General features: G+C 38.4%; 1 protein-coding gene, 6 long non-coding RNA genes and 1 pseudogene across 11 annotated transcripts; 4 read left to right on the top strand and 4 right to left on the bottom strand.

Annotated features, from left to right (window-relative positions):
• Positions 1–4,106: 4,106 nt before the first annotated feature.
• LOC147503486 (uncharacterized) lies at positions 4,107–10,849 on the bottom strand. Of its 4 annotated transcripts, none has more exons than XR_015192742.1 (6): positions 10,803–10,849; positions 9,069–9,111; positions 8,653–8,812; positions 7,994–8,156; positions 5,303–7,909; positions 4,107–5,105 (listed from the first exon to the last, which is right to left on the bottom strand). It is a non-coding gene; the product is annotated as an uncharacterized LOC147503486 (long non-coding RNA). The 4 variants fall into 4 exon arrangements; XR_015192743.1 differs by having other exon boundaries at positions 5,303–5,613; positions 6,291–8,156; XR_015192740.1 differs by having other exon boundaries at positions 5,303–8,156.
• Positions 10,850–10,866: 17 nt separating this feature from the next.
• LOC147503487 (uncharacterized) lies at positions 10,867–11,571 on the bottom strand. Its single transcript, XR_015192744.1, has 3 exons — positions 11,440–11,571; positions 11,023–11,178; positions 10,867–10,905 (listed from the first exon to the last, which is right to left on the bottom strand). It is a non-coding gene; the product is annotated as an uncharacterized LOC147503487 (long non-coding RNA).
• A 1,057-nt stretch (positions 11,572–12,628) lies between these two features.
• LOC147503488 (snRNA-activating protein complex subunit pseudogene) lies at positions 12,629–14,362 on the top strand (annotated as a pseudogene).
• Positions 14,363–20,703: 6,341 nt separating this feature from the next.
• On the top strand, positions 20,704–23,633 carry LOC147503489 (uncharacterized). 2 transcript variants are annotated; one of them, XR_015192746.1, is made up of 3 exons: positions 20,704–21,310; positions 22,417–22,614; positions 23,382–23,633. It is a non-coding gene; the product is annotated as an uncharacterized LOC147503489 (long non-coding RNA). The 2 variants fall into 2 exon arrangements; XR_015192745.1 differs by lacking the exon at positions 23,382–23,633 and having other exon boundaries at positions 20,751–21,310; positions 22,417–22,971.
• Positions 23,634–28,750: 5,117 nt separating this feature from the next.
• Positions 28,751–34,819, top strand: LOC147503490 (C2 and GRAM domain-containing protein At1g03370-like). Its single transcript, XM_086556809.1, has 9 exons — positions 28,751–29,245; positions 29,723–30,979; positions 31,483–31,668; positions 31,856–32,139; positions 32,227–32,343; positions 32,562–32,824; positions 33,355–33,523; positions 33,661–33,933; positions 34,033–34,819. The coding sequence occupies exons 1-9, from the start codon at positions 28,897–28,899 to the stop codon at positions 34,225–34,227; spliced, it is 3,093 nt and encodes a 1,030-aa protein (XP_086412935.1). The 5' UTR covers positions 28,751–28,896; the 3' UTR covers positions 34,228–34,819.
• An 8,508-nt stretch (positions 34,820–43,327) lies between these two features.
• On the bottom strand, positions 43,328–44,408 carry LOC147503491 (uncharacterized). The gene is made up of 4 exons (XR_015220197.1): positions 44,306–44,408; positions 44,032–44,201; positions 43,835–43,871; positions 43,328–43,406 (listed from the first exon to the last, which is right to left on the bottom strand). It is a non-coding gene; the product is annotated as an uncharacterized LOC147503491 (long non-coding RNA).
• A 770-nt stretch (positions 44,409–45,178) lies between these two features.
• LOC147503492 (uncharacterized) lies at positions 45,179–48,998 on the bottom strand. The gene is made up of 6 exons (XR_015220198.1): positions 48,703–48,998; positions 47,996–48,115; positions 47,329–47,465; positions 47,170–47,235; positions 47,035–47,100; positions 45,179–45,367 (listed from the first exon to the last, which is right to left on the bottom strand). It is a non-coding gene; the product is annotated as an uncharacterized LOC147503492 (long non-coding RNA).
• LOC147503493 (uncharacterized) lies at positions 46,144–48,238 on the top strand. The gene is made up of 2 exons (XR_015220199.1): positions 46,144–46,587; positions 48,063–48,238. It is a non-coding gene; the product is annotated as an uncharacterized LOC147503493 (long non-coding RNA).
• Positions 48,999–144,179: the final 95,181 nt, after the last annotated feature.

Raw genomic sequence — 144,179 nt, forward strand, 5'->3', positions numbered from 1 at the left:
CCATTCAGGAATGCATTCTTCACATCAAACTGGTGCAAGGGCCAATCTCTATTTGCTGCAAGTGAAATTAAAATCCAGACTGTATTGATTTTCGCTACAGGTGCGAAAGTCTCCTCATAATCAATTCCATAACGCTATGTGTATCCCTTGGCAACCAATCTCGCTTTATATCTATCAATAGTTCCATCTGCATTAAAGTTCACGATAAACACCCAACGACATCCAACAGTCTTCATTCCAATAGGCACATCAACTACCTCCAATGTTACATTCTTTTGAAGGGCTTCCAATTCTTCATTCATTGCTTTTTTCTATTTTGAATCTTTCAAAGCATCCTGCACGTTACTAGGAATAGATACAGTAGGCAATTGATTTATGACAAGTGCATGGGTTTCAGAAAGGCTATAGTTGGACATAGAGTTAGCTATAGGGTATTTAGCATTGGCTTTGATGTCTGGTTCATATTGTTTCTTAGGAACTCCCTTACTAGCTCTTTGTGAGTGTCTATTGTTTCTTACAAACTCATTAAAGGTTATAGGAGGTACCTGAGGTGGAGCATTCTGATTGGGATCTTCAGTTATTGATGTAGAAAGGGAAATGTCGTGTACTACAGTTTTAGATACATCCGGATCATGTGCTTCTGTCTCTACTGTTACAGGATCAATTTCTGCTTCAGGAACTTCAAATCGTTCCTCCAAGTGTTCCAATTCTCCAAAAACATCAGGATTCCCTTCACCGCCACTCTCCCCACGAAGGGCGGAAGACTGAAACTCCTCCGAAAGTAATACAGGTCTGATTCATGGAATGAGACATCAAGAGATATATACATCTTGGTAGTAATCGGATCATAACACCTATACCCTTTCTGAAACTCTGCATAACCCACAAAAATACACTTCTTCACACGAGGATCAAGTTTACTTTGTTCTGGTTGTGGGATATGAACATAAGTTGTACATCCAAACACCCTAGGCTCCAAGTTAGGCATAGATGGGATGGACAAAAGTGTATGGAGTTTCTGATAAGGATTCTGGAACTCAATTACCCGTGAGGGAGTACGGTTGATAACATAGGTTGCTGATTTCGCTGCTTCACCCCAATAGGATCGAGGTACATTCATGCCAAACAAGGAAGCACGAACAACCTCCAACAACTGCCTGTTCTTCCGTTCGGCTAAACCATTTTGTTGGGGGGTACCAAAATTGGAGGTTTGATGACGAATTCCAATTAACCGACAAAATTCAAACATGAGGCCATTCACAAATTCTCCACCATTATCAGACTGAAAGACCCTGATAGATTGTTGATACTACGTCGCCACTATTTTGTAAAAATCAGTAAACATCCCATATACATCACTTTTGTTTTTCAGTAACGACACCCACATCATGCGAGTGCAATCATCAATAAAAGTCACATAATATCTAGCTCCAGAAAATGAAAAAACTTTGGCAGGACCCCAAACATCATAATAAATTTTCATAAAAGGAATAGGACATCTATTAATACTTGGTGAATATGAAATACGATGGCTCTTGGCCAGTTCACAAATGTCACAATGAAACTCAGACTCACTAACAACTGAAAATAACTGAGGTTGCAACCTCTTCAAATAACTAAAAGATAGATGACCTAACCTATGATGCCATAACCACACAACTTGTTTTGCATTCTCGATAGATTCAGCCATTGCAGAAAAAACTGATTTAAGTTTTTGAAGAAAATAAAAAAAATAAAACTGATTTGAGAGGGGTTTAAGATTCAAGGATTCAATAATGGGTTTGCGATTCAAGGATTCAATGCAGCGGATTTCAATGGTTTGGCTCTGATACCATGTAGATTCAGAGATTCAATTCAGTTTATTATTTACTTGATTTATTCTAAGATATTACAATTTGGTTTATATAGAGGTTACCACAAATAGAAACAAAACAGTCGGTGACTTGAGAAACACTGGCTGGTCACTCTATTTATTATCGAGACGAAATACCGGTCGACTCCATTTGTATTTTATCCGAGCGCGCAGTCGCTTCTATACATGAAAACTAATATACAACTTTCTACATATGTCATACCAATATGGGAGGAGATATTACTCAAACTAAGTGATCATAAAACACAATAAATAAATAAATAAATAATAAAAATAACAATAAATAAATAAAATTGAAACACTAAAAGGAAAGAGAGACATAAGAACCATAAGTGATGATGAAACCAACCTGAGAATCGCAAGAGCGACAAATTGAATGGTTTCATGTTTTTGCTTTTGGCCGGGGAAAAAGAAGAAAGGAGAAAGAGAGGCGTGCACTATTTGCGTGGAATAATTCTCTTTAGTTTATGGATACCATGTAGGGCATACACACATACTTCAAATAAACTAACTAATGATCTTCTTTCTAAGTATTCATTCTCTCCACCAATCTTGACATAAACAGGTCACATTCCATAATGCCACCTATAGAAATTAGTGATATCTTTGTTGGAAAATAAATTTCTATCGATTTTATAGCAGTCAAATACATTTTACTACAATAGACATTTAACAACTTGTTTAAATTTACCATCAGTTGTATGAAGAGCAAAATTATGGAAAATAAAGGCATTTGGAGGGGGGGCTTTGGCCGTCTATTGGTGGTGGTCTCATCTCTTTCAAGTCCATAAAAATGATGAAACAAAAACAAAGTTATTCACCAAATGAAATGGAAGAAAGCAAACCTTGCCATAAAAGAAGGAGATCCGCAACCAAATGTGAACCTGCAAAAAATGGAAATTCCAACAACCAATAAGAATGGAAAAAGTTAGTACTGAATTTTAAGAATTGAAATATGAATTTATGCTCAATGTCCGCATGTCACCTCACCCAATCTATACAACAGGAATGGAAGTTAGTTTGGAATGATATACAATGATTTATGAGATCACGCACTGTTGCTTCCTAAGCATAACCGATTAACACATTTTCATTTATTTTGATTGTGATATGTTTGTAATAAAAGGACTTAAGTCACTCTAATTTAAAGCTTGTAGCTAGGTATCAGTAGTATCTCCAATATCAAAACCCTTGGTTTTCAGAAAATGGTATAACCATCATATCATTTGTCATTTACAATATGTTAAACGATGTACCTAAGCCGTATTACCCCAAAAGCATAACATGCTTGATTAAATTAGTCCTCTTTCATATCAATTATTTCTTTTTCACAAAGAAAAAGTGGTTACAACATAACCTAATACAGTCAAATCCGAAAAACATGAAAGAACGGGAGTAAAGAAAACTATAAAAGACTCTTGTATTAAGCATTGTTTTGGAAAAATAGTTACCTTGCTTGGATAAACATAGTTGATCCAACATTGATTGTTCTGTTCATATGACAAAGAAGATGATTAGTATCAAACCTGCTCCTTCATCCTGCAACCCAGAAACATTTAGAAAAAACAAAGGCGTCGGGAAAAAAAATTACATAATAAGCATGAAATTTTATATCAGATTATTAAACCTCAAATGGCATAAATGATTCTCACCTGTATAGAATTCACTGAAATTTTAATCGGAGAAATCTTTCTCCTTTCTACACGGATAAAAGCTTGAAGAAGTGGCTGAGGCAAACCTTGCAGTCAATAGGGTTTTGCTCGACTATTTCCATTGCTCAAAAGAAGCCGTCTATGCTCCTGATTTCCAAAGCAAAGTTCTTGTACGTAGGGCTTTGGTGGGGTTTTTTTTTCTTTGTTATTTCTTATTTCTTAATAAAATTAGAATTTGGGGAGGCCATAATAAATTAAAAATAAAAGAAGGAGAATTAAACAAATGTGGGGAGGTGTTTCTAATTATTTAGTCTTTATTTTTTTTAGGAGCCAATAATATTGCTCGGGTTGAAAAATAGAGCGATATGGTGAGGAGAGAGAATATACGCGAGCTTTTATATATACTAGCAAATTGTGCGTGCTATGCACGTTGATGATAAGGAATACATATATTGGAGGGTATGTGATAATGTTAAAAAAAAACCATTGAAGTGTATGTGATTATGGCTAACTTGTGAACTATCACAGCTATACGAATTGATAAGGACATTGTAATAACTAATAACAAAATATAACCTGGATATATAAAGTTTGTAAGAGATTTTGTTTACATTTACAGACTGAGTGACCACTGAAATAATTTTATAGTCTGTCACATGGCTCTAACAAAGGTTATGTCACTGATGCTTACACTTATATGTGAGGATATGAACAGGCATAATTTTCTGCTTCTTCACATCGAAGGCAACAGCAGACAGACGACCTTATGGAGGGATTTTTTAACCTTTTAACTGAATTTACCACATCTGGAAACTTTCCTGTATTTCGTTCACCATTCCGACTATATATCTCAACATAACCATCTTTCTGTATCTGAGCATGTTCATCGTCATACTTATATTCACATGTGAATTTTGTCCCGGCTTGGAACTTATTATCAAGAATCTGAGAGATTCCTTTAGTTGGTTTGGATAGTATAGATCCAATAAGGACACAAGGAGTAAACCTACATGACTCTGAGAGCTTCAACACACCACTTTCTAGAAGAGCAGGAATGATTCTATCAAAGTTAGGAAATTCTGAGCACACTTTCTTTACAATCTCTGCAACTTCTTCAGGAGAAGACTTAAAATGAAGTTGTGCAGGAGGTCGATTTTCAGAATAAACAGTTGCTTGCCCTAAAACAACTAAGACAGTTTGCTCCCCCTAAGTCGATTCCTAGCTTTGATAGAAGTAGACGAATTATATACTGTGGTCCACTCCACAATCCGTACCAGATTTAAGAAGTCTCTCAATATGGCTTCTTTTCTATACTTGACTATCTTTCCCAGATTCATTGGCAATGGTGGGAAATGTATTCAAAACTTTGACAACAATTAATGGAGCAGGCTTGTAATTGAATCACTCAAGCTGTGACGAACACCTTTCCTCGACAAAACCACCTAAATCGCAACATTTCTTGACTTTGATAAGAGAAGCCTTACGGATACCAAGCTCTTCTTTAATGTGCTTCTCTGAAATCTTGTAAGTTTTAGCTACTGCCTTGATAAGATCAGATTCACCGATGCCAAGCTCTACACCTGAAAAAAAAAAAAAAAAAAAAAAATCTTGTTACTAGAAAGGTAAACAACAGCTGTCAGATCATTCGGCGTGGTAGTAATGACAATCCGAAAAGCGTTACAAAGAATTTCAGTCATCTTCATTCGACTTGATTTATTTATTACCATATACCAAATCGAAAACCCAAGCAAGAAACAAAAAACAGCACTGATTCTACCTCATTCCAGAATGCAGCAGAATTAGTATCGAAATCTGCAAGATTTTTCTCTAACTGAATGATACCTTGTCCAATCTTTCCTGTTCAATATTGAGTGAATGAGGTTCATTTTAAGAAGGCCTTGGAGTGGTGGATTCTTTAGGTTTCTGGTTGTCTAACTTTGGTCTCTTGGATGATGGTGAATAAGTATGGGATGATGGTTGTTGCATGCTTGAGCTCGAGCAGCAGCCATGAGAACAACATTAGCTTTAGCAGAAGACATCGTAGCCTCAAGAGAAGTCACAATGCAAAGTAAAGGTGCCGATGCATACCTACAATGAAACCCACATGGACGGTTATGTTGCTATAGTGAAAAAAAAAATTCATGTTGTCCAAATGTCAAATTGCCTGTAATAGAGGTAGATCTCGTAAAATTATGTCTAATTTAATAGACTTTTACGCTAAAAATTATTAAAGCACTCAAAATCAAACAAAAGGGAAAAAATTGAAGACGATGATTTTGCGTGAAAAACAGCTACTTTCATAATCTGTTTTCACAAACAATTAAAATCCTATTTGAAAGCCATGTGAAAAGGTGGATAGATACAATCTATTGTCACATCATCCATATAAACTATCAAAACCACATTCATGTAAAACGGTTCACCCAAAACAGGAAAAAAAAATAGTAAAAATTGGTCCAACATCGACTACAGATCTACTGTGAATAAAGGATGGTAGCGTGTTTGTTTGAGAAAAAAATAAAATAAAAAACTGATTACCAAATACTTCCTTATATTCTCGGTCCTTTTACCTAACTACCTAAGTAAGTCAAATTTGATTGCACAATCTACTACAATACCAATTTTACAAAATACCTTTTTATCATTTTTTGTTTTACAAAATACCTCCAACCATATAGCAATTTGATGTGCATTCCATAGCTAGTTAATTCACATTAAAGTTGAATAAATAAACAAAATAAATGGCGCAGAGGAATAATGGTTACCTTAAGACTTGGAAGCAAGCAAAGATTTTGATTTCTTCAAGCCTAAATGTAGTTGGCATGTGATACTGCAGAAAAATAGGTGCTACTTGTGGCACGACCTATGTTTCCCATCAATATAAGTTGGTACATCTAACTGAGTTAAAAGCGCGACTTCACCCCATTAAAACTGAACCTTGGGTCCGAATAGCCCGAACCAGGAATGCCTTTACAATTCAAACCCCTTGCCCATATGAACCATTTCAATTCAGAGATGAGTTTGGCTGGCTTAGTCTCACATATAAATGTTACCGAAAACTGTGTGCACATAATTCTCCACACAATTTTGATTTCTAAAATTTTACATAAATAACGACAAATTTATATAATAGCCAAAAATTATTTTCTGATGGTAACCTCAATCTATAGTTACACTAAAGCCCACAAAAATATAAACAATACTTCATGTAATATAACTTTGGTTCTTTGTTCAAAAATATCAAGTTCATGTGTTGAGGCTCTTAACATATAGATGAAAATTAAACCACCCTCCAAACAAAAGATGCAAGTGAAAGGTGCAAGTGGTTAAGGGTGGAATTCGAGCTAAACAAGCCGAGCTTTACCATGCTCAAACTCGACTCGCTAATTACACGAGCTTTAAATTGAGCTCGAGCTCGGCTCATATAGTTAAATGAGCGAGCTCGAGCCGAGCTTAAATGAGCCAAGCCCGAGCCAAGCCTAAGCCGCTCGGTCATTTTACACTATAAATATTATATTTGAGCTAAACGAGCCGAGCTTCATCAAGCTCATTTGTTACACTAGTTTTAATTTGAGCTCGAGCTCGGCTCATATAGTAAACAAGCGAGCTCGAGCCGAGCTTAAACGAGCAAAGCCCAAGCCGAGCTCTGAGCCCTCGGCTCAAATTCCACCCTTACAAGTGGTCAAATACACTGTTCTAAAGTTTAAATGTATTGGTAAACCTAGTTTTCATTATTCCAATCATGGAAAAGTTGGAGAGAGAAATCATAGAAAAATTGGAAAGAGAAGGAGAAGAAGATACCCAGGATTCAAATCAGGCTATATATTTGAAACCACTTGAGAAATACATAAACTAATACCTTTTTACTTTAGCAGTGTCGAAGCCCTTACACATACCATCAAATATCAATCAATATGTGAATCATTAATCTTGTTCCTGATGCACATTAAAGTTTGAGTTTTGACCCGAATAAACTAAAATCCAAAATTGTTTCGACTCTGCAAAATAAGAAAATTTGCAAACAAACATGTGATAAAAGAGCAATTCATGACACTTGATTTTGTGGTAACTCATGTCAGAATCACAGTATATAACTTAGCTTAAAGAACAATCTGTCAGCAAACATCGGCAGATACCATAACACCTTCCGAAAACACAGGTATTCACCTTTATGTAACAAAAGGTCAATGCTTGGTACTATGCAAACATCGGCATTATGCTTAACATTTCAAAATACATAATAACATAGAAAAGTTATTAAATTACATCAGTCCATCTAAAAATACATAATAACATAGAAAAGTTGAATGGTCTACCTCTAGAACTCCAGTGTATTCATCCGTCCACGACCCTGTCATGCATAACCGCATAAGCCTTACTTCCTCTACATGACCAAAAGACATTAGTTTTGATGCAATTCCCGATTCTGATTTTGTTTACACAAATCTCATTAGCTTTTAAACCACACCTAATCAATAACTCGATCCTCCATCAAGAATTACTTGACCATAGAATATAACGAATTGTTCTCCCCACTCTTAAGCTTGTTCTCATGGTGATAATTGTCATTTCTTGGTTCTCTTTGCTTTGTACGTTGTCTAAGAAACTATGCTGACAAATTCTGTTTGAATCTTAAAAAGAAAAAAAAAATACTTCTTAGATGAATGAATGAACTTAGATGAATGAATGAACTTAGATGAATGAATGAACTACTTCCTTTTTTCAGGTAAACTATATATGTCTAAAATATTACATGATCATGCTTTTGTGTAAACAAAAAAAGACCAAGAGAGTGAAACTTTGATTACCCAAAATCGCGAAAAACAATAAGTTAGCAGTGAACAGTAATCTCATACACTAAACATTCGGTTGAACTGTCATATACCATTACTACCATAAAAAAAACAAAAGGGGAACAATAGCACACTTTTGGATAACTGAGAACCCCATGACCATTTACTTTATGGATAACCCAAATAAAAACTGTTAGAGCCATAGAAAATCATGGATAATCAATGTAAGTCATTTCAGCATTCGACACCAAAATAAAAAAAATTCAAAATTGACCCATTTCAGCATTACAGTCCACATTTCAAATAACAAATAACTCAAAACTAACATTCATACCACCCATTGCAGATCCAATCAACACCGCACATCAGCTTTATCTAACTCAATCATTACTTCATCTGTGATCCCACCATCCGCCAAGGCTTTCTTGCCAGCAATAAGCATATAAAGCATGATCTGTCGGCTCTCTTAGAGAGTTTTGGTGCTACCCATCCATCTGTTGAGAATAGGAGAGTTTGTGTCAGTACATCAACCAAATTACTTGCTATGATCTAAGGCTACTTGACACCAAATGCCCAGCTAAAGGAAAGATCAAGTTGCACAATTTGTTGTTTCAAAAAAAAACAAAAACCCATTTTAATAAGCCCTAAACTGGAAGTATATGCGAACAAAGACCTAAAAGGGAAGTAAGAGAAAGGCCGCGCACACACAGGCAGAACATTGATCTTAAAAATAAGGGAACACATATTTACCTCCCCAAATTTCATATCCAAAGAAGAGCTTGATAGAGATTCCCTGTCAAGAACCACATAGATGACTTGAGGATACTCAAAGAGGTGATAGACAGTTGTCAAACCTCTAATCTATTTTAATGTACCTAGAGTCGACACCTTTAATAAAAGTAGAGAAGATTCTGCATTTCCCATCAGTAGATGTTGTTGCAAGAAGTATCTAAAATATAATATACACATTTGAACATCAGAAAGAAATTGTTAATTCTCACGCACTTAGCTGAAATAGTTGCAAACTAAACTGCTCCACCACTCAAAAAAAAAAAAAAAGAAAAAAACATTGGGATGCAAATGCAATGGACATTGACTACTCAACGTCTTGACGAAATAATTCAATTTGCAACCAGGCCAAAAATTAAATACAAATGTGAAGCAAACATCAAGGCTTATTTATCAAAAGGATTGAAGCGACAGTTTGAAGAGGTGAAAGCCATAATTAACCAAAAACTACCTAAACATTGGCAAAGTTGAATTAAAAAGACACGACTAAGAACTTCATCACTCTCTTGTTTCTCTTTTAATCCAATAAAGAAAAAAGATACATGGGTGTAGGTGCACACTGAACAATAGAACCAATCTGTCGAGCCGTTTTCTTTTCACCATCTGTATGTCTCTCAATCCAACGCCCAAGGTCGTCTATTCCTCAAAGTCACCAATAGCATAGAGCTTTGCGACAGCTTTTGTGAACTTGTGCTTTATATCTGGTCCACAAGTATGAATTAACATGATCTATAATTACTGGATAGTTGCTTCCACCCTATAACACAATGAAACCAGTCTGCACTACTCCCTTGACCATCCCAACAAAGAGCCTTGGCCACAATACTCTTAAAAGTAGATAATAGGTCGTGCTATCTAATACCAAGGGACTTCAACAACATCTTAACCTCCCGAGCAGGGTTTACAAAAACGAACAGAGACTTAGGCCTCGAGGCACACCTTAAGCCATTTGGGGATTTAGCTCTTTCAGGCTTAAGCCTCACGTGTTTTTTTTGTACTCCCATTTCAATTGGTTTTTTACGACTTAGCCCCTCATAAAATATTCAAATATCCCTATGAGTCGTGTTTTCAGTATTAACACCTCAATCTATTAGAAATCACAAACTTTCATCATCAAACCACATTTTTTCCTGTTCTCTTTGTTCTTATATTGTTTATTGAGGCTTAAGCCTCGAACCTTTTTTTCTGAAACACTGTTCCTGAATGAAACTTGATGCACAACTGTCACAACAACCAAATTAGACAGTGACTAATAACAGCCATTGTTGGTTTGTCCACAACTATTACACATTGCATCAGTTCCAAACTATCTAATTTCTCTTCTTCCGAGCCTGAACAACATAACGAGTTTAACTTTGCTCTTGAAGAAATGGAGAATTAAAAGCTCCCAGAAGAGGCTAACCAGAAAACGATTTAAGGACTATAGCATGATTAGTAAGCTAGAGTAATATCATATAATTTAACTACAGATAAGTCACCCATTAAAACCAAACATTCATAATCATAATCATCATAATCAAATTAAAAATCAAACTCCAAAAAAAATTAAAAAAAAAAAATCATGATTTCATGGTCACAAAGGCATAATTGGACTGTTCTTTATCGTTGAAGTACTGTACTATCAAAGGTAAAAAATTCTCATGTACCTATATTCAATTATGATGATCCTTAAAGCATAACAATAGCAATATTTACCATTGAAGTAATGTACTCTTGAAATGACTCATGGTACTTGTCGTCAAAGTCGCATGGCGTAGTCAGTCATGAGGAGGTTTCTGAGTGCACATTATAAATAGTCCTGTTTACAAACAAAACAAAACAAAACAAAATCATGAATCCAACAAAAACAATAACATCAAAACTGCAAATGCACCTAAACAAACATAATCAACTAAAAACGAATCAAACTACATACGTGTATAGCATCATATAGTCCTCTGAATTGAATTGTGGCTCAGGCAATCCTTCTAATATATTCTTCAACTTAGTAATCCCCTTCTGCATAAACTCCCATCCTTGCTTTAAGTCAATCGCTTCCTTTCATGCATCGCCATATTTCCTCAATCAATTTCTACAAATTACACCCAAAATCATCAAATTCTCATCAAAATAAACAAAATTTCACTAACAAACATTGCATCCTTAATCAATCCAATCAAAAATGAAATAAATTTCTCATCTTTACACTACAATACACAAATTAACAAAACCCCAAACCTTAAATTGAATCGATTACATAGAATTGATCAAATTAGTAAGAAATACATACTAAAAAATCAATGATTAGTAACTAAACGAACGTGAATTAAAGTAATCGCAATAGAATTAGTACTCAGGAGAGCTGACTCATGGAGATTTAGAATCTGTCTCTATTGATGCTTCAGAAGTTCTTGCCTCTGATTCCTCATTTGAATAACCGGCACCGAAAGACAAATGTTAGTGTTAAGAATTAGCAATTACTCCCGTGGGGAAGTGTCGGGACAACTTGCCCTTTTCATGATTCTTGGTTCAATATGTGTAAATTATGCTAGATACTTACGTTGACAGAAAGGTAACCCAGATGAGTTCCACACAGTCAACCCATAGAAGCCTCTGTTCTAATGGGATTACACCAAAGGTAATCAGGTGAGCAAACGGCCATATCTTCCAACATGCCTGTTAGTCAAATGTCCACAAACTTATTACCATGAATATATAACTATATACATATAAGCTATTTTAGCAGACCTTCATCTAACCAAACAAAATTGCAAAGTAGGTAAATAGAGAAGCAAAACTTTTATGTTTCCTGATATAGTGTATGTGACTAAGAATTTGATAGGTCGAGCTGCAAACAAATAGCATATAGTTTTATCGAGTTTTTTTTACCTCCATTGAATGGCTCTTTGATTGAATGGCTGGACCGAATTTGTTGTAATGAGAGAACTCAATATGAAGAGAAAGAGAGAATGACGGAGAAAATATATATATATATATATATATATATATATATATATATATATATATATATATATATATATATATATATTTTTTAGAAGTGGGAGATGCAGAGTGGGAGTGGGGATGGAGAGGGAGACGGAAGGGGAAAAGGGAGAAAGATTGTCTGTTACCTAGCCCATTGAAATTCGGTATAAATGGTAATAAATTCGGCAATTAATGTGAAGCATTAGTCGCGAACAATTGATTAGCGGCGTATAGTTGATTTCTGACTTGAATTTATACATATGTCCTTAAAGGTACTATATCATTTTAAGGGTATAAATGGTAGTAAATTTTGAAATGACAAAATAGTCCTTCTTAAAGACATTGAATAATTTGTTTGAATATTTTATCAAGGGTATTTAGTGGGAGAAAAAAGGCTGGTCGAATTTAAATGTCCATATTAATTATGGTGTACTCTACTAATTGAGATAGATAAATAGATAGATAGATGTTTCGGGTTTGGTTCTTTTTTTGCTCCACGGGTTGGAAAAACCAAAAAAGTAGCCCCAAAGTCTCCAATTTGTTAACCTGGCCCAGGGGTACCGCCATAAACCGCTCTAAATTCTTTGTGTTCTCCCACAAATAAATAAGAGAGTCGGATTATTAAACTTTAGAATTTGTGATAGGAGATGGAGGATGGTGTAGTTGAATATCAAGTACCACGGGGAGGACCAATTTACCATCCTGACCTCGTTAGTCCACTAACTCGTACATCCGAATTCGAAACCTCAGTCATCATAGAATTACAAAATTTATTTTCACAACTCCAAACAAACAACGATCATCAGGACGAGGATATTTCAGTCAATGAACTCAAGATTCTCTCAGAAGAAGATCTAGTCGAAATAGCTTCAAAAGATGCATTACAAATTGATTCACAAATTCATACATCTTTACAAACAACAACAGTTGAGGAGAATAAGAAGTCAAAGAAAAGAAAGAAGGGTATGAAAAGAGGGAGACAATTTGATAGGGATACACATGCTGCTGAACTAGAGAATCCTAGTTTTGTTGGAAAGATAGAGGAAGTAGCTAAGATAAAGGAGAAACAAGATGAAGATAGAGTGGCAGTGAAGTTACATTCGTTTAGTGGTGGTGGTGGAAAGGGGAATGAGGTGTCAGTTCCTTTAGTAGAGAACATTGGGAAGATGACATCACTTAAATTTATAACGTCTTCTATGAAGATTAGAAAGTTGTCCAGTGTAAGAGGACATATTCCTATTCCTTATCCTAAAGTCATTCTTTGTGTTGAAGTGTATAAGATGTCGAAAATATGGGTAAAGACTCAGGAGTTTTTAGTACTTGCCAGTCAAATGTTAAGTGAGTTGAGAGATCAGATATATTGTTTGACTGATCATTTGATGCAGAAAGTGGGGGAGCATGACCCTTCCGGTTATTTTCTTATAGAAGATGTTTTTGTAATGATAAGAGAGATCCTTTTGCTATAGATTATAGTGATCCGATATTTGAGTGGCTTAAGAAATCTAAAGACGAGGCGTGTGAGAAATGGGAGGGCATACTATCGGGTGAATTGCAACAGAAGCAAAGGGCATTATTAGGCCACGCGACCACTCCCCACTTACCTCAGTTCAAAGCTGTTGACATGCATAAGATTCGATTTTGTGACTTGTGGGTTTGAGTTGGCGCTGGGTATTTGTATTGCCATCAAGGAGATTGCAAGCATATTATTGTGAATAGAGACATGAGATTGATTCACCCTGAGGATGTGCAGAACCGGGCAACCTATCCGGTACTTACATTTCAACACAAAAACCGTTTCCGAAAATGCTCTGTTTGTAAGGTCTATCGAGCTACGAAGGTAACAGTTGGTGATAAGTGGGCTCAGGAAAATCCCTGTTACTTTTGTGACAATTGCTATTACCTGTTGCACTACACAGAAGATGGATCCCTTTTATATCATGAGTTCACAGTCTATGATTATCACCATGAATAATTGTCATTGCTACAATATCGACCCTGACAAGAAAGAAGAAAGAAACTGTTCCTGCCTACCCAGTTCATGTTCGAGTACATTTTTTCTTATCAACAATCTCAAACTTAGGCACAAATGTCTCACAGTAGTGATGCGGCTCTACTTTTCTGTTGAAGTCTTTCTTTACAAAATCTTAGGGCCTTGTCAATGGTCTACAGAAGTTCTGCATTCATTTAAGGTGATTTCAGCTCGACAAATGATAGTGTTGTCTTCACATTTTGCTTTTGTTATAAAAAACATTTTCTACAAATTCTGAGCAACTCAAACACTCTTGACAACTTTTCATCACAAAACTGCATCCATTTATTATATGTTTCTCCGCATACCATAGACATTGTATAATCAAAAGTTTCAAAAATAGCCCTTGACTGTTCTTTCGAGTTAGGAACTTAAGATCAGAAAGTCATTTGGATATTGATTGTGTTAGTGAGTCACCAGAGTAATACTAGTAATACTTGGTGCATCAGATTTCAATGGTAAGTAATATAGAGACCTGCTCCTCGAACTTTATACTAGTGATACATTGGCAAGTTGTTTCATGTAATACTTCTCTGTTACTAAAATCATATTCAATGGTTTTCTTTGAACTTCAATACTTCTCGACCTAAATTTGATAGTTTGGCCTAAAATATAAATAATTGGACTTACCAACTCCAGTAACTCTGACCGTAACAAAAAAGATAACTCAATTACCTTTTTCCACCATTGCTTTTGTAAATATTAAACTACAGTCATTGGAAGAGCCATAGTATAAAATATTGGGATATGAGTATTTATCGATACTCAATTTCTTGATATGTATCATGGACATATCCTCCTCTTTGGAGATATTTTATATTGTTTCATATGCAAATATTGTGGATATATCCAAATATTGACAAATGTCGTGGATATTGTGGATATTTCTTGATATATCATGATATATAATTTATATTTATTTGAAATATAATAGTAAATATTAAATAAAATTGTTATCTACACAAAATATCTCCAAATATTACTAATATCGTAAATATCATCAAAATATTGTCGATATTTGTAGTCTTGTATATCTCTAAACATATCACAATATTTATGTATCTTTTGTTGAAATTTCGATAGATATCGCAATATTTTGTATTATGGGAAGAGCTATTAGTTTTCTTTCTAGAAGTTCGTTTCAGTTAAAACTTGTAGTAGTCTTACAGAGAACCTGTGACAACTTTATATGGTGGAGGTTATGGTAGGATTCTATGTTAGATTTCACTCCCTAATTTTCTTTCCGGCTGTAATCTTCAATTCATAAATCTTTAGATGTTAGGTCACTTTGGTTCCACAGAGATTGCGGCTGCTGACTTTTCTTTATCCATTTTTTTTATGCACAAAGCTACAATCAGGAATTCCATGAAATTTCAGTTTTTTAGGGTACCGATATTTTTTTCCCCGAACGGCATTTTGTACTGTGATACCATATATGACATTTTTCTTTATCGTTGTTATTTTGGGCAGGGGGGGGGGGGACGACAGCGATGACATCCTCATTACATCTTTATGAGTGAACAAGATGGAAAGACTATTTGTGTTTACGCTGCTTCTCATCTTAAAATGAAAAGTTGTTTGCTGCTTATCCTTTTACGATTGGGAAAATGTTATTAGCTACATAATCAAATGTTGCAGTGCAATTGTAATTAATTTCACTTTCTAAAGAATTCGGGATCCGTCAAATTGTAATTGTATATCTCCTAAGTTAAGCTAATAGTGTATTCTTGATGTATGAAGTAAGTGTTTGTTAGCTTGCAAACAATCAATAATCGTTCTTTAACCAAGAAACAATGAATAAAAATTGATAAAATTCAAGAATATCTTATTACAAACCTCAATAGCCCTTAAATAGGTGTTTAAACCCTAAAGATCAAGACTGTGGTGATCCTAAAGTTCACCGACTAAAACCTACAGAAAACAGAAAACCTGACTACAAATAACCCGAGCGCGTGCGCGCCTGACATAAAGCTAAGCTAAGGGCGTGCGCGCCTTCAACTAAAAAGGTCTGAATTCAAAAAGCCTAGAAGGCGTGCACCCCTGTCAGAAGGCTACACCAAGGGCATGCGCGCCTTCAACTAAAAACAACCAAACTACTAAACCACCGAGACATTACCATGTGCATCCATATATGTATATGCAATATCCTGTACTGCATCATTCCCCCATGTATGGAAGGAATTCGTCGCCAAATTTGAGTCATCATCATCGGAGGAGTCACCAAAGTAAGGAAGGAGATGCTTCACGTTGAAAACATTAGAAGTGCAAATATGATTGAGTAATCGGAGACGATAAGCATTCGGATTAATCTTCTCAATCACTTCCACATGACCGATCTTCCGAGGGTCCAGCTTGTTGTAAGAACCCACAAGAAATCGCTCCTTAGTGAGAACCGCCCAAATGAACTCGCCAACCTCGAACTCCACGGAACGGCGATGCCTATCAGCAGCAACCTTATACTTGACATTAGATTCTAAGAAATTTGTGCGAACAGCAGCATGAATATCATGGAGATGTTGAACAATGTCAGAGGCAGTAGGCTGAACAGGCCTTAAACCAGAGATGGGAGCAAGATCGGCAACAACTCGAGGGTTAAAACCATAAAGAACTTGGAATGGATTGTACCCAGAGCTGCGATTAACCGAACGGTTAAAAGCAAATTCGGCTTGCGCAAGAAACGAATCCCACTACTTCACCTTAGTGCCAACCAAACTACGCAGTAAATTACCCAAAGAACGATTAACCACTTCGGTCTGTCCATCAGTCTGAGGGTGATAAGCACTACTAAACTCCAAATCGGTATGCAACATTTTCCACAATGAACGCTAAAAGTGACTCAAAAACCAAGTATCTCTGTCAGAAACAATGGAGTCATGCAAACCATGCAAGCGATAGATATCACAGAAAAATAATTGAGCAACATTAACAGCATCTGTAGTCTTCTTGCAAGCAATAAAGTGAGCCATCTTTGAGAATCTGTCAACCACCATAAAGATGGAATCGAAACCCGTTGAGTACGAGGGAGACCAAGAACAAAATCCATACTAATAGCACACCAGGGACGGTTTGGCAGTAATGGCATATACAACCCTGTGTTCGTAGCGTGCCCCTTAGAGACCTGGCAAATCTGGCAATGCGCAACAAACTTTTGAACATCCTTGCTTAAACCTGGGCAAAAGTATGAATTAGAGACCATCATCAGGGTCTTGTCACGGCCAAAATGCCCCTCACAATGCAAATCATGAAGAAGATGGAGACGAAGGCTACAATCGAGAATACAGAGGCGACGACCCTTAAATAAATACCCGTCCTATAAAGAAAACTCCGATAACTGACCCTCCTGTATAGCAACTTATATAGGAACAAAATAGGGATCACTCTGGTAGAGTTCAAGGAATGAATCAAAACCCAACACCGTGGTGCGTAAGGACACTAAAAGAAAAGGGCGCCAACTCAGGGCATCAGCCGCATGATTCTGTACGCCAGACTTGTGACGCAAAATAATAGTAAAGTCCTGGAGATAACTAGACCACCCCACTATTGGGGCACTAACATTATCCTGATTTCCAATATGTTTCAGGGCCTCATGGTCAAAATACAAAACAAACTCCGAGTGAATCAGGTAGTGACGCCAATGCTTAAGGGTCTCCACAACGGCATAGAACTCCAACTCATAAGCACTGTAATTCTGTTTTGCCCCATTGAGTTTCTCACTAAAATAAGTAACAGGATGAGTACCCTGGCTAAGAACAACGCCAATACCAACTTTAGAAGCATCAGTAGATACTTCAAAAGGAGACGAAAAGTTCGACAATTTAAGGATTGGTGCCAAAATTAACTTGGTTTTGAGCACTTGAAAACTCTCCTCCGCAGCCTGAGACCAAAAGAATTTTTCACTACGCAAACAATCAATAATAGGTGCAATAATAGTACTAAAGTAAGGAACAAAGCGGCGGTAAAAAGAAGCAAAACCATGAAAACTGCGTGCTTCAGTGAGGGTTGTCGGGCTAGGCCAAGATCGAACGGCCTTCACTTTAGAATTGTTAACAGAAATTCCTTCTTTCAATACCACATAACCCAGAAATAAAACTGAGTCAGTACAGAACACACACTTAGGAACCGTAGCAAAAAGTTGAGCTTGACGTAAAATAGACAATACATTCCGGAGATCCTGGAGGTGAGATTGGATGTCTTTGCTATAAATCAAAATGTCGTCAAAATACACCACCACGCACTTGCCCAAGAACGGCTTCAGGACCTGGTTCATGACACGCATAAAGGTGCTAGGAGCATTAGAGAGGCCGAATGGCATAACTAGCCACTCATCACCAATACGAATACGGATCTGATAATAGCCATACTTCAAGTCAAGCTTTGTGAAAACGGTAGCACCATGTAACTGATCAAGGAGGTTGTCTAACCGAGGAATAGGGAAATGGGACTTCATAGTGATCTTGTTAATAGCCCAGCTGTCGACACACATACGCCAAGTACCATATTTCTTCAGAACTAATAAAGCGGGCACAGCACAAGGACTGAGACTTTCTCGAATAAATCCCTTAGCAAGCAAATCAGTGACTTGTCTCTGTAATTCAGCATACTCTTTTGGACTTATTCGATAGTGCGTACGATTTGGAATTTTGGAACCAGGGACCAAATCAATTTGGTGTTGGATATCCCGCATAGGCGGCAACCCATCAGGCAAGTCATCGGGGAAAAGATCAGAGAATTCCTTTACAAACCCTGTACGTATTCTGGGGCGGTGGCATTTAAGGAATGTGGCTCACACATCAAAATAAACACACGATCTGCGGCTAGTAATTCAGTCTCAAAACTACGCATAGCTAAACAAGACGGCTTCGGTGTTGGAGGAGTAATCGGGGCTAGCTCTCTACTGGACATGAGTATGATCTTAATACCGCTGAACATGAAGCTATAGGTGTTGCGCCAACCATCATGGGATACCCGGCAGTGAAACTGCCAGGGTCGACCCAATAATAAATGGCAGGCATCCATAGAGACGACGTCACACCATACTTTATCGGAGTACTTATAACCAATGGAAAAATCCACCAAGCAGCGTTTAGATACAATAACCTCGATCAGTTCCCTTCTTTAGCCAGGACAAGGAATAAGGAGCTGGGTGTTTCTCCGTCGGAAAATTAAGCTTACGTTGCCTCAGAAGAAATAACATTCTCACAACTGCCAGAGTCAATAACCAATTTACAAACTTTCCCCTGAATGGTGTAGGTGGACTGGAAAATATAATTGCTGAGCCACCCATCACCCTTAGTGTCCTTCGGAGCAAAACACAGGCGCCTAACAACTAGAAGGTCCCCCCCCTGTCACCTTGAACAATCTCCTCAGGCACGTCATCAGGGCCAACATCAATAATAGGTGCGCCTAAAATATCACCCACATGGTAGTCATCAATATCTTCATTTTCAACAAACAAAATCTTACCCGGAGCTGGCGGTTTAGAACACCGGTTAGCATAAAGCCCGACCTCGCCACAACGAAAACACTTAACTGAAGTAGGGCTGCGACCAAGAACCTCTTGTACAACTGGTGGTTTAGAAATAGGTGTAGTAGGAGGGTGGTAGGAAGTAATATTACCCCTTCGGTTCAGTTGCTTCTCTAAGGTCAAACCGCGCTAATGCGCTTCGGAGATAGTAACGACATCAAACAAGTTAAGTGCATCCTGAAGGTTATTTCGGACACCCCCAATATAACATGCTACCAGTTGATCACTAGATTCAGTAAGGTTTACCTGAGCCAAAAGTTGATAAAACTCTTTGGTATATTCATCAACCGTTTTCGAACCCTGACGTAAGTTCTGGAGATGCTGATATAGCTCTCGAGTATAATTAAAGGGTAAAAAATCTGCATGGAGATGTTTCTTAAGCTTTTCCCACGCAACAAGTTTAGGTTTACCTTTTCTATAGCGGGAAACTTTCAACTGTTGCCACCAAGCCATAGCACGACCCCGAAACTTGAAAGCCACCAGTGCAACCCGCTTGTCTGCTGGAACTTCTTTGAAATCCATGACCTCCTCCACTGTACCAATTCAATCAATTAGTTCATCTAGAAATAAACCCCCATGAAATTTGGGCAAATTGATTTTTAACCCAGATTCCCAACGTTTGTTCTCCCATGGCGGTGGAACAAGCAGAAAAGTTTCATCTTCTGCTAAGTCGACAAAGGGATTAGCGTCCTCTACCTCAAAATCGTCCTCCACCAGCTGTGGTTCACGATTTTGTGGTTGTTCGGTCGGCCGTGGACCTGGCGGGTTAGCGTTGCTACCTGCCTTGAGAGTTCGGCCATGCAATCGCGTTCATATACATCTTCCAGAGTTGCTTCTCACTGTCCTCTACCACGCCCTTTTCCTGCTAGACGAGGCATGTCCAGTTCGTTGCTGATTCTGATACCAACTGATGTATGAAGTAAGTGTTTGTTAGCTCGCAAACAATCAAGAATCGTTATTTAACCAAGAAACGATGAATAAAAATTGATAAAATTCAAGAATGTCTTATTACAAACCTCAACAGCCCTTAAATAGGCGTTTAAACCCTAAAGATCATGACTGTGGTGATCCTAAAGTTCACCGACTAAAACCTACATAAAATAGAAAACCTGACTACAAATAACTCAGAGCGCGTGCACGCCTTCAACTAAAAATGCCTGAATTCAAAAAGCCCAGAGGGTGTGCGCCCCTGTAAGAACTCAGAAGGCTACACCAAGGGCGCGCGCCTTCAACTAAAAACAGCCAAACTATTAAACCACCGAGACATCACCATGTGCATCCATATATGTATCTGCAAGATCCTGTACTACATCAATTCTTCTCTTTGTTCTTTAAGGATCTCTTCTCTCTCGTTCTCTACTTAGTAATTTATTCGTTGTTTTTTATTTCAAAATCATTGCACTTCTCTTGATGCGCCGGATAATGACTCAGTTATTACCGTAAGACATTTTTGTCCCTTGTGTCATTTTCTTCAAAAATCATGGGTGGTTTGGGTTGTTCCCTGCTTCGTGAAGGAGTTATTAGAGGCATGGATCTTGAGGTCTCATTCTTCCCAAGGATGTAAGTTATGGAATATTACTCCAACTGTATTTGCGTATAAAAGGAAGTTAAATAGTCAGTCAAACAAAGCAGGCAGCCATATAATTAGTTAGTCACTCGTCACTCCCTCCTCGTAATCTCTACAAGGTAACAAAAACATTGCTATCAATATTTCTAAATTTTTTTCTTTAACATTTTTTTTCTTTATTATATGTTTGCTGTTGTCGTATAATTAGATAAAATAGATGTTGGATTGTTGATTAATGTTATTATAAGCAATTTTATTGTTGTTCAAGATATAAAATGTAGCAATTCTTTGAGACCATCATGGATTGTTAATTCTTGTGGGTTTTGTTGATCTTTTTTGGAGTTCTAGTCTCGTTTCGGTTGTGTATGACTGATATCTAAAATTTGAGAATTGCACATTTCTTGGATAATAAGATTTTACAGCAATTAAGTTTTTTTTATTCAAAGAAAACGTCGATCACACACGCCTGCTTTTAGTGTGTTTGGTTGAAAATTAATGATTGTATCACTAGCGTCTGGTTGATATCTTTTTAAGTTCTATTTGGTTTGGCCGTCTTTGATTGGTTTTGATGAAATGTGAAAAATGAAAAAAAAATAAAAAGTGGAAAGTGGAATTTTCAAGAAATATCCTTTTTTCAAGAACTTATTAATTACACAAACCAAATGTAATGTGTTCAATGAAATGTTGGACGTTATTTTTTGTTTGCATTTTCTCGACTGCTTGAATCCTGCTAGATAATAACATTGTTACCATAGCTTACAGTAACTACTAACTAGCATACTGCATGGCAGTGGGGGAGGAGCGGAGCTGCGGAGGAGGGAGAGAGTTGGGTGATGCGGGGGGGGGAGAGAGAGAGGTGGGCGAAGGAGAAAGGTATTTGGGCGAAAAAAAAATAAGAGAGAAAATGAGGACAGACAGACAGAAACCAACCAAGTTGGTTTTCGTCTAGCATAGCCCCCCTTCTCCCAAAATCGTTCGCTTCGCTCACTCGACTAGCAGCTCAAATTATCATTACAACAACTATGATACCCTGACATAATTTCTTTCAAACCAATGGTGTTCTACGCTCAGTTGCTCATTAGTGTACCCTTATATGCATAGATGACTTTTGTATACATGACATATGAATATATGATGGGTTTGTTTAATCTGATAAATTACTGTAAGTGCATTTCTTTTCTTTGTCACTTCGTGATTTACTGTAACTTTTGAACTTTACAAGCAGGTGCTAGGTTCTCATTTAAGATGGGTGTCGCAATGTGTTCTTCAGAATCTGCTGTCTCTTCCCCAGTCTATAATGGTGTTAACTCGTCTGATCAGGAGGTTGTGCTTTCATTAGAAAGAATCATAGACGGAGCTGCTCTCCCAGCTGACGTAATTACAGACGTGAACCCATACAATTTGACTCCTTGGGAGTTACTTGGTTAGTGATTGATACTCATTTTGCTTGCCTTATAGGCTTATATATAATTCAGAGACTTCCGAAAAGAGGAGTCCAGAAATGATGAGCGGAAGAAAAGGCCTCACTGGCTACAGGAGAGTCTGAATTTGTCCTTTGATCTATAGATCAATATCTCACATTTAGACACATTGTACTTAAGGGATAGTTAGGCGATCAATCATTTGTTGCTAGTTATCTGATGTTCTTGCTGTGATTGCCCGTGTTTTTTCAGAATAAAAAATGTGTTTGTCTAGCTAGGTTATTCGTCAACTTTATTCATAGAAATGAAGATATCTGGAAACTTTAATAGTTTTGGAATGCCAAATTGTTTCTTTACAATGGAGATGTGTTTTCATCTCTTTTATAGGGCTGACTTGATTATTGTTTCACTAATTTAACTTAAGCAAAAAAACTGTGTAGTTTTTGCTTTAGGTTTAGAAGTTACATCTCTGTGGCTTATGTCAATCTACACGCCGTTCAACAGCATAGCTAAAAAATTGAAATTCGTGTCTCTTAGATTTCATTGTACACTCCATGTACATTTATTGATCATCAACCACTTTAGATTTCCTTAGAGCAGTTCAATGTTATATCGTTCCTTTACTATTTTATGGATGTCATTTGCTGTGCAGATGGAATTTGGTACTTTTCCAATTTGGAAGAACCAAAATCTACTAAGTTCCTGTGTGGTGTGCTATATACGTATGTATGCTGTCTGACATGACTCCCTTGACTAATATTTGCTACAGTTGCAGTTTTATGTGTTGGACCTAAAGACAGAACCAACTGATGTAGCCCAATGAAGGTCTCCTGTAGTTTGTATTCCTTCAGATGTTGGCTGAGAGATGTGATTCTACCTCTGGTCTCTGGATTATCAACAGATACTTTCACCCACGTTTTAGTCATTAGTGGAAATATAAACAGTTGTTAAGTGGGCGTACATGAATATCTAGAAGGAAAATAGTGAATACAAAACTATATACGTGGATTTTTTATGCATCTGTTAAGGTTTAGAATGTCGTTCTAGAGTATCTGTGTATTTTGGTATCAACAAACCACTTCAGTCCTTGGCGCTTAGGACCGGTCGGCCCTAAGCGGCTTAGGACCACACAACGGACAAATATATGGGTGCAGCAAAACAAACAATCAAAATGATTATAACACGCATATACATCTGTAACTGCCAACAAGCTTCGTCTAACCCTGGGAAACATTCAGACAACTAATAGAACATTGATGCCCACCAGTCTGATGCCCATGTGTGATGCGACTCTTTCATACGACAAATGGTGGAAGTGCTATTTTTTCCTTTGGTAGTATATACTTATGGCTGAAGTTATTAGGGGATTGCAATGTCAGCGTTAATTAAAGTTTAAGAGTCAACGTGATAATGGGGAGAAGAAAGACAGATACAAAAAAGAAGAAGATAACTAGATAAGAAATATAAAGAGATATGGTTATAGATATTCCTGTCGCTATAATCAGTGCATGTTATGGCCGTGATTTGCAATTACGTGCAAGACGAAAAGGCTTAACCATGGGTTCCATACTTATTCGTCAGAGAAGATTCCTTTGAAGTTTTGCTAGATAGTGGACACGAGATAATGAAGTAACTTGAAGGAAGCTACCACTTGACCATGAAGTCATTAACGCAGTAAACGCTCGATCTCTACCTCAGAGACTCAGAATATATGTCGATATGAGCATCAATTGAAAGTCACAAGGTGGACGTGGGGCTCTGTCACTTGGTGTATGTGTGCTTTTGCGTGGAGGGGATACACACTACACAGTTGAAAGGGCACCAAAGAGGATGGTTCCTAAGCAAGATTATGTGTCAAACCATCGTCTACGTATACACATGTTCAAAATCACGTGATATCTGCAATTCCTAGCAAGGTGAAACTGAAAAGTATAGATATGGAGGTTTGGTACTGAACATGGAGTTCTTTGGAGAAAGATTATCACTGCCAAGTATAGTCCTCAAAGCATGGGGGCAGACCACCTGACGTGACAACCACTTATAGTTGTAGCTTTTAGAGAGGCATTTTAGCATCTAAATCATTGTTCTTCAGTGGTGTTCGCTACTGTGTTGGTCAGGGAAATAATATAAGGTTTTGGCATGATGTTTGGTGTGGCGAGGAACCCTTTTTCTTGCGATTTCAGAATATTTTCAGATTTGCAGTTTTGAAGGAGGACACAGTTGTGGACCATATGTCTATGGACGCGAATGGTATTAATTGGAACCTGCAAGTGTGTAGACGAAATATCATATCCGAGGGAGTGAAGCAATTTCTCTCAATGCACTCACTGATACTATTTCTACTGCTCATATTGGGAATGGGGATGACTCTTGGGATTGGAAGTGGACTAAGGAAAAAACTTTTACAGTCAAATCCTTTTATCGACAACTACTCAAAGCCAGTAGAAATGGTGCTGAGATTACTTCTCCATTTCAACATGAGATCGTTTGGAAGGTTAAGATCCCATCTAAAATAAAGTTTTTTTTTTCTTCTAGTGCACTCTATGGGAAGAATTCTGATGATAGATAACTTAATCACTCGAGGAATGTCGATTCCAAATAGATGTGCTCTGTGTAAGAATGGGGAGGAAACAATCTTACATCTCTTCCTCCAATGCTCTATCACAATTAACTCAAGTATGGAGTCACTTATCTCCAGTCACAATCTCCTCTTTTCATTCGATTTGCCACCTCCTCAAGGAATGGCCTCCACCTGTACACAATATATGGATTCACTACCTTTATGTGGAGACTCTTGCCTTATGCAGTTATCTGGGGAGTATGGAATGCAAGGAACAATTTGATTTTTAGAGATGGCACCCTGTGTATTGGAAACATTATCCAAGCTATCAAGGGGATTATATGGTTTTGGATGGGAGTTCATAAGGACAAGAAGCAATTTACGTTCGCCGATTTTATGTTTAATTGGGATGCCCTTATTGCGAGCAGATGAAGCCTTGTCTCCTTCGGGGTAACTGTTTTGTTTTTTGTGGCGATGTAGCCCATGTTCATATTGTTGAGGTTCTCACTCAACAATCCCTTGTATCTTCTCTGGCTAAGATGAGCCCCTTGTAACAACTGACTTAGGTCTTTTGATAATGAAAATATTTTACCAGATAAAAAAAAAGAAAAAAGTATAGATAAGGGAGTCGGGGGTAGCTCAAGGCAATCAGGGGCCTAAGCAAAGTTCGAATACGTGGCCTTCCACTATTAATATATACCAATAAAATTGTTACATCTTATAGATTTGTTTGTGTTATTTCATATGAAAACAAACCATCAGTTTATTTAACAACAAATTTAGAAAATAACAATTATTATAAAAACTAATCCCCAATATTTTCTTTTTTTCTTTCTTGAATAGTCTTCTCACAAACTAGAAATTTCAATCATTTAGCAAAGAATTGCACAAGAGAGAGAAGAAGCAAAATTCTACACCAAATAAACACAATATAGAAAAACCAAAAAATACAAAAGAATGATAGATGTAAGATTGAAGTGTTGGTTTTAATGCCTCATATTTGATTATTTTGTTATAAGGTGATGAAGAACTTTAGTTAATTATGGAGGTGTGTAAGTGTTTTTTTGTTGAAGAAGATGAAAACACGAGGGAAACAAAGGGGTTTTCTAGTTTCCAATGTAAAACTATTTATCTAACGGATTAAAATAAATGAAAAACAATAGTGAGATTTTTTTTTTGGCTAATAAAACAATAGTTGGTTGTGGGCAAGAATATATTGGGAGCCTTTTGGTTTGTGGGGGCCTAAGCGATTGTATTTTGCTATAGGTAGAGTCGGCCCTAAGGAGTCTAATTTTCCAGTTCCATAAATAAGCTTCCACCGAAACTAGAACCAAGTGACCAAGTGAACATAATATTTTCACATATTTACCAAAGAAAAAACAGTGAATGACTCTCCATGGCAGATCGGAAGAAAGAGTAACACTCATAACCAATTTTTTTAATCACTCACAAGGATGGGTAGATGAAATGTCAAGTATATCTTTGACCCAAAATTAAAAACGGCTCGAGTAGATGAAAAGTCAAGTTTACTCCTGCCGCGAAATAATAAACGGTCCAACCCAACCGAAACGACCCGGTGTATATAGTATGAATAGTGATTGTTCATACGTATGAACAATTTCCCTGCCGCGAAATAATAAATGGCCCAACTCAACCGAAACGACCCGGTGTATATACTATGAATAGTGATTGTTCATACGTATGAACAATCAATGTTCGTACCTCAACGTAAGCTATAAACAATTGTGGTTCATATGAACAATCATTGTTCATACATCAACATAATGTATGATCAGTAAGAACACCGGCCTATTGGAATATAAATAATCATTGTTCATACCTATTTGGGTTGTTCATACATTAATATGAGTTATGAACACTCATTGTTCATACCTATTTTGGTTCATACCTCAACATAATGTATGATCAGTAAGAACACCTATTGGAGTACGAACAATCATTGTTCATACCTATTTAATCTGGAGTATGAACAATCAATATTCATACCTCAACATAATGTATGATCAATAAGAACACCTATTTGCAGTATGAGTGTTCATATATACATAACAATCATTGTTCTTACCTATTTGGGGTATGAACAATGATTGTTCATACTTTAACATGAACTATATATGAAAAATTATTATTCATATCTGGAGTATGCATGAACAATCATTGTTCAATTTATACATTAATATATTGTATGAGGTATGTTTACCTATTTAGGTCATTGTTCATACATCAACATAATGTATGAACAGTCGTTGTTCATAACAAAACGATAAAAAGAGTAAAATCGGAAAATATTTATTTCAAATCCGGGGCTATTTGTCTTTACGAGTTATTTTCACTCAAAAATTGGTTTTCAAGGTTATTTTCGCCCGAAAATTGTCCTTGAGAGTAGGGGTGTACATAAAACAAGCCGAACCAACAAGACCGACCATAACCGAACCGAACCGAACCGGTCGATTTTAGATTGGTTATGTTTCTTAGTCAGTTCGGTTCGGTTAAGTACATGTGAAAACCAATAGGATCGGTTTGGTTGTCAGTTTAGTCCCAAACCCGACCCGAACGAACCCGTTATATATAATCTATATTAAAATATACATAGTTAATTGATTTAATTTAAAAATATGTGAAAACAGGTCGGTTCGAGTCAGTTAACATCCGTTAAATCGTAACCCAATTGGTTCGGTTCAGTTGGAAATTAATTCGGTTTGGTTACAAAAAATATATAAACTGACAAAGTCGGTTTGGTCTTTGGTCTAGTCCCAAACCCAACCCAAACCGACCGATGCACACCCTACTTGAGAGCCATAAAAAAACGTTAATTCTAATAGTGATTTTCACTCGAAAATGGCGTCGGACAAATTTCTCGATCTATGTAGAGTGGACTAAGGCTCAAAATATCGCCGATATATATCGTTTGTTTGGTGCACCGACATAGATATATTCGATATATCTCAACCGAATATTGAATCATTTTTTTCTCGATATATATCACAATTTCTGATATAACGATATATATCGACCGATATATACGATATATCCGATATAAATTGTTGACTTTGACCGATATTGTTGATTTTGATCAAATATTGTTGACTTTGAACGATATATTGATGATATTTCTGATATAATCGATGATATTTCTGATATATTGACATTCAAAACAAAATTTTAACTGGTCAACAAAAAAATAGATATCTTTGATATTTTTAATATATATCGGTTTTTGGGTACATTAAAATATTCACAGAATTCAATATTTTGGGCCTTAGTGGACAAAGTGGCTCTACCATTTCGTAAAATGCACGCACAGTTCATAGAAAATTCTATGCACATCTTTACCATTGTTGACTAACACGCTGCAGGCTTTGTCACAATGAAAACGATTATCTCATTTCATTTCACTTTAACACCAAATTAATTTAACCCATTAAACTAGTCTTAAGTCTTAACCCAAAAAAAGAAAAAAGAAAATTAAACTAATCCAAGTCAAAATCACCTCCTAAATAAGTCAAACCCAAAGAAAAGAACAAACAGGTACAACGCGTTTGATTTTTAGTTGAAGCTACAAAAACTCCATTTCCTATTTTCTCTCTCATTTTCCCACAAAAATTTTCCAAAATCTAAAAACATTCCCTTTTTAAGCTATCCTATATTCACAGAATCTACTTTCCTAAAAAGCAACTTCACTTTCCAATCCAAAAAAAGAAAAATGAAGTTATTGGTAAGAGTAATACAAGGAAGAAACTTAAGAGCAATGGATTTAAACGGGTCAAGTGATCCATACGTTAAAGTACAACTTGGAAAACAAAAGTACAAAACAAAAGTAGTTAAAAAGAACTTAAACCCAACATGGTCTGAGGATTTCAGTTTCAAAGTCGAAGATTTAAATGAAGATCTTCTTGTAACTGTTTTAGATGAAGATAAGTATTTTAATGATGATTTTATAGGCCAACTTAAAGTTCCCGTTTCGAAAGTCTTTGATTCTGACAATAATAGTCTTGGTATGACTTGGTTTACTTTGCTTCCTAAGAATAAGAAGTCCAAGACTAAAGATTGTGGTTAGTACATTTTCTTGATTTTTTTTTTAAATTTTTTTGTAGTTGAATGTATTGAAATTTTAGGATTTGTAATGTTCTGATAAATTTAGTATGTGGTAAAAAGAAGAGATGGAAGCTTTGTAGTTTAGTTATGCATGTCTTTAATGTGCAATGTTTATTGGATTTGATGCAATGTGTGACAACGTGTATTTTGTGAAAGGAAAGAATGTTGTTAGAGATGTTAGAATTAACAATGTGTGGGAACTGCTCCCACTTTCATTTTACAGAAATTTTAGTTGACTTTAGTGGGAAATTTTCCCAGATACTCTAGCACTCCCCCCTACAAATGAAAAGTTCTTGCAAAATCAAACACATCCATAATCTATTCTAATTATTCAAGTTATGCTTTTCATATTTTGAATTTCTCTGTCTTTGTTGCTTGGTTTGCTTTTAATACACAAATTGACAATTGAACTTTCGTTTCCCTCCTTTTCTTAGGTGAGGTTCTTCTTGATGTATCATTGTCCAAAAACAATTCTTTTCTAGGGGATACATTGTTCTCTAATGATGACCATGCATCACATATGGAGAGTAATGAAGACCTTACAAGTGAATCATCATCTGTACAGTCTTTAAATAGCCCCTCAAGATCGTCTTTCAGCGCCACTTCAAAATCATCTTCTGCAATGGAAATGGAAGAAAAACCATCTCCGAATATTTTTCCTCGTCTTGTTCAGATATTTCTTAAAAATGGAGAAACAGCTTGCAGTACCAGTAAAAGTGTTACGGCCTCAGAGACAAAAATATCCGATTCTGAAGTTCATGAGAATAGTTTCGAGGATCAGCCCTCCAATCAGTCCTCATATGGAAATTTTGGTGAATGTATAAGAACCTTGGAAATGAGAGACCAAGGAGGGGAAATTCCAAGCAATTTACCAGGAGTACTTCTAGATAGATCTTATGTGGTTGCCCCATCTGATCTCAACTCTCTTCTCTTTTCACCTGATTCAAGTTTCACAAAATCTTTGGCTGAACTGCAAGGAACTGCAGAACTGCAAGAGGGACCTTGGACATTTGAGAATGGAGGGGACAGGTTGAAAAGAGTGGTAACTTACGTGAAGGCTGCTACCAAAATAGTCAAGGCAGTGAGAGCCACTGAGGAGCAAACATATTTGAAAGCTGACGGGAATGTATTTGCAGTTTTAGTAAGTGTCAGTACACCAGATATTATCTATGGGAACACCTTCAAGGTAGAATTGCTCTATTGTATAGCACCAGGACCTGAAGTGCCAACAGGAGAGCAATCATCACGGTTGGTTATCTCATGGCGGATGAATTTTCTTCAGACCACAATGATGAAAGGTATGATAGAAGGTGGAGCTAGGCAAGGTCTCAAAGGAAATTTCGAGCAGTTTGAAGATCTGTTGTCTGACAATGTTAAACCAGTCGATATGAAAGAATTTGGATCCAACAAAGAGCAGGTCTTGGCTTCTTTGCAGGTGGAGCCACAGTCAGACTGGAAGCTGGCTACTCAGTATTTATTGAACTTTACTGTGGTTTCCACTATTCTCGTTGGTCTGTATGTTCTTATCCACATCTTATTAGCCATGCCTAGCACGATCCAAGGTCTTGAGTTTGATGGACTAGACTTGCCAGATTCAATTGGTGAAGTGGTTGTGTGTGGGATTCTGGTTCTACAAGGTGAACGGGCTTTGGGGATGATAATACGTTTCATGCAGGCCAGAAACCAGAAAGGTACCTCCCATTTAAGAACTTCTTAACTCTTGTCGTACTTGGTGTTGTGTCATTGTTTGTCTTACACTAACTCGAGCATGGTTATGTCATCTTCTAACTGGTAGGAAATATCATGATTTTCAATCAGTACATCAGAACATGTTACAAGCTTACAGTATATAAGTAAAAGCGTCTCACTTAACAGTATTAATGTATTATGCAGCATTATAGCTCAACTCTAAGATAGTAATTTTATTTCTTGAGAAGAGGGTATATTCACTATATTGTTACCAATCACAAAAAAGAAAAAAAGATGATATTTGATTTTAATTCCACCTATGGACCTTGAAATCTTTATCCGATTCATTTGGTGATCACTCGAGTCCCATGCTTAGGATTCAGCAGGTCTATGACTTGCAGCATTCTCTGCCAAAACATAATCTGTACAAATTTTCTCTTTAATTTATTATTTTGTGAGAATATGTATAGGCTGACTCATCCATGTTATAAAATTACTACTTTAGGCACTACGGATCATGGAGTGAAAGCGCAAGGGGATGGATGGTTGTTAACTGTTGCTCTGATTGAGGGAAGTAGCTTAGCAGCCGTTGATGCAACTGGTTTCTCAGATCCTTATGTGGTCTTTACTTGCAATGGGAAAACAAGAACGAGCTCTATCAAGTTCCAGAAAGCTGACCCTCAATGGAATGGTAAACTCACTTTTCTTGAATATTCACTTTCTACTTTCTAGTATCAGTGTCCTCTCAAGGCCTACCAGTGAGCTTAAAATTGGAGCTAACTTCATGCAGTAGTGAAACAACTTGTTTACTGGGTCCAAATTCTTTTTACAAATGCTTCATGCACTGATGCTGCAACAGAACACTTTTCAACCTGCAGAAATTTTTGAATTTGATGCAATGGATGATCCTCCATCTGTTTTGGAAATAGAGGTATTTGATTTTGATGGACCTTTTGATGAGGCTATAACTCTGGGACATGCCGAAGTCAACTTTCTAAAGTCTAATTTGTCTGATCTGGCGGATATATGGATCCCTCTTCAAGGAAAATTAGCTCAGGCATGTCGCTCTAAGTTGCACTTGAGAATTTTCTTGAACAATACAAGAGGTAATAATGTTGTTAAAGAGTACTTGGCGAAAATGGAGAAGGAGGTTGGTAAGAAGGTGAGTTGCTTTCCTGGTTAGGAGTTGTATCTATTGCTCTAGTTGTCTTTTCCTGTGCTTACTCCTAATTCCCGAAATTATATGTAGATAAATATAAGATCACCGCAAACGAATTCAGCATTCCAGAAAGTGTTTGGGCTTCCCCCGGAAGAATTTCTCATCAATGACTTTACTTGTCACCTGAAGCGCAAGTTGCCATTGCAGGTATTGTACAATAAACTATCTAGTTTGTTTACTTCCTAAACTCTCAAAAGAGGGGAGTTTCCATGCTTCAACATATTCATTTACCCTGCACTTGGTTCATCCTTGCTTGTCCTGCAGGTGGGTCATCCTCTGTGCAATTAGTTACGGACCTTATGGTCCATTTTGTTATGGCAGGCTATGTCCTGTTACCTTATCCATTTACCGTTGATTCTTTGCAGGGTCGTCTCTTTTTGTCCGCAAGAATCATGGGGTTTCATACGAACATGTTTGGAAATATAACAAAATTTTTCTTTTTATGGGAGGACATTGAAGACATTCAAGTGCTTCCACCTACTCTGGCATCTATGGGTAGTCCATCCATCATCATTATTCTCCGTCCGGGAAGAGGTATGGATGCAAGGCATGGTGCCAAAACACATGATCAAGAAGGCAGGCTGAAGTTCCACTTCCAATCTTTCGTGTCTTTCAATGTGGCTAATAGGTACTTAATAACCTGACTCTGCGTACTTTGACTTTTGATCATATAAATTCTATGAAAAAGTACAAAAATGAGTAAATATGCATGGAAAGTTACATCTTTTAAACAAACTTTTGGGGAAATAATCCATTCACCCAGATGCTCCCGGGCTGGAAAAATATAAAAAGACAGAAGACTGGTGATGGTGTTGGAGCATCGTCAGATTAAGGTGGTCGGTCCAGATTTTTTTAATAGACAAATCTATTAAACTCCCTTCCTTCCGGGTGAATTTCTGGAGCATCTCTGAGGTGCACGGTCCAGATTTTCTTTAATAGACAAATTCACCCGGGGTGTGGTTGGTGAATTTCTTTTTCAAGTGTGTAAAAACGAAAAACTAAAGATGGTCAGTCTTGCTCTTGTATTAGGGGTCAGCCAAACCCCCCTCTTGTAATGTACTAAATGTACATTCGGGAGTGTTTATGGGGAAAAAAAAATGTCTTGCTCTTGTACAATGTGGTTTTGAGTGAAGAAGATAAATCTGCTACTTCACGCAGGACAATTTTGGCACTATGGAAGGCAAGATCGTTAACTCCCGAGCAAAAGGTTCAAATAGTTGAAGAAGAATCTGAAGAAAAAAATGTCCAAACTGAAGAGAGCGGAGCTTTTCTGGGACTGGAAGATGCCACCATGTCAGAGGTTTATTCGTCTCATCTCTCCATTCCTGTAAGCTCTCTCTCATTTGCAATGTGCATGTCCAGTGTAGAGGGCTTTATTAGAGCATCCAGTTACTCTCTTCGACACAGACCTTTTACCCCTGTAAGTATTGACCTTGGTATTGTAATATTTTACTGCATTCTCAGGTGAACTTCTTCATGGAATTGTTTAGTGGAGGCTATATAGAGCGGAAGGTCATGGAGCGAGTGGGCTGCCTTGAGTATTCGCATACCTCATGGGAATTGGTAAAATCTGATATGTACCAGAGACAAATTCGTTACAAGTTTGCCAAGCAGATTTCGAGCTATGGAGGAGAAGTAACGAGTACTCAGCAAAAATACCCTTCCTCTAATAACAATGGATGGGTGGTTGAAGAGGTCATGACCCTCAACGGTGTCCCTTTAGCAGATCATTTCACTGTATGACAACTCCTGTTACTATTGATTTGTACCTTCCTATTGTGCTTTTATCGTTTCTTCCTTTTGTAATTCAATTATTTGTTTTGAAACTCCTTGCAGCTTCAGATAAGGTATCAAGTTGAACATCTCCCTTCAAGACCAAAATCATGTAATGTCCAGGCTTATTTTGGAATTACTTGGCTCAAAAGCACCCGGCATCAGAAAAGGGTCACAAAGAATATTCAATCCAATCTGACTGTTCGCTTGAAGTCAATTTACGGTCTACTTGAGAAGGAATATGTACCAGGAAAGTAAATAGTATGTTCATTCTGAATATAATTTCGAGAATCACCTTCTAGATAGACGTTCGGATGATTGCATTCCTTCCGTGCATAACTCAGACTTACTGAGATCAAAGAAGGTTTTTGTGATTCCACAATGATGATAGAAAATTAGTAACCCAACATTCCTCTTGAATACGATGGACATGACTATTGCATGGCTGATGCCAGAAGACTGAGAGCTGTCTAAAGATGGCGTTAGTTGATTGATTAGCTGATTTATGGGAGCTCAAGTTTCAATATTTATATTGACACATGCATACAGTGCTTGTTGGTTCGATTTGATTCAGACAATCTGACTCTACGAACCTCTAACAAGAAGGGATCAAGAAATCGTAATTCAGACAATCTGACTCTAGTTAGTCAATGCTCATGGGATCAAGAAATTGTAATTTGGTCATTCCTAGCCTCCTAGGTGAGCTGTGTTGTATGATGTAGATCAAATGATCAATTTGTACTTTATTTTGTTATTTATTAATTTTTAAATTTAGATGTCTGTATATAGAACATTTTGTATTATTCAAGTAATTTGCAAATAAGAAAATGTCTGAATGTAGTTTTATATATTTGGTGGGCGTGTTTCCTCTTAAACCAGAGTATCAACTGATAAACAACAGAGAAGAAACATCATAGAAATACGGAGAGTTGTTCTTTTTCCTTTTATGAAAGTCTGAATTATTGATACAGGTTGTACGCTATATGCAAAATGTATAGGACCGTCTCTTTTGGCCTACTGTGCTTGATTACAGCCCTTGCGATTACAAGTCCTTGGTGGACATCTAAAGGAACTCGAGTACTCAACAATGCATTGTACTAGTGTTCCTATGACGTCTTAAACTTTCCACAGTGTGCTTTTCTTTTTTCATTTCCCTAGATGGCTAGATTGCACTCATCGCAGTATGAGGGCAGTTTCCGAAGTTTCCAACACATGGCCAATAACAATTTAAGCTTTTGAAGTACTTTGGTGGAGTCGTGGAGATCTAGCTCTAGTTTCGCAGTGAATTATTATTGGCAAACTCGAAATAGTTGTGAAGTTTTTTATTCGGTCTTGACCGATATACATGTTATTTTTGGCATTGGTGATACAGAGAAAAATATGCTGCTGTATATCTAGCAGAGTTTGTTCGTCCTAACCATTTGAAATGAGAGATTGACTCTCGGCTCCCTTGACGTAATCACCTCTACAACTTAACCCCATTCATCGTCTCTCTCTCCCTCCAAATCAACAATGAAAAATTGCAATGGTGGTCACAATGTCATTCTTTAAACGGCATAGAGGTCTTGATGTAGAATATATGTAATTGATCCTCGATGTAGGATATATGTCAACCTCACCCCCATTCCCTTAAGAAGATCTCATAGAAATCAAAATGAACCTATTAAGAGTCAATGTAGTGGTGTGATCCGGGGTATGGTAGATCAACGGTGAGATGAACCCGAAGTAATATATACTGCGGAGGGATGGTGCACATGATCGGGCCGTGGACTAGAAATTACTGTACGACAACCCTACACGTGGAGGAAAGAGTGCCGTGAGATCAAGGGACAGAAGGACGGCTGGGGGAAATAATAGAGTAGTATAAAGAGAAAGAAAAGGAGAGAGAATAAGAGGAGGATTCATTGGAAAAAAGAGGCTAGATTGACCTAGGGAGAAAGAGAAAAAGAGAGTGCTTGTAGAGAGTGAGGTATAACATTTGACACCGTCTGTGGGGAAAGAGAGCAAAGCAACGTGGAAATGGCTACAGTAGGAAAGAGAGGAGTAGGCCGACCGCGAAAGGTGGTAGCGCAGGAGCTGGAGGTGGAAGTTGTAAGCAATGAAAGGGGATATCAACGAGAGGAGACAGCCGCGGGGTCGGCCTCGGAGGAGACACGACTAATGCAGGAAGAGATCGCGAGGTTGAGAGAGGAGAATGATGCACTAAGAAAAGAAAGAGAAATGGCGGAGGAGGAAGGGAGAGCGGAAGCGAGTGAGGAGTCTGACATGAAGAAGAGGGTCCAGACCTCGTCGAGAACCTAGTAGCAGGTCTTACAATGGAGCAAGTCCAGGAAATGATAAGCAACGACTGGGAGGCGAACCTTCAATAGGCAAAGACCCAAATGGGTGCGGCTAGTCAGGTGGTGGCTAGTCTGAACCGCAATCCGCTGGCGGATGTGATATGGGCTTCGGAGGTGCCGAAATGGTTCAATCAGCCAAGGTTTGAAAGGTACGACGGTAAGGGAGACCCAGCAAATCACATTCATCATTTTAGGCAACAAATGCCTCTCTGGCAAGAAGCATGGTATAGTGGGTTGCGATGCATAATGTTCTCAGCTAGCCTTAAAGGGGGAGCATCGGACTGGTATTATCGGTTGCCTTCGAGGAGTATAGCTAATTTCCAAGAGTTGGAGCAGGCGTTTATAGATCACTTTATACATCAAAAGAGGCGGGTTGTACGTGGACATCGCGACCTTGTTCAATGTTAGGCAAAGGTCCGCGGAATCGGTAAGGGATTATCTTTGTCGATTTAAGGCCGAGACATGGAAGGTGGAGAACTTGGATGAAAGGGCGGCAGTGATAGCATTCGAAAGAGGTCTGCGGCCAGGAACGGTGGTCCATCAGTCTGTGGCAAATAATGAGATCGCGACCTTGCACGAGTTGTATTTGCGGGTAGAAAAATACATAAGATACGAGGACACAATGCAAAAGGATTCTAAAAGGTCAGCGAAAGCAGTGTCATCTGTGGAAAAGGGAGGGGATCGCAGAAAGACGGAGTCGTCGGATAGAGGCAATGGAGGGTATCACGGATATTCATCGCATCCTAAAAGGAGTAGAGAGGTAGCGCGAAGGGAACAAAGGGAAAGGAAGCCATACTACGAGTTTGAACATACACCTTTGAACATGCCGTTGAGTGAGATATTGTCGTTGATCAAGAATGCTCAAGGATACGAGGGACCGCGAAGTACGCCGGTCGAGATGCTGAACAAGTCGTGGTGGTACGCAATCATGAGACTAATGATTGTTATGCGCTGAAATGGTTGATTCAGAGGTTGATAGAAAAGGGAATGATGAGAGAATTTATTGTGGGGGCCCCGAATGAGGAGTAGGTGCCAGCTCAAGGGAGAATATTAGGAACTATTAATGTTATTTTCAGTGGAGAAGTTCTGAGTCATAACGCTCATAGAGACAAGGTAAGAAGAATTGCAAGTATACAGCAGATAAATGAGGCAACCAGAGGGCTCGCGATCCAATTCACGGCCGACGGATGGAGGAGATATGATTGTATTCTCCAGCACGGACCTTCGAGCTGTCGATACTCCCCATGAGGATGCTTTGGTCATTATTATGGCGATGGGCAATTACATGGTAAAAAAGGTGTTGATTGATTGCAGCAGTGCAGTGGACTTGCTGTTCAGGGGAGCTTTGGATGAAATGAGGATTGACTCGGGGCAACTTAGGCCACCGCGGTCCAACTTGTATGGATTAATGGGAGTGTCACGAAGCCTATGGGAGAGCTTTTGCTACCCGTGACGACAAGGCCTGTGACGGTTTTCACTCGATTCATGGTGGTAGATTCCAACTCCCAATACAATGCGATTCTGGGAAGGAGGTGGATCCACAAAATGAAAGCGGTGCCATCAACCTATTATTAGGTAATTTGATTCCCCACTTCAACGGGAATGTATGAAGTCTGCGGTGATCAGGTGGAAGCTAAGAATAGTCATCAAGATACGGTTAAGAGGATGGTCTGTGGCCCGGGAGGAGAATCATCTAACCCCAGGAAGAGGCAGACATAGCAATTACAGTGCGCCGCCGTGGAAGGGGAGGCGGAGGTAGTAATGGGACCGAAGACTCTAGACGAGGTCAAGGTAGTGAATTTAGGGGTAGGAGAAGAAGAGAAATTTACATCAGTAAGGTCCAATTTGCTGGAGGAGTGGAAGAGTAAGTTGATACAGTGTTTGCCAAAGAATAGTGATGTTTTTGCATGGGGAATAGAGGATATCACAGGGTTGGACCCCGGTTCGCATGCCACCATTTGCATATGAGGGAGGATGCAAAACCAGTGAGACAGAAGATGGGGAGTGTGAGGCCGAAGTACGCGGATGGGATTCGAGAGGAGGTTGCCAGGTTGAAAGGAGCGGGAATCATCAGAGAGGTGGAGTTCACAAACTGATTGTCTAATATCATTGCGGTACCAAAGAAGAATGGCAAGGTTCAAATGTGTGTTGATTTTACAGATGTCAACTTGGAGTGTCCTAAAGACAGTTATCCTATGCCGCGAGTAGATGAGCTAGTGGATAGGACCACGGGATTCAAAATATTTTCATTTATGGATGCCTCTATGTGATACAATCAAGTCACGATGTATGGGCTGGACCAGGAAAAGACGTCTTTCGTGGTGGAGGGGGGATACCTACTGCTATACGAGGATGCCATTTGGGTTAAAGAACGCCGGGGCTATACCTTCCAGCGGTTGGGGGAGAAAATGTTCGAGAACAAAATTCGAAAGGGAATCGAGATATACATAGATGACATGGTGGAAAAGAGTATGTCAGAGGAAGAGCACTGTATCGGCCAAATTCATGACTATCAGGATGACACGTCTCATGGACGGAGGTAACATAAGGCACAAGGGAGAGAGAGCATAGGATCTAGTCCGCGAAACATTAAAGGGACGTGGACTCCAGAGAGACATAGTGGCAAGGAGGGGTTCAGTGACTCAAGAAGATGCAAGATAGTGAAACCGGGGTCAGATGTACAATATCCAGTCCGCGATAAGTAATGCGAGAGGTGGACAGTTAGAGAAAAGAAGGAGATGAGGATAAGAGGGGCGGTTACGAGAGAGAGAAGAGAAGGAGAGATGGGAAGAGAGAGAGGAGGGAAAGAGGAGAGAACTACGGCGGCACAGCTTGATCCCCCGGAGAGTCAGGGGTACGTAGGCAGCCCTAAACGGGTTCAGCTGAAATGTTCACAAGAGAGAGAGTCTCATCTTCGAGAAGAGAGAGAGGAGATTGGAGGTGTGAGGTTAAAAGGTACGAATAGGGTTCACACAATGGCGCCGTCTGTGGGGAACGATTATGATCTTTCCTTCACATTCTGAGATGAACGAAAAAAGAGACCAGCTACAAAGAGAGCTATTTTTCCTATTCCGCTCAAGATCCCATTCCTCAAACTTCGGTAACACAGAAACAGACCTTTTTATCTTTTGTTCTTCCTCTCCTCGACTCACTCACTAAAACAGAGAGACGAGTGTGACAGCTCACTCCTAATGACTGCAAAACTTCTTCTTCTTCTTAACTCAGTTATGTTTAATTTCACTGTGTTTTGTTTGATATGTTTGGAAACAAAAATGAGATTTTTTCTGTTTGTGGAGTGAATCGAAATATTCGAAAGACGGAATTTGTTTGACTTTTGGTGGGAATGTTTACTTACGGCCGACAGCTATGTTACGGAGGAGTTAAGGGTGGATAGTGAAAATTTGTTGGAAGAGTTTGATTATTCCTTCAGGGAGGCTCACAAGCAGAACCAGTGAGAAAGTAAACACAAAGTTTGATAGGAGGTTCAGTCTAAAAGAAAGCCATTCCATAGCTGATACACTGTGAAACCATGGTCTTGAGTGGTTATCGATGAGTCCCAAATTTGTATTGATGAACCGGCATTCATGATCAAAGGCTCGGATTGTAGCAGCTCCTGAAAGTGATTCTGCAAAGCGAGCAAGTTCTCTAGTAATGGGTGCATAATATCGCTGGTACCATACGCATACTGTAGTCACTGGAACAAAAATGGCGAATACTTGCCATGCACATTGAGACATGAGGAAGATGGTACCTAGAATTCGTATTATTGAGAAGGCACACCTACCTACTTTGTTAGCTATCTCCATGTCCATCACACTTTGGTCTGTAGATGTCCGATTTAAGATCCTTCTAGTTGGTGTTGAATCAGAGAAAGACATTGGAGCTCTGAGCACGCTGTGAAGCATTCTTGTGAAGAACTTTTGTGATGTCAGAATGCCAACTACTGCAATTAGTGTTGCACGCACGAGTACACAGAGTGAGCTGCCTACATAAAGTAGTATGTACACGAGGAAAAGGTAACTCATCCCCATTTCGGGCTCAGACTCTGGTGAAAGTGGAGAAGCCCATGCCATCCAATAATTGCTGCATATTTGTAACAATTGGAAGAGTGATTGTGCTAAGATAATGAAAGGGACCAGTAGTCCACCTCGCACTGCCGTCTGGAGAGAGATTATGTTTGGAGTCTTGTTTACTATTTAGAAGTTCTATATTAGTGGTGGTGTCTGTATCAGCTTCGCTGTCTGATATTGGTGTTTGCGAAATTCTACTTGTATTTTCAACTTTCTTCAAACTTTCCAGCATGTGCAACTCTTCCATTTTGCATCACCAGAATGAGGTCAGCTGCAGGAAGAAGCTCCACTTGATGTGTAACGTAAATGATGGTCTTGTTTCTGAGAATTCCCAGCAGGCATTCCTCAAATAGTTGGGTGCCTGTATGAGCATCAACCGCACTGAAAGGGTCATAAAGGAGATAAATATCAGCGTCCTGGTACACTGCGTGCGTGATTTCTGCTTATCTTTCCAAGAACAAGGGAAACCTTAAGAGAAGCTTTTACATGGTCATTCATGACCGTATCTTTCGGCCAGTTTTCATTCTTGCACATCTGGCAACGATTGTAGGAAGTAAAGCAGCAATTTCAGCTTCTTACTCAATTATCCACCAGTGTCGAGCACTTAGGTGGTGCTAAGATAGTTCATACATCGAGTCAGATACATGGACGAATGTACATATCTAAGGCGAACTGGATTATGATAGCATTCTGCCTTGCTGTTGTTATATGGAACCGATAGAGGTCAACTTGATTACCGCAATAATGTTGATAGTGTCTACCCTACTTTCAGAAATAAGCTTTACTCCAGCAAGAATTGATTGCTGAGTATGCATTGTTTCGAGGCAAAGGAACAAGGAGATCCAGAGTTTGAGACTAAGATTGACAGATTGGAGTGTCCGAATACGAATAGTAAGATAATTACAGGAGATATGCAGAGACACACTGCGGCAGGTAACTGGTTTATTTTACCATCATGTACATAATAGATAGACGAGTAGTGACTCGGCCGTCAGCCAGAGTTACACTGGGGGCAAGCAAGCCTTGTCCCCGTCTTTGGTAGAGATGTATATGGGGACAGATTGGGGTTGTCCCCAGACCTCGTGGTACTCCGCGAACCTAGTCGCTCTAGGAGGTCGCGGACCATGAATGAGAAACGTGGTTGTACACCGCAGGGTAAGACAGATTGTACACCGTTTGGAACATATGATTGCCGTTATCTTTGCATGCAAATATGTATGCTGAATTAATGTTCCTCGTTAAAACTCACGTATTATTTGTGCAATACTCGAACATGAAAGTTTCAGGTTACAGAGAAAGAGAAAGACTTGCTGTACCGTGGAACCGAGCGGAGTTTGAGCTGGTATTGGGAGATGGATCCATCTCACCTCATTTACTACCTTATTTGCCTACACTATATTGTCGTCAAAAACTTTACTGTCTCCATTAAATGTGTATTGCATGATATAACATTGAGTAAGACCAGAGTCGAGCCCCGTACTAGCTATACGGGGAACCTCAGAGTCTTTGTTTGGTTTTTCAATTAAAAGAGAGGAAGCTTGCTTTTACATATTGCTAAGTGAGTCGAGGAATGATCACTACACCATAACAGGCTATTTGCAACGGCAAAAAAGCGTTGCTAATAATTTTCGCAACGCTTTTTAAGCGTTGCAAATATGGCGTCGGTAAAGTGTTGGAAATATTTGCAACGCTTAAAAAAGCGTTACAAACAGAAATTTCAACGCTTAAAAGCGTTACAAAGCGAACTTTCCAACGCTTATTATAACTATTGCGTATACATATTTAAAACCTTTGCAACGCTTTTTAAGCGTTGGTAATTTGTTAAAATTTTTACCAACGGTTTTTAACCGTTGCAAAGTTGTTAGTTAATTTAAAAAAAAATAATTTAAAATTCGTTTGTAACGGTTATAAACCGTTGCTGATGGGTTGCTAATAAAAAAAAAAATAATTTCTCATATTTTGTAGCGAGACCAGCTAAACCAATTTGGTGGTATAACTAAGACTTTTATGACCGACACAATAACACAATGACAGCTAAGGTAAAACAACAAATGAAAACCCCCCCACTTGCTCTCAGTAAAAAAATAGTAATCTGAAACACAAAAAAACCCTACCCACTAGTGCCAAATCAGGAACAAAAATATATTATCGAGTTTAACCATAATCCCCTTGCTTTCCACATTGGTGTAAGCACAAAAAAAAAAAACTAGTCCTTAAATACACCATTCAATTCCTATCTCTTACAATGTTACAACCTCTCCAAACCCAACCACATTTACAACATTTCAATCTAACATGACAAAACTGCATTTAGAACACAAAACACAACAAAATAAACAAAGAGGGCTTTCAGTTCATTCTAACAATGCATCCACCGGCCCTTCTTATAATGTGACAGACAGCAAAACCAAAATTACCCCAAGCCATTGAGTCCCTTGGATTCTCAGTGCTCAGTTCACCATTTTGATGTGCAAACTTACTAAGCAATGAAGTAATGAAATCGGATGGAGTAATTCCATCACTGTTTTGTGATTTGACAGAAGCTACAATGGTGTTGGCAATATCTAACAAAGCTTCGGCATCTGCAACTTGTTCCCCTCGATTACGAATCAACCCAAAAAGCAAAGAGAGAACATATAAGTGGAAGAAAAAAAGCGGTGTTTTCTCCATATTATATTCATAAGCAATATCGAGAGTGTGGTCATACATACCAAAACATCATAGTGTTTTACTAAGCTTAATAAAGTCCTACTTACGTTGTACTTCAAGACAAGCGGTGCCGGGGAGCATTGTAACAATAAAATCAAGTATGCTAGGTACATCAAAATCAGTAACTAATTCAATGATACATTTTTGTTTTATATTGCAAGCTAGCCACTGAAATCAAACTAGAGAAGCTATCATGCCCAAATGTAGACATAATAATAAAAACAAGAGGGGGAAAAGTACCTTTGACTATGTAGGCTTTCGACTTGGTCGATAACAGATTTGAATTTATCACCCTCAGCAGAAATATTCTCTCTCTCATCTGAAAAAATGGTGAAATACACAAAATTAAACACCCTTAATATAATATAATATGTAAAAAATATATATATAAAAAAAGATTAACACATATAATAAGGTACCTACGAAGTACGAACCAAACTCAGTCATCAGGCAATTGAAAATGACTAATCTTGGTGATCCTTACAAGTTACAATGCAAGTAAAAGACTTTTCAAGTTTTTAGTGAGACGCTGGTTCCTTCTCTAGTTGGAAATATAACAATTCACTCGCCATAAATCAACAATCAGAAACCCGATTGTAAACTATAGATATAATTATAAAAAAACACCTAATTTGTGACACTCTAATCATAGATTACAAAGAGACTAGAAAAGCAAGAACCCAAATAACCTGAGATGGTCAAGTAGATGAATAACATAGAAAATTTTATATCGTTAGGCATACTTGCCTTTGGTAAACTCTCACGCATTTCGTCAATCAACCACCTACAATATTAAGTTAAGAGCAGTTAAATCCTAATATTTAGAGGCCAGAAAAATAGAAAATAAACATAAAGATGATGTATAGATGTCTTTATTAGTCATCCGTATGCTCAAAATCCATTTTAAGACCTGCATATTTGAAGCAAACAGAAGAAGCTAGTACCTATAATCAAATGATGGAAATAGCCGATGTAAGGTATTCACTATGAATTCCACAGTTGCATAATCAATCGAACTTTTCCAGTTATTTTGTGGTTCAATAGCTTTACGGTACCAGGACATAGTTCCTTCAATTTATCTCCTTTTCCTTCAAACTCATAAAGCTTTGAGCTCCTATAAGTCAATGACCAAAAAGACATGCATAAGATAGAATGTACTGAAAATCATCTAAATTTTAAAGTCAAGGAATTAAACAAGGTGATCATAGCTTAGCTTACATTTGGAGAAGCACATCTTCATCTTCTTCACAAGTTATTATACGTTCTACTTCAGCTCCTGCATTTTCAACCCTACTATCCAAAAGCTTCGTTGTTCTTTCCAAATGTATGGCAAAGATCATTGCCATCCCCGTCCTCAATGTCTGTTGACTCGTTAAATGTTTGCATAAAGGTATCTCGATCTGAAAGAAAATGCTGGTGTTAGTATCGATAAGAAGGTAAGACTAAAAGTTTGATACGAAGAACTAGGTTTTGTGAAATTCAAAACGACTTATGATAGAACCTGTAATTTCACCAAAGATCAATAAGAAGGTAAGACTAAAAGTTTGATAGGAGCTTGATCATAACCAGAAAATTGTCATGGAGGAGTCAACTTCAATGACTATAGAGTTCCTTTGTGCCCGGTCTTGTCGAAAAGATCCATCTCGAACTGCAAGACGAGTGATGAATTAGCTAAAAGGGTAGTGGAACGAATAACATAGGTATCTCAACAAAGAAAGAAAGCCGAGAAGGCTACTGCTGAGGTGTTGGCAATTTTGGAGAGCAATGGGATAAGTGACATATCCGAGGTAAATGCTCAAAGGGAATGGGAAGATAAGTTCAGAGGAATAATTGCTATACTCCGAGTCCCGTGAACATGGAAACCAAATGGATATTACGGAAGAACGAGATGAGACCGGGGCTGAAACTTCAGATGCCATCGATACCATTCCTTCCCTTAATCAAGTAGGTAAGTCAGGGGTTGGAAGAGGATTGCAAGAACAAAGACGAATGAGCAAATCTTTTTCTAATAAGCAATAGAATTTTCTAATCGGGACAACAGATTTTTGCAGAACAGCGACATCATTTCAACAATCAATCAACCACGAAGAGTTCTCCTGAATTTTCATTCCCATGCCAAGAAAATCTACAAGCTATAGGACAAATGAAAAAAGGAAGACATGGTCAGAGAACAGTTCAGCATCGTATGGATCCTCTGAGAATAAGGCAACACCGTTTGCTTCGTCAGAAAACTATGTCATAAATTGTCAATAGGATATCAAAAGGCAAAGCTGACTGTTCCTGCAACACATCCAAACCGAACCCGCAATTGCACTAGTTTAGATAATGAGCTGATAAGATTGCGAATTCTTGAGACAAAAAACTGTATATAAGAAGTCTAGGTAAACAATAGTATCATCAATATTTGACATTTAAGAGTTTCAATGAACATAGTCATAGTCAGACAATCAGTATTTTTCCCATCAAATGCTTACATGAGATGTCGAGGAGTGTATCTTAACATGTTCAAATAACATCCTACGCAAACCACGCCGGATTTGTTTTTCGCCAATATACCTAAGTAGTCTAAGTTGTGGACAAAACTTGGCCACCTCGACACCCAACCATCAATCACACTCGAGAGGAGGACACATCCATGGTAAACATGGCCATTGCTTCTAGTACAAGAAATCAAGGTGAGATATCCATCAATCATGTTATCTTATCTTTCACGCACAACAACGTTTGTAAATTTATTTCATGCATACAACAACTTTTAATCGGTTCCCAATTCTTAGACATAAACCTCATTGATATATATATATATATATATATATATATATATATATATATATATATATATATATATATATATATATATATATAATTTCTATTTTCTTTTTCCTTTTTGGATAAGATCCATTTGAAATGGATCAAACCGGGCCTGCCTCATTTCCTTTCACTCTCCAGTATCTCATAAAAACAGTCACTTGTCAACTCTGATCCATTTTCTAAGGACAACTTGGGAAGTTGTTCTTTTTTTGATTTGCTTGTTATATTTTGATTGGTTTTGAAATACCTGTGAGCTTGAAAATAAAGATAACTCAATATAGTTTGTGTGATTAGAAGGCTTGGCCTGTTGTTATTTTCTTGATTTGCTTGTGATTTTGTGTGGGATCAAAAGCTTTGTATTCTTGTGCCCTTTTTGAAAGCGATTGGTGAAGTATTTTGAGCCCTGAATACAACTTGGAAGGACAGAGGCAGAGAGAGAGAGAGGGAGAGAAATTTTCTTAAAAACCTCAGCCCAAGCTCTTTCTTAAAAACCTCACATACTTGCTCATATGTAGAAACATTGTTTTACACATGTAGAAACATGTGTGTATGCTGAACGTGTACATTGTTCTAGGTATGCGGATGGGGACTTGCTATCAGCTGAAGATGAGAAAGTTGTGGTAGAGAAACTTCTTGCTTATCATCCACATTCCCAAGATAAACTTGGTTCTGGTCTCGATTCCATTATGGTGAGTTGCAACTCAATTCTTTCGTTTTATTTCCCTATCACCAACCTAATAGTTATTAATAGTAAGACGCATAGCTCAAAACTCATGTTGGTACACAATATTTGATGGGGCTGTTTTGTTCACAACACATTACATCTCAAATAAATAAAATACACTTCTAGACTCTAGTGGTTTTCAGCCTTTACAATAACTAATACATAAATTATTTGATTTTGCATCAAAGAAAGAAGGGTCTATATATGTATATATAAATAAACATTTCCAACTAAAGTTGCAACATAATCCCAATTCTTCCAGGTCAATCACCTAATACATTTTTTTTTATTAAAATAAAAATCATCATAGAACTCTTAAACAAAGATGTTAACACGACTTTATTAGCATTTAGCAATAGGAATATCCAAGCATTAACATGAAATTCAAAGATACTAAAAACAATCAACTCACTTGAACTTGAAGCTGAAGCTGCTTTAGATACTCAATAGCTTCATCCAGCATAGACGCCTTATCAGTCTACCAAAACCAAAACATCAAAATCGAAAATTCTACCAACAAACCAAAACGCGTAAAAGATGGTGTTACCTTGTTAGAATTAGGAATTAAATTCTGCAAAGCTTTCATTTTCTCATTAATCCTACTTCTCCTCCTCTGTCACAAACCAAACAAAAAACCCATCCAATCCAAATCATCACCACTAATTTCATAAAACATAACTAACAATCATTAGCCATTAATCATTACCTTCTCTGACAAATTATGAACTTCAGCTGCTCTACTTCTTTGGTACAACACCACTGATCTTGACGAATAATTACAATTCTTGATCTGATCTTAGGAGCCATGGAATACAGAAAATTTTATCCACCTACAGCCCCATACTGCTACATGCATAGGGAAGTTTAGAAAACCTTAAAACACTTCAACTATAAACTTAATTTTTTCATCTCATAAATATAATGCTCCCTATGAAAGCCATTTGGATCTTCATCCGGACTCACAAACATTATACACACTTAAAGATTCTCCATAACGAATGATGCATTGAATAAGATAATCCCCTCTAATCTCAAACAACCCCTAAGTAGAACAAAAGTATAAGCTATACCTGTAAGTGAAGAGTGTAGGCAAAGGACATTGTTTAATAATAGTTTCAAGATGATGACTAGGATTAAAATCTTTTAAATAGTCCAATCTAATTTCCACAACATCAGCTCCACACTCTTTCGCTTTTCCCATGTCAACTAACATTTTTGAAACCGAATCTCCCATTATTGGTGCACATATTAATGTTGAATTATTATTCTTATTACTACTACTTGTTTGAGCAGTATCCGGTGACGTTAACTACAAAATCCAAAATATAAATAGTAAAAAGATGGAAAAATTCCTTGGATCTAAGAATACAGACCTTTTAAAGTAATCAAGTGCAGTGGTGACATTGATCGTTTACAATCTCATTCCTTTTGCAACTGCAGAGTACATTCAAGACAACCTGAAGCTCTTGTTAACAAGTCTTTCCATTCCACACCTGAAAATTTTCTGACACACCTGAACATCTTAGAGGAACTGGGCTTATGAATTCAGTTTCACTTTCTTATTGTTTTACTTGTGCATGTATATAAAGTTTACATGTCTTCTTGACTTGTTTCTACACCATGAACTCTAGTCGTATGGGGTGTGTGGGGGTAGAATTTATCAACTTGATAGTGTTGGGTAGAAAATGTGTTCAAGTACTAAAATGTCGCAACTACCAAGTACCTACTGAAATGTATTCTTACCTAGGGGGGGGGGGGGGGGAAGAAATTTGAAATTTGAACTTAAAACAGTGGGTTTAGTGGATGGAGCAAATCCAGTCAACTATTATTAACCTTCTTAAAATAGAACAAGATTCCAACTAATTATTAATGCTTCATTCTATCCACAAATGCAATCAAATCAAACAGAATGACAATATGACATAATAAATTCCAAGACAAGTACTAAAAGAAGACATCTTGATTTGATTAGTGAAGTCTAATAGACAAATTAAGTTAAAAAAACAAATGCCCAACGACAAATCCTACAGAAAGGAAGAAGAAGAAGAAGCCTTGTTGCCATATTTTACAAACACATTACCTCAAACTGCAAGAAATGGATTGTGTCAAAACGGACTTCCAAACTCCTTGTTTTCTTCTTCTTCTTCTTCTTCTTCTTCTTTCTTTTTCTTTCTTTGATTGACTGTTTACTGAATCTGAAAATTAGGTTTTGAGGAGTGCGAAAATAATGCGACGGTGAGAGAGAAAGAGGAGAGAAAAAAAAAAGTCGTGTTTTATATTTCGATTTTTTTCGTTTCGCGAAATTTTTAAGTTTGTAACACTTCTCCAACGCTTTTTAAGTCTTAGCAATTAATTCCGGAAATTCACCCAAATAAAGCAACGCTTTACAACATTGCTAACGTTGGAAACTTACTAACGCTAAATAAGCGTTGCAAATAAAAAAAGGTGCGTGTTGCAAATATCCTATTATGGTGTAGTGGATAGTTTGGGTTGAATGTTATATCAATGAAATAGAGAGCATACTTCTTCCAGTTGTTTCATGAGTATTGGGATATGAACGAAAATAACTTGGGGGCAAATTGAGCTGCCCCATCAGGCTTCACAGTTGACCAAAGACAGCGGGGGAGATGAGCCCTTCGCGGACTAGATGTCCAAATTAAACTTGGGGGCAAACTGAACTGCCCCCATCAAGCTTCACAAACACCAAAGACAGCGGGGGGATGAGCCCTTCGTGGACCGCAGTGTCCGAATCAAGCTTGGGGCAAAATGAGTTGCCTATAAGCCAGAGAGCGGGGATGAGCCCTTCGTGGACCGCAGTGTCTGAATCAAGCTTGGGGCAAAATGAGCAGCTATAAGCCCGCAGAGCGGGGATGAGCCCTTCATGGACTGCAGTGTCGAATCAAGCTTGGGGCAAAATGAGCTGCCTATAAGCCAGAGAGCGGGGGGATAAGCCCTTCGTGGACCGCAGTGTCTGAATCAAGCTTGGGGCAAAATGAGCTGCCTATAAGCCAGAGAGCGGGGGGATGAGCCTTTCGTGGACTGCAGTGTCCGAATCAAGCTTGGGGAAAAATGAGCTACCTATAAGCCAGAGAGCGGGGGGGATGAGCCCTTCGTGGTCCGTAGGTGTCGAATCAAGCTTGGGGCAAAATGAACTGCCTCTAAGCCAAAGAGGTGGGGGGGAAGCCCCTTCACGAACATGATATGGAGTGTTACAGAAATAGCTGTGGAGAATGGGATGAGACCCTTATGGAGATCTTGGTTATTCGAATAAGAGCGAAGGGTTGAGACCCTTCGGATATATATGTTGAGCTCTACAAAAGAAAATGGAGGGATGAGGCCCTTTGAGGGCGTGATATCGAGTTCCATGAGTAAGTCACGATGGGTTGAGACTTTTCGTGGACAATAGGTGAGTTGGAAGAGTGAGAGCGGGGATCGACCGCCTTCGCGGATATTCTAATGAGTTCTATGTAGAACCGATTGATTGAGACACTTTGCAGAGATGATGATTTATTGTGAAGAGTGAGGGCCAAGGGGAAAAACCCATCGCGAACTAGAGTAAGGAATCGCGAATCAAGTAAGTAGAGGATATCTCGGACCCCTGAACAGAGTTCGTCGCGTGGTTCCGGGGGCCGAGAGGGGGCATCTGTATCGGCCAAATTCATGACTATCAGGATGACACGTCTCATGGACGGAGGTAACATAAGGCACAAGGGAGAGAGAGCATAGGATCCAGTCCGCGAAACATTAAAGGGACGTGGACTCCAGAGAGACATAGTGGCAAGGAGGGGTTCAGTGACTCAAGAAGATGCAAGATAGTGAAACCGGGGTCAGGTGTACAATATCCAGTCCGCGATAAGTAATGTGAGAGGTGGACAATTAGAGAAAAGAAGGAGATGAGGATAAGAGGGGCGGTTACGAGAGAGAGAGAAGAGAAGGAGAGATGGGAAGAGAGAGAGGAGGGAAGGAGGAGAGAACTACGGCGGCACAGCTTGATCCCCCGGAGAGTCGGGGGTACGTAGGCAGCCCTAAACGGGTTCAGCTGAAAGGTTCACAAGAGAGAGAGTCTCATCTTCGAGAAGAGATAGAGGAGATTGGAGGTGTGAGGTTAAAAGGTACGAACAGGGTTCACACAAGCATGATAACCCATAAAAATAGTAAAACACTAATATTAATGTCAACAACACTAATATGTAATATTACTATTTTTATGTTTAAATCAATTCTTCTTACTCTCAAAACATAATCATGCAATACAAGGAGTAAGGATTCGTTCCACTCTTAACTCTCAAGACTTAAACAAATTCAATTGAACAAACACAAAGAACAATGGTGAGAGTAATGATTTGAATAAGAAATTAAATTTATAAATCTAATAGAACAATAAGAACAAGACATGATTGAATGAATAACAACTACTTATTAATCTAATGAACAATAAGAACAATGATTCAAAATGAATTTAAAACAACTAAATATAACTAAGAATTGAATCAATAATCTAAATTGAAATGAAGAACTAATCCTTTATTCTAAAAACTAAATATGATTCTAAACTAACTAATTGAATGTAAAAAAACTAGATCTAGATCTAAAAAACTATTCTCTAATGGCTACCTTCTAACCTAACTAAGTATGACTTAAGAGCTAAGTCTTTCTTTTTTAAAGGAGGAGACCAGATCCACATTTTCGTGCATGGGCTGAGGAGCCATGTTTTGGGCCTGAAAATCGAGCCCAAACCCCAATTTCTTCAGTCCACAAAGCCCGTTTTAGCTGACTTTGACTTCAACAGACTTTTCATCCACTTCTGCTCCTCTGATTAGGTCATGGCTTAGACCATTGGAAAGCTCTTTCCGTGCCGGTCGTTTTGACATAAGGTAGGCCCAATTCTGAGGCTTGAGTCCAAAAACATGGTCTTCAAAAGTTCTACTGATTTGTGCACTGTTTCTGCTCGTGTTGACTTTTCAGCTTTTGACTGGGCTTTACAAAGGCTTTGTTTCCTTGAATCTTGGCCTTTAACCACATAATTTCTTAGCAACCAACCCTTGCTCCTTTATCTCACCAAAGTGGCACATTTCTGCACATAATTGAGTTCAATGCCTGAAATACATAAAAACACGTAATCAACATTAACTCTTATTTATTACTCGCATAATTAGTCTAAAAGTATGATTGTTAAGGGGTTAAAACTACAGTTTTGGGCTCTTATCAAACCACCCCCAAACAACATTTTGCTTGTCTTCAAGCAAATATGAGAAATTAGAATAAGTCACAAAAAATGGAGTTCTAACTACTCTTGTTTCGCTGAGTGCGATTGCATTGACCATATCTAACAAGGCCTTAAACCACTAGGAATTCCCTAGTGGATGAGTTATAGCCTTGTGAGAGTTTTCCAGTGAAGGTACTCACAAACTTCATCTATACTACGACGACTAAGAAATAAAACTATTGTTTCCTTATTCATGCTCTAAATTAACTATACATCTCACTAGCAATGAATATAGATTAATCAAGTCGAAACCTAAGCTAATATATGCATAATAATCAATCATCTACAATAAACATATATTCAATGAGTAATACTATGAAATGCAATAGCAGGTCCGTTTATGAAACTCGGAATAGCGTTTTTAAGTAGGTCCTCACATAAATGTCAAGACAAAAACCACTCTGATTTTTCCGCTCAAGTTTCGCTACTCCAGTATGCAGTGGGCACACTTTACCTTATAATCTCAATGACACACAAGGAAGTCAGAGTCGATCAAACACATCTGCCACTTACTATCATACTAGCCTATTCTTAATTGAGCTAGAGGTCTTTATTAGGTGTTGCGGGGATTAGGAGATGGTTTAAGAAGGAAGGAAGTTGATATTCAGAAAGAACAAGTTTGAGATAATAGAGTCTTCGTATTATGTAACTAGAGAAGACTTTGTTCCTTACTTTCGCTTCTACACTTTGTTTCCATCCTTAGCCATATTTTTCTTTTTCTTTGGCTTTTGACTCTTTTGATTTTTTTTTCTTTTGGAGTTCTAACTCTTTATTTTCTTTTATTTGTTTTTTTTTGTTAATATTTGGATGGAAACTTTCTTTTCTTATTTGAAGTGACTGACAAATTCTTGATTTCAAAGGTTTTCTCTTTTCTATTCTTCATCTCTATTCTCAGACTCATTCAAAGAATGGGTAGGCTGATTTTTTCTTATTTTTATTTGTTTTTGTAACAGGTTAAAGGATTTGCAGTTTATGAAAGGCTAAGGAAAGGCTCAGAGGGGCGACTAGCGGAAAATAATTTCATAAAGGTTGAATTTCTGGCTATATCGATCCAAAGAGGGCCTAAATTCTCGCTTAGGATATGGTATAGTGCTCAAGCAAGTGGACGTGTGATTTCTCTATCCGGATTTTACTTCTCCCTTGTGTCATTTCTCAAATGTTTAGGCTTCATATAAGGCTTTTTAGGCTATATTCTCCACAGGATTTGTAGAATAAGTACTCTAGCCTAGGTTTCAGAAACTTACTGCCAAACCATCATAGATACTCATGTAATATTTTTATAGCTAGATGTAAAGATTATTACCTACATATTAACCTAAGTTTCTAAAAATTATTCTAATGCAAAAGCTACGTGAGACTTCTAGATTATTACGAGTATAGAGAAGGAAAACAATACCAATATTCCTAAGTGTATAGCATAAACTTTTTATTTTTATTTTTTTTATTTTTTATTTTTTTGAATTTATCAAATTTTTGAAATTTTAACTAGAACATAAGTGCATATTATACATATCTATATCCTAACAGATGCCTTAATTACACGTGTTTCTATGCCCCCAAACAAGTTGCATGCTTTGTCCTCAAAGTATTTTAAATAAAGAGGGTAGGAAAATACCATTGAAGCGCGTGAAATTCAAGAACATCTGCAAAACAAAGTTATAACATACTAATATAGGAAATAAAAACTAACGCAACTCTATAGGAGTTCCACCCGGTATGGGGTAGTAAGAAATTACTTGCTTGGGACATAAGCAGACACTAACTGAAACTAAAATGTACCTGCACTCTTGCTTACTCTTCCTCTTCCTCATCATCCGCTGTAAAGAGATGAGGTTCCTTCGCGTCCTGCCACGCCATGATAACTTGCCAAGCCTGTTGTCGTGTGTCATCTACTTGTGCTAACCTGTCGAGTGTTACTATGTCTGATGGGGTGTAAGGAGCAACCAAGTGAGGTTGCACCTGCCATCCCGGCCAAGTCATGACTCGGAAAGAGCGAACCACCTAATTGCTGGGTCTCATGACTTCGACCCTTTTCCAATCCGTGAATTGGGTACATAATTCAGGTAGGTAACTGAGCATGATGCGGCAAACTAAAACAGGCATAAGAAGATACTTATGCCTCACGCTTTGGGCTCTCTTTAGACTAGCAACTAATACTCGGGGAATGTCATATCGGCGACGTCCCTCAGCTAAAGCAAGGAAAACGTCACCAGCGGTACTATTTGCAAACGTAAACTGCCAATCCCCTAAAATATTCATCAGGATAAATAACATGGTGGTGACTACATTTAGGGACAGGTTACCAAGGGATATGTTGTAACGCCCTTGGTCCATTATACGAAATACCCCTCCCCCATAATACTCATGGAAGTATGTATAGTCATAGAGGTATGTATTATCGGTCATATATCCCCACGTGTGAATAGGATCACGTATTGGTATTCCCGAAACTAACGCTACGACATACTTATTGAATTCTAGTGGCGTGTCATCTACCGTGACGGAGAATTCTTGTTCTCCGTTTTGGTTACAATAGAACTTAACATTATTGTAAAAAAATTCAGTAAGCTTAGGGGAATACGAGTCGGCGACACTTACCAGTAGATGCCTCCAGCCTAACTGCAAGATCTTTTCGCAGAACCAATGTCCATAAGTCTCGCTTCCCAACAAGTGTTCGAAGGACTGCTCCGGTATCACTATAGGAGAAATCATCACAAAACTACTTGCGAGAACAGCTGCTACTATCTTGGAACAATCCTTGGAAAACTGGATTTTTTTTTTGGACCCCCCAGGGGTTAGGGCGCAGGTGCGCTCAAGCTATGCCTGGGTTGGGCGCAGGTGCGCTTTGATGTATTTCGAGTTCCAGGCACTTGAGCGTAGGTTGCGCTCACTTTTAGCCTGGGATGGGCGCGGGTTGCGTTCCGGATGAAAACTGGAATTCCAGTGTGTTGGGCGCAGGTGGCGCTCTGGTTGGCTGGATAGGGCGCAGGTCGCGCTCAGGATAGAATTTCTCTGATTGTGCTTAGGGCGCAGGTGCGCTCGAGGAGCTAATAGGCCGAAGTGCGAAGGAAAAATAAGGTAAAGGAGGAGTGAAACGTGAGATGTATTTGGGGTTGTGAGTGTAGAATGAATGCAGTTTTTATAGGTTTTAAATTGCTAAAACGAATCGGGAAGTTGCCAAAAAGCTTTAAGGCAATTGCCGGAAATAATAAAATTTTCAAAACCGAAAACGGAAACAACTCATATTCTTGATTCTAAAACAACCCTAATATCTTTTAAGCTGAATTTAGGATAGAATCTGCCTAACTCATCGAGATTTCATCCTATCACAATACCTATTCATGGCGATGTTTATATCGACAATATTCTCAACCCTCACTCCAAAACAACTTCTAAAATGGATGATCATATAGCGAATTATGCTCGGCTAAATAATACCACCCACAAACAAATCGGGAAGGTGGGATTAATGATAAAAACAATGCATAATTAGAAAATAGCCAACTTATATTTAAAATTGAATTCAAACAACAGAACACAACCAAATTCAAATTTGATTACTGAACTAATATTTTTACATTTGAACTAAATAAAAATAAATACAATAAAACAAATCAACTCATCAATCCCTAAACAACGCACTACTGGTAATGGAATCCGCATGAGAAGGAGATGGCTCTTGGGCTTCCGGGCGGCCGAGCCATCCATCCCGCTTGGCGGCGACGGCCTTCGTGCCTAACGATCGCTCCTCGCCAGAACCCCTTTTGGGGTGGAAAGCGTGCAAGCATGTCATCTTGGAACTGGTGCTGAGCTTCCATCTCATCCCTTGTCTGCTCCCACTGCTCATCCTCGCGCCGGGCACGAGTCTCAAAGTTATGATGCATGGCAGCCTGCCGAGTCCGGAGGTCTTCGCAAATAGTATTTAGGAAACACATGCCACAATGAATCACAGTCATGCGTTCTGCGTCCGTCCTACACCGCTCCAAGGCATCGGCATCAAAACATGCCGTGTCATCCTCATCCTCTGAGTCGGTCTCGTCAGCTACCCTCTCTTCAGGCAACCTCCAAACTCGTTGGATACACTCCATATAAATATGAGGATTTCGGTGCTCTTTCAGGCAAATCCTATCAGACCTCGGAGTCGCTCTCAGGGTCATCATGATTTTCGTAATCAAAATAGGGAGAGGTGCAATACTCTTCCCCACTCCCCTAATTATGTTTCTCAAAAACTCCACAATACAAAACTCATACTTCTCATCTTTGAGTATCCATAGCACGCGAAGAAGGCGCTTCGGACCTATGTCGCTGAATTTCTCCTTCCCTATTACATTCCTACCAATCTATCGAGCTATAGCCAGCTAGTTGGTTCCGAGAGACGCCAGCGAACCTGATCTGCGAGCTCATATTGTAGTTCCGCCGAAAACAATTCGCGTTCATCAAAGGTTCTACAACAGTAAACTGGGAATCCTGTAATGTGGGATCGAGATGGTGTCGAGGTGGAATGCCTAAAATCTCAGCCAACAACCCAGTAGTAATCTCTCTCCTCCTTTGAGCCACCTTAACGAAAATTTGATCCCCATCCAACTCCCTCGTCCTGTAAAACTCTCGGACCAAATCTTCGTGGTAAAAATCGTCTGTCGAGTACTACAACCCACTCCAGTCTCGCCTAACCATTTCACACCGTAAAAACGGTAGCGAAGTGGTCGGCAAAGATATCGATATCTCGGCAATATCGCCGTCTTTGAGACATTGGAGTTTTGATAAGTGTGTTGGTTGGAATAAGGTAGGGAGGCGTGTTTTAAAACACTCTAACTAAAAAAAATAATGGCAGGAGGCGCGGTGGTGGTGGGGCAGTTCGAGATTTTGAGATTCCGATGGTTTTTGGATGTTTAAATTGGTGGAAGTGGTGGTGTGTGTAGTTAGGAGAAGATTTGGGGTTGGTTTGAACTTTGGGCGTGGGTGTATATAGGTTTTCCCTTTATTTTTATTTTTATGTTAGGGTTGAAGCTTTGTTGTGTGTTAATGGCGGTTTGAAACAAAAAATGAAGAAGAAGAACGCGATGCGTTCTTGGGTTGAACTGTGGGTTTGGGCCTAAGCCCAATACGAATCAACAAAAAAAATCAATTTTTAGCGTAACTCCAAACTAAAATTGCTGCTTCGTTACCGGTCCAATTTTTGTGAATGAGATATGGAAATAATCAGGAGAGAATTTCCAATCCACTGATCCATAAAACACTCTATTCCGATCGTGGATGACATATGAGAAAATGGGAAACGCCTCAAAGTGCGTGCATGACGTAAGTTATGCGAACGAATGAAATCTAACTTAATAGAAAAAGTTAATCCGAACCGTAATACGATTAAACGGTCTAAACAACGCAACTGGAAAGGTGAACAATCCAGGATGGAAACGAACACCCCACCCCCAAACAAATTTTAGACACAGAGTTGAGAAAATTTGTTTTTAAAAGTGGGTCTTTTAAAGTCAGATTCCCGAGACTTCTTAACTTACTATGTTTGTGATTTTAACAAGTTTTTTTATTTTTTATTTTTTATGAATAAAATTTAATATAAGAAAAACAAGAACGCATTAAAAGCATAACTCACACCATAGAAGAACATGATTCGAAAACCGAGAAAACATGCAAGAGTGGAAAACGTGAATTATGTTAAACGTGGACTTAGGATCCGGTACTTATAGCCACACACTCCATAGGGAGGGCCCGATTACCTTAATGGTGTACTTACCAATATATGGAAATGAAAGGAAGCACAACAAGCAACAAAATGAGTTGTTTATAGTCAGATACTCGAGACTTGAACAATTAAAATTCTGCAGGTTCCATATATCAACAACCTAAAGAGTTGTGGGTCTTTCCATAAATAAATAACATGGAATGCATTCCCAAACAGAATTAAGCACCAAGATTTCCTACATCGTAACCTAGTAGAATAAAAGCGAAGTCTGATAGACCTCGAACATAACCGAGCATGCACCTTCTTTTTCATCTCTAAACGAGGGGTTGTCCAAGTGAATGAGTGTGAAACAATGGATGGTTGTGGATGATATGGTGGATAAGGATAAGTATTAGAAGGAAAGAATGGAAAGAATAAAAATGTTGGTTTAATTATTCATGGTGGGTAGGAAGTGTCTCAATCCTGAAAATGAAGGTGTCCAACCATTTCTTGTAATTATTTCCATATTTAGGATTTATTAAGCACATAAAAGTAATAAACCCTAGGTTCCGTAAAAGGTTAATGGGGTACATTGATGGAAGGTGAATGATGTGAGGTGGGTGAATGGTTATCAATAGGAGGGACTCTCGGGTGGCGAAGAAGAAGTTGCAAAAAGAGTTGAAGGAAATCTTCCTCAATTTCCTCAACGTCCACGGAGTCCTTATTAAAGTTGGAACTTCCAAAGGAAAGGAATTTGTGCATCCGAATTTGGAAACTTGATTTTAAAATAATCATGAGCTAAACTTTCGATCATGCTAATCTTTCTATCGATATTGATATCGAACTTGTGTGATCTGTTTAAATACATTGACCTCAAAAGATGGCCAAAAGATAATGACATCGAACCATCGCGACAATTTATAAGAGTTGGCGGTTATAGAAGGGGCGCCTTTAAAATGATAGGGACGAGTCATTAGCGACTTATTTCAGACGAGGATAACAAAATCCAGCGGGATAGTTGAAATCTTGAACCTTAACCAACCACTACACCCTTAGGATACTTGATGACTTCATCGCTAATTGCAACGTCATAGTTGTAGGTTGTATTTCTTGTAGACCTATTTATTTATATAAATAATAAAGGAGTAAGTTAACACTCGCCCCCATGTATGGGCGGTTTAGCCCCGCCCTTTTAAAAGCCCTTTAGATATTAAAGTAGGGGTCGGCCCCCTAAAGTCAAAGATAGTCACAAGTCTAAATCTCAAGCAACCCTACCCTAAGCCCTCTTTAAAGGCTTTAGGGTTTTTAGTAGGCCTATATATTTTCTTTGTTTTACAAATGTCATTTTTCAGACAAAGGTTGTTTTTTTGGTTTCTATGTTACAAATGTCTGTTATGTATTTTGTTTTAATGGTGTGGACGGAAACCTTTAGTTCTAGACTTGGCTTGGATGTGAATAAAAATATAATTTATAAGAAGTAAGTGGGAAAATAAATTGAGAATAATAAGTTCTAGACTTTGATTTGATGATCAAAGGAATAAAGTCTTATTTTTTTATTAGGCTAGTGTTCATTATTCTTCATGGCTGCTAGATAGGTTGATAAGTTTTTGTTATATAAGACAAGTTATTGGAAGTACCTTTGGGTGTAAATGATAAATTACAAAGGACAATGTTATTTTAATTTAAAATATTTAACAAAGAGTTGGACAATTATGGTACTTATATTTATAGTGAAAATGTAAAACTATAACTAGGGCTTGGTTAGGGCTGAATTAGGGTCGGGCCTATGTTTTAGAACCTTAGCCCTAGCCTTGCCCTAGAAGGCCTTAGGGTCGGGTCGGCCCTGCCCTAAACTCTGTGAGGCTTTAGTTGTGAGGGCTTTATAGGGCTTAGGGTCGGGTCGGTCAGGGCCGGGTTAAGGTCGTTAGGGCCAAATTCCCACTCCTACTCCCAGGTCTAATAAAGCAGTGGTCGTGTGAGTATCTCCTAAGGTGCATTGTACAGTAGGACGACCAGGGTCCTTGTACTTCACTATTCCATTATGTTTTGATAAAGTTGGAACCTGTTAAGTGAGAAAGGCGTCTTTTGGAATATTTGTCCTACACCTAGTAGTGCATAACTCCTTAAGAAACTTAGCGTGGTGAGGTAATTTTTTAATTGCGTCGAGAAAGGGTAGGTTTATCGTTAGATTTTTGAAAACTTCCCTAATCTCGTCAAAGTTTGTATCTCTTTTTAACATTGCTAATTTCTGGGAAAACGGTGGTTCCTTACTTTGTTTAGCGTATGGTTCAACTAGATATCTAACCTTTGCTTTTTGTTTCTTAAGTTGTGGTTTAACTAGTACCTCTACAGGGGTAGGATCTTCAGTTTCTGTTTCCGTATCTAGTATAATATCTGGTGTAGGAACTGCTTGTGGGGTAACTATAGACATCGTTACTTTGTTATCCAACACTCTGCCTGAACGGAGAGTGGTGATGGAATTTATCTCTCATACGTTTTTATTTTCGTTACTAGTATTACCGTTTACTTCAAAGGCTATGTTTGGTGTTTTAGGATTAGGTATCGCTTGTCCTGGAAACACACCTTTGGGTTGTACCATCTCTTGAGCTAACTGATGTAAGGAAAGTTGGATGGCTTGTAAAATCTGTTGTTGAGTTTGCATAAAGGTATCAAAGCGATCTGGTTGTGCAGTGGTATTTATTACAGGTTGTGTGACAGGAACTATGTCATGTTGATTATTTATGGGTGGGTTGTGATAGTTATTATTATTAACAGGAACGATACCTCAATTTGCATTATAATTATAATTATAATTATTATAAATACCTTGACCTTGTCCTTGTCGTGGTTGAGCTTGATTGTTATAATTATAATTTCCCTGACCTTGTCCTTGTCTTGGTGGACCTTGGTTGTAATTGTTTGTTGGCCTATCATTTGGGTTAAACAACCTTGGAGGTTGTTGATTATTTCGCCAACCGAAATTGGGGTTTTTTCGCCAAGCTGCATTAGGTTCGCTATTAATGGAACAAATATTATCTTGTTGTGATTGTTGTTGTTCATATGCGAACGGATAATAGGAGTTGGGATGCTCTGGACTCAAACAGAAATTACATGGATTGGAGTTGACATTCATGACGGGGATAGGCGTTTGTTGGACAAAAATAGCCTCTACCTTTTTAGCTAGAGATTCTATTAAATTTTTAAGTTCCGGATCGGGTTTCATCTCAAACATACCGGCGGCTTTACCCCCCCCGCCTCTGATGCTCCTTTACTTAAGAAACTACCCCCATTCATTATGTCAAGGACTTCTTTATGGTGGTGTAGAAGTCATTTGAAAAAGGCATGAACTAACATGTCTTTCGCTAGGTTATGGTGTGGACACTCTATAAGTAAGTCGGTGAAACGATTCCAAGCCTCTGAAAATGATTCATGAGGATTCTGTCGAAAGAAATGAATCTTGGAAAACATTTCATCGGTCTTCAGTGGTGGGTAAAAATGTTCCATAAATAGTTGAACAAGTTTAGCCCACGAGTCCACGAAATTAAACAGCGGCGAGTTAACCAAGACGCCGCCTTATCGGCTAAAGTGAAGGGAAATACCCTCAGTTTAATTTGTTCAGCACCAACCGAAGGATGGTGGAAGGTAGTAAGGACTTGGTTAATCCTACGTATGTGCTGATAAGGTTTTTCATGGTCTAACCCATGAAAAATGGGTAACAAATTAAATATATTCGGGGGGATTCGGAAATCCCCCACTGGGTCTGATAGAACGATGCAAGATTTAGGGCTATCGCTCAAGGTTTTATAAAAGTCTGAGAGAGGAGACTCTCTTTCTTCAGCCATAATCTCAGGTGTGGTGTGTGGTGTGCTAGCTAGAGGTAAAGTGAGTGGTATACTAGAAAGGCGTGTTTGTTGACGTTGTCGGTTAATTACGTTAGGCGTTTTCTTCGGCCCTGACCTTAATCTCATGCAAGGCTAAGACCAATCTTAATTAAAACAACAACACTCCAAACAATCCTGATATGCTAGTATGAACCTCTAACAGAAGATGCGAGGTGTGGAAGAAAAGAGTACCTGAAAGTCTCCTTGCTTCGCTTATGAATAGCGTCTTGTTTACGCTTGCTCAGTATATATCACAAGTTAGAACACTGAAAAACTTGAAAGCAATGGAAATTTGAACAAACCTATGGAAATCGGACTGTTTCAGCAGAGGGCGCGGGTGCGCTCAGAATATGCCTAGACAGGGCGCAGGTCGCACTCAGGCAAAAATTGGGATTCCAGGTATGTGGGCGGTGGTGGTGCAAAAAATCGAGATTCCAGTGTGTGGCTTGTGGTGCGCTCGTGGGCTTGCCTGTAGGCGCGAAAGCGCCCGAAAGTAATTTTTCGTGGAAACGTGCAAAGTTGAAACAGACAACCACAATGAAAATCCAAACAAGGGTGGGTGGGATATGGGACTTTGAAAAACTATCAAGTCTACATAAAACAATACTAAAGAGTACTAAGATGGCAGCGGCCCCATTTGATAAACGTAAAAAGAGTAAAACACTAATATTAATGTCAACAACACTAATACGTAATATTACTATTTTTATGTTTAAATTAATTCTTCTTACTCTCAAAACATAATCATGCAATACAAAGAGTAAGGATTCGTTTCACTCTTAACTCTCAAGACTTAAAACAAATTCAATTGAACAAACACAAAGAACAATGGTGAGAGTAATGATTTGAATAAGAAATTAACTTTATAAATCTAATAGAATAATAAGAACAAGACATGATTGAATGAATAACAACTACTTATTAATCTAATGAACAATAAGAACAATGATTCAAAATGAATTTAAAACAACTAAATATAACTAAGAATTGAATCAATAATCTAAATTGAAATGAAGAACTAATCCTTTATTCTAAAAACTAAATATGATTCTAAACTAACTAATTGAATGTAAAAAAACTAGATCTAGATCTAAAAAACTATTCTCTAATGGCTACCTTCTAACCTAACTAAGTATGACTTAAGAGCTAAGTCTTTCTTTTTTAAAGGAGGAGACCAGATCCACATTTTCGTGCATGGGCTGAGGAGCTATGTTTTAGGCAGGAAAATTGAGCCCAAAGCCCAATTTCTTCAGTCCACAAAGTTCGTTTCAGCTGACTTTGACTTCAACAGACTTTTCATCTACTTATGCTCCTCTGATTAGATCAAGGCTTAAACCATTGGAAAGCTCTTTCCGTGCCGGTCATTTTGACATAAGGTAGGCCCAATTCTGAGGTCTGAGTCCAAAGCTATGGTCTTCAAAAGTTATACTGACTTGTGCACTATTTCTGCTCGTGTTGACTTTTCAGCTTTTGACTGGGCTTTACAAAGGCTTTGTCTCCTTGAATCTTGGCCTTTAACCACATAATTTTTTAGCAACCAACCCTTGCTCCTTTATCTCGCCAAAGTGGCACATTTCTGCACATAATTGACTTCAATACCTGAAATACATAAAAACACGTGATCAGCATTAACTCTTATTTATTACTCGCATAATTGGTCTAAAAGTATGATTGTTAAGGGGTTAAAACTACATTTTTGGGCTCTTATCAGAGCACTTGGAGGGTCTGAGGGAGACATTATGTATACTGCGAACACACAATTTGAAACTCAATCCTGAGAAGTGCACATTCAGAGTGACCACAGGAAAATTTCTAGGTTATATTGTCACTCAGTAGGGAATAGAGGCTAATCCCTAACAGATAAGGTCCTTGGTGGAAATGCCCTCACCTCAGACTGTTAAGGAAGTACAAAGATTAGCAGGAAGGGTCGCGGTACTAAACAAATTCATCTCAAAATTATCTGATAAGTGTAAGCCGCTGTATCGGTTGTTAAGGAACACCCCGGATTTTACATGGACGGTGGAATTTGAGAAGGCATTTCAGGAATTAAAGAGGTATCTCAACAAGGCTCCCTTGTTGTCGCTGCCCGAATAAAGGGAGCAATTGTATTTGTATTTGGGGGTTACGAAGTATGCGATTAGCTCAGTCCTCGTCCGTGTTGTGGATAAGATGGAAAAACCGGTGTATTTCCAGAGCAAAACTTTGTTAGATGCTGAGACCCGGTACAGCCGAGTGGAGAAGTATGCTTTGGCGCTAATATTATTCTCGTCTTTGAAGTTGAAAACCATATTTCGAAGCACATGCGGTGGTGGTGGTGACGAATTTTCCCCTCAAACAAGCCCTAAAAGCCGAAAAGTCCAGGAGAATGCTGAAATGGGTCGTGATGCTAAGTTCATATGAAATTCAATATCAGATCAGGATAGCGGAGAAAGCGCAGGCGGTAGTGGAGTTCTTGGCAGAGTTCCCGACAGAGGATCCCATTTGGGGGGAAGAGATGGTCCTGGAACCCCGAACGAGAAGTGGAGTAGGACCTTTTAAATCCATGGGATGAGAGGAACAGATGGAGAGTGTTCGCGGATGGATCTGCGACAGATGCATGCAGTAGAATAGGGGTTGTGTTGGTTATGCCAGAAAATAACAAAATAGAACAAACCATGAAGCTGGGATTTGCAGCATCGAATAATGAGTCGGAGTATGAGGCTATAATAGCGGGCTTGAGGATGGCTGAGGGTTTGAGTGTGAAAGAACTTACGGTATATTCAGACTCAAACCTGGTCGTGTGCCAAGAAAATGGCGGTTTTACAGCCAGATGTCCGCGAATGGCGAAGTATTTGGAAATCCTGCATAGGTGGGCTGCGAAATTCACAAAAGTTAGATTTGTACATTTGAATCGTGGTGAGAATTGGCATGCAGATGCTCTAGCTTATGTAGCCGCAGCCATACCGGGATCAGAGGAGAGAACTATCAAAGTAGGGAAGTTGGTAAGACCGAGTATTGATGGATCGACGGAGGTATTGCATACCGTGAAAGAGGAAGGGGGATATATGGAGCCTATCAAGCACTTTTTGTCTGGACGAGAGGTGAGTGAGAAGAAAGAGAGGAGAAGGTTAGAACATACTTCACAGAGGTATACACTATTGGGGAGAGTTGTATAGAAAGAATTTTCAATGGCCCTTTACTTAAATGTCTAGGGCCAAGGTTGGCACAAGAGATGCTAGCAGAGTTGCATGGGGGAGATTGTGGGAGTCATTCGGTGGGAAGGACCACTACACATCGACTGTTAACATAGGGTTACTTTTGGTCCCATATGAAGAGAGATGCTGTAGAGTTTGCTAAGAAATGTGAGAAATGTCAGAGGTTCTCTCAATTGATATTCGCTCTGGCCGAACTACTGGATAACGTGTCTAGCCCGTGGCCGTTCGCCATGTGGGCCATGGATATAGTAGGTCTGCTGCCTATGGCTAGTGGCAATAGGAGATTCATGTTGGCGGCCACCGATTACTTCACGAAGTAGATAGAGGCTGTGCCATTGCAGCAGGTAAAGGAGGAGCAAGTGATCAAGTTCCTATGGGAAAATATCATATGCAAGTTTGGGTTGCCGCATGCCATCATCGCGAACAATGGAACCCAATTCACAGGGTACAAGGTGAATGATTTTTTACAGGCGTATCATGTGAAACAGGGTTTCTCGGCCCCATATAATCCGGAGGGTAACGGACATGCTGAATCTTCTAACAAAACCATACTAAATAATCTCAAGAGGAAGCTAGAATATAAGAAGGGGGCGTGGGCTGATGAGTTGAATAATGTAATGTGGGCTTACCGAACTACACCGCGAACCACTACTAGGGAGACTCCCTTCTTGTTGGCGTATGACATAGAGGTAGTGATACCGTCAGAGATGGTGGTGGCTACGACCTGGACAAGGGCTATTGAAGAAGGGTTGAATTGGGGCATATTGTCCAGGGATTTGAATTTGGCCGAGGAAAGAAGAGATTCCGCGCGCATCAGGCTGTAAGAGTATCACCGACGCCTCCAAAGGCAGTATAACAAGAGGGTGAAGCCGCAGCGATTTCAAGTAGGAGATTTAGTGCTTCGCAGAGTAACCCCCAATACCAAGAAAGTGAATGATGAGAAATTGGGTCCGAATTGGGAGGGACCCTATGCTGTGGTGGACGCTGGAGGGGCAGGCACCTACAAATTGCAAACCATGGAAGGAAAGTTGATAGAGAGGCCTTGGAATGTGAGAATGTTGAAGAAGTTTCACACTTGAATGTAATGTGAGTATGTCACCAGAGACTTGAGCTATTTGTAAATATATAATATAATGACACTTTTGAGAGGGCAATGTTGCTATGAGTTTCGACTTAACGTCTGAACGGAGACAGCGAGGGGGATGAGCCCTTCACGGACATGAGGTCCAGATCGAATTGAGGCAAGATGAGTTGCCTCCTTCGCGGACAAGAGGTCCAAATCACCAAAGGGGGCAAGATGAGTTGTCCCTCCTCGGACATGAGGTCTGAAGTGAACTAGGGGCAAGGTGGGTTGCCCCTTTCGCGGACGTGAGGTCCGAGTCGAGCACAAAGGGCAGGGGGCAAGACGAGTTGCCCCCCAAAGCAAAAAGAGGACAACATAATGACCTTAGCTAAAAAGAGCCTTGGAGCCAATAAAACATACCACAAGTGATTCGAGTGAATTTAATTTTCATCAAAAGAGTTAATCAGGGAGGAAAGACAACTAGATAAGTGAAGGCCAAAAACTTGACGCTTCTTAAACACATAGTAGCAAAGTACAACAAAGTTACCAGAGAATACATAGTAGCAAAGTACACCAAAAATACAGGAAATGGAGCAAAGAAACATGAACTGCAACAATTAAACACTTTCAGAAATCACTACCTCCGCAGCTTCCTCGATAACCGCATCTACAGCTTTTTCAATAGCCTTAGCCACAATGTCAGTAAGGTTTTCAGATTTCGAGGCCTCAGCAGAGTGGACGGGATCCCTGGGGATCAGTGTAACCGTGGATCCATCAACGGGGGCAGGCTATTCAGGAATAAGACGGCCCTCTTTGATAAGGTGGTCATGTTCTTCCTTGATCTTTTTGGCCACCCGTTTGTCAGCCAGGGATTTAAAGCGCTCTTGGAGTTTATCCATGTCTGACTCATGCTGCTGGAGAAGAGCCGCGGTAGCGTCCTTATGCTACTGAAGGAGGGTTTCACGGTGATAGCTCAGGCGATTATTGACCTTGTCCATGAATGTATGTCTGGTGGGAAGCCTCAGCGCACTTGAGGTCATCCTGAGCTTTGAGCTTATCCAAGGCCGCGGCCTCTAGTTCTTGTTTGAGTTGAGAGCATGGCTCCTTCAGTTTCTCCAGACGAGCGACGTCTTTCTCCAGTGATTCCACCTTGGATCTGGCGCCAAACAGCCTGCGGATCATATAAGAGATATCCAAGCTCACCTAAAAGGAAGAGAGGGATTAACACAACCTGGAGTAAAAATAAAAACAAAGGGGAGGACAAGAGTGAAGAGTACCTTCTCCTAGACAGTGTAGAAGGAGGTCCGGTGTTGATCAAATGAGCCCTCTTTTGCATATACAATGTCCTTGGGAAGGTGGGACCTGTAGAACAGAGCTGAGGCCACCACAGGATTCTCCAAGGCCGAGTCATTAACATTGATGGTGCGGCTGCGGACCTTGAAGGTGTGGCGGAAGGCAGTTGGAGAATCTGCAGTCTCTTTTCTAGGCCGCTGTGTTGGAAAGCAGGAGGAACAAGAGTGGTAGGGATGGGAGCATTGACAATTGGGAGTGGTTCATTGAATGCAGAGGTCCACGGACGCTTGAGAAGCGGTCCAGATGGAGAAGTGGTGGGGGCGGAATGAATGACTTCAGTCACCGCATCATCGTCTGAGTCACTATAAAACAGCTTCCTCTTGGAGACGTTCATGTCGGAGCAGGGAGAGTTCGCAGTAGGGGAGTGAGGGGATAGGTATTAGTCCTCCCAAGTAACCAGAGATTGATAGGATCGAGAGGCGGTGTGGGCAGATGGGGAATGAGGAGTGGGATATGTAGGTCTGCGAGTATCAGCGGGGAATGGGTGGTGTTTCCTAGTGCGGGGCCTTTTTGCAGGAGGAGAAGCCCGAGGTTTGCGTTCTTTGGGAGGAGGTGGACGGTAAAAAGGGGGGCGCTATATGCACCGATGGTTTGCAAGTGTGGGGGTCAACTCCAAGGACAGCGGCTTGAGAAGGTCCTAGGTCGTGGAGCTTCTGGAAGATGGTAGAGGTCACGTTGGTGTGGATGCGCGACTTCGAATCCGGTCTCCAACATGAACAGAGAAATCATAACATTAGGGTTCATACAGCAAACTGCACATACAAGGGGAAAAATGCAAGGGGGACTCACCACTGGGCAGAAAGGTGAGATGATTAAGAGTCAAGTCAGGGGGGAGATCCACGGATAGAAAGTTTCCAGATTCGTACAGCAGATAGTGATGCCACGTCTTGTCCGAAGTGGTGATGCGAAGGACAAACGACAGTTTCCTAGAACGGACGCAAAAAGAATGATAACCTACACTGACATCTTTGGTGCTCCTTTTTATATAGTAGTGAGCAACCATATCGCGGCATGTTATTTTGGGCACACTGGATTTATTGTAGTGGTTCGCGGTGTACATGACTCGCTAGAAATTATCGATGCCTTGGCAAGGAGGGATATTAAAGTGATTGCATACATCGACATCCAGAAGAGTTAAGGAGAAGCGGAGTCTAGCGACGATCTTCCCGACCGTAGCTACCAGACACCCCGGTTTGTAGGGGACTAAGTAGGGAAAGTAGGTGAGGTCAGGCACGTGTTCCAGAATGACCTCAATGGGAATGCCATAAGCGGCCTTGACCGCCTCTAAATTAGGTCTACGACTACGAGGCGGTGGTGGAGGAAGAGCAAATTGTTGCCCTGAGGTGGAAGGCCACCGTGTTAGAAGGAGAGGAGGAATAGTTGCCAAAATCGGAGTCCGACATCAGAGAGGATGGCCGAAAAAGAAGATGGACAGTTTGAAAAGGGGGAAGAGAAATAGAAACAGTTTAACAAAAGAAAACAGTGCAAGAAAGAGAAAGCTTGAGAAGAAGACCAACCTGTAGATGCAAAAAATCAGTCCGGTGCTGGAGCGCTTGCAGTGGAAAAAGCACGAGGAGCAACAACCACCAATCGGAGAAACAAAGGCAAGGGGAGGAGTAGAGAAGAAACAGAAACATGAGGGGAAGAGTCTGAATGAGAGAGGAGGAATATTGAGAGGGATTTTATAAGGGGAGGGGTCAAACCGTAATCTGGAGGTGCTGAAATCGAGGAGACACCAAAAAGAACCAGCCGAAAAGTGACACGTGGATGCACAAAAATCGAAGGGGCACTAACCTCTTGCGTGTGCTGAACACGCGTGGCCAAGTGGTGCAGAGAGGGTGGGATGGACCGCGACCATCGGAAAGGGGGAACGATGGGACTCTCGACCCCTCAATCGCCTGAGTATCGTGGACTCGAGAGGGGGCATCTGTAGTGGTATGATCCGGGGTATGGTAGATCAATGGTGAGATGAACCCAAAGTAATATACATTGCGGAGGGGTGGTGCACAGGATCGGGCCGTGGACTAGAAGTTACTATACGGCAACCCTACACGTGGAGGAAAGAGTGCCGCGAGATCAAGGGACAAATGGATGGCTGGGGGAAAATAATAGAGTAGTATAAAGAGAAGAAAAAGAGAGAATAAGAGGAGGATTCATTGGAAAAAAGAGGCTAGACCTAGGGAGAAAGAGAAAAAGAGAGTGCTTGTAGAGAGTGAGGTATAATAGTCAACATCTAAAATTTATAACACAGTGTGTTGTAAAACCCGAGCACCATCACCTGCAAAAGTTACAAACATAGAAAGTGTGTTTGGTAGATAATAATGTTACTTATAGGTGAAGAAATTCGCCCAATCTCATTGTTTGGCGGGTTAGATAGGGATACCACCATTATTAATTGCAATTATGGATACCCCCATTTTCAAAAATATTAGTGATACCCCCCTTCCAAAGTATTAGTGATAACACTAATATTACTGTTGGATCTTACAAATTTGGGTGGGGGTGGGGGATTATGAAAATGGGGGGTAACACTAATTGCAACTAATAAGAAGGGGTTGGGGGTTGGGTCCCTAACTAACCTTTGTTTGGCGCGCACACATTCTTTGACCACACAAGCCATAATCTCTACACGGGTTATCAGGAACCACCTTCCTCAATTATTCTAATAAACTCCCTCCGTTTTAATTAATTTACAAAAAACTCCCTCACCTCACTGAAATTAGAATTAGCTTTCACATTATTTAAAATAATTTAGAAAACCTCCTTCACGTCATTGAAATTATAATTAACCCCTCTTAATTTTTTTATATTGTTTTTTTAAAGATGTTAGAGTGACAGGTTTAAAGATTTGAAAAAACCCGATGCGTAGCACGGTTTGCATACTTGTATAATAGTTACTGTAGCGGTATGTATTTCTACCTTCGAATTGAGATTGTGAATAAGGAGAACTAGCTGTGCTCTTTCTTTGGAAAAGAGTTGCCTACGTATCAAGTTTCTTAACCCAACCTGAATCAAGTCTTACGTAGTTCATCTCTATCTATTTATAGAGGTTGATCTGACTTTCCTTATTTGCTTCAGGCCTTTACCAAGTGGAGATCCTCATTCTGTGATCTCTTGATGATTTGCTATTACTCTTGTTGTTACAAAGTAAATGTCTCATTTAATGTTGCGTTGACTGATCTTCAGGAGCAAGTGTCCATTGTAGATAATTTGTTTCCATGTATGGGTCCATTTGATATTTGGATGATCTGGACTTGGGTCATACATGTGACCTTGTGGTGTTATCTGATTTGGTGATATACGATATGTGAAGATACGACCTGGTATATAGACTCGTGTGTTGTAGTGATAGGTTTGAGAATGGAGGGTACTAACAGTTACAATGGAAACAACTCTAGCGGTCTAGTGAACAACTAAATAATCACGTACCACATTACAAACATAGATTAGTCATCCTTAGGCTACATCCACATTCTAAATTAAGCATCCTTCCCTCTTTAGGGAAATTGGTTCAATATTGTTGGCAAAAGGTATCAACTAGAATGGACATAGGAATGTGATACTTGTGCACGCCCAATCTAGTTGCTACAAAATCCCACTAAAGAAACTTGCTATAGAAGCCCTTTTAACACTGTTAGGACTTGGAATTGACCTAGCAGGTTAACATGACAACCTTTCAAAGAAATATAAAACTGAAGTGCTATTAAGCATCCACATCCAATTTCGAAGCTCTCTAGCAGGGATGTTTCATGAAATACAAACACTTGATTTGCAATTGTTGATTTCCAAAACAAGAGAAAAAAGAAGTCTGGAACAAGCTTAAAAGCATTAAAGCCAAAAATAAAAATAAAATAATAAGCATAAAGATCCTACGACCATAGTTCCCCATGTATACATACGTCTAGCAAAGGCATCACGTACAAACAGTAAGCTGGCTCTAGAACTTCCCCAAGCTCCTCAGCCCCAAGATCAGCTCTGACATATCAATGACAAACAAGTAATTAGTAGGTTATCAAAATAACATGGGGGGACTGTTGGGGAAAACGATACCAATCGATCCTCACTAAGATAGCTTACACTTGGACAATCTACTACTACAATCTAAAATCTAATCTTTCACTACAACTAACAACCAAACCCAACCTTCCTAAGCAATCAACAACTATCACAAACAAGTAATAATAAAACAAAGAAAGTAAAGCATACCACAACACAAGATGTAACATGATTCGGCCAATTATGCCTACTTCCACAAAAGCAAATCCTTTTATAAGTGTGGGAAGGAAGATTACAATCACTCATCTCAAGTCTCTCCAAACTTACTAGATTACTCTTCTCTCCTTACAAGCTTGTTCTCTTTGCACGAGTTTTCTCTCAATTTTGGTTTCTCACAAAATTGGGTTTCTATTCAAGAGCTGGTTTTCCAAAACTCAAAACTATTCTATTTATATTGGGGTGAAATATCAGTGTAAAAACACGATCTTGATATTCTGGCAGAATATCGAAACCCGATATGTATAAGCATGAGCGCGAGCGCGCTCTGGGCAAGGCCAACTCGAGCACGAGCGTGCCCTATTCTATTTCTAGTTTTCCTAACTTCCAGTAGACATGTTTTGTGAGAGGCTGAAAAAAAAAACTATCTTCTTTTTCCAAGCAGAGGTGCGGGCGCGCCTTGGGCAAGGCCAATCTGAGCGCGCTCGCTCTGACTTCTTCACACGAACAATACCTATTTATGTCACATGGTAAAGGACTCACACCCAACAATCTCTCCATCCTGAGCCATGAGGGGGGTACTCCAAACATTCCCGAATCAACAAGAGGAGTGTGCTACCATTTCGGCGGTAGCACAACAAACATCAAACTTACCTTTATGTAAAACTTTGGTTATCATATCCGACCCGTTCTTGTCGGTATGGATCTTCTCAATGCACAATTGCTTCTCTTCGATAACTTCTCTAATCCAATGATAACGCACATGTATGTGCTTGGATCTAGAATGAAAACTTGGATTCTTGCTCAAATGGATGGCGCTCTGACTATCACACAAAACTACAAACTGGTTCTGCCTTAGCCCTAGTTCATTGAAGAACCTCTTCATCTATAGCATCTCTTTGCAATACTCAGTGGCTGCAATATACTCGGCTTCTGTAGTGGAGAGGGCAACATATTTTTGCAACTTAGATTGACAATAAACTACTTCCCCTGCAAAAGTAAATAGATAACCGGAAGTGGACTTCATTGAGTCAACATTATCTGCCATGTCTGCATCTGTTTAGTCTTCAAGCAAGGTCTTACTCCCACCAAAACACAAACACGCCTTGAAAGTTCCCTTGAGATATCTCAATATCTACTTAACACCTTCCCAATGCTCTTTACTTGGATTTGACAGAAATCGGCTTACAACACCAACGACGAAAGAAATATCCGGTCTTGTACACACCATTGTATACATCAAGCTGCCCACTGCGGATGTATAAGGAATCTTTTGCATTTGACTCTTCTCATGCTCACCCTTTGGATACATATCTTTGGTCATGCAGAATTGGCCACCAAGCGGACAACTGACTGGCTTCGCTTGATCCATGGTGAATCTCTTCAACACTTTCTCAATGTAGCTTTCTTGAGAAAGCCACAACTTCACTCTCTTTTTATCATGAGTGATCCGCACACCAAGTATCTACTTTGCTTGACCTAAATCCTTCATCTCAAAGGACTTACTCAAGTCTTTCTTCAGCTTGGATATCTTGTTGATGTTTTGATTAACTATCAACATATCATCCACATACAACAAGAGCACTATGAAATCCCTATCTGGAAATTTCTTAACAAACACACAATGATTGAAAGCGGACTTCTTGTAGCCATGCTTCACCACAAAGGACTCAAACTTCATGTACCACTGTCTCGGTGCCTGCTTCAACCCATACAAACTATTTTTCAGCTTGCATACCAGGTGCTCCTTGCCTTTGACCTCAAACCCCTCTGGCTGGTCCATGTAGATATCTTCTTCAAGATCTCCATGAAGAAAAGTTGTCTTGACATCTAGTTGCTCAACCTCTACGTTTATACTTACGGCCAAACCCAATACCACCCTGATAGAAGTCATCTTGACTACAGGAGAGAAAATTTCATCAAAGTCAATACCTTTCCTTTGACCAAATTCTTTCAAAACAAGGCGAGCTTTGTGACTTGGATATGGATTATTCTCCTCATGCTTGAATTTAAAGATCCACTTATTCTTGAGAACTTTTCTTCCTTTCAGTTTCTCAACTAAGTCATAAGTGTGATTTTTATGCAAAGAACCCATCTCATCTTGCATAGCCTTCAACCACTTCTCTTTCTCTGTACCTTCAAGAGCCTATTGATAGTACATAGGTTCTCCACCATCAGATAGTAAAACATACGTATGTGGTGGATACCTGGTTGAAGCTTGTCTTTCTCTCTCGTACCTCCTTACTCCATCTTCTTGTGGTTCAGGAGGATGCACTTCTTCTTGCTCAGGTGGTGGTTCATGCACTTCATCTGCATCTTCTATCTCAATAGGTTTTATCCTATCATGAGTAATAGGATCATTATCATGAGCTTCAAAGCCATGGTTCTCTGCATTCTCAATGCTTTCTACACGTTCTACAGTGTGAACTTCTAGTTCTAAGTCAATAAGATCATCAATGAAAGCTTCTAGCTTCTCACTATTCTTAAAGTCTGCTATTATTTGGTCTTCTAATAATACAACATCTTGATTTCGGATTACCTTCTTGTTGATCGGATCATAAAGTTTGTAACCAAACTTTTCATCCCCATAACCCAGAAAAATGCACTGTTTGGCTTTGTCATCAAGCTTGGATCTCTCATCCTTGGGAATATAAAAAAATGCTCTGCACCCAAATATCCTCAAGTATCTATAATCAACATCTCTGCCTGACTATACTCTTTATGGATAATCACTATTTAGAGGCTTCGAAGGTGATAAGTTGATCACATGAACGGCTATGCGCATTGTTTCTACCCAGTAACTTCTTAGTAACTTAGAGTGAGACAATATGCATTGAGCTCATCCTCTCTAAAATGTTACGGTTCATCCTCTCGGCTATACTATTTTACTGCAGTGTCTTAGGAACTGTATGCTTATGACGAATTCCATAACTTTTGCAATATTCTTCAAACGGCCTAATGTACTCTCCCCCATTATCTGAGTGAATACATTTCAAAGGCTTCCTGTCTCTCTTTCCACCATGCTATGGAAAGTCTTGAACACGCCAAAAACTTCATCATTGGTCTTCAGTCTATATGCCCATATCTTTCTTGACGCATCATCAATGAAAGTTAAGAAGTACAAAGCTCCCCCATGGGACTTCACTTTCGTAGGACCATATAAATCTGTGTGTACTAGCTTAAGGACATTCTCCTTTCGGTGAGAAGGGAATCTTTAGAAAGACACCCTGTGTTGCTTTCCAACCAAACAATGAGTGCATCTATTTAAATGCGTACCTTTGATGTTTGGCAAAAACTTCCATGCCTTTTTCTCCCTAATAACACAGTCTATTATGCCATAGTTCGGAGGAAGCTTCTTCTTGTGCTGCATTTAACTCTGTTTTATACAAACTAGCTTGTGTCTTGTAAAACAAGTAAGTTTTATTCCCTTTGGCTACTACAATGGAACCTCTGCTTAGTTTTCATACCCAGCCTGTTACCAAATGAGTTTTCAAAGCCTTTATCATTTAACTTCCCAGCGGAAATTAGGCTTATCCGAATGTCAGGGACATGTCTTACATCCTTGAGTGTCAAGGTGGAGCCGACATTGGTTTCTACATGAATATCACCAATGCCTATAATCTTCGAGACTTCATTGTTACCCATCTTCACCTCACCAAAATCACCCGATTTATAGGTAGTGAAGAAACTTTTGTGGGGTGTGACGTGGTAGGAAGCACATGTATCTACCATCCACTCTATACCCTGACATGAGGTGCTGAAGCATAACTCATCATAATTTGACACAATTCCTACTTCACCTTCTGAAGCTATGATAGTGGAGTCTCGACCGGTGGTGCTTTCTTTCAACTCTAACTTGTCTTCGTGTACGGTACTATTCTTCTCATTCCTTTTCAATTCTATGCATCATACTTGAAGTGGCCATGGATACCGCAATGATAGCACGACAAGTCTTTCTTAGGAGGTCTACTCGCGCTCCTAGATTTTCTTTTGTCATATCATCACCTCTACAATGGGATGGCTCTCTACTTTTGCCTCTCTTTTGCTTTTCTGTAACAAGGATCTCTGAGTGACAGGAGCTACTCTGTGTGTCCTTTCTTATCTTCTCGTAGAGGTCTTCTAATGTCTTCCACAAACTAAAAGTGGTAGGTCTTTTAATATCAGATTCCCAAGATAATTGATGAGGTGTTCACAATATTAGAAAATACAGAGGAAGGTTTCACATGGCAGTTTGACTGACACATATTTTCTATTTTGAGTTGTCAAATAGGGCATTTAAAGTCACGTCCCTAAGATTGTTACTGAGGTATGCAAAAAGATAGAACGTGCGGAGAAAGGCACTATAGTATAGTTAGACCTACACGTAAATTTTGAATTGATCAATGTAGCAAACCTCAATAATGGAAGATGGTTAGATTTGATAGAGCTGCGTGCGCGGCATTTTTTTAGGCGTTCCTAAGTAGTGTGCACGACTTGCTCTGAATACAATGGGCTGAGTTAGATTTAGTTTTGTGAATGATTGTTTTTTTTTTTTTTTTTTTTTTTGATTTTTTTTATGTTTATGATAAGGTAAAAATACAATTAATACACACAAATATTAAATAGGAAACTTCTCCATTTAATACATAAACTGTACAAATGTTTGAGAATTATTTAACACACTACACTAATATACAAAGCGACAAAGGAAAAGATAGATGTAGGTTACATAGATCTAGATATTATGGAGGATGTTATGCATAATTAATAGTATTACAATGATAAATAATGTTATCAGGAAGACCTTGAATGCATCATCACGTTGCTGCTTTTCGAATTTCTCGATCGGATCCATTATGCTGAAGAAGATGAAAGTTTGGAAAGATTAAGTTGTGGAGAGTGAGAGAATGGGATGAGTGAAGTATGGTGAGGAGGTCGGGTCGAATTTTATAGTCGAAAATCTGACTGTTTGGGGGGAAAAGTGCAAAATATAGCCGTTGGGCCTAGTGGTGGATCAGACCGTTGTCATAGTTGTTGTTAGGGGTGCAAACGGATAGATTCGGATTCGGATTTGTCTGTATTCAAATCCGAATCCGAAATTTATACCGTTATCCGAATCCAACGGATATTAAAAAATTTATCCGAATTCGATTTCAGATATCTGAATCGGATATCGGATAATATCCGATCCGAAAATTAATATTAATTAAAATTTTATTTGCTTTGAATAATTCATTTTACCACTATAAAAACTATTATAAATATATATATTTGTAATTTATTATTATTATTATAGTTTTATATTATTAGTTTATGATTTTATATAATATTTTATACAATAATAAATAAATAAATTATATATAATAGTTATTAATTTTTTAAATTGGATCGGATATTTTCGGATGCGGATATGGTAGTATCCGAATTCGTACTGAAACCAGTTCGGACATAAAAAATTATCCGAACCCGATATTCGAAATTTTTGGATAATATCCGATTTTTCAAATACGAATTCGAATCGGATTCGAATTTTTGGATATCCACTTGCACCCCTAGCCGTTGGGTATAGTTATGGATCAGTCCATTGGACTTACTTTTTAGGCCCAATGCATAATGCAACAGATTAATCTATATTTATATATAAGGAAGACAATAATCTTATAGGTAAATAATTTCTAATTTAATTCGTCTCAAGAAACAAAATTTTTGGCCCAAGCCCAAATGAAATCCGGAAATACCCATTATGTCCTTAATTGTTCTTAAATTTTCAAACGTGGATTATGGATTCATTTTAACTCCAAACGGGACAAATGAGCTACCAAAAAGTTCAGCATTAAAAATGCCAATCAATGGTATGGGGTTAAGTTTTGTGGAAACAGAACTCAATTTTTTTTTAACTATATACAAATGTACAAGGGAGGAGTAACATGTTTGCAACACTGGACGACTAGAAGACTCTCCACGTAAAATCTCAGGCAACTGTCATGTCGGCGCTGGAGCGAACCCAATCCAGCCAGACTATAGCTTAACCATTATGTTTTGGGGCCTAAGGGTAGCACGGTACCATCCTTGACCGTGCGAGGGGTGCAACTGTCAAATAATATTACCCTTATTACATATGGTATAGCCTCAAACTGCCCCGTAACGAACTCAAGTAGGAAACAGCTAGGGGTTGGTATGGTGGAATCCATTGCCTGTGTCTCGAGTAGGCAACATCCGATGTTGAACACGAATCTCGTTGGGCACAGGAATAGTGCTAAGGGGAAATGGAAAAAAAACCCAAATATATACATTTTGAGTCTTTTAATGTCAGATCCTCAAGACGATTGTGAGTCTTTTAACGTCAGATCCTCAAGACAATTGTGAGTCTTTTGACGTCAGATCCTTAAGATGATTCCCAACTCGTGGGAGCAACATCACGGTGACGAAGTTTATCCTGCTAAGCTGGTGTCAGGCAAAAATATATCTTATACCAGCAAGTATCGGATAGTGATTGAAGACCTGGACAGAAAGGTGTTTGACAACGCATACACCACCCCATCCTTCGTGCACGTAGGTTCATTATCAGAAATAGATTCATTGGAAGTTCCAGTTATCTTTGGTTATTCATCTGGCATACGTATTTGATTGTCTATGGTTTTGTCATATCAAAGAGTAGTGATTGCATTCACCTCACCCTGGTTTGGAGTATTTGTACCAGGTGCATTCGTGAGTTCAAAGGCAGTATTTGCTGGCTTAGGGTTTGGAATTGCTTGTCTAGGAGACACGCATTTTTGACACTTTTCCTGCGCTAATAGTTGAAGCGATTGTTGGATAGACGTCAGTATTTGAGATTGCTGGTTCATGTAAGCCAAGAAAGTCTCACTTGTCTTATCAGTAGCGAGTTGTACAAGTGGTGCAAAAGGGACTAGTTCACAATTATTGGTGAGAAGTTGAGGATTATAGCCACAACTTGGATTGGCTGGGACAAGACTGCGGTTGTTTTGGTAGTTAGAATTGGAATTACTTGGAAACTGATTTTGACTTTGTTGGTACTGCTGATTATTTCCTTGACGGTATGGAATATAGTTGGTGGATGGTCGAACAGGTGGATTAGCAAAACCTGGAGGAGCCATTTGTTGGGTGTTTGGCTGCCAAGTGAAATTCAGATTATATCTCCATGGTGCATTAGGAATGTTGAATGCACAAGCCTCTTCTGATAGTTGGGAAGAGGAGGCATATAACAAGGGACAATAAGCATCAGGATGGTCAGGACTTAGACAAAGAATACATGGGGAGGTGTTCACGTTCATGACCTGTTTTAGGAGTTGATCGTTAACTTGAACTGCGAGGGCATCTACTTTTTTAGTTAGGGATTCTATCATATTTTTTAATTCGAAATCAGGTTTTACCTCAAAGATATATGTAGCTTTTGTAACAGTGTCCTTAGATGATCTAGAAAAATCAGTGTTACTCCAATGTGTACCTCTCGTTGCTTGTTTTTCAAGAAAATTGTATGCCTCAGTAGCTCCTTTGTTTATGAAGTAACCACCGTTCATTATATCAAGTGTTTCTTTTTAATGATCGGAAAGTCCATTAAAGAATGAACGAACAAGGACAGCAGTGTCGAGTTAACAATGAGGACATTCTAAAAGAAGATCAGTAAATCGACTCCATACTTTCGTAAAGGATTCATGAGGATTTTGGCGAAAAAATTTGATTTTTTTAAGCATTTCAGTAGTTTTCTTTTGAGTGTAAAATTGTACCATGAAAGCTTGCACAAGTTTATTCCATGTTTCTATGGATTATGGATGTTGTCTAGCTAGCCAAACTAATGCTTTATCAACTAAAGTGAAAGGAAACAACCTTAGCAAGACTTGTTCGTTAGAGACAAATGGATGGTGAAATGTGGTGGCTGCTTGCTGAATCCTACAAAGGTGATTGTACGGTTTATCATGGTTTAAACTATGATAAATAGGTAACAATCCAAAAATGTTGGGCGGGATTAAAAAATCACTGGCAATATCTTCGAGTTTGATGCAGGAAGAAGGTCCTTCCTGTAAGGCAGTATAAAAGTCCAAAAGGGGCTTCTCAGCTGGTGGAGTTTCGTCGGCCATTACGAATGAAGTTAATGGCAACAAAGGATTTTGATAATTTTTATTAACAGATGAAGAACTTTGTTGAGGTGAGAACTTATGCAATTGCCTATCGTATTTTATCCTACGATAAGTATGTTCAAATTCTTTATTATTACCAGACCTTAGTCTCATGCAAACATAAAATTAAATCTGATGCACAAAAGGAAGTTATTATTTTATTATTTTCTTAAGCATTAGAAGGGAACAACGTAGGCCTAAGTTGCTACTAACGTAACAGTAAAGCTAGAAATACGTGTGCATAAACCAACAACCAGGTCACAGGAAAGATATAAGGGGGGTATTCCGTATAAGCATGGTCCTAATTAAGGAACCTCAATCTTTCAAGTTTCCTAGACACTGTTGGAATATGTTTAATATTTATGTGATTTTTTTTAAGTTATTTTATATTATATTTTGTTTTTATTTTATTTTATCTCTTTTTATTTAAGTTATTTAAAATTTATACATAGGATAAAGGCACAAAATATTTATTATTATTATTATTATTATTATTATTGATTTATTTATTATTTATTTTTTTAAGTTAATTAAAATTACTAAATAGGCATATAAAATCTAATCATGCATAGATAATATACTCAGATATAGCTAGAGACTGTAGCATGTGAAGATATTCTACTCAGACCTATATAAATACTAATAGACAAAGATGTATCATCTATAAATATTTCTATACGAACAGGCAAATACACATCAGTAATACGTATATGGAGGCTAATAGACAAATATATATTACGTATACGTATATCTACGTTAACAGGCAAATTGAAACTACTCATACGTATCTAGATATGGTAGCAGGCGAAGATATTCTACGTACGCGTATATATATACTGATAGGCAAAGACGTAACATATACGTAAAAACTAAACAGACAACGTATTATATATAGACTAATATACTACCCGTGTTTTGCATAATAATTTGATTTCGTCAATATTCAGTGAGATTGCGAATGTCAAATAGAGAGCAGCTTCACCCCGAAGGGTTTATAAACAACTTACGTACCCAACTCAGATTTTAACCCTCGTTAGAATATTCTCATCTTTCATGACAAAATCAACTTATTAAACAAGACAGTTTACCCATATGTAGCTAGATAGTAAGCATGCAACAATGTCCACGTACTTATACGTATATATAAATATAACCATGCAAAATATAATCACGTGCATGTATATATACATTAACATGCATATGCGTATATATTCATAATCTACCAAAAATCTAGCCCAAATCGGACTTAGATTGATTTACTTCCGAAACAGTAAAAAAGGAAAGAAAATCTAAAATGATGAATTTGGAAGGGAAAATAGTGGATTTTGACCTCGAAAACAGCTACCACAAAGTATAGCTCAGTGGTGACAGCGTGCGGGCCGTTGAGATCTTTTCGAATTGGGATCACACGCGTGATTCTGACAACCGTAGCTAAAGTTATGGCCAAAATACCAAAACACATCCCAACTATGTGTACAACTCAAAAGTTATATATGCCAACATGCAAATATATTACATCCATACTTATATATATGTTACCATGGAAATATATTCTATTAATGTGTATATATCGACTATCATGCAAAGATTCGCTACGCAGATAGATATATAAATTAAACAACAAAGACATTCCACTAATAGAAATATATATGTTAACAAGCAAAGATATACCACTTATTTAGTATAGAGATGGTATTAGGCAATGTTAAACCACTCATAAGGTAATATATGCTAAACATGGAAATGGAAAGATATTCTACCATGCTAATATATCTATATGTTTAAACAAAACATATATTACATAGATACAAACATAACATGCATATATACGATACGTATCATAGCATAGCCTTACAATTTAAAAGATGCAAAACGTAGAACCTGTTAGTGCCCAGCAACTCCGCCAAAGAAATAAGCATCCGATCGAGCTCACATGTACTTAGTGAAATCTGATCGTACTGATGAAATTCAAGTTAGGTTACCTTAGAAGTTCCTGCAAGTCCTTTTCCAAGTCGGGGTCCGAGGTACCTGTTTGTAGAAAAATACTCCAGTGAGCACGTCAGCCATGTTGCGGCAAACAAACGGAAATGGAAATAAAAAATGAAAGAGATGAAGGGTTTAGATATGGGGCGGGGGGGGGGGGGTGTTTCCCATTGAGTTAATCTAGGTGGTTTAGGGATGTTCTTTTAGTCATTAGGCGTGTAGCGGCGCCATTTGATGTTAGCCCTTTTGATAGTTTAATGTCTTTGAGACACGAATCCTCAAAAGGTATTAATATTCAATTTCACCTTACTCACGTGATTCGCGTGTATAATTAGAGTAAGGAATGTTCATCCAAACCTCAGGACTAGGCCAATTATCACAAGTGAAATTTATCTTTTAGAGGGAACTAGTGAGAATGATTTGATAGATAGATTTCTACTTCCTAAGATGACTTACTACACAAATTATCTAGACATTACTAGTTGTTTTCTTAAATGAGATAAAGAGAGAAAGATAGGGAAAGGATTAACCTACTCATGCAAGAATTAGTTACATAGCTTTTAGGAAACAAGATCACTACATCTGTAATCCGTTTTGGGTTCATAGACAAACCCGAAAATGGACTTGAGTCTCGATCCCTAGCAAGTTGTACTCATTTCTGAGTCCATCTTGCTAGCATGAGGAGTTGATCAAAATAATATTTCATCTCTGAAATATCGATCCCTTCAACTCCTGATTTCATTTTCCACCAGCCGGTCAAATTCAAGGGTCTGTTTTGCCAGAAACTCGCGCACGCAAGTTATTCCAGTGTCAATGGGTCGCGTGCGTGAGCTACTTGATAAGAGCCCAAAACTGTAGTTTTAACCCTGTAACAGTCATACTTTTAGACCAATTATGTGAGTAATAATTAAGAGTTAACACTGATTACGTGTTTTTATGCATTTCAGGCTTCAAAGTCCATTATGTGCAGAAATGTGCCACTTTAGCGAGATAAAGAAGCAAAGGTCGGTTGCTAAGGAGTTCTGTGATTAAAGGCCAAGATTGAAGAAGTCAAAGCCTTTCTAAAGCCCGGTCAAAAGCTGAAAAGTCGACGCGGGTAGAAACAGCACACAAAGTCAGCAGAACTTCCGAAGGCCGTATCTTTGGACTTAGACTTCGGAATTGGGCCTACCTTATGTCAAAACGACCGGCTCGGAAAGAGCTTTCTAATGGTCTAAGTCTTGACCCAATCAGAGGAGCAAAAGTGGACAAAAAGTATGTTGAAGACAACTGCAGCTGAAGAGGCCTTTTTGGACTGAAAGAATTGGGTTTTGGGCCTGATTCTCTGGCCCAAAACATGGCTCCAAGCCCATGCACGATTTTTGGATCTGAATGTATAAAAACCAAAGCTTCACTCTTTGTTAATGGTAGCTAGTTAGACCTAAAACTATAGATAATTATAGATCTAGTTTTCATGTAATAAAATTAAGTTTAGTTTAAATTCAATTCTTGTTTTAGATTAAACTCTTAGAATCATTATTCTTAATTAGTTTGATTAATAAAATAGCTAGTTTGTCAATTTCGATTCTTGTCATTACAATTGTGTAGATCTAAATTCCCTTATTACGTAGATAGCTAGACTTAGATTAGTTAGATTATTAATTTAGTATTTGGATCATTGCTTTATTATTCATTAGATTAATAAAATAGTGTTCTCCATAAGTTAGTTTCATTTCCATTAATTGTTTAGTTTCAATTCGTAGATTTAAGTAATTGTCATTATTAGTTTAATTCAATTATTGCATTAGTAGTTTTGAATTGGGTTTAAACAAGCAAAGTTTCAATCTTTCTATCATGTCTTGTTTGAATTCCATTGGGAATGATAGCGTGATGATTCTCGGCTAAACCTCCATTCAGGGGGTTGAGAAGCCTTGATAAAAGCTTAATTCTGATTATCGTAGAGTCGTCGTAATTTCCTTTACAATCTAGAAACGATTAGTTCACCATGAGAATGGGTTTAATCGTTCACATACTAGTTATGAATTGGTAGAAATGCCATGTGTAATTAGGGATTAGGAGTAACCATATTGTTCTGCAAAGCGGAGTTCAATTCGGATTACTGACGATTAAATGGATTAGTAGGATTAAGTCGAGTTAAGGTGGAATCAATCCCCCTCTAACTCCTTATCATAGAATCAACGTAGCATTCCCATAGTTGTTCGAAAAGTCGACTAGTTGCATCTTGTGGGTAGTTGCATCGTAATCTAGTTGCCACTTCGTAAATCTCTCATTAGACTTTAGAGTTAAGAATACTTATAATAGAGAACACAAAGATCTGGGAAGGACTAGGAGTGGAACGAATCACTCTACTCCACTATATCTCATAGGATTGAGAGTAGAAATCTTTGATAAAATATAGGCACGTTCTTAGTTTTAGTTTACTTACGTTTTGAGTTTTATCGTTCATTTCGGAGGTAAACTATTCAATTTTATCGTTTATCAAATGGCGCCGCTGCCATCTTAGTTTCACTTTCGCATTGTTTTCGTAGTGTAAGTACTTTTCTTAAAGTCCCATTTGACCCACCCACCCTTGTTTGATTCATACTGTGGTTGTCCGTTTCAGCATTGAAAACTTCCGAAAAAAAATTTGCATGGAGCGCGACTCGCGCCCAAGTGGAGCCTGAGCGATTCTTCTATGGAAGCGGAGCGACTGCTTCAAAAGATGTAAACGAGCGACCGACCTAAAACACTGTAATTTAAAGATTACACGGAGCGTGACCGCCCAAGCGAAGGCGCCACCATACCCCTAAGCTAGATTTTTCAGTTTCTACAGTTTTGATTCGAACTTTGATTTTTCAAGTTTTTCGGTGTCTAACTTGTTATATATACTGAACACGCGTAAACAAGGCGCTATTCATAAGCGAAGCAAGGGCCAAATCAGGTATTCCTTTCTTCCACACCTCGCATCTCCTGTTAGAGGTTTATACTAGTATATCAGAATTGTTTGGAGTGTTGATGTGTTTATCTAAATTTGGTCTTAGCCTTGTATGAGATTAAGGTCTGGTCGAACAAAAACACCAAACGTAATCACACAACAATGTCAACAAACAATTCTATCCAGTATACCACCCACTCCACCTCTAGCTACTATTTCACACACACCACCACCTGATGCCCGACGAAGGAGACTCCTCTCGGACTTTTATAAAGCCTTGAGCGATAGCCCCAAATCTTGCATCGTTCTAGCAGACCCTGTGGGGGATTTCCGAATCCCCCCAAATGTTACTTGTTTCTTATAAGCACATGCGTAGGATTGAACAAGTCCTAACAACATTCCACCATCCTACGGTTGGTGCGGAACAAATTAAACTAAGGGTATTTCCTTTCACCTTAGCCGTAAGGCGGCGTCTTGGTTAACGCCCAAGCCTTAATTACGTGGACTCGTGGGCTAAACTTGTTCAAATTGTTTATGGAACATTTTACCCACCCCTAAAGACGGATGAGATGCTTTCCAAGATTCATTTCTTTCGACAAAATACTCATGAAGCATTTTCAGAGGCTTGGAATCGTTTCACCGATCTCCTTATAGAGTGTCCACATCATAACTTAGCGAAAGACACGTTAGTTCGTTGCCTTTTTCAAAGGACTTCTACACCACCATAAAGAAGTCCTAGACATAATGAATGGGGTAGTTTCTTAAGCAAAGGAGCCTCGGAGGCTTATAAATTTTTAGAGGATCAAACTAAAGCGAAATAACAACTGGGGGTAGTGGCGATATCCACCGCTCGCTAGTTCTTCTAATACAGATTAAGGCCGGTATGTTTGAAATTAAACACGATCCCGAGCTGAAAACTCTAATCGAATCACTCACTAAAAAGGTAGAGGCCATTTCTGTTCAACAAAAGCCTATCCCGTTATGAGCGTAAATTCAAATCCATGTAGTTTACGTTTGGAGCCACGAGCATCCCGACTCTCACTGTCCCATATGAATATGAATTAATAGTGAACCTCCTTGGAGACAAAATCCCAACTTCGGTTGGAAAAATAACCAACACGTCACACCTCTAAGGTACAATAATCAATATGTTAGGCCAACGCACAGTTTTAACCAAGCTCCACCACATCAAGGACAGGGTCAGGGTAATTTTAATAATTATAACAACCAAGTGCAACCTCGACAAGGTCAAGCACAAGGTCAAGGTAGTTATAATAATTATAATGCTAATAGAGGTATCATTCCGGTAAATAATAATTATCAAAATCCACCCATAAATAATTCACGTGAAATAGTTCCACTCACACCACCCGTGACTACTACACCCACACAACCGGATCGTCTTGACACCTTCATACAAGTGAGCCAACAACTTTTCCAAACCATGGCTCAATCTAACCAACAGCTTCTACAATCCGTTAATAATTTAACCCAACAGTTGGCTCAAGATAAAGCCCAACCCAAAGGAGGTCACGCAATACCTAATCCTAAAACAACAAACACAGCCTTTGAGGTAATCGATAATACTAGTAATGAATATGAAAATGTAGGTGAGCTAAATGTCATCACCACTCTCCGTTAAAGCAGAGTGGTTGATAACAAAGTAACTATGCCTATAGTTACCCCACCAAGAACCCCTACACCCTGCTATTTTACTAGATACCAAAATAGAAACCCAAGAGCCTACCACTATAGAGGTACCCGATTCTGACCTGACCTAAAGAAACGAAAGCCATGGTTAAACATCCGGTGATACCATTGCTAAATATAGACGAAACCACCGTTTCCACAAAAATTAGCCATGTTAACTAGGGATACAAATTATGAGGAGATTAGGGACGTTTTCAAGAATCTAACTATAAACCTTCCCTTCCTCGAAGCTATTAAAAAGCTACCACACCATGCTAAGTTTCTTAAGGAGTTGTGTACTACTAGGCGTAAGATAAATATACCAAAAGACGCCTTTTTAACATAATAATTCCCAGCTCTATCTGAACATAATGGAATTGTTAAGTACAAGGACCACGGCGTCCCTTTGTCTGATGCACTTTAGGAGATTCCTATCGACGACCAGCGTTATTAGACACGGGGGCTAGTGTTAACTTACTCCCCGTTTTATTTGTATAAACAAATAGGTCTAGGCGAGATGCAACCCACTAAAATGGCGTTGCAATTAGGCGATCGGTCTATTAAGTATCCTAAGGGTGTGGTCGAAAATGTCTTTAAAAGTTCGGGATTTTTACTATCCGGCTGATTTTGTCATCCTCGATCTGAAGTCGCTAAGCTACTGACTCTGTCGATCATCTTAGGGCGTCCTTTCACGGCAAACTGCCAATGCGCTCATTAATTGCGCAATGGTTCGATGTCCATGTCTTTTGGCCATCTTGCTGTTGAAGTCAATATTTTTAAAACAAAGACACAGTTACCCGATTCGTCTATGGATGGAGAGGTTAGCATGATCGAGAGCTTTGCTCGAGATTATTTCAACAACACGTTCCCTGATAATCATATGCCCAAATTTCTTTCCTTTGGAAGTTCAGACTCCAACATTTCCATCCCTACACTAGTAGATACACATATTACGGATGAGGATGACATAGATGACTTTCTCAAAGATATAGATGACTATCATAGTAACGTGGATATGACCAATCTAGATGAGAAATTTGATGAGTTTCTTAGAGTAGGTGATGATTCACCCTATCAAGAACTACTTTGCAAAACAGTCACCTCGACTCCCCTCCTTCCACCCTTTCAAAGGAATCTCGAGTTTGCACTCGATCATTTTGTTTCTTCTGTGCTTCATAATTTTTTAAATCCACTTAGTAAACAAATACTTCAGAAGACAAAAGCATTTGAGACCTTCATTTTCAGACTTGAAACAGTCCCTACACACACCATGAATGAGTTTTGTGCTAAACCCACATCCTCATTGTTTACATGCTGTCCTTCTACAACTTATCCATATCCACCATATTCTCCACAACCATTCACTTTTCCACACTTATTCACTAGAACACCCTCTCATTCAAAAATGAAAAAGAAGGTGCATGCTAGGTTACGTTATAGGGTTATCCGACTTCGTTTTCATTTCACTAGGTTGCGTCATAGGAAATCTTGGTGCTTGATTATGTTTGGATATGTTTTCTGTGATATTTATTTATGGAATGATCCACAACTATTTCGGTTGTTGATATATGATAAACTGCATGTTCATACATATGTTAGATAAAGTCTCGAGTATCTGAATATAAGTGCCTCAATTTGTTGTGTTTGGCGCATTCCTTTCATTTCCAGATATTGGTGAGTGCACCATTAAGGTAACCGGGCCCTCCCTACGGAGTGTGTGGCTGTAAGTACCGGATCCTAAGTCCACGTTTAACATAATTCACGTTTTTCACTCTTGTATATTTTCTCGGATTTTTGAGTCATGTTTCTCTATGGGGTGAATTATGTCTTTCTTGCTTATTGTTTTTTATTATAAAAGTAAATAAATATATATATATATATATTAAGGAATAAACATAGTAATCTAGGAAGTCTCGGGAATCTGACTTTAAAAGACCCACTGCTAAAAACAAATTTTCTAAGCTTCGTTGTAAAAAAAATTGTTTGGGGGTGGGGTGTTCGTGTTTCCGTCCTAGAATGTTTATGTTCCATTACAGTTACTTAGGCCGTTTAATTGTATTTCGATCCGGGTTGACATAATCATGAATTTAGAGTTTAGTCCTTCGCATAACGTACGTCATGCACGCACTTCGAGGCATTTTCCACTATCTTATATGTCATCCACGGTCGGAATAGAGTGTTTTATGGATCATTGGATTGGAAATTCTCTCCTGATCATTTCCATATCTCATTCGCAAAAATCGGACCGGTAACGAAGCGGAAATTGTGATTTGAAGTTTCGCGAAAAATCGAAAAATTCAAAATTTCGAATTGGGCTTTGGCCCAACCCGCGCCGACCGACAGCGCACCCGTGCCCTTACCTTTGCCCAACAGTCGCGTTCATCTTCTCAAAACCGCCATTAACGCCCACCAAAGCTCCAAAAACCTAAAAAAAAAATAAATAAAAAGAAAACCAAATTAACCCACGCCCACAGTTCAAATCTACTTCCAATCTAATCTAAAAGCTTTCCACCACCACCTCCACCAAATTAAATAACCAAAAACCACCGAAAATTTCAAATTTTGAACTGCCGCGCCACCATTGCGCCACCACCACAGTTTGTTTCAGTCCGTCGATTCAAATTCCAACACCACATCCCATTTAAACCCCCACTACATTCCAAACACTAAAATGGCTCAACAACGTCGAATTTTTCGAAGCAAGCTTTTGTCTTTGGCGACCACTTCGCCGTTTTCACGATGACGAAAATGATCGATGAGAGATGGAATAGCTTGTGGTACTTCGACCAAGCCTTTTACCACGAAGACTTAGTTCGACGGTTTTACAACATGAAGGAGGTGGAGGGGACTAGAATTTTTGTTATGGTGGCGAAGAGGAGGAAGGAAGTAACTACTGGGTTGTTGGCTGAGATTCTAGGCATTCCGCCTAGAATCCATCCGATGTCATGTTGCGAGAGTCCCAATATAATGGGGTAGAGCCGTTGATGCGTGGGATAATTACGAAGGAACTATAATCGCGAGATCGCATTATGTTCGCCAGCATCCCTCGAATCCCAACCCGGCCGGCCGCATTTCGATGGATTGGTCGAAACATCTGGGGAAGGAGAAGGTCGGCGACATCGGTCCGAACTGCCTCCACATTTTATGGATACTCCGGAGCGAAGTACGAAGTTCTCAGATCTTGGAGTTTTGCTTAGCATGATTAGGGGAGTGGGAAAGTCGATGGCACCTCTCCTGTTTTAATAACCAAGATCATCTTTGAAGTTGAGAGCGACTCCGTCTGCTAGGTCTTACATCACCACTGCCAAAATCCTCGGATCTATAAGGATTGTGTCCAACGAGTTTGGAGGTTGCCTGAGGATAGAGAAGAAGATGAGGAGGATGGTGGAAATGAGAATGCCGAGGAGGATGGGGGAAATGAGAATGCCTCGGAGGATGAGGAGGACTTGACTTGTTTTGATGCGGATGCCCCGGAGGCGGTGTTGGTCGGATCGCGAACGCATGGCGTAATTCATCGTGGCATCGCGTCACTCAACACTATCTGCGAAGACCTCCGGACTCGACAGGCTACTATCCATCATAACCCGAGATCCGATCCCATCCCGGAGGACGGCGGTGGGAACAGATGAGGGCGAGCTAGAAGCTCGGCGCCCGAGTTCGAGCCGACATGCTTGCGCGATTCCCACCTCACGGGGATTCTCCTTCTGAGGACACACCATCGAGGCACGAGCGTCGTCGCCGAAAGACGAATGGTGCTGGCCCATCGGGAGCTCAGGAGCCATCTCCGGACCGTGTGCCCTCCGCTACCAGTACCAGAGTGGTTAGGGATAGTATCGTTTGATGTTTCTATTTTTATTTGTAGTTTCATTATTGCCATTTATTTTAATGTAAGTTTTATTTCCGTAATTTGAATTTTGTAGTGAAATGTACTTCGAATGAATTTTTTTATAAAATAAGGTTATTTTCATTGTGCGTGGTTGTTTAATATTGATCCCACCTTCCCAAATTATTTGGGGGTGGTGTTATCTATTCCAGCATGATTTTTATATGACCCTCGTCTTAGAATTTATTGCGGAGTCAAGGTGAAAATATGGCCGTTTAGGCATATCTATGAATAAGTATCATGGTAGGATGAAATATCGATTAAATAGGTAGATTCTATCATAAATTCAACCTAAAAGATATTAGGTTTGTTTTAGAATCAAAAAAATGAGTTGTTTACGTTTTCGGGTTTGGAAATCTTGGTATTTCCGGATTAATCGCCGTAAAACCTTTTGGCAACTTCCCGATCCGTTTTAGCAACTTAAAACCTATATAAACTTCATACATTCTACACTCACAACTCACACTACACCTAACCTCCATCACTCACCTTTCACTCCCACGATTCCCATGTTTTGCCTCAATTTCGAGGTTTTCAAAGACCTCCGAAGCGCTTTGTGCCCAAGAGGAGCGCACTTTTCAGCTCTGCAATTTTTCAGATTTTTTGTCGAGGCGCGCTTTTCGCCAAGGTGAGCGCGACCTGAGCTCAAACACAGGAATTCCAAAATCTTCGTGAGCTTCGCTTCTGCCAGCAATCGCAATCGCACCACGACTTCCGTGGACCGAAAAATTCCGGTTTTTTCAAGGGTCCCGGATCATTCGCAGCTATTTCGTGAGCATAATTTTGAGATGACATCTCCTACATTGATACCGAACAGTCTTTCAAAGATTTGTTCCAAAGCACTACTTATGGTGCTTGGTTTTGTGGCGATCACATCGTAGGCTGGGAACCGCTTATGGTAAGACCTGCTGAACTTTATTTTCCAACACTAGCATCTTATTTTTACGATAACTGCTTTTTCTTTGAGAGACCAGATGGAGAACAAGTGTTCTCCATCACTTGTTCTCCATCAACATTAATGATGAACCAATGGAAATTACCAGGTTCTTGTTAGCATTTGTTCTTGGACTTGCTATGCCTGCTGAAATACAAGACCCATGGTGCTATTGGGTAGATAATATGTATGTCTACACTTATGAGTTTTTGCATGAGTCGTATGGGGCAGGCATTTTCCGTATCGAGGACCACGGGGACTATAACGTCGCTTTTGGTAGCATGTCCATGAACATAGGAACTGTTATGTTTTGGATCATGCTAAACATTTTTTAGGGAATGGCGTTTTTCTTACGTGAATGATGCCACTTGCAGCGTCTTCCTTGCTTTAGCCACGGGACGTATGGGCCATGACCTTCCCAGAACCTTGATGTCTAGTTTAGCTCGAGCCCATAGCATGAGGCATAAGTACCTTCTTATGCCTGTTCTAATTTCCCGTATTATGCTATGTTTCTTTCCTGTTTTTCGTACCGCTTCACGGATTGGATTACGGCCGACATGCGACACATCACGACCCACCAATAGTATTATTCGATCTTTCCGTTACAATGACTTGGCAGGGTGGAGGATACAACCTCATCGGGTTGCACCCTACACCCGTCGGACCAAGTGGCTCTTAATAGGTTAACAATAATAGATGATAAATGGCGGGAAGCGGCAAATTATCATGGCATGGCAGACGCGAAGGAACCTCACTTCTTTATGGAAGAAGAGGATGAGGAAGATGATGAGTAATCGCGGGGAGATAAGGTAAGTTTTCATTCTAGTTAGTGTCTGCGCTATGTCCCTAGCAATTTCATTCTTGTTAACTCCATAATGGGTAGAACTTCATTATAGAGTTCGTCGGTTTTATTTCCTATATTAGTGCGTTCTAACTTTGTTTTGCAGATGTTCTTGAATTTCACACGTTTCAATGGTATTTTTCCTACCCTCTTTATTTACAATACTTTGAGGGCAAAGTATGCTTCTTGTTTGGGAGGGGGGGGGGGGCATAGAAACACGTGTAATTAAGGCATCTGTTAGGATATAGATATGTATAATATGCATTTGTTTTCTAGTTAAAATTTCAAAAATTCAAAAATATAAATAAATAAGTTCATGCTATACACTTAGGAATAGTGGTATTGTTTTCCTTCTCTATGCTCTTAATAATCTAGAAGTCTCACGTAGCTTTTGCATTAGAATAATTCTTAGAAACTTAGGTTAATATGTAGGTAATAATCTTTGCATCTATCTATAAATATATTACATGAGTATCTATGATTGTTAGCGATAAGTTTACAACTCTAGGCTAAAGTACTTATTCTACAAATCCTGTGAGAATATAGCCTAAAGCCTTATATGAAATGAAACATTTGAGAAATGACACAAGGGAGAAGTAAAATCCGGATAGAGAAATCACATGTCCACTTGCTTGATCACTATGCCATATCCTAAAAGCGAGAATTTAGGCCCTCTTTGGATCGATATAGCCAGAAATTCAAACCTATGAATTATTTTCCGCTAGTAAGCCCCTCTGAACCTTTCTTTAGCCTTTCATAAACCACAAATCCTTTACCCTGTTACAAAACAAAACAAAATAAAAATTCAACCTACCCAATTTAGATAAGTCCGAGAATAGAAGGAGGAAGAAAAAGAAGAAGAAAAACCCATTGTATACAAAAGTTAGTTAATTGCTTGAGAAAATAAAGAAAAGAAGTTTCCATCCAAAGAAAAGAAAAATAAAAATAGAAATAAAATAAAAACTCCAAAAATAGAATAAAAGGGAGTCAAAAGCCAAAGAAAAGAAAAAGAAAAAAAATATGGCTAAGGATGGAAACAAAGTATAGAAGCAAAAGAAAATAACAAGGTTTTCTATAAGTTACATAATATGAAGACTCTATTATCTCAGACTTGTCTTTTTTGAATATCCATTTCTTTCCTTCTTAAACCATCTCCTAATCCCCGCAACACTTAATAAAGACCTCTAGCTCAATTAGGAATAGGTTAGTGTGATAGTAAGTGGCAGATGTGTTTGATCGACTCCGACTTCCTTGTTGTCATTGAGATTGTAAGGTAAAGTGTGCCCACTTTGATCTTGGAGTAAATAAACTTGAGTGGAAAAATCGAGTGTTGTATCTTGACTATTATTGTGAGAACCTACTTAAGGGCGCTTATCCCGAAGTTTCAGAAAACTTGAACCTGCTAGGCATTTCATAGTATTACTCATTGTATATATGTTTATTGTAGATGATTGATTATTATGCATATATTAGCTTAGGTTTCGACTTGATTACTCTATATGCATTGCTAGTGAGAGGTATAGTTAATTTAGAGCATGAATACGGAAACAATAGTTTTATTTCTTAGTCGTTGTAGTATAGGTGAAGTTTGTAAGTACCTTCACTGGAAAACCCTCATGAGGCTATAACTCATCCACTAGGGAATTCCTAGTGGTTTAAGGCCTTGTTGCATATGGTCAATGCAATCGCACTAAGCGAAACGAGAGTAGATAGAACTCCATTTTTGGTCACTTATTCTAATTTCTCATCTTTGCTTGAGGACAAGCAAAATGCTGTTTGGGGGTGGTTTGATAAGAGCCCAAAACTGTAGTTTTAACCCTGTAACAGTCATACTTTTAGACCAATTATGTGAGTAATAATTAAGAGTTAATACTGATTACGTGTTTTTATGCATTTCAGGCTTCAAAGTCCATTATATGCAGAAATGTGTCACTTTAGCGAGATAAAGAAGCAAAGGTCGGTTGCTAAGGAGTTCTGTGATTAAAGACCAAGATTGAAGAAGACAAAGCCTTTCTAAAGCCCGGTCAAAAGCTGAAAAGTCGACGCGGGCAGAAACAACACACAAAGTCAGCAAAACTTCCGAAGGCCGTATCTTTGGACTCAGACCTCGGAATTGGGCCTACCTTATGTCAAAACGACCGGCTCGGAAAGAGATTTCCAATGGTCAAAGTTTTGACCCAATCAGAGGAGCAAAAGTGGACGAAAAATCTGTTGAAGCCAACTGCAGCTGAAGAGGCCTTTTTGGACTGAAAGAATTGGGTTTTGGGCCTGATTCTTTGGCCCAAAACATGGCTCCAAACCCATGCACGATTTTTGGATCTGAATGTATAAAAACCAAAGCTTCACTCTTTGTTAATGGTAGCTAGTTAGACCTAAAACTATAGATAATTATAGATCTAGTTTTCATGTAATAAAATTAAGTTTAGTTTAAATTCAATTCTTGTTTTAGATTAAACTCTTAGAATCATTATTCTTAATTAGTTTGATTAATAAAATAGCTAGTTTGTCAATTTCGATTCTAGTCATTACAATTGTGTAGATATAAATTCCCTTTTTACGTAGATAGCTAGACTTAGATTAGTTAGATTATTAATTTAGTATTTGGATCATTGTTTTATTATTCATTAGATTAATAAAATAGTGTTCTCCATAAGTTAGTTTCATTTCCATTAATTGTTTAGTTTCAATTCGTAGATTTAAGTAATTGTCATTATTAGTTTAATTCAATTATTGCATTAGTAGTTTTGAATTGGGTTTAAACAAGCAAAGTTTCAATCTTTCTATCATGTCTTGTTTGAATTCCATTGGGAATGATAAGCGTGATGATTCTCGGCTAAACCTCCATTAGGGGGTTGAGAAGCCTTGATGATGAAAGCTTGATTCGATTATCTTAGAGTAAATTCGTAATTTCCTTTCCAATCTAGAAACGATTAGTTCACCATGAGAATGGGTTTAATCGTTCACATACTAGTTATGAATTGGTAGAAATGCCATGTGTAATTAGGGATTAGGAGTAACCATATTGTTCTCGCTGCGAAGCGATTCAATTCGGATTACTGACGATTAAATGGATTAGTAGGATTAAGTCGAGTTAAGGTGGAATCAATCCCCCTCTAACTCCTTATCATAGAATCAACGTAGCATTTTCATAGTTGTTCGAAAAGTCGACTAGTTGCATCTTGTGGGTAGTTGCATCGTAGTCTAGTTGCCATTTCGTAAATCTCTCATTAGACTTTAGAGTTAAGAATACTTATACGTAGAGAACATAGCATGCGGAAGGACTAGGAGTGGAACGAATCACTCTACTCCACTATATCTCATAGGATTGAGAGTAGAAATCTTTGATAAAATATAGGCACATAATCTAGTTTTAGTTTACTTACGTTTTGAGTTTTATCGTTCATTTCGTAGGTAAACTATTCAATTTTATCGTTTATCACTACTCTAAAGCTCCAGGCTCCAAATTTGGTCGGTCTCTATCATTTTGTGATAGGATGTCAAAGAAAATCTAAGTATCTAAGCAGTGAAATTGGAATCCTAATTCGTAACATGATCCTCACATGAGCATCATTAACCCTCCCCTTGGGAGGGTTTTAGCTCATGATCCTAGAAATGGTTATGCAAGATGTTTGATGTATGCTAAGTTAAAATGAAAAGAAACAGAATAAGAAGAATTTAAAGAGCTGAATTTAAGCTAGAAGGCAAAATATTTTATTAAGAAAACTAAAATGGCTTCCATTAACACTATTACAAGAACTTAAGTTTTTGCTAAAAAAAACATGCCTGAATGAGAGTCAATGCTCCCATTCTCCATTCAATACATATTAGAGCATTCCCTCATTTTTTCCAAGTGAAACCACCTTCCACATTCAATTCCATCTTATCTCTAAAACAAACCAATTGACACCTTGCACAAATTGACACTTTTAGCACCTAAAGTCTAGTCAACTTAATTAATGTCATGCAAGGTGTCAATTTGTGCCAATAATTTGCACATTTTGTCTTGAATTGTTCCAATCTTGTGGGCCCATAGAGTGGGTCTACGTGCTGTGTCCAGTGGTGGGCCGGGATTTTGGCATTTTACAACTTCCCGTATTTGCGTAGAGTTCGTCGCATTAATTGGCTGAGCAGCTCATTCGCCAAAATTGGAGTCCCGTTTTAAGAGATATGAGCTTCGGAAGTTTGATGCTTCTGTGCACGTAATCCCATTCTGACTTGATTCTGTCCTGCTTAAGTCTCCGGCCTTTAGTCCGGCTTTGTTGGGCTTCACAGGGGTTGAGTAGATATATATACTATTCCCGTGCTTACAGGTTTTATCATCATTTTTACACTAACTATGAAAACCTGCAAAAATACGAAAATATAATTATTTTATGATTATTAGACACATAATTAACCATATTGTTATGTCTCTACGGGGTTTAATATTACAGTTTTGGGTGCTTATCAAGAACCAACCCGTAAGAAGGTCATTCTTCCTGAATCATACCCAAAGCTATTGCTACCTATTCTATATCCCCGATCAGAGTCCCATCATCTAGGTACCAAGCTTGTAGCAATAACTGACAACTAGACTGAATTCGTAAAATCAGAGGATGCAACACTAGTGCAAATAGAAAGGGTCACCTTGCTGGACCCCAGTAGTAGACCATATGTAGCCATCCCCCACATATAGCCTCGCAGGTTGACAATACAAATACTCGACCCAAGGGGCAATAGCTGGGCATCAGATATGAACCTCTCTCAACATGGTGGTCCGATCAACCATGTTAAAAGTGTTATGAAAATCTACCAACAACATAGAAAGAGAGGTACTGTCACCGTTAGCATACACCATATGGTTGACAGCGATTAACCATTTTTTTTTTACAACAAAGTTCACTGATTTCTACTACTTTATTACAAAATCAGGATATGTGGTTGAAACCACAAGATAAACTAGATCAGGCTGTCAAAAAAACCATGGAAAAGTGTTTGGAGGTGGCTGGGTGGTCGCGAGCTGGTGGTCGGGCGGTTGCAGAATGGTCAACGGGTGGTCGCCCCTCCAGTTCTGGCAAAGTTTGGTCAGTTTTCGTCAGCAGCTCCAACTCATCTCCAATAGTTTAACTACGTACCTGGATTTGAAAAAAAAAATAGATCAGTACTGAAAATAAATGAAATAAAATGACAAAAAAAAAAAAAAAAATGAAAAACAAGAAATGGAGATGGTAGAATGTTGCTTCCCTCCTTAGAGATCAACCATGAATCCACTTCTTCCAATCCATGACGGTGGCGTCATTCGAAGTTGTAAACAGTGGGAGTTTGAGGTTCACCTTAGATTTATAGAGATGGATTGATGAGAGTTTATGAAGGTGAGAAAGTAGTATCCTTAAAGTTCATGACTTGTTTTTGAATGAATGAAACTTGTATTGAAACTTGACTAAAACTTGAATGAAAAACTTTGTATTGAAGAACAAACTTAGATTGAAGATTGAATAACAAACTTGAATGGAACCTTGTATGAAGAACAAATTAGATTGAAAAGTTGAATTGGAGAACAAAAAGTAAATAAAAAAATAAAAACTTGAAAATGTAAAGGACTTGAAATTAAAATCTACTTTACTCCTACATGACCATAAATTAAGTCAAGGTGCATTCTCTCCTCCTACTTTTGGATTTTTATATTCCTACTTTTACAATGACTGATTTTCCATCTCCCTCTACAATCAAGACAACTCACCATGTTGTTTTTTTACTTTTTCATTATGCTTTTGTTTTTTCTTTTTCTCTATCTTCTTGAGCAAGCTAGGTTTTGAGCAAGTCTTCTTTTGTGAAAAGGCCATCCATCTCTAGTCTTCTGAGTTAAAAACGTGACTTTCAATCCTCTGGTTTTGAGTCTTTGACCTTTGACTTTTGACTTTGACTTTTTCAGCACTTTTTTATAGCAGCTTGAGTCTTCATAATAATCGTTAATAAGGCTAATTTAGGCGCTAAAATGCAGCTTTTATGATAAGTGGTCTGAAATGGCATGTAACCTACAAAAGGCAGTAAAAGCTATGAGTTGTCTATTTATTATACGTAAGAAGGGCTGTAATGCAGTAATGTAAAAGTAATAAAATGCATATTTAGGAGATGATCAGCAACTGAGGATTTTTCAAGGCTGATGTCGATCTTCATGTTGATTACATGTTTATTCACCAATGCCAACTACAGAATTTATTGGCCCTTGATCAAGGTTGTTGACAGCTTGGATACACTTAGAAATCTGGCATGGCCAACATATGCATGTGACCTTGTAGGTCATGAATTAGGCTATTACATTAATTAAACGATCAAATTTCTCATGAGAGATATAGCTTATCATATCATAGGCCAAGATGGTAGCTGACATAAGACTTATTTGGTGTGATTTCAATATTGTTGAATATCTTTTCAAGTCACATCCCCAAATGGTGTAAAACTAATATGGGCTTGGTAAATGGGTAAACAAGATCACTCAATTAGCCCACTAGTATCTACACCCAAGAAAATGGAGTTTGCCTTTTGCCGCCACAGAAGGGTTTTCACGGAAGTCTCTTGCCGCCACAAAGGGGTGCTCACGGAAGTCTCTTGCTGCCATCGATCAAAGCTTCTGGATTCCCACGGAAGTCTCTTGCCGCCACAGAGGGGTTCCCACGAAAGTCTCTTTCCGCCACAGTGGGGTTCTCACGGAAGTCTCTTGCCACCACCCAACAAAGCTTCTGGATTCCCACGGAAGTCTCTTGCCATAACAGAGGGGTTCTGATAAGTGCCCAAAAAGTGCAATTTAACCCTCGATTATGCCTCTTGTTTAGCCAGTGCTTAAGGTTTAATGATTCTTCTGGTTCATGGTGTTCTTCACTCAGGTTAGTTCTTTATGTTTTTAGTTATTAGTTCCATTGCCCACATCAAGGGATGGAAGTATAGAATAGGGTTTATGTTTTACAATATTAATATCATGCTATTGTTCCTTACTTTTCTTCTAGTAGTATAGTTCTTTAGAGTTAGAGAAGTATTCTTTGTGTTTACCTTAAGTGGTGATTCATTGAATGGCCGCCCTATTAGGAAGTACTCATTGATGTTGCTCTCGGTAATATATTGAATGGTTGCCCGAGCTTACATAAAAGGAAAGAAGATATTAATAGCATAAACATAGGAACAACCTTAAGTAGAGTTAATTGTTAACGATGTTTCGTCCAAGAGGGCATCGACACTCGCTCGATTGCCTAATTGTAGTCTACTTGTAAGAATAACCATGAAGCAGAAGGTCATAGATTAAAAGTATTGGTGGATTCTAATCTCTTGAATTCCCTCTCTTATAAATTCCCAATAGTTTAGTTAATTTAGTTTGGTTTAGCATTAGAATCTAAAATCTCTACAATCAAAGTTTTTAATCCCTTAAACCCCCTTTCCAGTCCTGTCCTTCACATAACATACACTTAAAAGTGGAACGATACCCTACTCATCCTTTACTTATTTAGGGATAATTAAGTTTTGATACGCTTCTATTTTGTTCAACGACCATCATCCATCTACATCATCTATTTATATCATCCACATTCCATATACAATCTACACACACAAAAAGAGGCAAGGTCAAATGGTGCTGATAAGAGCCCAAAACTGTAGTTTTAGCCCCTTAATAATACTACTTTTAGACCAATTATGCGAGTAATAAATAAGAGTTAATGCTAATTACGTGCTTTTATGTATTTCAGGCATGGAACTCAATTATGTGCAGAAATGTGCCACTTTGGTGATATAAAGGAGCAAAGGGTTGGTTGCTAAGAAGTTCTGTGATAAAGGCCAAGATTCAAGGAGACAAAGCCTTTATAAAGCTCAATCAAAAGTTGAAAAGTCAACACGGGTAGAAATAGTGCATAAGTCAGCAGAACTTTCGAAGACCATATCTTTGGACTCAAGCCTCGGATTTGGACCTACCTTACGTCAAAACGACCGGCTCGGAAAGAGATTTCCAATGGTCCAAGTCTTGACCCAATTAGAGGAGCAGAAGTGGACGAAAAGTCTATTGAAGTCAAAGCCAACTGAAACAAGCTCTGTGGACTGAAGAAATTAGGCTTTGGGCTCGATTTTCCGGCCCAAAATATAGCTCCTCAGCCCATACGCGAAATTGTGGATCTGGTCTCCTCCTTTACATAAAACAAGACTTAGCTTTTAAGAAAGATATATAGAGATAGCTTAGAATAGAAAGTAGCCATTAGAATAGCTTGTAGATCTAGTTTTTTAATTTCAATTAGTAATTAATTAGTTTCATTCCTTGTTTTAGATTAATTATTTGAATCATTGTTCTCCATTCATTAGATAAATAAAATAGTAGTTCTTGATAATTTCAATTTTGTCATTTAAATTTGTTTAGATATAATTTCAATTATTGCTTGTTATTAATTTCCTAGTTATTAATTTGGATCTCAATTCTTGAGTAGTTAAATTAGTAAAGTTCAAATCTTTATATTATGTCTAGTTTTAATTCAATTGGAAATGATAGTTTGATGAATCAAGACTAAACCTCCATTAGAGGGGTTTTATGAAGCTGATAAACATATAATGAATAATTTACCTACGAAATGAACGATGAACTCAAAACGTAAGTAAACTAAAACTATTTACGTGTCTATATTTATCAAAGTTTCTACTCTCAATTCTATCGAAATAGAGTGGAGTAACAAATTTGTTCCACTCCTAGTTCTCTAGCATGGAATGTTTCCTAATCTAATTAATCGGTCTTAAGTCTAATGAGAGCTTTACGAAGGGTGTTATACTACGATACAATATGAAATTGATTATGTTAAATTTAAACTACGAATGCTATGGAAATATGATTGTTTTGAATCTAGATAAAGGATTAGAAGGGGAATTGAATCCACCTCGAATCCAACTTAATAACCTAGCATAGATTCTTGTATCTCGAAATTCTCACGTTCTTACGGCAAGAATTTCGAGTTCTAATCCCTAGTGTTCATGGCATCTCTACCAAATACTAACTAGCATGTGAGGTCGTCCACCCATTCTCATGGCGAATCACGACCTTCTAGAGTGGAATAGATTCTACAACGCGTCTACACTATACCACTAAGTTTTCATCAAGGCTTCATCAACCCCTCTAATGGAGGTTTTAGCCTTGAGTCATCAACCCATCATTTCCCATTGAATTATAACTACACATCATATTAAAATTCTAACTTAACTAATTTAACTAACAATGTTTCAATCTACTTAAACTACGAAATGATAATCAACAAGAATTAAAATTAGATCTATAAATTGAAATGACAAAAATCTAAATTGATAAAAATAACTATTTTATTTATCTAATCAATCAAGAACAATGATTCAAGACTTAATCTAAAACAAGAATTGAAATTGAAACTTAAACTTAATTACTCTACTGAAAACTAGAACTAGAATTATATATATTTTTTAGGTCTAACTAGCTACCATTAACAAAGAGTTAAGCTTTGGTTTTTATACTTTCAGATCCAAAAAATCGTGCATGGGCTTAGAGGCATGTTTTGGGCTAGAGAATCAGGCCCAAAACCCAATTCTTTCAGTCCAAAAAGGCCTTTTCAGCTGCAGTTGGCTTCAACAGACTTTTCGTCCATTTCTGCTCCTCTGATTCAGTCAAGGCTTAGACCATTGGAAAGCTCTTTCCGAGCCGGTCGTTTTGACATAAGGTAGGTCCCATTCCGAGGTCTGAGTCCAAAGATACGGCCTTCGGAAATTCTGCTGACTTGTGTGCTATTTCTGCCCGCGTCGACTTTTCAGCTTTTGACCGGGCTTTAGAAAGGCTTTGTCTTCTTGAATCATGGCCTTTAATCACGGAACTCCTTAGTAACCGACCTTTGCTCCTTTATCTCGCTAAAGTGGCACATTTCTGCACATAATGGACTTTGAAACCTAAAATGCATAAAACACGTGTCGGTGTTAACTCTTAATTATTACTCACATAATTGGTCTAAAAAAGTATGACTGTTACAGGGTTAAAACTACAGTTTTGGGCTCTTATCAAACCACCCCCAAACAGCATTTTGCTTGTCCTCAAGCAAAGATGAGAAATTAGAATAAGTGACCAAAAATGGAGTTCTACCTACTCTCGTTTCGCTGAGTGCGATTGCATTGACCATATGCAACAAGGCCTTAAACCACTAGGAATTCCCTAGTGGGCCGAGTTATAGCCTCGTGAGAGTTTTCCAGTGAAGGTACTCACAAACTTTAACTATACTACAACGACTAAGAAATAAAATTATTGTTTCCTCATTCATGTCCCAACTATCTATACATCTCACTAGCAAATGAATAAGAATAACCAAGTCAAAAACCTAAGCTAATATATGCATAATAATCAATCATCTATGATACAAATATAAATACTATGAGTAATACTATGAAATGCCTAGCAGGTTCGTTTCTGAAAACTCGGAATAGCGTCCTTAAGTAGGTCCTCACATAAATGTCAAGGCGAAAACCACTCGATTTTTCCTCAAGTTTATTTACTCCGGTGTCGCGTGGGGCAAACTTTACCTTACAATCTCAATGACAACAAGGAAGCGAGTCGATCAAACACATCTGCCACTTACTATCACACTAACCTATTCCTAATTGAGCTAGAGGTCTTTATTAGGTGTTACGGGATTAGGAGATGGTTTAAGAAGGAAGGAAATGGATATTCAAAAGGACAAGTCCGAGATAGTAGAGTCTTCATATTATGTAACTTAGAGAAAACCTTGTTATTTACTTTTGCTTCTACACTTTGTTTCCATCCTTAGCCATATTTTTTTCTTTTTCTTTGGCTTTTAACTCCTTTTATTCTATTTTTTCAGAGTTTTTATTTTATTTCTATTTTATTTTTCTTTTCTTTGGATGGAAACTTCTTTTCTTTATTTTCTGAAGCAATTAACTAACTTTTGTTTACACCGGTTTTTCTCTTCTTCTTTCTTCCTCATTCTATTCTCAGACTTATTCTAGATTGGGTAGGTTGATTTTATTTATTATTTATTTTATTTTATTTTATTTTATTTTATTTTGTTTTGTTTTTGTAACAGGGTAAAGGATTTGTGGGTTATGAAAGGCTAAAGAAAGGCTCAGAGGGGTGACTAGCAGAAAATAATTCATAGGTTTGAATTTCTGGCTATATCGATCCAAAGATGGCCTAAATTCTCACTTAGGATATGGCATAGTGATCAAGCAAGTGGACGTGTGATTTCTCTATCCAGATTTTACTTCTCCCTTGTGTCATTTCTCAAATGTTTCGCTCATATAAGGCTTTAGGCTATATTCTCACAGGATTTGTAGAATAAGTACTCTAGCCTAGCTTTTAGAAACTTACTGCTAACAATCATAGATACTCATGTAATATATTTATAGATAGATGCAAAGATTATTACCTACATATTAACCTAAGTTTCTAACAATTATTCTGATGCAAAAGCTACGTGAGACTTCTAGATTGTTAAGAGCATAGAGAAAGAAAACAATACCAATATTCCAAAGTGTATAGCATAAACTTATTTATTTATATTTTTGAAAATTTTTAACTTGAAAACAAATGCATATTATACATTTCTATATCCTAACAGATGCCTTAATTACACGTGTTTCTATGCCACCCCAAACACGAAGCATGCTTTGTCCTCAAAGCATTTAAATAAAGAGGGTAGAAAAATACCATGGAAACGCGTGAAATTCTGGGACATCTACAAAACAAGGTTAGAACATACTAATATAGGGAAAATAAAAATACTGACGCAACTCTATAAGAGTTCCACCCATTATGGGGCTAACAGAATTAATTTGCTTGGGACATAAGCAGACAATAACAAAACTAAAAACTTACCTTATCTCCCGCTTAAACATCCTCCTCCTCAGTAAAGAGATGAGGTTCCTTCGCATCCTGCCAGTCCATTATAACTTGCCAAGCTTGCCGCCATTTATCATCTACTAATGCTAACCTGTTAAGTGTTATTATGTCTGATGGGATGTACGGGGCGACCAAATGAGGCTGCACCTGCCATCCCGGCCAAGTCATTATTCGCAATGAGCGAACCACCCAATTGGTGGGTCTCATGACTTCAACCCTTTTCCAATCTGTGAATTGTTCACAGAATACAGGTAAACAACTACGCATGATGCGGGTTACCAAAACAGGCATAAGAAGATACTTATGCCTCATGTTGGGCTCTCTTAAGACTAGCGACTAAAACTCGGGGAATGTCATATCGGCGACATCCCTCAGCTAAAGCGAGGAAAATGTCACCCGCAATACTGTTTGCAGAAATGAACTGCCATTCCCCCAAAATATTCATCAAGATGAATAACATGGTGGTGCCTACGTTTAGGGAAAGGCTACCAAGGGCAATGCTATATCGCCCCTGGTCCATTACTCGAAATACCCCTCCCCCATAATACTCATGGAAATATGTATAATCATAAAGGTATGCATTATCGTTCATATATGCCCATGTGTGAACGAGGATCGTATTGGTAATCCACGAAACTAAAGCGACCACATTTTTTGAATTTATGTGTCGTGTGTCATCGACTCTGACGGAGAATTCTTGTTCTCCATCCCGATTACAATAGAATTTAACGTGGTCATAGAAATAAGCGATGAAGTCGTGGTGAATATGAATCGCCTCACTTACTAGTAGATGGCGCCATCCTAATCTGCGAGGATCCCGTGGCCCGGAACCAATGTCCATAGGTCTCGGTTCCTAACACGTCTTCGAAAGACTGTTCAGGTATGACTATAGGAAATGTCATCTCAACGACTCCTTGAACAGTTCCAAAAATCCTAGAATGACCCTAAAAAAATTGGAATTTCCGTGTTCACAGTTGGTAGGGCTGGTCGCGGTTGGAAGGAGGCGTGGAGTCGCTTCGAGAGTTTTAGAATTATAGAGTTTGGGCGGGTCACGCCGAGGAGGGCGTGACCCGCCAAACTCTCAGAATTTAAAACTCGAGGAGGGCGGTCATTAAGCCTCGAAAGTTAACTTTGTGAAAGTGTGCAGGGCGCGCGCCGTAAGTTTGAAAACAGGAGTTTAGAGGAAAAAGAAGGAAAAACTTGGAGTGAAAGGTGAGGGATGATGGTGGGGTGTAGTGTGGTTTGTTAGTGTAGAATGAAGGGGGTTTAAATAGGTTCTGTGCTTCCAAAACGAATCGGCAAGTTGCCAAATTGTTTAAAGGCAATTTCCGGAAATAGAAAGATTCCCAACCCTAAAATGGAAACAAACCATCTTTTTGATTTTCTAAAAATCCTGGTATCTTTTATACTGGATTTAGAATAGTAACTGCTAAACTCTCCTACATTTCATGCTACCACCACACAATTTATAGAAATGCCGATATCGGCCAAATTCTCAACCTTTCCTCCAAGACAAATTTACAGGAGATGATCATATAACGAATTATATTAAAACTTAAATTTAAAACCACACAACATAAAACAAACACCTTAATATTTAAATTTAACAGCTGAATTAAAATTCAACAAATAAAACAAAATCATGAAATAACAGCGAACACAAACTGATGGTGAACACCTAGTTATGTGATGAAGATGGACCCTGAGATGGAGATTGGCCCTGGGATGGAGAATGGCTTGAACCATCTGTCGCCGGGCGATGACGCTCATGCACTGGGACTCGGTGAAAACGAGAATCCTCCACGGGTGGCATGCGTCGTAGCATCTCTATTCGAACAAGCGCGTGCTTCCATCTCGATCCCGAAGATCGCGCATCTTGGGCTTGGTGATCTTTGGTGGATAGTCTCCAACTTAGGCAAGATATCGTCCTGACCCCTTTCGAGCATTTCAAGTCTCGTCTGAAGGTTCGTTTGCTTATTTCGAACTACAATCTATCTATCTCGGATATTTTCACAAATACCATAAACGCAACGCAAGGCAGTTTGCAACACTTGCATGCGTTCTAAATTAGAACTACAATTATCTAATGCATCGTCATCTAGACATGTCATATCCTCCCTTTCATCCTCCGGCTCAACCACCTTTCCTTTAGACAACAGCCAAGTCTCTTGGATGCAATCCGTATAGATACTTGCATTAGAATGCAATTTGATCTTAATAGGAGCAGATCTTGCGACAGCTCTAAAGGAGAGCATGATCTTAGTGATCAATACGGGAAGAGGCGCCAAGCTCTTTCCCACTCCTCTAATCACATTAAACATTAAATCGAGGATGCAGAAATTGTACTTATTTGTTTGCAAAATCCAGAGAACGTGCAGACATTGCAGGCCGATATCACTAACTTTGTCTTTCCCGAGGACGTTCCTACCAATCCACTGAGCTACAGCCAGTTGATTGGTTCTCAGGGTTGACTGGCGGACCCAATGAGATGACGGATTGTATTCACCCTCCACGACAGTATCCTTCATCAAAGCAGGAACTCCAGTATACTGGGATTCCTGAATTGTCGTTACTAGGTTGGTTTCAAGTGTAATTCCTAACAGTTCAGCCAACAACTGTCTCGTTACTTCCCTCCTCATTCCTGCTACCTTTATGAAAATCCTATCCCCCTCCAATTCTCGCTTATTATAAAACTGTTCTACCAAACCATGGTGATAGAACTCCTCAGTCGAGTACCACAGTCCGTTCCAATCCCTCCTAATCATCTCCGCATCGTAAAATGGCGCGAAGCTGCCGGAAGCAAACGCGTGCTCCGGCAAAATTCTTCGTCGTAGCGCCATTGAAGTTTATGAGACAACTAATGGTTTTGTAGACTGTGGGGGAGGCGAGTTTGAAGAAAAACAACTAAAAACACGGTGGTGGCGGTGGTTACTTAAATTGGTGGCTGTTTTCTGAGTTGGGGTGGTGGTGGTAATGGTTTAGAGAAGATTTTAGTTGGATTTGATTTTCTTGGCGTGGGTGTAGTTAGGTTTTCTTCTCTCTCTCTCTTTTTTTTTTTTTTTTTTATTTATTTATTTTTTTTTTTATTTTGGTGTTCAAGGTTTGATTTAAACTTGGTAACCGGCGGGATTGAAAGGGAAAGAACAGTGTGTTTTTGGGAAGGAAGGAGACGCACAGTCGTGCGTGCGGTTTGGGCCCAAGCCCAATTTGAATTCCGAGTTTTCCGATTTTTCGCGCAATTTCAAATTCAATTTGGCGCTTCGTTACTGGTCCGATTTTGGCGAATGAGTTATGGAAATGATCAGTAGAGAATTTCCAATTCAATGATCCATAAAACACTCAATTCCAACCATGGGTGACATATAAGAAGGTGGAAAACACCTCGAAGTGCGTGTGTGACGTAAGTTATGCGAACGAAGGAATCTAAGTTTAAGATAACATTGACCCTATTGAACTACAAGTAATGGGCCTAAGCAACACAAATGGAAAGTTTGGGCAATCCAGATGGAAAAATTGATTGCCCACCCCCAAACAAATTTTTAAACACAAAATTTGTTCTATCGTGGGTCGTTTAAAGTCAGATCCCCAAGACTTGTTGGATTGCTATTTCTATTATTAAGAATTTTTTTTTATTATTATTTATTTATTTATTTTATTAGTTTATTATAAGAAAAACGAAAAACAATAAATACATAATTCACCCCATAGAGGAACATGACTCCAAAACCGAGAAAACATGCAAAAGTGGAAAACGTGAATTATGTTAACCGTGGACTTAGGTTCCGGTACTTACAGCCACACACTCCCTAGGGAGGGTCCGGTTACCTGAATGGTGCACTTACCACTATATGGAAGTGGAAGGAAGTACACCAATGACAAAGGTCAATCCTCATAGACAGGGTCCTGTAAAAGGACTTCCTCTACATCAGGGGACAGAAGTTCGTAAAAATGTTTTAACCGTTGACCATTAACTTGAAAGGTACTGTTGTCATTGGGATTTACCAAGGTGATTGCCCCGTAAGGGGTGACTTCAAGAAACGAAAAAGGACCGGACCAACGGGTTTTTAGTTTCCACGGGAAAATATGTAGATGGGAGTTGTAAAGCAAGACCTTTTGACCGACCACAAACTCTTTCGCCAAAGATTTGCTTATCATGAACACGTTTCATGTTAGCTTTATAATCCTTCGAGATCGTAAGAATCGCTCACTTAATTTCTTCAAGCTCATTCAATTGCAATTTCGCGTTTGACACCCGCCTCATCAATATTGAAGTTAAGGATTTTTATAGCCCATAGAGCACGGTGCTCTAATTCAACGGGCAAATGACATGGTTTCCCAAATACAAGTCTAAAGGGAGACATACCTATAGGAGTTTTGAAAGCAGTTCTATACGCCCATAAGGCATCCGATAGACGCTTCGACCGACGAGTTTTCCTATCGGGGTTTACAGTTGTTTCTAAAATCTTTTTGATTTCCCTATTAGAAACTTCTACTTGTCCGCTAGTTTGTGGATGATAAAGAGTTGCTACTTTGTGTGTAACTCCATACTTTTTCACTAGGGATGCAACAACTCTGTTGCAAAAATGTGTTCCACCATCACTAATGATGGCTTTAGGAATGCCAAACCGATAGAAAATATATTCTTTAATAAAAAATACAACGGTCTTATGGTCATTGCTACGGCAAGCTAGGGCCTCTATCCATTTAGACACGTAGTCCATGGCAACTAGAATATAAATGAAACCGTGGGAAACCGGGAAGGGACCCATGAAATCAATGCCCCAAACGTCAAAAATTTCTACTATCAAGATTGGATTTAATGGCATCATATTACGTTTAAGGATTATTCCCAAGTTGTTGGCAACGAATACACGCCTTGCAATGCACTTGGGCATCCTTAAAAGGGTAGGCCAATAAAATCCACATTGAAGAACTTTAGGGCTGTTTTCATCCCACTAAAATGTCCACCACACTCTTTGTCATGGCAGAACGATAGAACTTCATTATATTCCCACTGGGGAATACAACGACGAATAATCTGATCCGCACAATACTTAAAAAGGTATGGCTCATCCCAATAGTATAACTTAACTCTGGCCAAGAACTTCTTACGTTCATTTCTTGACCAATTATAAGGCATAACATCAGCCACTAAATAATTTACAATGTCAGCATACCATGGTGCTGAAAAAATCGCATACAGATGCTCATCAGGAAAAGAGTCCGATATGGACTCATAATCACTCTGATCGTCGTTTGTGAGTCTAGATAAGTGGTCGGCAACTACGTTTTCGACCCCTCTTTTGTCCTTTATTTCTAATGTGAACTCTTGCAGGAGAAGGATCCATCGGATTAATCTCTGCTTAGCATCCTTCTTTGCAAGAAGGTACTTAAGGGTCGCATGGTCCGTAAACTAAAGTTTTAGAACCAACCAAATAAGGACGAAACTTATCTAAAGCCTAAATGACAGCTAAGAATTCTTTTTCGATAGTTGAATAATTCCGTTGAGCATCGTTTAAGGTTTTACTAGCATAATAAATAAAAGTGGACTTATTATCTAGTTTTTGTCCCAAGACTGCATCAACTGCATAGTCACTAGCATCACACATGAGTTCGAAAGGTTTAGACCAATCGGGAGGCTGTATAATTGGTGCAGAGAGGTTAGGGCGGCTTTTAAAGTTTCAAAAGCCCGTTAATGCGGTTAAAATTAAAATCAAAGATTGCATCTTTCAAAAGCAGATTAGTTAAAGGCCTAGCTATTTTCGAGAAGTCTTTAATAAACCGCCTATAAAAACCTGTATGGCCTAGAAAGGCTCTAATATCACGGACAGTCCGTGGTTTAGGTAGGGTCGCTATCTTATCTAGTTTGGCCTTATCTACTTCGATGCCACCACTAGATACGATGTGACCTAGTACTATGCCCTTTTTCACCATGAAATGACACTTTTCCCAGTTTAAAACAAGGCTCTTTTCTTCACACCGTGTCAAAACCTTAGACAGGTTAGACAAAAGCGATCGTGAAGGAGTCTCCATAGATAGAAAAATCATCCATGAAAACTTCCATAAAAGCTCTACCATGTCACTAAATATATGAAGCATACAATTGGAAGGTACCAGGGAGCATTACAAAGGCCAAAAGGCATTTGTTTATAGGCATACGTTCCAAAGGGACATGTGAAGGTAGTCTTTTCTTGGTCATCAATATCAATAATAATCTGAAAATAGCCCGAGTAGCCATCCGTAAAACAATAAAAGCATGACCAGCTAGGCGCTCGAAAGCATTTGATCTATAAAAGGTAAAGGAAAGTGATCCTTTAGTGTCATAGCATTTAAACGTCTCAGAATCAATACAGATCCTCCATTTCATAGGACCTTGTGTGACAACATAGTCACCCTTCCCGTTACGTACCATGGTAACTCCTGATTTCTTAGGAACTACATGAATGGGGCTTACCCATTCGCTATCAGAGATTGGGTATATGATACCCGCAATCGAGTAATCGTAAACACTTCTTCCCTAACCACCTCTTTCATGGCGGGGTTCAAGCGACGCTGAGGTTCGCGAGAAGTCTTCGCGTTATCCTCCAAATGGATACGATGAGTGCAAACATTAGGGTCAATTCCCTTAATGTCGGCTAGGGACCAACCAATCGCCGACCGATGTTCCCTAATCACCCGGATTAAACGTGTCTCTTCATTCTTAGATAACAGAGAAGATATAATTACCGGATGATTACCATCCGGATCAAGTTGAATATATTTTAACTCCGGGGGAAGAGGTTTAAGCACTGGGGTGGAAGGAAAATCAATAGATGTTTCGTCGGGGTCCTCATTTTGCCTAATGAATACTTGCTTAGGTAGCAAGTCTTCATACTCAATATATGGAGCAACCGAAGGGTCTACAATTGGTGTGGACTCAAGGATGGTGTTGACTTCCTCTAAGTAGGAGTCATTTACAAAATCTGAAATTCCAAAAGAAAGGAATTTGTACATATTGTTTTCGGGAAACGTGTTGTTAAAATAATCTTGAGCTAAGCTCTCGATCATGCTAACCTCCCCATCTATAGACGAATCTGGTAACTGTTTCATCATTTTAAAAACATTTACCTCAACTGTAAGATGGCCAAAAGATAAGGACATCTTACCATCGCGGCAATTTATAAGTGCGTTGGCAGTTGCCAAGAAGGGGCGCCCTAAGATGATCGGTACAGAGTCGTTAGCGACTTCTGTATCGAGGATAACAAAATCAGCAGGATAGTAAAAATCCTGAACCTTAACAAGCACGTTTTCCACTACACCCTTAGGATACTTAATTGACCTGTCCGCTAATTGCAACGTTATTTTTGTAGGTTGCATTTCCTGTAGACCTATTTGTTTATACAAGTAATACGGGAGTAAGTTAACACTCGCCCCCAGGTCTAATAAAGCGGTCGTCGTGTGGGAATCTCCTAAGGTGCATTTTACAGTAGGACGACCAGGGTCCTTGTACTTAACAATTCCATTATTTTCAGATAAAGTTGGGAACTGTTCAGTTAGAAAGGCGTCTTTAGGTATGTTGGTCTTACGCCTAGTAGTGCACAACTCTATAAGAAACTTAGCGTGGTTAGGTAGCTTTTTAATAGCTTCGAGAAAAGGAAGGTTTATCGTTAGATTCTTGAAAACGTTCCTAATCTCCTCAAAGTTTGTATCCCTGGTTAGCATGGCTAACTTCTGAGGGAATGGTGGTTTCGCTCTATATTTAGCGTATGGCTCGACTTGATGTGTAACATTGGCTTTCTATTTCTTTGTTTGTTGTTTAACTGGTACCTCTATAGTGGTAGGCTCTTCAGTTTCTACTTCGGTATCTAGTTCGATATCCGGTGTAGGGAGTACTGATGGGGTAACTATAGGCATAGTTACTTTGTTATCAACCACTCTTCCAGAGCGGAGAGTGGTGATGGCATTAAGGTCACCTACGATTGTAGTTTCCGTACTAGTATTACCGTTTACCTCAAAGGCTGTGTTTGCTGTTTTAGGGTTTGGTATCGCTTGTCCTGGAAACACGCCTTTTGGTTGGGCTTTCTCTTGGGCTAACTGTTGTATGCCCTGATTTATGGATTGTAAGATCTGTTGGTTTGATTGAGTCATTGATTGGAAAAGTTGTTGGGTAACCTGTATAAAGTTGTCTATACGATCCGGATGTGATGGTGTAGTAGTCACAGGTGGTGCGACTGGAACTATCTCACGCTGATTATTTATGGGTGGGTTGTGATAGTTACTATTGTTAACTAGAATGATACCTCTATTGGTATTATAACTATTATAATTACCCTGACCTTGTGCTAAACCTTGTCGTGGTTGTGCTTGGTTGTTATAATTATTATAATTTCCCTGACTTTGTCCCTGTCCTTGCCTAGGTGGAGCTTGATTATAGTTGTTTGCTTGCCTAACAATTTGGTTATTGAACCCTGGAGGTGAAACTTGTTGATTGTTTCGCCAACTAAAGTTGGGATATTGTCTCCATGGGGCATTAGGAATAGGATAGCTATTAATGGAGCAAACATTGTCTTGCTCTAAATGTTGTTGTTCATAGGCGAGAGGACAATAGGATTCAGGGTGCTCAGGACTCAAACAGACATTACATGGGTTGGAGTTGACATTCATGACGGGGATAGGCTTTTGTTGCACAGAAATAGCCTCAACCTTTTTAGTTAGAGATTCAATTAAATTTTTAAGTTCTAGATCGGGTTTCATCTCAAACATACCGGCGGCCTTAACTGTTGAAGAAGAACTAACAGAGCGGGGATATCATCACTACCCCCCCAATTGTTATTTCGTTTAGTTTGATCTTCTAAAATTTGTAAGCCTCTGGGCTCCTTTACTTAGGAAACTACCCCCATTCATTATGTCAATGACTTCTTTATGGTGATGTTGAAGTCCTTTGAAAAGGCAACGAACTAACGTGTCTTTTGCTAGGTTATGGTGTGGACACTCTATAAGCGGTCGGTGAAATGATTCCAAGCCTCGAAAAATGATTCATGAGGATTTTGTCGGAAAAAATGAATCTTGGAAAGCATCTCATCCGTCTTTAGGGGTGGGTAAAATGTTCCATAAACAAATTTGAACAAGTTTAGCCCACGAGTCCACAGTTAGTTAGCGCTTGGGCGCTTAACCAAGACGCCGCCTTATCGGCTAAGGTGAAGGGAAATACCCTCGGTTTAATCTGTTCCGCACCAACCGTAGGATGATGGAATGTTGTAAGGACTTGTTCAATCCTACGATGTGTTGATAAGGTTTTCATGGTCTAAACCATGGAAAACGGGTAACAAATTAAATATGTTTGGGGAATTCGAAAATCCCCAATCGGGTTTGCTAGAACGATGCAAGATTTAGGGCTATCGCCAAGGCTTTGTAAAAATCGGAGAGAGGAGTCTCTCTTTCTTCATCATTATGTCGGGTGTGGTTGGTGGAATAGTAGCTAGAGGTGTAGTGATTGGTATACTCGATAGATTTTAATTATGTTCGGTGTTTTCTCCGACCAGATCTTAATCTCATGCAAGTCTAAGTCTAAACACGACAACACTCCAAACAATCTTGATATTTTAGTATAAACCTCTAACTGGAGATGCGAGGTATGGAAGAAAGGAATACCTGATAGCGTCCTTGCTTCGCTTATGAATAGCGTCTTGTTTACGCGTGTTCAGTGTAAATAACAAGTTAGAACACTGAAAAACTTAAAAAATCGAAGTTCGAAACAAACCTGTAGAAATCCGGAAAATTTAGCTTAGGGCGCGGTCGCGCTCCGTGTAACTTGAAGTTCCAGTGTTTTAGGGCGGGTCGCGCACTCAAGATGGGGCCGGGTCGCTCAAGGTTCCAGGCTTTTGGGCGCAGGTGCGCTCGGATAGGGCGCGGTCGCGCTCCGTGTATATTTTTGCGGAACTTTTCAACGCTGAAACGGACAACCACAGTATGAATCAAACAAGGGTGGGTGGGCTTAATGGGACTTAAAAATGACTAATTATACTATGAAAACAATGCTAAAGTGAAACTAAGATGGCAGCGGCGCCATTTGATAAACATATAATGAATAATTTACTTACGAAATGAACGATGAACTCAAAACGTAAGTAAACTAAAACTATTTACGTGTCTATATTTATCAAAGTTTCTACTCTCAATTCTATCGAAATAGAGTGGAGTAACAAATTCGTTCCACTCCTAGTTCTCTAGCATGGAATGTTTCCTAATCTAATTAATCGGTCTTAAGTCTAATGAGAGCTTTACGAAGGGTGTTATACTACGATACAATATGAAATTGATTATGTTGAATTTAAACTACGAATGCTATGGAAATATGATTGTTTTTGAATCTAGATAAAGGATTAGAGGGGAATTGAATCCACCTCGAATCCAACTTAATAACCTAGCATAGATTCTTGTATCTCGAAATTCTCACGTTCTTACGGCAAGAATTTCGAGTTCTAATCCCTAGTGTTCATGGCATCTCTACCAAATACTAACTAGCATGTGAGGTCGTCCACCCATTCTCATGGCGAATCACGACCTTCTAGAGTGGAATAGATTCTACAACGCGTCTACAATATACCACTAAGTTTTCATCAAAGCTTCATCAACCCCTCTAATGGAGGTTTTAGCCTTGAGTCATCAACCCATCATTTCCCATTGAATTATAACTACACATCATATTAAAATTCTAACTTAACTAATTTAACTAACAATGTTTCAATCTACTTAAACTACGAAATGATAATCAACAAGAATTAAAATTAGATCTATAAATTGAAATGACAAAAATCGAAATTGATAAAAATAACTATTTTATTTATCTAATCAATCAAGAACAATGATTCAAGACTTAATCTAAAACAAGAATTGAAATTGGAACTTAAACTTAATTACTCTACTGAAAACTAGATCTAGAATTATATATATTTTTTAGGTCTAACTAGCTACCATTAACAAAGAGTTAAGCTTTGGTTTTTATACTTTCAGATCCAAAAAATCGTGCATGGGCTTGGAGCCATGTTTTGGGCTAGAGAATCAGGCCCAAAACCCAATTCTTTCAGTCCAAAAAGACATCTTCAGCTACAGTTGGCTTCAATAGACTTTTTGTCTACTTTTGCTCCTCTAATTGGGTCAAGGTTTAAACCATTGGAAAGCTCTTTCCGAGCCGGTCGTTTTGGACATAAGGTAGGTCCCATTCCGAGGTCTGAGTCCAAAGATACGGCCTGCGGAAATTCTGCTGACTTGTGTGCTGTTTCTGCCCGTGTCGACTTTTTAGCTTTTGACCGGGCTTTAGAAAGGCTTTGTCTTCTTGAATCTTGGCCTTTAATCACGGAACTCCTTAGTAACCGACCTTTGCTCCTTTATCTCGCTAAAGTGGCACATTTCTGCACATAATGGACTTTGAAACCTGAAATGCATAAAAACACGTAATCAGTGTTAACTCTTAATTATTACTCACATAATTGGTCTAAAAGTATGACTGTTAGAGGGTTAAAACTATAGTTTTGGGCTCTTATCAGAAGCCTTGATGAAAACTTGATTGTGTAGTATAAAATCGTTGTAAGAATCTATTCCACTCTAGAAGGTCGTTGATTTGCCATGAGAATGGGTGGACGACCTCACATGCTAGTTATGAATTGGTAGAAATGCCATGTATAATTAGGGATTAGAATGACCAATTCTTACCGTAACGTAAGAATTGGTTTACAACAAATCTATGCTAGGTTATTAAGTTGGATTCAAGGTGGAATCAAATTCCCTTAATTCTTTATCTAGATTCAACTCTTAGCATTATGTCATTCCGTTATTTGTATATTGTTATTTGAATTCACATCGTAGTATAAATTCCCTTCGTAAATCTCTCATTGACTTTGGTAGGATTGATAGTTGTTGGAAACTTGAATGTTATAGAACTAGGAGTGGAACAAATCTTTTATTCCAACTCTACTTCAATAGATTCGAGAGTAGAAAATAAATATCTTTGATAAGTCTAGTATAAGCCACAATTTATAGTTTTACTTTCGTTTAGAGTTTCATCGCTTTATTCATTAGTAAAACTATCTTTTTTACGATTATCAAATGGCGCCGCTGCCATCTTAGTTACCTTAAGCATTGTTTTCTTTAGAATTGTTAATTTTCCAAAGTCCCATAACCCACCCACCCTTGTTTGATTCTCAGTGTGGTTGTCTGTTTCAGCACTAAAATTTTCCTCGGAAAATTTACTCGAAGCGCGACCTGCGCCCTAGGCAAGCCAAATTGGAGCGCACCCTGTGCCCAAACGCCTGGAATTCCATCTTTTAGTTGAGCGCGACCTGCGCCCTACCAAGGCAAAACACGAGCGCACCCCGCGCCCACATGCCTGGAATTCCACTTTTTACCTAAGCGCGACCTGCACCCACAAGCCTGGAATTCCAGCTTGACTGAAGAGCGACGACTGCTAACTTAAGCCTATTCCGAAAGAACCGCCCCACTCTTTGAACCGCCTCGATTTCCACGTTTTGATTCAAACTTCCATTTTTCAAGATTTTCAGTATTCTAACTTGTTATATACACTGACCATGCGTAAACAAGACGCTATTCATAAGCGAAACAAGGAGGCTTTCAGGTACTTTTTTCTTCCACACCTCGCATATTCTGTTAGAGGTCCATACTAGCATATCAGGATTGTTTGGAGTGTTGTTGTGTTTCATTAAGATTGGTCTTAGCCTTGCATGAGATTAAGGTCAGGCCGAAGAAAAACGCCTAACATAATTAACCGACAACGGCAACAAACACGCCTTTCTAGTATACCATCGACTACACCTCTAACTAATATACCACACACACCACCTGAAGCAATGGCTGAAGAAAGAGAGTCTCCTCTCTCTGACTTTTACAAAGCCTTGAACGATAGCCCTAAATCTTGCATCCTTCTATCAATCCCAGTGGGGGATTTCCGAATTCCCTAAATATATTTAATTTGTTACCCGTTTTTCATGGGTTAGACCATGAAAAACCTTATCAGCACCATCCTACGGTTGGTGTTGAACAAATTAAACTAAGGGTATTTCCCTTCACCTTAGTCGATAAGGCAGCGTCTTGGTTAACTGGCCAAGCGCAAATTATGTGGACTCGTGGGCTAAACTTGTTCAACTATTTATGGAACATTTTTACTGATAAGAGCCCAAAACTGTAGTTTTAACCCTCTAACAGTCATACTATTAGACCAATTATGTGAGTAATAATTAAGAGTTAACACTGATTACGTGTTTTTATGCATTTCAGGCTTCAAAGTCCATTATGTGCAGAAATGTGCCACTTTAGCGAGATAAAGGAGCAAAGGTCGGTTACTAAGGAGTTCCGTGATTAAAGGCCAAGATTCAAGAAGATAAAGTCTTTCTAAAGCCCGGTCAAAAGCTGAAAAGTCGACGCGGGCAGGAACAACACACAAGTCAGCAGAACTTCCGAAGGCCGTATCTTTGGACTCAGACCTCGGAATGGGGTCTACCTTATCTCAAAACGACCGGCTCAGAAAGAGCTTTCCAATGGTCTAAGTCTTGATCCAATCAGGGTAGCAGAAGTGGACGAAAAGTCTGTTGAAGCCAACTGCAGCTGAAGAGGCCTTTTTGGACTGAAAGAATTGGGTTTTGGGCCTGATTCTCTGGCCCAAAACATGGCTCCAAGCCCATGCACGATTTTTGGATCTGAATGTATAAAAACCAAAGCTTCACTCTTTGTTAATGGTAGATAGTTAGACCTAGATTAGTTAGCCTCAATTAATTAGTTTTAGAACTTAGTTTAATTAGTTTCAATTCATTGTATTAGATTAAACCTTTGAATCTTGTTCTTCATTTGATTAGATCAATAAAGTAGTATTTTTTATTCAATTTCGATTTTGTCATTTCCATTTCTAGATCTAATTTCAATTCTTGTTCTTATTTCATTTTAGTCATTAAATTAGATGTCATTATTGTTTGATTAAGTAAATTTCAATTCTTTACATTATGTTTAGTTTAGATTCAATGGGAAATGTTAGTTTGATGAATCAAGGCTAAAACCTCCATTAGAGGGGTTGATGAAGCCTTGATGAAAACTTAGCTATTAGTGTAGAATGGTTTGTAGATTCTATTCCACTCTAGAAGGTCGTGTTTCGCCATGAGAATGGGTGGACGACCTCACATGCTAGTTAGTATTTGGTAGAAATGCCACGAACACTAGGGATTAGAACTCGAAATTCTTGCCGTAAGAATGTAAGAATCGAGATACAACAATCTATGCTAGGTTATTAAGTTGGATTCGAGGTGGATTCAATTCCCCTCTAATCCTTTATCTAGATTCAAAAACAATCATATTTCCATAGCATTCGTAGTTTAAATTAAAATAATCAATTTCATATTGCATCGTAGTATAATTCCCCCTCGTAAAGCTCTCATTAGACTTAAGACCGACTAATTAGATTAGAAAACATTTCATGCTAGAGAACTAGGAGTGGAACGAACTTCCTACTCCACTATATCTCATAGGATTGAGAGTAGAGAAACTTTGATAAACATATAGGCACATAAATAGTTTTAGTTTACTTACGTTTTGAGTTCATCGTTCATGTCGTAGGTAGACTATTTCATTTTATGTTTATCAAATGGCGCCTCTGCCATCTTAGTTGCACTTTAGCATTGTTTTCATAGTAGAATTAGTCATTTTTAAGTCCCATTAAACCCACCCACCCTTGTTTGATTCATACTGTGGTTGTCCATTTCAGCGTTGAAAAAGTTCCGCAAAAATATACACCGAAGCCGACCGCCCTTATAAGGAGCGCTACCGCTGCGCTGGAACACGAGCGCACCCGCGCCTTCCTTGAGTGCGACCCGCCCTATAGTTACTGTACCACGAGCGCGACCTGCCCTCAGATCGAGCGCGACCCGCGCTAAGTCACTGGAACAAGGAGCGACCACTTTATCTTGGCGCAGACCTCTAAGCAAAATTTTCCGGATTTCCTCGCAGTTTGTTTCAATTTCGATTTTTCAAGTTTTTCAGTGTTTTAACTTGTTATTTACACCGAACACGCCAACAAACAAGACGCTATTGATAAGCGAAGCAAGGACGCAATCAGGTATTCCTTTCTTCCACACCTCGCGATCTCCGCTAGAGGTTTCTACTAGTATATCGAATTGTTTGGAGTGTTGCATGTTTAGTTAAGTTCGACTTAGTCTTGCATGAGATTAAGGTCCGGTCGAAGAAAACAACTAACGTAATTACACGGCAACGTCAACAAACAAGTCTATCTAGTTTTCCACCCACTACACCTCTAGCTACTATTTCACACACACCACCGATATTATGGTCAAGAAAGAGAGACTCCTCTCCGACTTTTATAAAGCCTTGAAATATAGCCCTAAATCTTGCATCGTTCTAGCAGACCAAAGGGGATTTCCGATCCCCCAAATATATTTAATTTGTTACCCGCTTTTCATGGTTTAGACCATGAAAAACCTTATCGGCATGCGCGTAGGATTGAACAAGTCCTTACAACATTCCACCATCCTATGGTTGGTGCGAACAAATTAAATTGAGGGTATTCCCTTTCACCTTAGCCGATAAGGCGGCTTTTGGTTAACTGCCAAAGCCCTAATTCTGTGGGCTCATGGGCCAAACTTGTTCAAATTGTTTATGGAACATTTTTACCCACCCCTAAAGACGGATGAAATGCTTTCCAAGATTCACTTCTTTTCGGCGAGAATCCTCATGAATCATTTTCGAGAGGCTTGGAATCGTTTCACCGATCTGCTTATAGAGTGTCCACACCATAATCTAGCAAAAGACACGTTAGTGCGTGCCTTTTCAAAGGACTTCAACATCACCATAAAGAAGTCCTTGACATAATGAATGGGGGTAGTTTCCTAAGTAAAGGAGCCTCGAGGCTTACAAATTTTAAAAGAACAAACTAAACGCAATAACAATTGGGGGTGATGATATCCCCGCTCGCTAGTTCTTCTTTAACTTTAAGGCCGCCCGGTATGTTTGAGATGAAACCCGATCCGAACTTAAAAATTTAATCGAATCTCTAACTAAAAAGGTAGAGGCTATTTCTATTCAACAAAACCTATCCCCATACATGAATGTAAATTCAAATCCATGTAGTTTCGTTGAGTCCCCGAAAGCATCCCGACTCCCCACAAATCCTATAGCCTATGAACATTCTTGTTCCATTAATAGTGAACCTAACACCCCTTAGAGACAAAATCCCAACTTCGGTTGGAGAAATAACCAACAAGTCACACCTACAGGGTACAATAATCAATATGTTAGGCCAACGCACAGTTATAACCAAGCTCCACCACAACAAGGACAGGGTCAGGGTAATTATAATAATTATAACAACCAAGCGCAACCTCGACAAGGTCAATGTAGTTATAATAATTATAATGCTAATAGAGGTATCGTTCCAGTAAATAATAACTATCACAATCCGCCCATAAATAATCAACGCGAGATAGTTCCAGTCACACCACCCGTGACTACTACACCCACACAACCGGATCGTCTTGACACCTTCATACAAGTGAGCCAACAACTTTTCCAAACCATGGCTCAATCTAACCAACACATTCTACAATCCGTTAATAATTTAAACCAACAGTTAGCCCAAGAGAAAGCTCAACCAAAAGGCGTGTTTCCAGGCCAAGCGATACCCAACCCTAGAATAGCAAACACAGCCTTTGAAGTAAACGGTAATACTAGTACAGAAACTACAACCGTAAGTGAGCTAAATGCCATCACCACTCTCCGTTCTGGAAGAGTGATTGATAACAAAGTAACTATGCCTATAGTTACCCCATCAGTACTCCCTACACCGGATATCGAACTAGATACCGAAATAGAAACTGAAGAACCTACCACTATAGAGGTACCAGTTAAACCACAACATAAGAAACAGAAAGCCAAGGTTACACATCAAGTCGAGCCATACGCTAAATATAGAGCGAAACCACCGTTCCCTCAGAAATTAGCCATGCTAACCAGGGATACTAACTTTGAGGAGATTAGGAACGTTTTCAAAAATCTAACGATAAACCTTCCTTTTCTCGAAGCAATTAAAAAGCTACCTAATCACGCTAAGTTTCTTAAAGAGTTGTGCACTACTAGGCGTAAGACCAACATACCTAAAGACGCCTTTCTAACTGAACAGTTCCCAACTTTATCCGAAAATAATGGAATTGTTAAGTACAAGGACCCTGGTCGTCCTACTGTACAATGCACCTTAGGAGATTCTCACACGACGACCGCGCTACTAGACCTGGGGGCTAGTGTTACCTTACTCCCATTTTATTTGTATAAACAAATAGGTCTAGAGGAGATGCAACCTACTAAAATGACATTGCAATTAGCTGATCGGTCTATTAAATATCCTAAGGGTGTGGTTGAAAACGTCTTTGGTTAAAGTCCAAAATTTTACTACCCAACCGACTTCAAGTATCCTCGACCGTAAGTCACTAACGACTCTGTACCTATATCATTTTAGGGCGCCCCTTCTTGGCACGCCAACCAACGCTCATAAATTGCCGCGATGGTTCGATGTCCTTTGTCCTTTGGCCATCTTTCCGTTGAGGTAAATGTTTTCAAAACGAGGACACAAGATCCCGATTCATCTACAAATGGCGAGGTTAGCATGATCGAGAGCTTAGCTCAAGATTACTTCAAAAACATGTTTCGAGAAACAGATTAACAAATTCCTTTCCTTCAGAAATTCGACTTTAACAATGACTCCTGGTAGTAGACGAAATCGAAGAAGAATTCCCCGCAACTCTTTTTTAACCGCTTTTTACCACTTCATGAGTCCCCTTGCTAACAACCATTCATCCCTTGATGCGATGGCGAAGATGAATTTTTCAATCTCTATCCCAAAGGACCCTTTTGACCCAACTATTGAGGAATGTCTTGCATATATCAAGATTTCTGATGATATGGACTTGAGAGCTCTAGCTGAGAATCATTCACCTTCCATCACCAATATTCCCCACCCTCCACCTTTTCAAAGGAACCTCGAGTTTGCACTCGATCCTTTAGTTTCTCCTGTGCTTCATGAATTTTTTAATCCACCTAGTAAACAAATACTTCCCAAGGATAAACCACTTGACACCTTCATTTTTAGACTTGAGACAGTCCCTAACTACACCATGAATGAGTTTTGTGCTAAACCCATATCCTCATTTTTTCCATGCTTTTTCTCTAAAACTTATCCCAATCCACCATATCTTCCACAACCATTCACTTTTCCACACTTATTCACTAGGACACCCTCTCGTTCAAAGATGAAACATAAGGTGCATGCTTGGTTATGTTATAGGTCTATCCGACTTCGCTTTCATTCCACTAGGCTGCGTCGTAGGAAATCTTGGTGCTTGATTGTGTTTGGATATGTTTTCTGTGATATTTATTTATAGAACGTTCCACAACTATTTCGGTTGTTGATATATGATAAACTGCATATTCATACATATATTTAGATAAAGTCTCGAGTATCTGACTATAAACGACTTAATTTTTGTGTTTGGTACATTTCCTTTCATTTCTATATATTGGTGAATGCACCATTCAGGTAACCGGGCCCTCCCTATGGAGTGTGTGGTTGTAAGTACCGGATCCTAAGTCCACGGTTCACATAATTCACGTTTTCCACTCTTGCATATTTTCTTGGTTTTTGAGTCATGTTTCTCTATGGTGTGAATTATGACTTTACTGCTTATTGTTTTCCTTTATATTAACCTAATTCATAAAAAAGTAAAAAGTTTAAAGCTATAAAAATAGTAATCTAGCAAGTCTCGAATCGACCTTAAAAGACCCAAGTTTTCAAATGACAATACCAACTTTAGGGTATAGGCCAAACAAAAATTTCAAACTTAAAAAGAGTTTTCCAATTTTGTTTGGGGTGCGATTTTGGTATTCATTTCAAACCTTGTTGCCACCCTAAGCCTGTCATGTTTACTCCAAGTAGAGTTTGTGTTAGTTAGTACGCAATGCTTTAATTGTGCTTCATATTATCATATCATCTTTACAATATTTCTATATAGGTAATCGCCAATTTTTGCCACGTTTCTATGGTAAATTCTTTCCTTATCTCTTTACACTTTGAGGACAAAGCGTTTGATTGTTTGGGGGTGGGATAGAAACATTTGCAAAAATTAGACACTTTTAGGATGTAAATTATGCACTTTTATTTATAAAATGTTAAAAATTATAAAAATTAGTTAGTTACATAATTTAATTGTGCTATTGAATTGTTTCATGAACCCCCTTCTCCCAAATTGTTTGGGGGTGGTATAGAAACACGATGTAAATGTTAAGCACATATTAGGTTGTATAATACGTATTATTTGTCTTAAAAAAATAATAATAAAAAATAATAAAAAGTTTATGCTATACACTTAGGAATATTGGTATTGTTTCTTTCTCTATGCTCTTAATAATCTAGAAGTCTCAATGAGCTTTTTGCATTAGAATAGTTTTTTTTAGAAACTTAGGTTAATATGTAGGTAATAATCGTTGCATCTATCTATAAATATATTACATGAGTATCTATGATTGTTTGGCAGTAAGTTTTTGAAATATAGGCTAGAGTACTTATTCTACAAATCCTGTGAGAATATAGCCTAAAGCCTTATATGAGTGAAACATTTGAGAAATGACACAAGGGAGAAGTATATTCCGAATAGAGAAATCACACGTCCACTTGCTTGACCACTATACCATGTCCTAAGAGAGAATTTAGGCCCTTTTTGGATCGATATAGCTAGAAATTCCGACCTAAGTATATTTTCCGCTAGTCACCCCACTGAGCCTTTCTTTAGCCTTTCATAAACCACAAATCTTTTACCCTGTTACAAAAACAAAACAAAAAAAAAAATAAATAAAAATCAACCTACCCAATTTAGAATAAGTCTGAGAATAGAATGAGGAAGAAAGAAGAAGAGAAAAACCTGTGTAAACAAAAATTAGTTAGTTGCTTCAAAAAATAAAGAAAAAAAGTTTCCATCCAAAGAAAAGAAAAATAAAAATAGAAATAAAATAAAAACTCCAAAAAAATAGAATAAAAGGAGTCAAAAGCCAAAGAAGAAGAAAAAAATATGGCTAAGGATGGAAACAAAGTGTAGAAGCAAAAGTAAATAACAAGGTTTTCTCTAGTTACATAATATGAAGACTCTATTATCTCAGACTTGTCCCTTTTTGAATATCCATTTCCTTCCTTCTTAAACCATCTCCTAATCCCCGAAACACATAATAAAGATCTCTAGCTCAATTAGGAATTGGTTAATGTGATAGTAAGTGGCAGATGTGTTTGATCGACTCCGACTTCCTTGTGTGTCATTGAGATTGTAAGGTAAAGTGTGCCCACTACGCACTAGAGTAGCGAAACTTGAGTGGAAAAATCAGAGTGTTGTATCTTGACTATTATTGTGAGAACCTACTTAAGGACACTATTCTAAGTTTCAGAAACGGACCTGCTATTGCATTTCATAGTATTACTCATTGTATAAATGTTTATTGTAGATGATTGATTATTATGTATATATTAGCTTAGGTTTTTGACTTGGTTATTCTTGTTCATAGCTAGTGAGATCTATAGATAATTTGGAGCATGAATAAGGAAACAATAGTTTTCTTTCTTAGTCGTTGTAGTATAGATGAAGTTTGTGAGTAACTTCATCGAAAACTCTCACGAGGCTATAACTTCGGCCCACTAGGGAATTCCTAGTGGTTTAAGGCCTTGTTGCATATATGGTCAATGCAATCGCACTCAAATAAACGAGTAGTTAGAACTCCATTTTGGCCATTTATTCTAATTTCTCATCTTTGCTTGAGGACAAGCAAAATGCTGTTTGGGGGTGGTTTGATAAGAGCCCAAAATTGTAGTTTTAACCCTGTAATAGTCATACTATTAAACCAATTATGTGAGTAATAATTAAGAGTTAACACCGACACGTGTTTTTATGCATTTCAGCTTCAAAGTCCATTATGTGCAGAAATGTGCCACTTTAGCGAGATAAAGGAGCAAAGGTCGGTTACTAAGGAGTTCCGTGATTAAAGGCCAAGATTCAAGAAGATAAAGCCTTTCTAAAGCCCGGTCAAAAGCTGAAAAGTCGACGCGGGCGTAAAACAAAGACACAAGTCAAGAGAACTTCCGGCAGATCGTTGGACTCAGACCTTGGAATGGGGTCTACCTTATGTCAAAACGACTGGCTCGGAATGAGCTTTCCAATGGTCCAAGCCTTAACCCAATCAGAGTAGTAGAAGTGGACGAAATGTCTGTTGAAGCTAACTGCAGCTGAAGAGGCCTTTTTGGACTGAAAGAATTGGGTTTTGGGCCTGATTCTCTGGCCCAAAACATGGCTCCAAGCCCATGCACGATTTTTGAATCTGAATGTATAAAAACCAAAGCTTTACTCTTTGTTAATGGTAGATAGTTAGACCTAGATTAGTTAGCCTCCATTAATTAGTTTTAGAACTTAGTTTAATTAGTTTCAATTCATTGTATTAGATTAAACCTTTGAATCTTGTTCTTCATTTGATTAGATCAATAAAGTAGTACTTTTATCAATTTCAATTTTTGTCATTTCCATTTCTAGATCTAATTTCAATTCTTATTCTTATTTCATTTTAGTCATTAAATTAGATGTCATTATTGTTTGATTAAGTAAATTTCAATTCTTTACATTATGTTTAGTTTAGATTCAATGGGAAATGTTAGTTTGATGAATCAAGGCTAAAACCTCCATTAGAGGGGTTGATGAAGCCTTGATGAAAACTTAGCTGTTAGTGTAGAATAGTTTGTAGATTCTATTCCACTCTAGAAGGTCGTGTTTCGCCATGAGAATGGGTGGACGACCTCACATGCTAGTTAGTATTTGGTAGAAATGCCACGAACACTAGGGATTAGAACTCGAAATTCTTGCCGTAAGAACGTAAGAATCGAGATACAACAATCTATGCTAGGTTATTAAGTTGGATTCGAGGTGGATTCAATTCCCCTCTAATCCTTTATCTAGATTCAAAAACAATCATATTTCCATAGCATTCGTAGTTTAAATTAAAATAATCAATTTCATATTGCATCGTAGTATAATTCCCCCTCGTAAAGCTCTCATTAGACTTAAGACCGGCTAATTAGATTAGAAAACATTCCATGCTAGAGAACTAGGAGTGGAACGAACTTCCTACTCCACTATATCTCATAGGATTGAGAGTAGAGAAACTTTGATAAACATATAGGCACATAAATAGTTTTAGTTTACTTACGTTTTGAGTTCATCGTTCATGTCATAGGTAGACTATTTCATTTTATGTTTATCATTTACCCACCATTGAAGACCGATGAAATGCTTTCCAAGATTCATTTCTTTTGACAGAATCCTCATGAATCATTTTCAGAGGCTTGAAATCATTTCACCGATCTACTTATAGAGTGTCCACACCATAACCTCGCGAAAGACACGCTAGTTCGTGCCTTTTTCAAGGGATTGTTACACCACCACAAAGAGGTGCTTGACATAATAAATGGGGGTAGTTTCCTAAGTAAGGGAGCCTCAGAGGCTTATAAATTTTTAGAAGATCAAACTAAGCGTAATAATAACTGGGGGGTGACGATTTCTCCCGTTCTTCTAGTTCTTCTACAACAGTAAAGGCCGCCGGTATGTGTTTGAGATGAAACCCGATCCGAAACTTGAAAATTTAATCGAATCTCTAACTAAAAAGGTAGAGGCTATTTCTGTTCAACAAATGCCGATCCCCATCATGAATGTCAACTCCAATCCATGTAATTTCTGTTTGAGTCCAGAGCATCCTGACTCCTATTGTCCTCTTGCCTATGAACAACAACAGTCACAACAAGATAATGTTTGCTCGATTAATAGTTTTCCTATTCCTAATGACCCTTGGAGACAACATCCCAACTTCAGTTGGAGAAATAATCAACAAGTAACACCTCCAGGGTTTAATAATCAAAATGTTAGGCAAGCAAACAATTATAACCAAGCTCCAGCACGACAAGGACAAGGTCAGGGTAATTATAATAATTATAACAACCAAGCGTAACCACGACAAGGTCAAGCACAAGGTCAGCATAATTACTATAATTATAAAAATAGTAATTATAATGCTAATAGAGGTATCGTTCCGGTAAATAATAACTATCAAAATACACCCATTAATAATCAACGTGCCATAGTTCCTATCACACAACCTATAGCTAACACTCTTCCACAACCGGATCGTTTTGATACCTTTTTGCAATCTCAACAACAGATTTTACAAGCCATCTAACTTTCCTTACAGCAGTTAGCTCAAGAGAAAGTGCAACCCAAAGGGGTGTTTCCAGGACAAGCGATAGCTAATCCTAAAACAACAAACACAGCCTTTGAGGTAAATGGTAATACTAGTATAGAAAATGAAAACGTAAGTGAGCTAAATGCCATCTCCACTCTCCATTCTGGGAGAGTGGTTGATAACAAAGTAACTATGCCTATAGTTACCCCACCAGTTGTCCCTACACCGGAGATTGTACTAGATACCGTAATAGAAACTGAAGAGCCTACCCCAGTAGAGGTACCAGTTAAACCACAACCTAAGAAACATAAAGCAAAGGTTAGACATCCAGTTGATCCATACGCTAAATATAGAAAGAAACCACCGTTTCCCTAGAAATTAGCTATGTTAAACAGGGATACAAACTTTGATGAGGTTAGAGAAGTTTTTAAAAATCTAACGATAAACTTACCTTTTCTGGATGCAATTAAAAAATTACCTCACCATGCTAAGTTTCTCAAAGAGTTGTGCACTAAAAGGCGTAAGACAAATATTCCTAAAGACGCCTTTTTAACTGAATAATTTCCAACTTTAACGGAACACAATGGAATCGTTAAGTACAAGGACCCTAGTCGTCCTACTGTACAATGCACCTTAGGAGATTCCCATACGACGATCGCTTTACTAGACCTGGGGACGAGTGTTAACTTACTCCCGTATTATCTATACAAACAAATAGGTTTACAAGAGATGCAACCTACTAAAATGATGTTGCAATTAGCGGATCAATCAATTAAGTACCCTAAGGGTGTGGTTGAAAATGTGCTTGTTAAGGTCTAGGATTTCTACTATCCTGCTGATTTTATTATCCTCGATACAGAAGTCGCTAACGACTCTGTTCCGATCATTTTAGGGCGTCCCTTCTTGGCGACTGCCAACGCGCTTATAAACTACCGCAATGGGTCGATGTTCTTGTCTTTTGGCCATCTTTCGGTTGAGGTAAATGTTTTTAAACTGATGAAACAGTTACCAGATTCCTCTATAGATGGAGAGGTTAGCATGATCGAGAGCTTAGCTCAAGATTACTTTAATAACACATTTCCAGAAAACCATATGCATAAATTCCTTTCTTTTGGAAGTTCATATTTTGTCGATGACTCCTACATAGAGAAAGTCAACATCATCTTCGAGTCTACACAAATCGTAGACCCTTCGATTGCTCCATATACAGAGTTTGAACACCTGCTGCCTAAGCAAGTATTCATTACTCAAGATGAGGACCCTCCAGAAGCATTTATCAATATTCCTTCCACCCCGGTGCTTCAACCTCTTCCTCTTTACTTAAAGTATATTCAACTTGATCCGGATGGTAGTCATCCGGTAATTATATCTTCTCTGTTATTTAAGGAGGAAGAGACAAGGTTGATCAGGGTGATTAGGGAACATCATTCTGCGATTGGTTGGTCCCTAGCCGACATTAAGGGAATTGACCCTAATTTGTGCACTCATCGTATCCATTTAGAGGATAACGCAAAGACTTCCCGCGAACCTCAACATCGTTTAAACCCTGCCATGAAAGAAGTGGTCAGGGAAGAGATTTTACGATTACTCGATGCGGGTATCATATACCCAATCTCTGGTAGCGAATGGGTAAGTCCCATTCATGTAGTTTCAAAGAAATAAGGGATTACCATGGTACATAACGCCAAGGGTGAATATGTTGCTACGCATGGTCCTATGAAATGGAAGATCTGTATTGATTACAGACGTTTAAATGCCATGACACGAAATGATCATTTTCCTTTACCCTTTATAGATCAGATGCTTGAACGTCTAGCTGGTCATACTTTTTATTGTTTTTTGGATGGCTAGTCTGGCTATTTCCAAATTATTATTGTTGATAACCAAGAAAAGGCTACCTTCACATGTCCTTTTGTAACATACGCCTATAAACGAATGCCTTTTGGCCTTTGTAATGCTCCTAGTACCTTCCAGCGGTGTATGCTTCATATATTTAGTGACACGGTAGAGTGTTTCATGGAAATGTTCATGGATGATTTTTTTATTTATGGAGACTCTTTCACTGAATGCCTGTCTAACCTGTCTAAAGTTTTAACACGATGTGAAGAGAAGAGTCTAATTTTAAATTGGGAAAAATGTCACTTCATGGTGAAAAAAGGCATAGTACTAGGTCACATCGTGTCTAGTGATGGCATCAAAGTAGATAAGACCAAACTAGATAAAATATCGACTCTACCTATATCACAGACTGTTCGTGATATTAGAGCCTTTCTAGGCCATGCAGGTTTTTATAGGCGTTTTATCAAAGATTTTTTAAAAATAGCTAGACCCTTAACTAACCTACTTTTAAAGGAGGCCATCTTTGATTTTAATTTTAACTGTAAATAGGCTTTTGAAACTTTGAAAGCCGCCTTAACTTCGGCACCATTTATACAGCCTCCCGATTGGTCTAAACCTTTCGAACTCATGTGTAATGCTAGTAATTATGCAGTTGGTCCTGTCTTGGGACAGAAACTACATAATAAATCCACCGTTATTTATTATGCTAGTAAAACTCTAAACGATGCTCAAAGGAATTATACAACTACTGAAAAAGAATTCTTAGCTGTCGTTTATGCTTTAGATAAGTTTCGTTCTTATTTGGTTGGTTCTAAGACTCTAGTTTACACGGACCTTGCAGCCCTTAGGTACCTTCTCGCAAAGAATGATGCTAAGCAGAGATTGATCCGATGGATTCTTCTCCTACAAGAATTCACATTAGAAATAAAAGACAAACGAGGGGTCGAAAACGTAGTTGCCGACCACTTATCTAGACTGACAAACGACGATGATAGTGATTTTGACTCCATACCGGACTCTTTTTCGGATGAGCATTTGTATGCTATATTTTCTGCACCATGGTATGCTGACATCGTGAATTATTTGGCGCCTAATGTTATTCCTTATGACTGGTCAAGAAATGAACGTAAGAAGTTTTTGGCCAAAGTTAAGCTATACTACTAGGATGAGCCCTACCTTTTTAAGTATTGTGCGGATCAGATTATTCATCGTTGTATTCCCCAGTGAGAATATAATGAGGAACTCTCATTCTGCCATGAAAAAGAGTGTGGTGGCCATTTCAGTGGTATGAAAATATCTGCTAAAATTCTACAATGTGGGTTTTATTGGCCTACTCTCTTTAAAGATGTCCAAGTACATTGCAAGGCATGCATTCGTTGCCAACAACTTGGGCGAATCACGAAGTGTAATATGATGCCATTGAATCCAATCATGGTGGTAGAAATTTTTGACGTATTGGGCATTAATTTCATGGGTCCCTTTCAAGTTTCCCACGATTTCATTTATATTCTAGTTGCCGTGGATTACGTGTCTAAATGGATAGAGGGCATGGCTTGCCCTAGTAATGACCATAAGACAGTTGTGTTTTTCGTAAAAGAGTATATTTTCTATCGATTTGGCATTTCCAAGGCCATCGTTAGTGATGGAGGAACACATTTTTGCAACAGAGTTGTTGCATCACTAGTAAAGAAGTATGGAGTTACACATAAGGTAGCAACTTTGTATCATTCACAAACTAGCGGACAAGTAGAAGTTTTTAATAGGGAAATCAAAAAGATCTTAGAAACAACTGTAAATCCTGATAGGAAAGACTGGTCGAAGCGTCTATCTGATGCCTTATGGGTGTATAAGAGTGCTTTCAAAACTCCTATAGGTATGTCTCCCTTTAGACTTGTATTTGGGAAACCTTGTCATTTGCCCGTTCAATTGGAGCACCGTGCTATGTGGGCTATAAAAAGCCTTAACTTCAATTTTGATGAGGCGGGTGTCAAGCGCAAGTTGCAATTGAATGAGCTTGAAGAAATCCATAGCGACTCTTATGATCTCGCAAAGGATTATAAAGTTAACATGAAACATGTTCATGATAAGCAAATCTTGCGCAAAGAGTTTGTGGTAGGTTAAAAGGTTTTATTGTACAATTCCTGTCTACATATTTTTCCAGGGAAATTAAAAACCCGTTGGTCTAGTCCTTTTCTGGTTATTGAAGTCACCCCTTACGGGGCAATCACCTTGGTAAATCCCAAGGATAACAATACCTTTCAAGTTAATCGCCAATGGTTGAAACATTTTCATGAGCTATTGTCTCCTGATGTAGAGGAAGTCCTTTTACAGGACCCTGTCTATGAGGACTGACCTTTTTCATTGGTGTACTTCTTTTCATTTTCATATATTGGTAAGTGCACCACTCAGGTAACCGGGCCCTCCCTATGGAGTATGTGGTTGTAAGTATCGGATCCTAAGTCCACAGTTAACATAATTCACCTTTTCCACTCTTGCATGTTTTCTCGGTTTTTGAGTCATGTTCCTCTATGGTGTGAATTATGTATTTATTGACTTCTTGTTTTTCTTATATTAAATTTTATTCATAAAAAAATAAAAAATTGTTAAAATCACAAACATAGTAATTTAAGAAGTCTCGGGAATCTGACTTTAATAGACCCACTTTTAAAAAAAAAACAAATTTTCTAAACTCTGTTGTCAAAAATTTGTTTGGGGGTAGGGTGTCCATTTTCCATCCTGGATTGTTCAACTGTCCATTTGTGTTGTTTAGGCCGTTTAGTCATATTCCGATCCGAGTTGACATTATCTATGAAATTAGATTTTATTCGTTCGCATAACTTATGTCATACACGTACTTCGAGGCATTTTCCATCTTCTTATATGTCATCCGTAGTTAGAATAGAGTCTTTTATGGATCATTTTAGATTAGAAATTCTCTCCTGATCATTTCCATATCTCATTCGCATAAATCGGACCGGTAACGAAGCGGAAATTTTAGTTTGAAGTTGCGCTAAAAATCGACAAAAATCAAAAAATCATTTTGGGCTTGGGCCCAATGCACGCGCGTGCGTCTCCTTCCTCCAAATCAAACAGAATCGCGATTTCTTTCCAATTCCGCCATTACCAAATTTAAAAACCTAACCAAAAATAAATAAATAAATAAATAAAAAAACCTCAATACACCCACGCCCACAATACAATTCCAACTTCAAATCTTCTCTAAAACGCTCCTCCACTAATCCCAAAAATTTCCACCACCGAAAAACACCCAAAACTCAAAGAAACTCGAACTGCCGCACCACCCCTGCGCCACCACTACTATTTTGTTAGTAAGGGAGTCTCAAACTCCATTCCCACAGTCCTTTTAAACCCCAAATCGTTCTAAAATATCAATGGCTCAAAGACGAAGGTTGTTGCCGGAACAAGCGTTTACGGCCGACCGCTTCGCACCGTTTTATGGTGACAAGATGATTAGAAGGGGTTGGAATCAGTTGTGGTACTCGACAGATGATTTCTACCACTCCAATTTGGTCGAACAGTTCTATAAGAAGAGAGAGTTGAACAGTCAGAAAACTTTCATGAAAGTGGCTGGGACTAGGAGAGAATTATCGAGAGAGAAGTTGGCTGAAATTTTAGGCATTATGCCTGGACGCCACCTAGAAGCCACCGTGCAGGAATCCGAGTATACTGGAGTTCCTACATTGATGAACGACACCCTCATGGAGGGTCAATATAATACGACTTCATCAGGTGCTCGACAAATATCTTCGCTAAACCAACCAACCGGGTCAGAAGCTCAAATGGATTGGTAAGAACGCCATTAGGGAAGGAGAAAGTGAGCGACATCGGGTTCACATGTCTACACGTTCTCTGGATATTGCAAGAGAAGAGGTATGAATTCTGTATCCTCGAGTTTTTGCTAAATATGATTAGAGGAGTTGGGAAGAGTATCACACCATTTCCTGTTTTAATTACGAAGATAATGTTGTCTTGGGGGAATAAACCAAAAACTGAGCGGAGGATGTTGAAATTGCATGCAAATGAAATCAGTTATAAGGAGTGTATCCAAAATACTTGGATGTTGCCGGAGGATAGGGTGGTGGATTCAGATGAGGAAATGGAGGAGATGACATGTTTGGATGAAGATGCCTTGGAAAGGTGTATGTCTGATTCAGAACGCATGTCAGTGTTGCACACTCGCGTGCGTTGCATTTACGCTATTTGTGAAGATATACGAGATAGACAAATTATAGTTCGAAATAAACAAACGAACCTTCAGACGAGTTTTGAAATGCTCGAAAAGGGTAAGGAAGATATCTTGTGTAACATGGAGACTATCACCAGCGTCACCAGGCCCAGTATACAGTAACAAAGGATGAGATGGAAGCATAACGTTTGTTCCGAGTAGAGATTCTACGACGCATGCCACCCTTGGAGGGTTTTGTTTCAGATGAGTCTGAGAGGCATGAGCATCATCGCCAAAGAACAGATGGCTCGGGCCCTTCTTCATCCCAGGCCCAATCTCCATCTCAGGGTTCATCTTCATCACGTGGCTAGTTTTTCTAAAAATATGTGGTTTCGATGTTCTTTAGTTGTTTTTATTGTTTTTCTTAGTTTGGATATTAAGTTGTTTAAATTCTGTAGTTAAATTTAAATTCGGTTGTTAAAAGTTATTTGCATTTCCGTTTTAATATAATCTGGTTCTTTTTAAATTGTGCATTGTTTTTATCATTAATCCCACCTTCCCGAATTGTTTGGGGGTGGTATTATGTATTCTAGCATGATTTTGTATATGATCCTCCGGTTTAGAATTGTGTTGGAGTGAGGGTTGAGAATATTGCCGATATGGGCATCACTATGAATAGATATAGTGATAGGATGAAATCTCGAAGAATTAGGCAGTATCTATCCTAAATTCAACCTAAAAAATATTAGGTTTGTTTTGGAATAGAGAATATGAGTTGTTTCCGTTTTCGGTTTTGGAAATTTTATTATTTTCGGAAATTGCCTTAAAGCTTTTTGGCAAATTCCCGATTCGGTTAGCAATTTAAAACCTATAAAAATTGCATTCATTCTACACTCACAACCCCAACTACATCTCAGATTCATCTCTTACGTTTCATTCCCACTTTACCTTATTTTTCCTTTGCACTTCGCCTATCAGCCCTCGAAAGCGACTCAAGGCTTCAAATGGAGAGCCACCGCTCTCTAAGCAATCGCCGAGAAATTCTACCTCGAAGCGACTGCGCGCTCTCCAAATTTCAAACCTAAAAATACCACTTCAAAACACCGAATTCCAGTTTTCATCCGAGCTAACCGGCTTCATCCCAGTTAAAAGTGAGCGCACCCTCGCCCAAAGTGCCTGGAACTTGAAATTCAACAGAGCTAACCTCCCGCTTCCATCCTGTGCATACCTTGAGCGCACCTACTCCCCGACCCCTCGGAGCACAAAAATTTCCAGTTTTCCGAGGGTTGTTCCAGATCCTTCGCAGCTATTCCAAAGAAGTTTATTGGGGATGACTTTCCCTCAGATCATACCAAAACAGTCTTTTGAAGACTTATTCCAAAGTGACACCTATGGTGCGTGGTTTCGCGAAGTGATCATTCTAGCAGGATGGGAGCCACTATTAGTAAGTCCTGATGAACTTTATTCTCCCGCACTTACATATTATTTTTATGATAATTGTAAGTTCTTTGATAGACCAGATGGAGAACAAGTGTTCTCCATCACCATCGGGGATGAACCAATGGAAATTTCCAGGTTCTTGATAGCCTTTGTGCTTGGACTTGCTATGCCGGCCGAAATACAAGACTCATGGGCCTATTTGGTAGATAATATGTACATGTATAACTATGATGATTTGCATGAGCATTACGGGGAAGGAGTCTTTAGGATAGAGGACCAAGGGGATTATAAAGTTGCCCTTGGTAGCCTGTCTATAAACGTGGGCACTGTTATGTTTTGGATTATGCTAAACATTAGAGGGGAATGACGTTATTCTTCTATGAATGACGAAACTTGTGATATTTTCCTTGCTTTAGCTGGGAGACGTACACTCTATGATATTCCCCAGACCTTAATGTCTAGTTTAGCCCGAGCCCATGCCAAGAGGCATGAGTACCTTCTTATGCCTGTTTTAATTTGCCGTATAATGCTATGTTTCTTTCCTATTTTTTGTGCCCGTTTCAGGGATTGGGTTGGGGTCGACATTGTGAGACCCATCAATTATATTATACGATCGTTCCGTACATTGACTTGGCAAGGGTGGAGGATACAACCTCATCAGGTTGTGCCTTACACTCCATCCGACAAAGTGGCGCTTGACAAGTTAGCTATAGTAGACGATAAGTGGCGTGAAGCCTGGCAAATCACCATGGCATGGCGGGATGTGAAGGAACCTCATTTCTTCATTAAGGATGAGGAGGAAAACGCTTAAACATGAGTTAAGGTAAGTTTTTATTTCAGCTAGTGTCTGCTTATGTCCCAAGCAATCTATTTCTCATTAACCCCATAACGGGTGGAACTCTTATAGAGTTGCGTCAGTTTTCTTTTCTATTTTAGTATGTTATAACCTTGTTTTGCAGATGTTCTGGAATTTCACGCGTTTCAATAGTATTTTCCTACCCTATTTATTTAAAAGACTTTGAGGACAAAGCATGCTTCTTGTTTGGGGAGGGATAGAAACACGTGTAATTAAGGCATATGTTAGGATATAGATATGTATAATATGCACTTATTTTCTAGCTAAAAAATTCAAAAAATTTAAACATATAAATAAAAAGTGTGCTATACACTTAGGAATATTGGTATTGTTTTCTTTCTTTATGCTCTCAATAATCTAGAAGTCCCACGTAGTTTTTGCATTAGAATAGTTTTTAGAAACTTAGGCTAATATGTAGGTAATAATCCTTGCATCTATCTATAAATATGTTACATGAGTATCTATGATTGTTGGGAGTAAGTTTCTGAAATCTAGGCTAGAGTACTTATTCTACAAATCCTGTGAGAATATAGCCTAAAGCCTTATATGAGTGAACATTTGAGAAATGACACAAAGGAGAAGTAAAATCCGGATAGAGAAATCACACATCCACTTGCTTGATTATTATACCATATCTTAAGCGAGAATTTAGGCCCTCTTTGGATCGATATAACCAGAAATTCAAACCTATGAATTATTTTCCGCTAGTCGCCCCTCTGAGCCTTTCTTTAGCCTTTCATAAACCACAAATCCTTTACCCTATTACAAAACAAAACAAAATAAAAAAAAAAAAAAAAAAATCAACCTACTCAATTCTTTGAATAAGTCTGAGAATAGATATGAAGAATAGAAAAGAGAAGAACCTTTGAAATCAAGAATTCGTTAGTCGCTACAGATAAGAAAAGGAAGTTTCCATCCAAATAAATAAATAAATAAATAAAGAAAAGAAAATAAAGAGTTAGAACTCCAAAAAAAAAAGAATCAAAGGAGTCAAAAGCCAAAGGAAAAAAAAATATGGCTAAGGATGGAAACAAAGTGTAGAAGCAAAAGTAAAGAACAAGGGTTTCTCTAGTTACATAATATGAAGCCTCTATTATCTCAGACTTGTTCTTTTTGAATATCCATTTCCTTCTTTCTTAAAACCATCTCCTAATCCCCACAACACCTAATAAAGACCTCTAGCTCAATTAGGAATAGGTTAGTGTGATAGTAAGTGGCAGATGTGTTTGATCGACTCTGGCTTCCTTGTGTATCATAGAGATTGTAAGGTAAAGTGTGCCCACTGCACACTGGAGTAGCGAAACTTGAGTGGAAAAATCAGAGTGGTTTTTGTCTTGACATTTATGTGAGGACCTACTTAAGGACGCTATTCCGAGTTTTCATAAACGGACCTGCTAGTTCATCTCATAGTATTATTCATTGTATATATGTTTATTCGTAGATGATATATTATTATGCATATATTAGCTTAGGCTTCGACTTGATTATTCTGCATTCATTGCTAGTGAGATGTATAGATAATTGAGACATAGATAAGGAAACAATAGTTATTTCTGAGTCGTTGTAGTATAGATGAAGTTTGTGAGTACCTTCACTGGAAAACTCTCACGATGCTATAACTCGTCCACTAGGGAATTCCTAGTGGTTTAAGGCATTGTTGCATATGGTCAATGCAATCGGACTCGGCGAAACGAGATTAGTTAGAACTCCATTTTTGGTCACTTATGCTAATTTCTCATATTTGCTTGAGGACAAGCAAAATGCTGTTTGGGAGTGGTTTGATAAGAGCCCAAAACTGTAGTTTTAGCCCCTTAATAATACTACTTTTAGACCAATTATGCGAGTAATAAATAAAAGTTAATACTAATTACGTACTTTTATGTATTTCAGACATGGAACTCAATTATGTGCAGAAATGTGCCACTTTTGCGATATAAAAGGAGCAAAGGGTTGGTTGCTAAGAAGTTCTATGATAAAGGCCAAGATTCAAGGAGACAAAGCCTTTATAAAGCCCGATCAAAAGCTGAAAAATCAACACGGGTAGAAATAGTGCACAAGTCAGTAGATATTCTGAAGACCATATCTTTGGACTCATACCTCGGATTTGGGCCTACCTTACGTAAAAACGACCGGCTCGGAAAGAGCTTTCCAGTGGTTTAAGCCTTGACCCAATCAGAGGAGCAGAAGTGGACGAAACATCTGGTGAAGTCAAAGCCAGCTGAAACGGGCTCTGTGGACTGAAGAAATTGGGCTTTGGGCTCGATTTTTCGGCCTAAAACATGGCTTCTCAGCCCATGCACGAAATTGTGGATCTGGTCTCCTCCTTTACATAAAACAAGACTTAGCTCTTAAGAAAGATATATAGAGATAGCTTAAAATAGAAAGTAGCCATTAGAATAGCTTGTAGATCTAGTTTTTGAATTTCAATTAGTAATTAATTAGTTTCATTCCTTGTTTTAGATTAATTATTTGAATCATTGTTCTTCATTCATTAGATAAATAAAATAGTAGTTCTTGATAATTTTGATTTTGTCATTTAAATTTGTTTAGATCTAATTTCAATTATTGTTTGTTATTCATTTCCTAGTTATTAATTTGGATCTCAATTCTTGAGTAGTTAAATTAATAAAGTTCAAATCTTTATATTATGTCTAGTTTTAATTCAATTGGAAATGATAGTTTGATGAATCAAGGCTAAACCTCCATTAGAGGGGTTTGATGAAACCTTGATGAAAACTTCATTGTGGGGTATAGAATCGTTGTAAGAATCTATTCCACTCTAGAAGGTCGTTGATTCGCCATGAGAATAGGTGGACGACCTCACATGCTAATTATAAATTGGTAAAAATGCCATGTATAATTAGGGATTAGAACGACCAATTCTTACGTTCTTACCGCAAGAACGTAAGAATTGGTTTACAACAAATCTATGCTAAGTTATTAAGTTGGATTCAAGGTGGAATCAAATTCCCCTAATTCTTTATCTAGATTCAACTCTTAGCATTCTGTCATTCCGTTATTTGTATCTTGTTATTTGAATTCACATCGTAGTATAAATTTCCTTCGTAAATCTCTTATTGACTTTGGTAGGATTGATAGTCGTAGGAAACTTGAATGCTAAAGAACTAGGAGTGGAACGAATCTTCTATTCCAACTCTACTTCAATAGATTCAAGAGTAGAAAATAAATATCTTTGATAAGTCTAGTATAAGCCACTATTTATAGTTTTACTTTCGTTTAGAGTTTCATCGCTTTATTCATTAGTAAAACTATCTTTTTTACAATTATCAGGCGCCGCTGCTGGTTTAAGTTGTTTATGTTTAACGTTTTCTTTCAAGATTAGAATTTTGGATCTTGTGGTAATTTTAGCCGCATCATCCATCCTTTTAAGAAAGAAAGAAGCTTGAAGGACATCTCGAAGACAAGATCTACCATCTAGGTTAGTCGAATCTTTATTCTTTTTATTTCATTCTTAGTATAGTTGCATCATAGTTTGGTTTTATTGCTTTCTATTATAATTGCATTTAAGACTTTTTCAACAATTGAAGTTATAAGCCAACACAGTGAAATATCAAACTTTAGTATTTCTTGTCTGAATCTTGACAAACGGACTATCGTCTGCGGGCAGTGGTACTTAAGCAATCCAAGTGATTCACCATAACCCTAGAATAGATAGCTTTAGACAACGGGCGAGATACTAGCTGCAAAGGCCAACCCAGTTGAAGGAAAGTAGTTTTACATTTTAGTATAATTTAGAATAGTTGCATATTATTCAAGCATTGTAGGATAGTTTTTCGTCATTTTCGCATAGCATTTTCTAGTGTATGCCCCGTCGTCCATATCATCGTCCGGTAAGAACACAACAGTGGACAAGGTTCAACAACCGACTCGCAAGAATACTAGACGAGATTGATACAATGGCCACACGCAATGATGGAGGTGTTGTGGACACCAATAATCCTGAAGCTATCCCACCCATGCAAGCACAACAGAGGAAGAAGCTGAGTGATTTCTATTCGCCAATCATTGGAGACCCACCTAGCAGTATTGTTTATCTAAAGACAGAAGCTAATCAGTTTGAACTTAGAGCATCAGTAATCTCTACGCTACCAAAGTTCAATAGTTCAAACAATGTTCAGCCTTATGTTCACATGAACAAATTTCTATCAGTCCTTAGAACTTTCAAGAACCAGAATATCAGGGATGAGAGTATCAAGTTAATTCTTTTTCCATTCTCACTCGAATGTAAAGCATCCGAATGGTTAACTGTTGATAAACGTAAAATTGAATAATTTACCTACGAAATGAACGATGAAACTCAAAATGCAAGTGATACTAAACTTAATTACGCGTTGCTATCAAAGATTTCTATACTCTCAATTCTATCGAAATAGAGTGGAGTAAAAAGTTCGTTCCACTCTTAGTTCTTTAGCATTCAAGTTTCCTATATTGACTAATCTATTCAAAGTCTAATGAGAGCAATGATGGTAATTATACTACAATGTGAATTTAAAATAAACGTAATATAAAGATTATAACTTTATTAAATTTAACTAAACAATAATTGAATTCTAAATTAATAACTAAGAATTGAATAACAACAACTGAAATTAGATCTAACAATTTTAAATGACAAAATCGAAATGAACAAGAAATAACTATTTTATTTATCTAATCAATGAAGAACTATGATTCAAAGAATTAATCTAAAACAATGTATAAAACTAATTAATTTAACTAATTGAATTCAAAAACTAGATCTACAAGCTATTTTAATGGCTACTCTCTATTCTAGCTTCTCTAACTATCCCTTTCTTAAGAGCTAAGTCTTGTTTTATGTAAAGGAGGAGACCAAATCCACAATTTTGTGCATGGGCTGAAGTCTCATGTTTTGGGCCGGAAAATCGAGCCCAAAGCTCAATTTCTTCAGTCTACAGAGCCCGTTTCAGCTAGCTTTGACTTCAGCAGACTTTTCGTCCACTTTTGCTCCTTTGATTGGGTCAAGGCTTAGACCATTGGAAAGCTCTTTCTGAGCCGGTCATTTTGACGTAAGGTAGGCCCAAATCCGAGGCCTGAGTCCAAAGATATGGTCTTCGGAAGTTCTGCTTACTTGTGCACTATTTCTGCCCGTGTTGACTTTTCAGCTTTTGACCGGGCTTCATAAATGCTTTGCCTCCTTGAATCTTGGCCTTTATCACAAAACTTCTTAGCAACCAACCCTTTGCTCCTTTATATCGCCAAAGTGACACATTTCTGCACATAATTGAGTTCCATGCCTGAAATACATAAAAACACGTAATTAGCATTAACTTTTATTTATTACTCGCATAATTGGTCTAAAAGTAGTATTATTAAGGGGTTAAAACTATAGTTTTGGGCTCTTATCAAATGATAAGATTAAATTTGTAAATGTAATGAATATGATAATAATGAATAGTCTACCTACGAAATGAACGATGAATTCACAACGTAAGTAAACTAGAACTTAACAATTTTACGTGGTTGATTATCAAAGTTTCCTACTCTCAAGTCTATCGAAATAGAATGGAGTAACGAATTCGTTCCACTCCTAGTGCTCTAGCATGGATGTTTTCTAATCTAACTAGTCGTTTTTAAGTCTATGAGAGTTTTACGAAGGGAATTATACTACGATGCAACTACCCACAAGATGCAACTAGTCGGTTATCAGAATACTAAGGGAATGCTACGTTGATTCTATGATAAGGAGTTAGAGGGGGATTGATTCCACCTTAACTCAACTTAATCCACTAACGAGGAATAGTCGTAATCCGAATTGAATCTCTTGTGAACAATTGGTTATTCCTAATCCCTAATTATACATGGCATTTCTACAAATTCATAACTAGCATGTGAACAATTAAACCCATTCTCATGGTGAACTAATCGCCTCTCTAGAGTGGAATAGAAAATACTGACGACTCTACGATAATCGAATCAAGCTTTCATCAAGGCTTCACAACCCCTCTAATGGAGGTTTAGCCTTGAATCATTCCAAATCATTTCCATTTAGATTAAGACTAAACATAATATAAAGCATTGAAATTTACTTAATTTAACAATAATGAAATCTAATTTAATGACTAAATTGAAATAAGGACGAATTGAATTTAGATCTAGAATTGGAATTGACAAAATCGAAATGGGTAAAGAATACTACTTTATTGATCTAATCAAATGAAGAACAAGATTCAAGGTTTAATCTAATGAAATGAATTAGATTTGAAACTATACTTAATCAAAAACAATTAAATAAAACTAGATCTAGAAGCTATTTTAATGGCTACTTTCTATTCTAAGCTATCTACTATTTTCTAACTACTCATCTTGACTCGCCATTAACACCGAGTCAAGCTTTTGTTTTTATACATCCAGATCCAAAAATCGTGCATGGGCTTGGAGCCATGTTTTGGGCCGAGAGAATCGGGCCCAAAACCCAATTCTTCGATCAAAAAGGCCTCTTCAGCTGCAGTTGGCTTCCACAGACTTTTCGTCCACTTCTGCTCCTCTGATTGGGTCAAGGCTTGGACCATTGCAAAGCTCTTTCCGAGCCGGTCGTTTTGACATAAGGTAGGCCTCATTCCGGTGTCCGAGTCCAAAGATATGGCATTCGGAAGTTCTCACGACTTTTGCTCCTTTATCTCGCTAAAATGGCACATTTCTCGCATTAATGGACTTTGAAGCCCGAAATGCATAAAAACACTTAATCAGTATTAACTCTTACTTATTATTCACATAATTGGTCTAACAGTATGATTATTAAGGGGTTAAAACTACAGTTTTGGGCTCTTATCATCAAACCACCCCCAAACAGCATTTTGCTTGTCCTCAAGCAAATATGAGAAATTAGCATAAGTGACCAAAAGGGAGTTCTAACTAATCTCGTTTTACCGAGTGCGATTGCATTGACCATATGCAACAAGGCCTTAAACCACTAGGAATTCCCTAGTGGACAAGTTATAGCCTCGTGAGAGTTTTCCAGTGAAGGTACTCACAAACTTCATCTATACTACAAAGACTCAGAAATAAAACTATTGTTTCCTTATCTATGTCTCAATTATCTATACATCTCACTAGCAATGAATACAAAATAATCAAGTCGAAACCTAAGCTAATATATGCATAATAATCTATCATCTATGAATAAACATATTTGCAATGAGTAATACTATGAGATGAACTAGCAGGTCCATTTCTGAAAACTCGGAATATCGTCCTTAAGTAGGTCTTCACATAAATGTCAAGACAAAAACCACTCTGATTTTTCCGCTTAAGTTTCGCTACTCCAGTGTGCAGTAGGCACACTCTACCTTACAAACTCAATGACACACATGGAAGCCGGAGTCGATCAAACACATCTGCCACTTACTATCACACTAACCTATTCCTAATTGAGCTAGAGGTCTTTATTAGGTGTTGCGGGGATTAGGAGATGGTTTTAAGAAGGAAGGAAATGGATATTCAAAAAGAACAAGTCTGAGATTATAGTGTCTTCATATTATGTAACTAGAGAAAACCTTATTCTTTACTTTTGCATCTACACTTTGTTTCCATCCTTATATATATATATATATTCTTTTTCTTTGGCTTTTGACTCGTTGATTCTATTTTTGGAGTTCTAACTCTTTATTTTATTTTTTTCTTTTATTTGGATGGAAACTTACTTTTCTCTTCTGAAGCGACTAACGAATTCTTGATTTCAAAGGTTATTCTCTTTTCTATTCTTCATCTCTAGTCTCAAACTTATTCAAAGAATTGGGTAGGTTGATTTTTTATTTTGTTTTGTTTTGTAACAGGGTAAAGGATTTATGGTTTATGAATGGCTAAAGAAAGGCTCAGAGGGGCGACTAGCGGAAAATAATTCATAGGTTGGAATTTCTTGCTATATCGATCCAAAGAGGGCTTAAATTCTCGCTTAGGATATGGTATAGTGATCTAGCAAGTGGACGTGTGATTTCTCTATCCGGATTTTACTTTTCCCTTGTGTCATTTCTCAAATGTGTCACTCATATAAGGCTTTATGCTATATTCTCACATGATTTGTAGAATATGTACTCTAGCCTAGATTTCAGAAACTTACTGCCAACAATCATAGATATTCATGTAACATATTTATAGATAGATGCAAGGATTATTACCTACATATTAGCCTAAGTTTCTAAAAACTATTCTAATGCAAAAGCTACGTGAGACTTCTAGATTATTGAGAGCATAGAGAAAGAAAACAATACCAATGTTCCTAAGTTTATAGCATACTTTTTATTTATATTTTTAAAATTTTTGAATTTTTTAGCTAGAAAACAAGTGCATATTATACATATCTATATCCTAACAGATGTCTTAATTACACGTGTTTCTATGCCCCCAAACAAGAAGCATGCTTTGTCCTCAAAGTATTTTAAATAAAGAGGGTAGGAAAATACCATTGAAACGCATGAAATTCCGGAACATCTACAAAACAAGGTTATAACATACTAATATAGAAAACTAAAACAGACGCAACTCTATAAGAGTTCCACCCGTTATGGGGTTAATGAGAAATAAATTGCTTAGGACATAAACAGACACTTATTGAAACTAACACTTACCTGTACTCCCGTTTAAACATTGTCCACCTCATTTCCCTCTTCAAAGAGATGAGGTTTTTTCGCATCCTGCCATGCCATGATAACTTGCCAAACCCGCCGCCGGATGTCGTCAACTTGTGCTAACCTCTTTAGTGTTACTATGTCTAATGGGGTGCAAGGAGCAACCAAATGAGGTTGCACCTGCCATCCCGGCCAAGTCATTACTCGGAATGATCGAACCACCCAATTGGTGGGTCTCATGACTTCAACCCTTTTCCAATCCGTCAACTGGGTACATGATAAACGATAAAAAAGTAATTTACCTACGAAATGAACGATAAAACTCAAAATGTAAGTAAACTAAAACTATTTACGATGCTAGATTGCTTATCAAAGTTTTCTACTCTCAATTCTATCGAAATAGAGTGGAGTAACAAATTCGTTCCACTCCTAGTTCTCTAGCATGGAATGTTT

This window comes from Coptis chinensis, chromosome 4, assembly GCF_015680905.1.
Source record: "Coptis chinensis isolate HL-2020 chromosome 4, ASM1568090v1, whole genome shotgun sequence".
NCBI lineage: Eukaryota > Viridiplantae > Streptophyta > Magnoliopsida > Ranunculales > Ranunculaceae > Coptis > Coptis chinensis.

Coding starts and splice junctions, on each gene's coding strand:
- LOC147503490 (XM_086556809.1), top strand. CDS start 28,897: ATGAAGTTATTGGTAAGAGTAATACAAGGAAGAAACTTAAGAGCAATG. Junction 31,669..31,855: donor AGCTGACCCTCAATGGAATG/GTAAACTCACTT, acceptor TTCAACCTGCAG/AAATTTTTGAATTTGATGCA. Junction 33,934..34,032: donor CTTTAGCAGATCATTTCACT/GTATGACAACTC, acceptor AACTCCTTGCAG/CTTCAGATAAGGTATCAAGT.